This window comes from Rhodamnia argentea, chromosome 2, assembly GCF_020921035.1.
Source record: "Rhodamnia argentea isolate NSW1041297 chromosome 2, ASM2092103v1, whole genome shotgun sequence".
In the NCBI taxonomy this organism is placed as follows: domain Eukaryota; kingdom Viridiplantae; phylum Streptophyta; class Magnoliopsida; order Myrtales; family Myrtaceae; genus Rhodamnia; species Rhodamnia argentea.
Window position 1 is genome coordinate 18,474,121 of NC_063151.1, and position 141,562 is coordinate 18,615,682.

The 141,562-nt window shown below is 39.9% G+C and overlaps 12 protein-coding genes, 1 long non-coding RNA gene, 2 other non-coding genes and 1 pseudogene across 23 annotated transcripts; 6 read left to right on the plus strand and 10 right to left on the minus strand.

The window, feature by feature from the left end:
- Positions 1-8,507: 8,507 nt before the first annotated feature.
- LOC115747918 (ethylene-responsive transcription factor RAP2-1-like) lies at positions 8,508-9,519 on the minus strand. The gene is made up of 2 exons (XM_030684244.2): positions 8,662-9,519; positions 8,508-8,626 (listed from the first exon to the last, which is right to left on the minus strand). The coding sequence occupies exon 1, from the start codon at positions 9,290-9,292 to the stop codon at positions 8,816-8,818; it is 477 nt and encodes a 158-aa protein (XP_030540104.1). The 5' UTR covers positions 9,293-9,519; the 3' UTR covers positions 8,508-8,626; positions 8,662-8,815.
- Positions 9,520-14,467: 4,948 nt separating this feature from the next.
- On the minus strand, positions 14,468-16,282 carry LOC115747851. The gene has a single exon (XM_030684154.2). It carries the CDS (start codon positions 15,940-15,942, stop codon positions 14,671-14,673), a length of 1,272 nt encoding a protein of 423 aa, XP_030540014.1. The 5' UTR covers positions 15,943-16,282; the 3' UTR covers positions 14,468-14,670.
- Positions 16,283-27,732: 11,450 nt separating this feature from the next.
- Positions 27,733-41,051, plus strand: LOC115747850 (kinesin-like protein KIN-4A). 3 transcript variants are annotated; one of them, XM_030684151.2, is made up of 26 exons: positions 27,735-28,084; positions 29,465-29,611; positions 29,703-29,852; positions 30,546-30,799; positions 31,899-32,083; positions 32,171-32,295; positions 32,597-32,633; positions 32,945-33,036; positions 33,147-33,254; positions 33,460-33,573; positions 33,939-34,029; positions 34,166-34,278; positions 34,929-35,027; positions 35,118-35,231; positions 35,333-35,449; positions 35,527-35,607; positions 36,403-36,474; positions 37,017-37,110; positions 37,320-37,351; positions 37,439-37,536; positions 37,616-37,714; positions 37,815-38,036; positions 38,418-38,577; positions 39,552-39,707; positions 39,780-40,079; positions 40,484-41,051. In XM_030684151.2, the coding sequence occupies exons 1-25, from the start codon at positions 27,938-27,940 to the stop codon at positions 39,990-39,992; spliced, it is 3,120 nt and encodes a 1,039-aa protein (XP_030540011.2). In that variant the 5' UTR covers positions 27,735-27,937; the 3' UTR covers positions 39,993-40,079; positions 40,484-41,051. The 3 variants fall into 3 exon arrangements, with proteins under 3 accessions (XP_030540013.2, XP_030540011.2, XP_030540012.2); XM_030684152.2 differs by having other exon boundaries at positions 34,169-34,278; XM_030684153.2 differs by lacking the exons at positions 39,780-40,079; positions 40,484-41,051 and having other exon boundaries at positions 27,733-28,084; positions 38,418-38,581; positions 39,552-39,673.
- A 1,468-nt stretch (positions 41,052-42,519) lies between these two features.
- LOC115747917 lies at positions 42,520-45,404 on the minus strand. Its single transcript, XM_030684243.2, has 2 exons — positions 44,961-45,404; positions 42,520-43,232 (listed from the first exon to the last, which is right to left on the minus strand). Exons 1-2 carry the CDS (start codon positions 45,099-45,101, stop codon positions 42,873-42,875), a joined length of 501 nt encoding a protein of 166 aa, XP_030540103.1. The 5' UTR covers positions 45,102-45,404; the 3' UTR covers positions 42,520-42,872.
- Positions 45,405-48,807: 3,403 nt separating this feature from the next.
- Positions 48,808-50,824, minus strand: LOC115747910 (uncharacterized protein At4g06744-like). The gene has a single exon (XM_030684237.2). The coding sequence runs from the start codon at positions 50,262-50,264 to the stop codon at positions 48,903-48,905; it is 1,362 nt and encodes a 453-aa protein (XP_030540097.2). The 5' UTR covers positions 50,265-50,824; the 3' UTR covers positions 48,808-48,902.
- Positions 50,825-58,187: 7,363 nt separating this feature from the next.
- On the minus strand, positions 58,188-58,290 carry LOC115747938. Its single transcript, XR_004016174.1, has one exon. It is a non-coding gene; the product is annotated as a U6 spliceosomal RNA (small nuclear RNA).
- Positions 58,291-58,914: 624 nt separating this feature from the next.
- Positions 58,915-58,997, minus strand: LOC115747940 (annotated as a pseudogene).
- Positions 58,998-60,409: 1,412 nt separating this feature from the next.
- LOC115747939 lies at positions 60,410-60,512 on the minus strand. The gene has a single exon (XR_004016175.1). It is a non-coding gene; the product is annotated as a U6 spliceosomal RNA (small nuclear RNA).
- Positions 60,513-66,790: 6,278 nt separating this feature from the next.
- Positions 66,791-71,046, plus strand: LOC115747909 (cysteine proteinase RD21A-like). The gene is given in 6 exon segments (XM_030684236.2): positions 66,791-67,369; positions 69,119-69,354; positions 69,448-69,588; positions 70,040-70,309; positions 70,311-70,493; positions 70,648-71,046. Coding segments are annotated over 6 exon segments (1,422 nt in total). The 5' UTR covers positions 66,791-66,870; the 3' UTR covers positions 70,741-71,046.
- A 634-nt stretch (positions 71,047-71,680) lies between these two features.
- LOC115747911 lies at positions 71,681-73,961 on the minus strand. Of its 2 annotated transcripts, XR_007197348.1 has the most exons (8): positions 73,734-73,961; positions 73,592-73,645; positions 73,360-73,491; positions 73,159-73,264; positions 73,000-73,041; positions 72,850-72,906; positions 72,072-72,767; positions 71,681-71,996 (listed from the first exon to the last, which is right to left on the minus strand). XR_007197348.1 is itself a non-coding variant. In XM_048273861.1 (7 exons), exons 1-7 carry the CDS (start codon positions 73,877-73,879, stop codon positions 72,174-72,176), a joined length of 1,131 nt encoding a protein of 376 aa, XP_048129818.1. In that variant the 5' UTR covers positions 73,880-73,961; the 3' UTR covers positions 72,033-72,173. The 2 variants fall into 2 exon arrangements, 1 of the variants encoding a protein (XP_048129818.1); XM_048273861.1 differs by lacking the exon at positions 71,681-71,996 and having other exon boundaries at positions 72,033-72,767.
- Positions 73,962-85,758: 11,797 nt separating this feature from the next.
- Positions 85,759-87,993, plus strand: LOC115747912 (protein SRC2 homolog). The gene is made up of 7 exons (XM_030684239.2): positions 85,759-85,921; positions 86,029-86,133; positions 86,256-86,382; positions 86,510-86,581; positions 86,661-86,706; positions 87,097-87,424; positions 87,633-87,993. Exons 1-7 carry the CDS (start codon positions 85,759-85,761, stop codon positions 87,671-87,673), a joined length of 882 nt encoding a protein of 293 aa, XP_030540099.2. The 3' UTR covers positions 87,674-87,993.
- Positions 87,994-88,229: 236 nt separating this feature from the next.
- LOC115747913 (mannose-P-dolichol utilization defect 1 protein homolog 2-like) lies at positions 88,230-92,761 on the plus strand. 4 transcript variants are annotated; one of them, XM_048275339.1, is made up of 9 exons: positions 88,235-88,617; positions 88,945-89,098; positions 90,381-90,453; positions 90,564-90,630; positions 90,807-90,866; positions 91,402-91,462; positions 91,557-91,598; positions 92,178-92,285; positions 92,435-92,761. In XM_048275339.1, the coding sequence occupies exons 1-8, from the start codon at positions 88,471-88,473 to the stop codon at positions 92,279-92,281; spliced, it is 708 nt and encodes a 235-aa protein (XP_048131296.1). In that variant the 5' UTR covers positions 88,235-88,470; the 3' UTR covers positions 92,282-92,285; positions 92,435-92,761. The 4 variants fall into 4 exon arrangements, with proteins under 4 accessions (XP_048131297.1, XP_048131299.1, XP_048131296.1 ...); XM_048275340.1 differs by lacking the exon at positions 91,557-91,598 and having other exon boundaries at positions 88,230-88,617; positions 92,178-92,761; XM_048275341.1 differs by lacking the exon at positions 90,807-90,866 and having other exon boundaries at positions 88,237-88,617; positions 92,178-92,761.
- Positions 89,227-97,965, minus strand: LOC115747908 (putative F-box/LRR-repeat protein 8). 2 transcript variants are annotated; one of them, XM_030684235.2, is made up of 2 exons: positions 95,837-97,963; positions 89,227-89,237 (listed from the first exon to the last, which is right to left on the minus strand). In XM_030684235.2, the coding sequence occupies exon 1, from the start codon at positions 97,835-97,837 to the stop codon at positions 96,209-96,211; it is 1,629 nt and encodes a 542-aa protein (XP_030540095.2). In that variant the 5' UTR covers positions 97,838-97,963; the 3' UTR covers positions 89,227-89,237; positions 95,837-96,208. The 2 variants fall into 2 exon arrangements, with proteins under 2 accessions (XP_030540095.2, XP_048131293.1); XM_048275336.1 differs by lacking the exon at positions 89,227-89,237 and having other exon boundaries at positions 95,727-95,839; positions 96,478-97,965.
- A 704-nt stretch (positions 97,966-98,669) lies between these two features.
- LOC115747916 (protein DCL homolog, chloroplastic) lies at positions 98,670-110,272 on the plus strand. The gene is given in 5 exon segments (XM_030684242.2): positions 98,670-98,946; positions 98,949-98,992; positions 98,994-99,172; positions 106,731-106,845; positions 109,678-110,272. Coding segments are annotated over 5 exon segments (609 nt in total). The 5' UTR covers positions 98,670-98,846; the 3' UTR covers positions 109,849-110,272.
- On the minus strand, positions 110,036-116,556 carry LOC125313959. The gene is made up of 2 exons (XR_007197706.1): positions 116,322-116,556; positions 110,036-110,141 (listed from the first exon to the last, which is right to left on the minus strand). It is a non-coding gene; the product is annotated as an uncharacterized LOC125313959 (long non-coding RNA).
- LOC115747914 (cyclin-D3-1-like) lies at positions 113,172-121,415 on the plus strand. Of its 2 annotated transcripts, XM_048275338.1 has the most exons (6): positions 113,172-113,176; positions 116,582-116,591; positions 119,586-120,150; positions 120,282-120,483; positions 120,610-120,740; positions 120,854-121,415. In XM_048275338.1, the coding sequence occupies exons 3-6, from the start codon at positions 119,602-119,604 to the stop codon at positions 121,124-121,126; spliced, it is 1,155 nt and encodes a 384-aa protein (XP_048131295.1). In that variant the 5' UTR covers positions 113,172-113,176; positions 116,582-116,591; positions 119,586-119,601; the 3' UTR covers positions 121,127-121,415. The 2 variants fall into 2 exon arrangements, with proteins under 2 accessions (XP_048131295.1, XP_048131294.1); XM_048275337.1 differs by lacking the exons at positions 113,172-113,176; positions 116,582-116,591 and having other exon boundaries at positions 119,341-120,150.
- Positions 121,416-141,562: the final 20,147 nt, after the last annotated feature.

A 141,562-nucleotide genomic window follows, 5' to 3' on the forward strand; every position in this document is an offset into this window, starting at 1 on the left:
TTTTATTTGTTTTTTCTTTCCTTTTTTTATTATTTTACCTTTATTTTTTATTTTTAGTTCTGTTTATTAATTTGTTTCCTACGAAGCCGGTGAGGGCGCGGGCTGACCTTCGCCTACGGCCGATGTCGGCGACGAGAGCCGTGACCCTCGCCGGCGACTCGGCCCTCTCGAACTCCGGCGATGCTCGGTCTCCGACGCCTCGCCAATGTAGTTGCTAATTTTACTTCAAATTTCCCGATTTAACTTGTTTTCTTCCTCCTTTTTTAGCGATTCACACTCCATGATTAGGTTTTTGGATTAGTAATTTCCTTTCTGAAAGTTCTCTATCGCCAATCTCATGCATGTTTGTCATTGCAAGTTTGATGGGGTATTAGTGAGACAAGAAAGTACTAAATCGGAGAATTGTCGAGAGAGACCTTCATTGGTATACCGCAATATGGAGATCAAAATAAACACATTTTTCTAGCTTGAAGTCGTCGAGGGTCGGGCAGTGTTGCTTGGTCTCTTTTGGTCTAAAAAAAAACAAAAACCAATGAGCATCGCCGTGTGACCCTCGCTGGTCTTAGAAGAAAATAAAAAAATCAAAATTTTAAAAGAAATGAAAAATAAAAAATCAAATATTTTCAAATTAAAAAAATATATATAAAAACATAAGAAACATAAAAATTGTCCATAATTATTTAGTAATATAATTTTTTTAGAAGTGTTAAGAAATAATTTTTCCTAGATTAGATTAAATTTAGAACTGCTTTAGTGATATGGGTCGGGTCGGGTATAGGTCGGGTCGAGTATGGGTCAAGAAATTTACACTATGCATAAATTGGTCATAAATGGGTTAATGGGTCAATTTGGGTCGGACTATTTATGACCCGATCCAAATTCGACCAAGCCCACCCATTTGACAGGTATACTCCATATGCTAAAAAAGGGTTCAAGTAGAGTGAGCAAGGTCCAATGCTCCGTCTTTTTCGTGAAAAATAAATGATTAAAAAATATTATTACTCATATCGCTTACGAAAATGAATGAATGAAAATTATTTTCACCGTCCACGAAAATGTCTAGACACAAATTATATCGACAACGAAAAACATATCATTTGTTAATTTATTCAATGGATACAAGCGATTATTTAAAAAAATAGTTTACAAATCATTCATTCTCAAATGGAGCCTAAGAAAAAAGAGACTTGATTATATAACAATCTTTAGATGACTGTTTTGCTAACAATCTATTTCGAGTCACAAAAAATAAATAATAATTAATTAAAAATTATTGTGAGGTCCACTCTTTTGAAAATTTGTGAGTCATAACGTGCTATTATTTTTACAGTTTATGCTAGCAAAGTCGGAGGAAAAAATAGTGCATCAAATGCTCATCGTTTGTTCTTCGGGCCTAAGTGGGCGCAGCTTTGTAAGGCCCAGTATCACGATATTTGTGATAAGTCGACATGGCAAGACAATGTCAATGATAACCCTTGGAAGCTAGAACCAGATGAAGAGGCTCCCCATGGAAAATTAGACTTCGGCATGATCCGAACGTTTGTATCGGATTTGGGATTTGGGCCCAAAGAAAGTAAAGATCAGCGAGATGTAGAATTTCTTGGTGGGCTTACCGTCTTATCACTATAGATCAAAAGAAACTTTTGGAAACTCAGGAGAGATTCGGATTGAGAAAGGAATATTATGGGGAAATTTTCAAATAAAGGCCATAAGTATCTTCATTTTCTCAAATAAGGACATGACGTTAACATTGTTTCGAATAAGGGTCTGAAGTACCCCGCTTGTCTCCAAAAAAGGCCTGGAGTAGATGTTGTTTCAAGTAAGGCCCTGTTTGGTTCAGCATTGGGAATGAGCATTAGGGCTCTAAAATCTCTTGATCAAATGAAAATGATGTTTAGTTTATTTTTTGGCCCACTTTGGGAAGACGCAATTGCATCTCAAATGCTCCCCAAAGTCCTTTAGCCCCAAGTACCTTTAGAGGTACTTTGGGTTAAAGGACTTTTACGAAATGCAATTAATTTTTTTCCTTTAAATTTGTCACCTCAACTTGCCGTCACCCAACGTTGCCACCACCGCCCACCGCCACTAGCCACTCGCCACCGCCCACCGATCGCCTCCCACCGTCCGCCGCCATCGCCTCCATCTGCCGCAAACTGCCGACCGTTGCCCGTCGACCGCCGCTCATCACCGCTAACGCCCAACGATCGCCAACGACCGCCGACGGCCGCCGATCGCCTCCTCTCGCCGTTGTCGCCCACCACTAATCGCCACCAACCGTTGCCAGCCGCCATCGCTGCCTCCCACCACCGCCGACCGCCGCTTTTTTTTTTCAAAAAGTAAAAATACTTTACAAAGTTTTTTTTTTTCACCAAACAATATTTACGTCAAAGTTATTTTTCAATGTGTTTTTAAAATACACTTTACCAAACATTACTTGCATTTTGAAAAAGACCTTTAGCCCAAAGGTATTTGCATTTTCTCAAAATTCATTGACTAAATCTCGAACCAAATAGGCCCTAAGGGTTTGAAGTGGTCATTTCAGTCTCAAAAAAGGGCCTGACTCACCGGTTTCTTCTTCTTCTTTTTTTGAATCCTAACTCCCAGGTTGATAAGGACATTTTTGTCACTTTATTTTTTTCTTTATTTTTACTTTTTCTTATTTTCAAATATTTTTTAAAAAAACTAAAATTATAAAAAATAAAATAAAAGAGAAAGGACATACGGGGCAAGAGGGGGCTACCCTCGTGCCTGTGGTCCCACGAACTATGAGGCGGCGGTGATGGCCGTGAGGGTAGTCAAGGCATTGGCGAGGGCCGACGACCTTACAGACCGGCCGTTGCCTCAACCATGAGATGGCCGCGACCTTTTCCCATATCCGGGCGAGGGTCTCCAATCCTTCGACCGAGGGCGGTGACCATTGCCCGAGTTCGGTCGAGGGTCGCGGCCCACCCTCAGACCTAGGCGAGGGCTCACAACAAAAAAACACGTATTTAGCCACGAAAAAATGAAAATTTTGTTTGCAAATTTGCAACTAAATTTGCCACGAAATATTGTTTTCGTTCAAATTTGCGACAAAATTAGCGAAAATACGGTTTTGTCGCAACAATTTGCTACGAAAACAATTTTTCGTGACAAATTTGCTACAAATATGTGTTCGTTGCAAATTTAGCAAGGAAAATATAATTTCATTGCAAATTTTGCAACGAAATGTGCGTTTCATCGCAAAATTAATTAGTGTAATTTAAATAAAAAAACTTAAATTAGTTTGCATTTAAAGAAGAAATTCATCGCAAATTTTGCAATGAAATTCACATTTCGTGGCAAATTTGCCACGAACTAGTGTTCGTTGCAAATTTAGCAATGAAAATATAATTTTGTTGCAAAATTTGCAACGAAATGTACGTTTCATCGCAAAATTAATTAGTGTAATTTAAATAAAAATAAAAATATTAAATTAGTTTGCGAAGAAAGAAGAAATTCATTGCAAATTTTGCAACGAAATTCACCTTTCGTGGCAAATTTGCTGCGAACTAGTGTTCGTTGCAAATTGAGCAACGAAAATATAATTTTGTCGCAAATTTTGCAATGAAATGTACATTTCGTCGCAAAATTACTTTTAATATTTTTATTTTTTATTAAAATTATTCTAGAATTTTGCGACGAAAGGGTAAATTCGTTGAAAATTTGCGAGGAATTACTCCTTTCGTTGCAAATTGTTTTTAATTTTTAATTTTCCATTTAATTTAATCCAGCAAATTTGCGACCAAAACATGATTTTGTCGCAAATTTTTTTATTTTTTCTTAAAATTTGTGACGACATCATACTTTCGTCGCAAATTACTTTTAATTTTTTTCTTTTTGATTAACATTATTCTAGAATTTTGCAATGAAATTATAATTTCGTTGCAAATTATTTTTATTTAATTTAATCTAGCAAATTTGCGGCGAAATTATGATTTCGGCGCAAATTTTTTTAATTTTTATTAAAATTATTCTATAATTTTGCTATGAAAGGAGAATTTCATTGCAAATTATTTTTAAAATTTGTTACTTTTTATTTAATTTAATCTAGCAAATTTGCAACGAAATGTGCCTTTCGTCGCAAATTTGGCGATGAAATTATCCTTCGTCGCAAAATTCTACAATAATTTTAATAAAAAATAAAAATAATTTGCGATTTATAAGCTTAGAAACCCATAAGTCATTTGAAATTTTTTTCGCAAAATCAAAATCTTCCCGATAATCATATTGGAATTGATAGTTCATTGTGTGTTCATAAGCCATTATAACTAAAAGTTTCTAACATTACAAACAGATTATTTTGTCGCGAAATTATTTAATTGTTTCTTAAATTATTTTTATTTAATTTATATTCAACAAAAAATTATTTAGCGACTAAAGTATTTACAAAGAATGAGTAATAGGGGGAAAACTTGAAATTTCTTGATGTTCAACTCTTGATATATTCGACAAAAACGCTCTTGACATAAGGAAATAAATTAATTTTGATTGTAGATTCAATTTCATATCAAGTGGATAAAAAATTTAAAATATGCTTAAAGTTGAAATTCATCACAAAAGTATGGGAAAAGTAGATCATTGTAAGATCATTATACTTTACTCATTTAAAATGCTTGAAAATTGTATGACTGAAAATTTAATTAGAAATGTTGTACATTTTCTTTTTTATTTATTTGTTTACAAAGATCCATTTTTATTTTTTAGTTTATCGTCAAAAGATGGGAAAAGTACTAAAAAAGTTTTAAACATATTGAGTTGATACCAATTCAGTACTAACCATTTTAACACTAGTACGAATCCGGTCTCATCCGATCAATTTTTATTGAAATTAGAGACGAATGTAAAAGTTAGCGACGAAATAAAAATATTGCTAATTTGAATATTTTATTTTGAATTATATTTTCTTTTTAAAAATAAAAATAGAAAGAAAATATTTAATAATAAACAGAATAAATAAAAAATTAAATTAGCGACGAAATATTTTTTTCGTCGCTAAATCTTTATTTTATTTAAATTTATTTAGCGACGAAATGTAAAATTCGTCGCTAAATATTTATTTTTATTTGAATTTTCTTAAATTTAGCAACGAAAAAACAATATTCGTTGCTAAATTTGCCACTAAATAATACATTTCGTCCCAAAATTATTTAATTTATTCTGGAAATTAGTGACGAAATTATTTTTTGTCGCTAATTATTATTTTTTATTTAATTTATATCAGCAATTTGCGACGAAATGAGAATTCGTCGCAATTTTTGCGAAGAATTCATATTTTGTCGCAAATTTTTTTTTAAATTAACGACGAAAGACTTTATTTCGTCGCTAAATTTTTTAGGGAGCTTTTGAAATTTAGTGATCCCACTCTCTCCTCCCGCCTAACCCCATTCTATAAACTCTCCCGCCTCCTTTCTATCATTCCGCTCTCCTCAGCATTCAATTTCCCCCACCAAACCCCACTCACCTTCTCTCTCTACCCCCCACTCACCTTCTCTCTTCCTCCTCTTTGTGCGAACAGACTTCCCTTCCCCCCTGTTCATCATCATCTTCTTCTTCTTCTTCTGCATTCAGCAGCCCCCACAGCCGACGCCAGCCTCCAGCTAACCACCACCCGCCTTCGTCGTTACCCCGCTGTTGCGGCCGTCGCCACTCGCCCGCCAGCCCCGTGTAGTCGTCGTCGACCTCCACCCCACCGCCTCTCTGTTCCCCACAACTCAAGCCCCGACGCCCACAGCCTGCAGCCACCACCTCCAGCTGCACCGTCGCCGCGCCATTCCATCATCCTGCGAGCCCCACGAGCCCGCCGAGCTCGCCCCGCCAGGCTCGCACGCCGCTAGACCCGCGATGCTTCACCCTCCTCCTCTGTTCCGCTACTGCTCTACAGCCTCCAGCTGACCACCGACGCCACCACCTGCCGCCTCCTCCAATCACCATCGGCCTCGTCGTCGTCCCTCCAGCCATCTGCCCCGAGCCCGAGCCCGAGCCCCCGACCTCCATCTCCATCTCTCGGTCTCTCTCCCTCTCTTTGTCCCGGCACCCTAACTACCCTCCTGCTCTGCTCCTCCTCTGGCCCACGACGCCCCCTGCTCCAGTTGAGATCCACCCCCTCTGCCACCGTCCAGCTCGCCAGCCCCGTCGCCATCCACCTTAGCCCGGGGACTCCCTCGACCCACTGCGACCCAAGACTCCCTCACCCCCTCCGCCACTGAATAAAAAAGAACACTACAAAAAAAAACATGCTTTTTGTGACAAACATTTGCGATGAATAAAAATTCGTAGAAAATTTGTGACGAATTTTGCGATGAATCAAATTGTGACGAATTTTGCGACGAATAAAAATTTGTAGGAAATTTGTGACGATTTTTGTGACGAAAAAAAAAAATTCATTGCTAATACGACGTCGGAAATTTTGCGACGGAAATTCGGCAATTCGTGGCAAATTTGCGACGAAACACTATTCGTGGCAAATTTGCGACGAAACACTATTCGTGGCAAATTTGCGACGAATCACTTTTTCGTCGCAAATTTGTGAGTCGAATAGTGTTTCGTCGCAAATTTTCCACCAAATACAAGTTTCTTCAAAATCTTATCGAAGACAATTTCATTGCAAAATTCGTGGCAAATTTGCGATGAATCACTTTGTCGTCACAAATTTGTGACGAACCACTATTCGTCGCAAATTTTCCACGAAACACAAGTTTCTCGCAAAATTCCCGGCGAGGTCAGTTTCGTTGCAAAATTCGTGGTAAATTTGCAACGAAACATAAAAATTGTCATGGCAAAATTTGTGACGCTTGATTCGCAACGAAATTTTTTTTTTGCAAATTTCATGACAAAATCGATTTGCCATGAATTTTTCCCAAATTTTCGTTGCAAATTTCGTGGCTAAAACCTTATTTTTTTTGTAGTGGTTGACGACCCTCGCCCAAATTTGAGAAAGGGTCACGTCCCTCTACATACTTGCCGGCCCTCCCCGATGAGTCAGTGACCCCTCTCACCTGTGTCTCCTTTCCCTTTTTCTACTTTTACTTTTAAATTTTAATTTAATTAACTAAAAATTAGGCTAAAATTATATATTGACGAAAATGCTTTTGATCAGTCGAAATATTTAGCTTGCTTGCAAGGTCAAGCCCTTATTTGAAGCGGGTATGGCCACTTCAGGCCCTTATTTGAGATAAAGATGGCACTTCATGCCCTCAATTGAAATGAAAACCACTTCATATCATTATTTGAAATAATGATGGTATTTGAGGCCCTTATTTAAAAATTTTCCGCTATTATATGATTGGATATTTGATGCAAAGGTTAACTTATTGATAAGCTAAAGTTGATTTTGTTGTTAAAGGAAACTTATGGATGGAGGAAGTTTCTACTCTAAAAATTATTCACGACCGAAAAGAATATATTTTTACTGGTCATACTGTATTACCAAATAGTCTTAGATGATTGAAGTTTAACATTTTTTCCGATCACAAAAAAAAAAAAAAAAAAAGTGACGTTTAACATTTCATTGGGTGGAATATTTTGTTCTTTTGTGCTTAAATTTCTTAAGTTTTCCCTTAAATCTTTCCTTCACAAGAGATTTCAAACCTTTTTCCCAACTTTCCACCCAAATTTTCTAGCACCTCCATTTTCTCTCCTGTTAACATCACTCCCCCCAAAAATCATTGTCTTTCTTGGCTATACCCCGTGATATTTTGTTGTTTGAATCTGAATCCAGATTCCTCTACCCCATGATATTTTGTTGTTTGAATCTGAATCCAGATTCCTCACCAGCACATGATCCGAGTGAAACTGATGAATGCGCTTTTAGATTGATGGATCATCAATAGACATGTCAAAATGAATCATAGACTCATTTATAATGGGTCGATGTTGGTTAGTCATATTTATTAAATAGGTTCAAACATAATATGGGCGACTTACTTGGACCAACCCATCTATATTACTCTCTTTTCATTCTATCTTGTACTCATTCGATCTCTCGCTTACTTATTCCGCACTCTCACCTCAGTTTGAATCTAATATGGAAAGTGTTTTAATAATACGGATCGGGTTGAGTATGGATTAGGTACGGGCCACGTCGGGTGTCAGTCACTAGCAACCCCACCTGCTTGATCGATCTAATCACCAGAATTTTTCCGATAAATCTCTTTCTGCTGCACTTTCTATGTGGGTGGCCGCCTGCTTCGGTGGTGTCCCCAGGCACGTTCGTTCGACAATCGGAAACAAAACGCCAAATCACATCTCCATCGCACACCCTGTAAACCACCACATCCTCTAATGGCCACGGCAGGACCACATATGCTCAACCCAAAGCTCTCAAAAAGGACCCAGAAAACAATCTACGAAGAAATCTATCTCCATGCAACATGACACGACAGCCCACATTCGTTTTCTCATGTTCACGGGATCTCTCGTGGTGATACGACGATCTCGATTTTTACGAATTAATTAGAACTCAAATCATTCACTTCGTATTGCTTTCTTGGTCGGAATCGTTTCCCTGGATTGATCTCTTTTTCTATGAAGAAAAGAAGAATGGAAAGAGAAATTACAGTCAGCAAATGGAAATTAATTCTCCTCCCACGCTCGAAGAACTAGAGGCCTCTACAATCTCTTTTCTTAATCGAAACTGGAGACGGACGTAGCGCTAATCTGCACGAGCAAAGAGATCAACCGTTCTTCATTTGCTCCTTGATTCTCACCAGCCCTGGCCTTCATTTACGCCTCCGTGATCCGGGCAATCAGTGTTCGTTCCTGAACCTGGCTTTTCCTCCCCCGCGGCGAAAGCATTTCAAAACAGAGACTCGTGATGAATCTCCTCCAAGTCCTCCAGTTTCGGGCACTCGTTCAAGTCCGGGGCAAGGCACCGCCTTGACTCAGCTGCAGCCGCCACTTGGACAGCGTCCACCTGGGCCCCGACCTCGGTGGCGCGCCGGCGGATGGAGGCAGCTGAGACCTCGCCGCGCAGCGAGTCGCGGCCCTCGCGGCAGATGAGGTCGGGGAAGTTGAGGCGGGCGGAGGGGCCGCGGAGGTAGAAGACGGCGGTGTCGTAGGCGCGGGCGGCGGCCATGGGGGTGGCGTAGGAGCCGAGCCAGATACGGGAGCGCTTGTTGGGCTCCCTGATCTCGGCCACCCACTTGCCCCACTTCCTCATCCGGATTCCCCGGTACGGCTTCTTCAGCTGCTGCTGCTGCTGGAGGTGGTGCGGCCTTCTCTTGATTCGCTCCTTCTCTGTCGTCGCATCATCACCGTAGCGTTCGGTTTCCATGGATAAGCTCTTGATTCTCGAGGGTGAAAGATGAAGGGTTGAATGGTTGAATGGTATAAATAGAGGGAGAGAGAGGAGAGAGAGTGGGTGGGGAGGCAGATGAATCTGGCAAAGAGATTGGGACGCCAAGTTGCCATCCTTTTGCAGCACACAAGCACGAAGCCGCCTTTTCTTAATCTTCAAAACTCAGCCGACATAAGTCCGTCATCACGCTCTCTCTCTATCTCTCTAACGTAGGAAAGAGGAAATTCCTGATGTCGGCGATGAGATGGGATTCATGTTCAGGAAATTTGGTCTGTTGGGGACCGTTTTTTATCTGTTTTTTTTGACAAAGTTGACGGCTTTTAATGTCACGTGGTGTTTTGTTTTTCCTTTGGTGGGTAGATTCATGCACGTGCTTGCAAAGGAGAGAGAGGGAGAGAGAGAGAGAGAGAGAGAGAGAGAGAGAGGGGTGGATTGGTATGGAAAAAGATCGGGTTTTGTCGGGGAAGGCGGGGCGAAATTCATGCAAATCAATTGGAACAAGTCACGACTTTGAATAGGGGCGAAGTATTTTGGACGACATTAGGGGGGGGCCGAAACCAGAAATTCCTAGTTAAAATTTGACTGTATATTACTCCCTTTTTTTTCTTAACAAAGTTTACCTGGTGAGCCGCTCTAGATTTGTCATTCGACACCGACATGTAAAGAAACAAGTCAATAACACGTAAAAGTTCTTTTTTTATGGCCGAGTATGAATTTACCTGGTCAGCCGCTCTAGATTTGTCATTCGACACTGACCGTATATTATTAACCGTCTTCACAAGGCGAAAGGAACCACTCGTGAGAATGATGAGTCGAGCATCGTTACACTAATTTTTATATCGGGTTTTGAGAACAAGAAAAGTGTTTTTTTTTGTCCCCCTTAATTAGAGAGAAAAAAAGTACTCTCTTTTTTTTTTTTTGTCAACACACTGTCTCGCTTATATTATTATCTGTAATCGGTATAAAAAAAAATTCAAAAATACATTTATCCGAACATGCTTTTCTATATTTGCAGATCCCAGGAATATTATTATTATTATTATTAATTATTTTTTTTTGGTGGTCAACCCAGGAATATTATTTTGACAAAACAGGAAAGTTTCCGAGAAATTTATCATTATAGGTTGGGGAGAGAAAGGGAGGTCGGTGCCAAAGATGAAGACCCGAAGAGAGAGAGAGCAGAAAAATGAAAGGAAAGTGACTTTTCCGTCCACGCAATCGCCAGCCCCGTCCCCAATGGCCGTGAACGAACCAACACACAATTTGCAAATATCTAAAAGAGAGAGAGAGAGAGAGAGAGAGAGAGAAAGAAATAAAATAAAAGAGTCGGCGGAAAATCGGGTACTCCAAATTCAAAAGTGTGTGTGCTGTCAATTGGCTTATTTTTAATTTGGATTAATGTCGCGAAAAAATCAAAACTGATATACATATGGTAAATTTATCTCAATTCATTTTTTTTACCACCTTTTGATAAATTTGCCCCAAACCCGGTACACCGTGATAAATTTACCATCCGTTAGTTTTCGTTGAATCTAACCGTTCAAATTGCTAAGTTGGGTGGCACGTGGCGAGTTCACGAGTGCACGATTTTGAGATTTTTACCCTCTGTTTGTCACGGGTTTATTAATTTGAAATTTTGTGATATTAATCCAATTTAACGGAAGGTAAATTTGTCATAGGTGTACCAGTTTATGATTTTTTTATGGTCAAAAAAATAGTTTGGGATTTATCACGGGTGTAACAATTCGAAGTTTTTCGTGGTCAAAAAAATAATTTAAGGTAAATTTATCATATATGTATTAATTTGGAGTTCTTCGTGATATTAACCTTTTTAATTAATATATCCTCTCTCTCTTTTTTTAATTTCTAAATTGAAAATTGTTCTGGTTAACCTTGGGAGAGCAAAGCTCTGGACTTTGTCACGTGGAGGAAGGAGGAAAAGCGACTTTGCGTGCAACTTGGGGGACGGTTGTCATCCACACACGAAGACACCCAGCTCCCCCTGTCCCATACGACTGTTCTGATGGCGCTAATAGAACACGCCGTCGAATGGGTGGATCGAATCGAAAATATCCAATTTAAATGGATTAATTTTCATGCAATGTTCGTCCATTGACACGTGTTCGACCCGGAACCATATCCTAAAATACTCTCATATTTAATTAAATCTAAACTCACATCCAAACTGCGATGAGAGTACGAATGAGTGAGCGTGAGATTGAATGAGAGCAAGAGACAATAAAGAGAAAGAGATAAAAGTGAGTTGAGTGTAAATAAGTTGTAAATCAAATTTACGACCCATTTAATACTCATATTACGTTTAAACACATTTATAACACATTTATTGAATATAACTAACTCATTTAACAAATCAGCCCATCATATATAGTTTAAGAAATAGGTTTATGATCGACTTTCTCTGCAAACAATCACCCGAAAAATGATGAAGAATGGTCGGTTTTCTACTCAATGACTCGAGCGGTGTCGATTTGTTCATGGATTAAAGCCCAACCTTTCTGTGTTTGACAACCGATGCATCAATATCGATCGCATACCCATTGATGAACTATTAGTTAGCTAATAAGATGTTCGAATAAAGATGGAAGTAGTAAACAAAGGGTGGCTGAAGACGAGGCCATTGCCACCGACTCCGTTACTGAACATGGGACAGAGCAACTAAGCCACAAAGTTATTTTGTTGTTCGCCTCACGGTCCCTCTAAATCGATTAAGACCTCATTTCGTTTTCGCATCGATTACCTCTGGAAGCGCTCAAGATCATTCAAAGCTCTTTGCTTTGTATCCAAGAACTTTCGCACTTGGCAGATTTTATAGAACCGCACCCAACCAAGGGTGCAAGTGAGTCTGTCCGGCTGTGGGCATGTCGAAAGGAGGAGGAGGGCCTCCAAGGGTGCGGTTCCATTCACACGGAGCCAAGCCGATCAGATTTAGGCCTACGACCCAATTCAAAACCCTTTATGGTTACGTTGTCAACTTGGCAAATATCTTCCAAATTCGGCAGAGAGAGCGACTTAGGCAGGGACCAATCGTGAAGCGGGTGAACAAGCACCTGAACTAGAGGGCCGGTCTCCCATGGAAGCCTAAGCCTTTAGTAAGGATCCCAAGATTTTATGGATTCCTTCTTCGTTACTGTGGCTAACCTGAAGCTCAACATCGTCAAGCTCAGGTCACGGTGCCCGGTTAGTTCCTCAAATCCTTTTGTGGGGACAAGACTAGATACAAAGAGGACCCAGATGGAAAGTAGTTAGACTCAATGGGGAATTCAGTTTGGGGGGATGGGGGGGAAGTTGGTTAACTAAGGGTGCGCATGGTAACACTTCTTTACCGGAAATCAACTTCCGATCAAAAGTTGGTTTCTCTACTTCTTCTAAAAAACAGAAGTTAATTTTTCTACTTCTGCTTCAGATTGACTTCTGATCGGAGAAATTCGTTTGGTAACGATTCAAAATTTCTACTTTTGAGACATTATTATCAAAATCTTTAGCGGCGAGGAGGCCGACGGTGGGGCGGCCGGGGAAGGTAGGCATGCAGAGGTCGGTGTGATCAAACAAGTGATTCTAAAGTGGAGAAGAAAATTTTACCAAACGGATTTCCTTGCCGGATTGACTTCCGGTAGAGAAATCCAGAAGCAGAAGTGTTATCATGCAGCTCCTAAGATACCCAAAAAGATGAAAGAGCTCTCCAAGGAATTTCATCAAACACTTTCGATGCAGCCAGGGCTTTACTTGTGCAGCTCCAAGCCCACATCTGTCTTCAAGAGAACAAATATCCCACCTCAGAATCCTTCGAGGACTGGTGGGCCTTCTGTTAGGCAAGGTTTGAGCTTTTGTAACCTGAAGCAACATATTAACTTGGCTTGTCATGCGTACACAACAAGCACCAGTGGCTTGGTGAATAAAATTACTTAACGTACACAGCAATCCTAGCAAACCGACTCGGTCAACACAGCCACTATAATTGCAGGAGCATTTTGGTTGCTTTACCAGCAATTATTCGCAATTTTGTTATATATCCACTCAAAAGTTTGCAATTGATCGAGCAAGAGTACTACTATCGAGGTACAGATAAAGATAGGAAAGATCTACAGAAAATAATTGTGTTTCCTTCCACGCAGCAAGCACTTATGAGCAATAGCAAAACCCTAAGGTGAAATCTAACCCACCTTTTAGAAACAGAGAACAACTACAAGGTTATGGCAACCCCAGTAGTGGACCGATAGTCATCAGTGACAACAATCAACAAACAAACTTCAAAATAGTTAAAGACAAGGTATGACTTCATATTTCACAATCTTAAAGTATTACGCCGGTAAGGACGGGAAAAGTGATCTACTCTACACCAAGCCACCTTTTGTTACTAAACATTATACACGGAATTCACCAAGTGCAGACAGATAGGAAAATGGAACTTGCGGGAAATTTGAAGGCTGAAAAATCCAGTCATAACTCTACTTTGAGCAGCCAAGATCAGAACCAGTTGACAGACCAAAACTTACTCTCCCTGCATGGCTTGGCTTAAATTCCATACAGCATATACCAAAAGCACTATTTAAAACTAAAGCAGCCTCATATGGTCCCACTACTAAACGCTGCACCATAATCAGTAGACAATCCTTTAGAGTACCATGTTCTCCTTTCCCCAATCAAAAGTCAATCAGAACGCAAAGTTTTTAAGATTCAAGGGGGCATTCTAATCTCATAAAACATCACATCCATCTTACACATTCCACGCAGTCCTGAATATATCTCTGTCTATATTGTCACTGTTTATGGTAAGCTCCCAGCATCCGTGAGACGGAGATATTACATCTGAAAACCAAAGAGAAGTACTTAATCTCCATGATCTAGAAATATTGCAGTAGAAATTTTATGCGCACCTCCAAATGCTTATGCTGAATGCACAAAAAACATTTCCAAAAAGCTGTTCAGCTCAAGATTCAATCAAAACGGAGACTGACTCAAATCTTTTCCTTCTATTGGGATTTAAATCCTAATAAGGGTGCACTTATACTAAGAGCAGATTTATTATCCTGTCTCGAAATGAAATACTCGTTGTTGATGGAGAAAACACAAAATGAGCCGTGTATTGCTGTTAATCCAAGCGATAGATCCAGTAAGAGAGTTAAGCCCTTGAGAAATGTGGTGTATAACATATACAGACCGAGAACTTTCGTACGCAAAATTGGTGGAAACAAACCAGCCAATTAGTCGCCAATTCGTCCAAACGGCCATCTCGTCCCAGGTAACCATATGATCAGCTCTTGAACACAATGTCATAATTCAATTATCAAATGGCTATGAAACGAACTTTGACAATGAGAGATGCAATTTTTGAATCAGAAGTAGACATCTTCCTCATTGTCACTATATCCCAACACGAAGCCATTGGGTACTTCCTCTGTGTCCCATTCTTCTTCTTCCTCCTCTTCCTCCCCTTCTGAAAAAGCCGAAACCCTCACACTACCATTCTCAGACCTTCCTGCAACAAGCTCATTCAGTACATTGTCCAAGTCGCTGTCTCCGTCAACGTCCTCATCAAAGACCGAAAACGAAAAGAAACCGTCCTCCCTATCAGCGTCCTCCCTCTCTGTCCTCCTATTGGGCACCAAATCCTCCCCGGTAACCTCCCCATTCTCCACCCCATTCCAAGGAACCCACAGATCGGCATGCCTTCCCAATGCCTGATCCCAGTCCCCGACCACAACTGTCCCCAAATTCGCCTCCCTCGCCTTCCTCAACATCTCCGAAAAGTCCGAATCATCAGACACCAAGAACAACCAATCAATCCTTCTACTCATTGAATGTTGCATTTGCCTCTTCAGGGCCCAATCCGCCGCCTGTGGCTTATCCTCCACAGTCTTAACAAAAATGCCAGCTCTCCTCAACTCCGATGCCAAACCGTATCCGACTTTCGGCTTGATCAACACCCTGGCCGCCTCGTTATACTTATGATTCCCAGCTACATACTTCTCCCTGTACTTTTGCCTCTTCTTCCCCTTCAAAGACCTCATCCTATTCAACTTCTTTTGCCTCTCTCGCTCGTGCAACTGTTTAAAATGCCTCTTCAAGTCCAAATTCGTCTTACACTTTCGGCCGCACACCCCGCAAACGTAAGGCTCGGCCGGAGCCACAATCCCCTTGCGCTCGAGAATGTCGAGCTGCTTGCGCTCCCGGCGTTCCTCAACGACCCACTGGGGGAGGTGAATGAACGCGTGCCGGTTGGCGTACGCCGACATCTCGACGACGTCGCCGAAGTTCTGCGCTACCCGCCTGAGGGCGGTCGCGGCCTGGTACGGCGGGCCCCGCGGCGGCTTGTTGTCCAGGTCCCACAGGACCACCACCTTCTTCTGCTTCGGAGTGTAGATACCTTGCTTGTTCCTCACCATGTCGATGTCCGCCGCGGCAGAAGCTCTGACCGGGGCGCACCGGAGCGAAACGAGAGATTTTGGCGGGGTTTTCGAGATGAGGGTCGGTTTGAATTTCAGGTTTCCGGGGTTGCTGAGGAAGGAAGAGCAAGAGAGATGGAGGGGCTTGGTGGATTGGAGGTGAAGCGACAGAGGAGGAGGTTTTATGGAGAGAGTGTCCAGAGATATGCAGAGGGGATTCATGCTTTACACCTTGCAGAAGAGTAGGAGAATCAGATTCGTCGGAACTTCTCCGGCGAGCGACAATTCATGGCTTCCGAGGGAGTGGAGAGTCGTCGTCTCCAAGATATCTGAGGAAATGCCAATGAGAGCTTATCATTCAGTAAGAAGATACGATGCATCCAGTAATAAAAATGTGAACTTTATCCGGAGAGCGAGTCCCGCTCGGTACTTGCCACTTGGTATCGTAATCGTCATCATATTCCCATTACCCACGGAGAAGGTCCGAGTCCGACCCTACGCGGAGCATCCGAAACGGTACCCAGCCATCGGACTGGGGAATATGCTTTGAACCCGGACCGGGCGGGTCAACCGGCTCGATCGGTTGAATTATCGGGCCTGGCAGTAGCGAACCGTGGCTAGGATTTAGATTCGAAGGATGGGTTTTGGGATACGCTTCGAGTTTTTTGTACCTAAAGGAGTTGGGTTCGAGATGTCGTGTTCTCAAACCGTGTCGATTTTGAGATGGGATTGGGGTATTGAGCTGTGCGGCGACGGGTTTGTTTTGGGTTTCCGAATAGGTACGATCGATCCAAATTCATCTCACTTCTACTCAATCTCCGTCAAAGCTGGTCTCGTTTTTCAAGAGCCGTATAATATGGAGGATTAAGTGAGATCTTTAAGTCATATTCATCTCTAGCTCTCTAATCTCTACCTTGCAATTATTAACAAAGATAATGAAAAATGCGGGTGTCTAAAGGTTCAATCGGCAACTTGAAATGTGGTTTAGGATTAAAGAAGGTTCACGCTATTTCCACCATGGCTATAACTTATAGCGCTCCCTAACTTATTGAGTTGACAAAACTAACCTCAAGAGAGCTAATTAATCAAAATCACAGATGAAAAAGGTACGAGTTGTTATTTGTTGAAAATGCAAAAATCATGCATTGCTATAAAAATATAAGATTGTTTGTATTAACCAAAACAATAATTTTTTACTCCGCCACCTTATGTTTTTTTTTCCCAATTAGTTTATATACGGACTTTATTTCCACTCCTCCATTTATTCACGTGCTTATTAAGGATCATTTTTAAAGGATTTGTGTTAGAATAATTAACTATCAAACTACGCCTTCGTCTAATAGCTTAAAGCTTTGAGAATAGTTGATGGTGATCCCACAAAATATCACCTAGTATCATAGCAAAAAGTTATGAATTCAAATCTTCAAAACCTTATTTGCTTCTCTAATTTCATATTTTCATGCTTTAGGCTAAGGCCAAAGTCCACCAAATCTCACAATTTAAACCTTGTTGATAATATTTGTTAATTAACATATTCTAAGTATAAATTATAATCACAAAGAGCTCACAACTTTAACCAAAGGATTCCCTTAAGAAAAGCTTGAACTAAAGAATTGTGCACTACAAGGAGTTATTTCCACATTAAACTTCACGGAAACGTTGCAAGCAAAATGTACTTTATTTAATATTCTTTTAAATTAGAATCTCGATCGTTCAACTTATTATTATTTTTTTGGTCGATGTTCGTTCAACTAATTAAATTGCTTCAATCTTATATGATTCTTGTAATGAAGCAATGAATACGTTCCTTTCAATTGGCTAGAATCTATTACTTGGACGAAACTAGATCTTATAGAATCATGTTGAAAATTTGACGATACATTTCGTACCTTGCTAAAAAATCAATCATTATTTACCAAGCACACATTATCTAAAGAAATCCAATTTTCTCTCGATATGTTCATAAAAAAAAAAGCCAATTCGGGCATATTCTTTCCCCAACTAATGAAGAAATCTTGGCTGAATTGCCACATATGAAATTAAGCACAATTTTGCAAAGAAATAGCTCACTTGTTTTTTGAGAAGAGATAAGAAATATGCTCAACATCACTGGATTAAATAGTTCACCCATCTCCTTGTTATTTGAAGAAACCCTCCACTTCAATTGATAATTTTTTTCACAAAAAGCAAACATGAGATAACGAATCAAATCTTTAACTAAGATTTCGGATATGTGTCGCAAATTCAACTTAATTATGTTTCGTCCCTTACTCGGAGAAAGACGATCAAAAGAAGAAACAACATGTTAGGAAGGGTTGATAAAAACGATTATACTGATTGATTTACATTAAAGGTATACTTTCTCTCTTTCTTCAACTTTTCATTAATGAGATCTCAGCGACGGTTATTACGGACCAATCAAATTTTAGGATATGTCTAGAGCTATTCAAGGAATGGAAATAGCACGAGCCTTAAAGAATTAGCGAAATTACGCCGGAACATCTCTCTTATCTCTCGATTTGAACCCTTGTTCTCCACTTCATTAAGTGTGATTGGTAGGGAAACTTGCATAGGTTGAGAGCGTCGTTGTTATCACATTGCTTCACCGTCTTGGCGTCACTGGAAGAAGAAGTAACCGTGGAAATTCCGTAAGTAGACCCGGAAAATGAAGCATTATTCCTGTGGTATTATCAGTGCCAACAAAGGAGAACAACATGGGCCGGGCCGCTCAAGTTATCTGTCAGTTTCTGGCCTTGTACCTGAAAATTCTTGAACGGCATGAGCTACGAAGTGCGATGACAAGGACTTGTCGGGGCACGAGACTCTCCCATGTTAGGCTACATGTACCCGTCCTTTAGCTACTTCGTCTAGCAGGACAACCCTATTCTTGAAATTTACTCTGTCATTCCATCTTGCTGTGACCACGTAAGTAGAAGAAACCACTCAAAACCAATGGAACATTCATTCCGTTAGTAACCTGTACTTGTGCCTAACGAAAACTTGATCTGACAACCTAACATTCTGCAGAAAGAAAGATCCAAGCACTAGTTCTGTAGCTTTGCTCTTCAGTGTTTTTTTTTTTTCTTCCTCTTGTTATGTCTTGGGTCCTGACAAATTCATTTGTTCCCCAGACATTAGCCCAGATAAATTTTTTTTTTTTTAAAATAACCATACATAACCAAACTGAGGGCAAGGTTTTTGTAATGAAAAAGAAATCTCCAAAGTGTAGATTGTATTGGAGGCAGAGCCAACCCTTGTATGCTCAATTATTAGTCCAGTATCCTTCCATGGCACACCACCAGGACAAAGACCGCATATAAACGCTTAGACAATGATGAGGGGCTCCAGGGCTGCACATGCCATGTCCCCCCTCTCAATTTCAAAAAAGATGAAAATGGCCAATTGAGTGTCTTTCTTTTCTTGTCTTCCTTCAATTTTCTTTTGAGAAAAGAGTTGCATTTCCAAATCCAAGACATGACATGATGGAATCCAAAATAAATAAATAAATAAATAACCTGAGATAAGAAAGGATTACAGCACAAACAACTACAAATGGTGTATTGGCTTCAAGTGTTGACAAATGGGCCACCCCATAAAGGGCCAAAAAAAAAAAAGGAATCGTGATGACATTCATCAAGTGGAATCATATCTCCCCTATGAAACTCTAATCTAGGTTTCAATGTACTTTGACATGGGTGCACTGATTGACATAACCATGGGGGCAGATTGGGCTTGAACCCTAATTTGGGTCCAACTTTGTTTAATTACTGGTGCTAATTATTCCTAGGAAAACACCAAAACCCAAAAATGAAAAAAAAGAGATCAGAAAAAAAAAGAGGGGGATGAGCTTGCTTGCGAGGGAATGCCAGAATTAAAGGGAACAGAAAAGATTTTTGGGTCTTAAGTGGCTCAGATGAAAAGGAGGAAGGGTTTGGAACAATGGTGTGTTGGTGATGTGAAAAAGGAGGAGTGAGTCCATGTGATGCAAGTTAGCTCCACATGGGTGAAAAGCAAAACAGTAAGAGGGAAAGAGAACAGAATAAAGATGAGGCACTACTGCTACGCAAGTAGCAGAAGCCACTCTGAAAACAGAGCTTCTGTCATTGGATCAAAAAGGTCTCAGCTTTATTTTTGTTATGCAATCATGGGGTTTGGCGGCCACATTGTACAATTAAGAAGAGTTGAGTCACGAATGTTTGACTGGGGTTTCGGTCAATTTAATGAGAATGTTGTCGGGTTAACAAGAATTGGAAGCAGGAGAAGAAGGAAGAAGAAAGAAGAAAATGCAGTTTCTGGTGATCTGAACATGATCCAACTCATGAGATATGTTTTCTTTCCATAGAAGGAAGGTTGATGCCCTTAGATTTTAAGTACATGTTGCCCATATCCAGCTTTTGGGCCTCGAGATCAATTTCAATGTGCATTGTCAATATCATCTGCAACAGCGAGATCGTTCCTTTTTTTTCTCCCTTTGGGTGATGTCCCTCTTTGCATTTGCTTTCATAGTGTCCTGAGAATCTTAATTCCTGAAGAATACGATTCAGACTCAACTATGTTAGACCCAAGAGGCAAAAGCACGCTAGGGCTCATGAACTTCTTCAAGACATTTCGAGGTTGGCCACGGTTGCGATAAGACCCGGATGTAAAACTAGCACATTCCTGGGCAACGACTTCTTGAAAGATATTGATTTTGTCAAGGAGGACACCATTTTCCATCGAAATGGACATGAAAAACATCACACACCGAATTCCAAGACCCCTTCTTCCATCCACATTGCAGTTGGGATTTCAAAATTGCTGCTTTTGTAGTCAAAGTGCCAATCCATACTCCTTGCGGTGAAAAACGAAAAAACGCCACAAGCTTCTTATTCCTAAGACCCTGCTGGGAAGTTTGGTAAGACAGGCACAATTAGGGTAAGAGAATGGACATGTGTTGCTCAGAGAAGCTAAAATGGTCAGCAACAGAACCAAGCCAGACAATTTTTTTTTTTTCGTGTGTGTGGGGACCGCTGCGGTTGCCTGGTCCGCGTCCAATGTAACGGTCGGATTGGAGCGAAAATCCAATGAATTGAGGGAAGTGAGTTAGGTTGAGAAAGTGAAGGGTTGAAGGTTGAGGCCTTTGTGTCAGAGTTTGTTTAGTGTGCGCATCTGTTCCTCGCTTGTGTATGAAGCCTTTGGTGAGAGTCCAGAGTCCAGAAAGAGGAAAGAGTCCATGTTCGGACAGGGTTGCTTAACTTGCGGTTTACCGCTTCTAGGAAAAAGGATGAGAGCAGAGATAACAATGGTCAGCTTTAGAGTGATCACAAGAAAAATTTGGAATGCATTTGATAGATAATCGAAGTGCGCGGACTTTACCTGTTTTTGTCACTTCATAATGGGTCTTGAAAATGATTCTTGAACTTATATGTTCCAGGGGCTGATAAAGAAGCATGCTCTTTTCTCATTCTTTTGTTTTTTTTCTTTTAGTCTTTCGCTCAAATCCGCTGATGTTAACATCGCCATTCCCCCCCAACAAGATTGGGAATGATTTAGCTTGATCTTTCGTCAATTACCGACTAGAAATTGTTATGAAATGGAAAGGAGAAAGCTACAGTTTGGTGTCTTGGTAAGAAAGACTCCGACAGCTTCTCAGGGTGAGTGTGCATAACTACCAGTGCACTAATAAGATTGATTTCCTAACTCCTAGATCAGCAAGAACCGGTGAAGATAGATGCCCTTTTCTACTTTCTTCCAAAACTCTGCCAGGATCAAATCTATGACAGCAATGCAACAAGATTCGAAATCGCGTAGCTATGATCTTTCATCCATGACCCCTCAAAGAAAGAGCTATAAAGAACCGGAACGAGGCTCTCTGTTAAGGCCTAGTCATGGGCATGTATTGGAATAATGTACCATGATCAAACAATCCCCCTAGACACACACTTTTCTGAGCATTCATGTGTGTAGGTCTCAGGTAGATTGAGATGCAACTGAAGGTCCATATCAATGTGATTTTGATTCCGCAGCAAGAAACCACCGCGGCTCAAAGATTGCAGCCTGAGGTCCCATTTGGTTGGGTGGAAAAAGAGAAGGCTCCTATGGTTCTCGTTGGTTATGTCAGAGAGTTTGTGGCCCAGGATTGCATCTACTTTGACAGTCTTTTCAGTGCCCTCCACCCAACTGCCCAGGATGATATTAAATTTGTGATGATTCAGCCATGGCTTTCAAAGCTGGTGAAAAATACTTGTTAAAGGCATACAGAGGGGTGTGAATGTCTAGGCCAGTTCCTTTTGAAAAGGGCAAAAAAAAAAAAAAGAATTCAAGTGAGGCATTTAGATGATGTGCAGGCGACATTTCTCTTGATGGGTAGAGGGTGCTCTGGTCGAGCTTAATCGTCCTCACTCTTACATGAAACGATCCGTTTAACTCGCTCAAAAGATGCCGAAAACTCATCTAATCAAGGCTCCGCCGCGAGTTATTCAAGTCGAGATTCGACACGACTCGTGCCACCTAAAACAGAACCATTTAAGGCCGAGGCCGACCGAGCACATCAGCATCCCTGAACAGGCATGGACTGCTTCGCGGACATGGGGAGTTACGATGTATTGTATCGACCAGCGGAATGTGAAAAAGGAAAAGGAACAAGTATTGTGCATTGCCAAGACCCATCGCCATGAGCTCCATGGGGAATAGTCAATTAATATCGTGAGTCCAATCCACGGCTGTAGTAATGTCAGAGGTTGTGGCTAGTTCGTCACCAAAGACTTGGCTGGGCTCTGAGGTTGACACACCAGACGCAACAGCAGTCGATCCTTAAAAGGTTGCAAAATACAAGGATGGTATTTATCAGCTGCCCTGAATTCTGCAGAGAAACACTGGACCAGCTGAGGCTGTTCCCAATTGAAGAGAGAGAGAGAGAGAGTTTTTAGAGAGAGAGAGAAGGTGTGTGTGGGGTCCAGGTGGGTTATTTGGACACTTAAAAAGGCCATGTGAGCTGGGAGACCACCAGCTGTAATGTGTCTAATTGCGGGTGGGTCTCCCCCCGCTCCCTCACATCACTTTCCAACTCTCCCTCTCCCCTCTCAAGTAAATAAAACTTTCATTACGACATGTAATCTCCACATCTCGGTACACATTGACACGATCTCATCGTTTGATACTTACATGTGATCATAGAGCCACGTCTTTGAATCCCGGAAAATCAAGATCGTCCGGACAGATTACGACCGCGCCTGACGTGTCGCTCGATATGCGAGTGCGACATACATTTCGCTTCTTTCCGAACCCTTTTCTTCTTCTTCTTTTTTCCGAATTGCCATTGTCGTGGCCCTCCACCATGAGCCCGAAAGGTTCCGAGGGCAGAGAGTCCGGATCGTCACGTCCCCCCTTCTTTTTCGCGTAGCGTTTTGGACTTTCCTTTTTTCTTGGTCTTTGCTTCGTGTGATGTGGAAACGTGACCTGAATTCTACGCTTTTGTGGCTGGATTGTGCCATTTCAAAGGGTGGGAAGGTGAGTTTGGGGAGAGTTTGATTATAGTGGTAACGTGAGAGTTGGGGTAAACTCTCCATCATGAATAGGAGAAGGAAGAAAACTAATTGTTCCTTACTCGGTACGAGCTCTTCAATAGGTCCTCGGTGTAATTTTAGTCCTACAAATTCATCATGAGCTCTTTTTCTTTATTTGTGATATCATGGAGTTAGATAAACGTTAAGATGAAAGTTAATCCTTGCGAATCGGATAATTTCTAACTTAGCTAGCTTGCCCTCGACTTAATTAGTGAGAGATTAATATTTTGTTATCGAGCTTACATAGAAATTAAAAAGCCCATGATGCTTAAACCTATGAAATTTGAACCTACCCATCATATCATGAAATGCGGAACTTATCCCGTCACACGATTTCAAGATCTAATTAGGTTGCATCCGTATCTTAATTAAACGATTGTAGTGGATTATCACCTCTAATGACCACAATTGCTTCGACAATCCATTGACTATAACTCATATTTAGACGCACAAAAAATACGAAGTATTAATAAAGTAAAAGTCCCGGTCATGGATATCGCCGAGAAATGAACGGTTTCGGATTACACGCTCATCATTCAATGCGGTGGGATATCGCGGGATCGTGCGAAGATATCGAACAAGAAAAACACAAGAGAGCGTGGAGCGATGCATACCTCGGCCGGTTTCTACCGATTCGATTCTCTAGTTCCCGATTTTACCCTGAAGCCATGCTTGCCTCGGGCGAATAGATATTTGTTCAGATATTATATAAATGAATATATATTATATTATAATGGGAGGAGAGAAGCCATAAAAGAGCATGCATTTAGGGGGGCGAAATTATTAATTGGGTGGTTAATGATGACAAAGTGGCCGCCTCGTGCCGGGAAAAACTCCGGGCACTCCCCTCCGATTCCCTCCATCACGTGGCCTTGTGGGGCCCCTCTCTCTCTCTCTCTCTCCTCTGTTCTCGGGGCTTCTCCATTACAAATTACACCTCATGTATGTCTACTCTTCTCAATACAAGCTTCCTTATGTAACACAAGAAGAAAAAATAGAAAATGAGGAGGACAGGGGAGGCAAATCAAAATGAACTTAGCCCCCGAAGGCGCACATCGATTACGAACTCGGCGCTCTAAATCACCCTCGAGACATTACGGATGGATCGTGTCGTCAGATAACGATTTGCCACGTCTCCAAATTACTACCATCTAGTTAATTTTCTCGAGAAGATTATGGCGAAATTAAGTCCTAAGAATGACGAGCATCCGTACGCGACGACGCTCATGAAGTACATATTTTCCATCATGTATAACACAACTTTATGTTAATACGTAGCGTGCGATAATTACACAATTAGCACATATTTTTCTTTTGTTCAAAGGGGGCAGGTATTCCAAATCCGCGACAGAGCATTCGATTCGAGACACAACCTGATGGGAGGGAAGAAAGGAGGTTGGCCGAGAACCGGCCCGTTGACCGGGGCCACGGTTCGAAATGGGAACCGGCGGTTCGGGCCGGTCCCGAACCGCCCAAAAAAAAAAAAAAGTGGGCCCGGGGCGAGGGCCGTTGGGCTCTGCCCGGCCCCCGCGGCTTTGGGCCGTTGCTTTGTGCAATGGCCAATTTGGCGTTGCTTTCCAATTTTTAAAAAAATAATAATAAAAAAAATGATTCTTGCCTATAAATGCATATGCTTCCTTTCATTTTGTCACAATATTCTTTGAACAATCTCTCGAATTATCTCAAATCCTCTCAAATCGCTCAAATTCTCCCAATTCTCTCAATCCCGACTCAATTCTCTCAATCGGATTTCCGATCAATTCTCTCAAAATGGCAAGTGGAAGCAAAAATGCGACAAGGGCAAGATGGCTATGGGAGATTCGAGTATCCCTTTCATGAATACGATCCTTTTGAGATGGGAAGACGACGACGATAATATCAACTATGTCCCGATTCCGAACGTCGAGCACATCCCAACACAAGAAAGTCTTCATCCTCCCCTGGTGTCGAAGAAACGTCAACGGCAAATACGGAAGGGCCGAGATAATACATCGGACTTGTGGCTACACTTCGACAAGGTACGTGATGAAGTCGAAGGTAAGTATAATGTAAAATGTAAATATTGTTCGCAAACTTATAAATTCACGAAAGGAGACGGCTACGGAACATTCCGTCGGCATTTGACGAAAAAACATCCAAAGGAAGGGGGATCGACAATACGCAACAACAAATTTCGGGTACGCCACTTCTAAGCCTCATCCTTTATTTCGTTTCTTTGAAGCACTTTATAAACAAACATTAGGTGAATATGTTGCCCTTGATCATGCTCCGTTTAATTTGGGTGAAAATTTTTATATAAAATTTTTAATAAATTTTTGCGTTTTCATAGTTATTAAAAAATAAATCTTTAGGAAAATTTTTGCGAATTCACTGAAACGTGTGCATATAGGTAGCGATATTTGGAGTGATCCTTGGCAAATTCATTCTTATATGGGTGTCACGTGTCATTGGATAGATGACAATTGGATGATTCAAAAAAGACTTATTGCATTGAGTTTTTGATGAAAGCCATTCGGCTCATAATATTTATAGAATAATTAGGCAAGTTTTAGAAGAATATAATTTAATAAATAAAGTATTTTCAATTGGTTTTGATAATGCCGCCAAAAATACCGCTTCTATTCCCGAATTAGAAAATATTTGCAAACCCACTTTTGGCGGAGAATTTTTTCACATTAGATGTGCTTGTCATGTTTTAATTTTTTTTATAATTTTTTTTTAAATTGGTTTACGAACTCTTGACACTTCTCTCGCCCCAATAAAAAGTGCAATTAAATTTTTTTGAGTTCTCCCCCAATGCATGAAATCATGGGGAAAATTTTGTAAACAAAATGGGAGAAGGCCAATAAGATTTCCAAAGAGATATTCGATCTCGTTGGAATTCTACGTACGAGTTGCTTCGGCAAACTTTTTAATATAAAAATTTTTTTTGGATGTTTTTTTTTTCGCAAAATATTCCCGAAATTACTTTACTTCCTCAACATTGGGACGTTTGCAAGAAAATTTTAGATATTTTGAAAATTTTTAATGATACTACTAAAACTTTATCTGGTATTTATTATCCTACAACGCATTTATTTTTAATAGAGTGTGTTAATATTAGTAGTGTTTTTAGTGAATATGAAAAAGATACCGAATTCGGTCAAACTATTTTAGTAATGCGAGAAAAATGGTTGCATTATTATTTGCAAATTCCTCTTGTCTATTTAGTTGGTATTGTTTTTTATCCACGTATTAAATTAGACGGTTTACAAGATTATTTGAATGTGTATTATCATGATTGTTTACATTTGGATGATTCAATAGATATTTCAAATATATTAGGACATGTTAAAGAATCTATAGTAGCATTATATTGAGAATTTTGTAGTAGATATGGTTTAAGTGATTACGGATCTTTACACGTACTGCGAAGGTGGTAGTTCACTTAGTAGTAGGGTATAATATGCTTAAGAGTAGGCAAAAAAAAAAAAAAAAAAAAAAAAAAAAATTACGAATTAGAAAAATATTTAACCACTCAATTTGAGTTTCGTGATGCGGAACATAGTACGATTTATACTAAGTGGTGGAAGAGTCACCAAATCGAGTATCCGGTTCTCGCCCTCATCGCTCGTCAAATATTAGCAACCCCTTCTTCAACGGTTGCGGTTGAACAAGCATTTAGTTACGGAGGATTAATTTTGTCTCGCTTTGATTAAGTAAGTGGGCAGGTATTCACAAATGCGACAGAGCTATTCGATTCAATTTAATTGTTTAAGATATTATAATATTTTTTTTTTTGTAATTTATAATTTATTATATTTATTTTATTATTTATTATTTTAAAAATTATTATTAAAAATGAGTCGGAATAACTGTTGTGGGTCGAAGGTCAGAGGCTGGCGACCGCGGTTCGCCGTGACTAGGTCGAGGCTGGTGAGCCGGTCGGTCGGGAAATTCCTCTTCACGAGATATGCTCCGGATCACCGGGTTAAGAAAAACGTAGAAAGAAAAAGAAACCAAAGAAGTATACTTGCAAGCAAGGAGAGAGAGAGAGAGAGAAGCTTTAAGGGAGGAGAGGGGGGGTAAAATGGGAAAGATTGCCATGGAAGCATGTGTCTTCTTTTCCTTTCTTTTTCGGCTTTTGAGAGAGTTGGCGGAAGTAGCAGGAGGAGGAGGAGGAGGAGGAGGAGGGGGCTAACCGTCGCGTCTGGTTGGTGTAATGCAATGCAGTGAAGGCCAAGGAAAAATCATAAGAGAGAGCTCAGCTCAGCTCGTCCTCTCTCCCTCTACTGGTTGTTTTCCCTTCTCTCTCTACGTCTCCTTCTACTTTCTCTCTCCTACTTCCCCTCCCCCCCACCCCAACTACCCCTCTCTCTCTCTCTCTCTCTCTCTATACCAACACAGACGCATGCACAAGTCACTCACTTTCTCTCTAAAATCCTCTCCCATCTCCTCCACTGCTCGTCCTCCGACCTTGCCATCAAATCCGTCAAGTCGCTCCCCCCGGGCCTGCTCCCGCCTCTCCCTCTGACCCTGCGCAGCTCCTCCCTCTTCGCGGCGTCGGAGCTGATCCTTCGCTCGCCGGAGCTCCGGTTGCCCAACCCCCCAACTTAGCGGGAACGCGTTCCGATCCACTTGCCGTCTCTCCGGGGCCCGAATCCGCGAGCCCTTCTTCTTCCCAGCCGGTAGCGATGGAAGCTGGCGGCGGCGGCGGCGGCGGTGGCGGCGGAGGAGAGGATTGCTGCGTCAAAGTGGCGGTCCACATCAGGCCTCTCATCGGCGACGAGAAGCTCCAGGGTTGTAAGGATTGCGTCACGGTCGTTCCCGGGAAGCCTCAGGTACGTTCGCTTCGAATGTTGCAGCTGGCTCCAGTGAATTCGAAGTGGAAAATGTCGGGAGAAAAAAAGGGTCCCGTTCTCGAGTGCGTAATCAAGTTGACTACTTGCTGGGCTGTTGACGATTATGTGTCTGAGATCTGGATCTCAAGATCGTGATCGTGAATGGAAGTGTCTTTTGTTTTGTTTTGTTTTTTTTTTTTGGGAGGTTTTTAGAGTCTTGGATTGGACTCGTATGTTGTTTAAGAGGACTGTGACGTAGGAGTCTGATTTAGGATGGGACTGACATATTAATGGAAACATTTCTTGTTTTTTTCCTTGACTGGATTCTTCTTCGTTTCAAAGTGGTTGGTAAATTCTAAATTAGACTGGGACTTTTCCTTCTTTTTTTTCCAATCATTTTCCTGAATCGTCGTTGTACTTTGGGTGGTTCTGTGAATTTTTCCGATTCATCTTAGGAGCTGATGGTTACTAGTTGAAGTTCCCCTTATACTTCTGTATTTTCTTCACCGAAAAGGTTTGGACTTTGGAGACTTTCTATTTTTGTCTCTCGTTTTTTTTTCTCCCTTTGGTTTGAGGATGATGAATCTCACTACTTAGTCGGCTTAATGTTTTCTTGGTCGCCCTAATTAAAGGGTGGTGGGAAATACCCAGGCCAAAAAAAAAAAAAGTTGCGGGAGGGAGGAAATCTTCCATCGTTGCTGTTGCCATCTGGATTCTTTCCCAGTGGCATCAGAATCTGCGTTGGAGTTGCTGGAGGGTCTTGAGTGTTGCATCCGCAAGAGAAACATCTACTTATTGGAATGACTAGCTATCGGCATTTAATGATGAAGTTTTCTCGCATCCTAGAATTGTTTGTGGACTTGCTCGATTCTGCTTCTTTTCTGGAGTACCTTTTTGTTTCTTTTGTTGCTTTGAGAGGTGGAAGGGTGTTCCCAAGTCTCTGGCCTCAATTTCCAAAGTCTCAGACAAATGTTTGGTGGTCTTGCCTTTTGAGAAAAATTATCATTCAAACAATTCAGAGGTTGGACAAGATTTACATTGACCCACAAATTCATGCTGAAACATAAAAAATCAGGGATACTGTAGCAATCATGTTCTCTTTTTACTAATCATACTCGAATCATGGTAGTAAAGCGTAACTCACAGTGACACTTTTCCTATTAATCACACCATCGTCTGTAAGTATCGAGAACTTTTATTGTTGTGTAATATCGGTTTTGGCGGATAGCTATTACCTATGGACAACTACAATGACCCTCCAGTATTTGTTCTTAATTGATCTATTTGATGGTCATGGGAAATTCTGAAAGAAGAACCAATGTGGGGAAAATGAAAATGGCAGTCACAGAATTGTGAACATTTTGTTATTGGTGGGTGCAGGTACAAATTGGTACACATTCCTTCACGTTTGATCATGTGTATGGGAGCACTGGCACTCCATCATCTTCAATGTTTGAAGAATGTGTTGCGCCTCTTGTCGAGGGCCTCTTCCAAGGATATAATGCAACTGTTCTGGCTTATGGCCAGGTGGGTCTTCCCGCTTGTTGTTAAATGGAGCTAATGTTTAGCCTATAGTCTCCTCTTGTTTGCTTATATTTGTGTGTTCTGCACATGGCAGACTGGTTCCGGCAAAACTTACACGATGGGTACTGGTTACAAAGATGGTTCCCAGACAGGTCTGATTCCCCAAGTTATGAATTCTTTATTCAGCAAGATGGAAGCTCTGAAACAACAAACAGAGTTCCAACTGCACGTTTCCTTCATCGAGGTAAGCTATTTTTCCCTTTTGCGACGTCGAAAATAGTCTATGTCACAGTGCTTTATGTAACTCTTATAGCTGATCTTCTGATAGAAACTCCATATTTTGTGGAAATGGAACCATGTACCTTTTCCTTTTATAAGTGATACTTATTTACAAAGAGAAGGACAAAGGTCAATGGAACCATGTACCAATGTCTGGTTCCAGGATTAACAATTTTACTGTTTCTTAAATGCCATAACGGAAGGCTCCTCTGATTAAAGTGTAGATTTCACTGGAGCAATAATACAATGGCATTTTAGCTATCTTTTTCTTTTTGTTCCCAATTGAACATTACAGAGTGTGCTACATTAACTGGATGAAGTACCACGACCTCCAAGTGGCGGATATTAGATTGCCATTCTATTCCTCAAACTTCATCATGTTTCACGTTTTCTTGTTTCATAGGCTTGCCCTAAAGGGCTTTTTTTGGTCCATTCCTTCTACAGATATAAGCTATCCTATTACATTCTAGCATTATGGGCTCAATAACTCTTCTATGAGCATCTGATAAAATGATTATCATTGAATGATGTGTGAGTCTTTTTATGATACATGACTCGTCCTTTGCGCATTTATTCTATACAGCACTTTCTAGTATCTTTTTGTCCTGTAACTTCTTTTAAGATTTGCTTCACATTGAGATGTTTTCTTTTGTGAAAGATTTTGAAAGAAGAAGTTCAAGATTTGCTGGATCCGAGTTCGTTGAGCAAATCAGAGAATGCAAATGGCCACAATGGGAAAGTACCTGCTCCAGGAAAACCTCCCATTCAGATTCGTGAATCATCAAATGGTGTTATAACATTGGCAGGATCTACAGAAGTTAGCGTTAGTTCTCTAAAAGAGATGATTGCCTGTCTTGAACAGGGTTCACTGAGCCGGGCTACTGGAAGCACAAACATGAACAATCAGTCCAGGTTGGTGAAGCTTTTAGTTTCTCTTTTGATGTTGTGAAACATAGTTTAGGTGCAATTGAGGTAGGAAACATGGCATTTATCTGAAGCAATCTCATCCACAGGCATCATGCACCATTAGCTGGTAAACTAAGCCTCTTAAATTTCGTCCATGTGCACAAGCAGACGATTCACTTACTCATGGTTCATGCTCAGATGTAGTTGCTATGTTCTCCTGTGTTAATGGGACCTATCTGCTGATAATTCTTTTTGGTGCATCTGATTTGCAATTTGATCCCAATATAAATACATGAAAAAGCTGAGTGGTTATGTGCTATGGAGACTGTTCCTCATGGATAAATCTATATGAGATGGGGCTGAGTTATTTTCTTAGATTTCTCTTCACTCTCATTGACGTTGTATATAGCCTGTCAAGGTATATGCTTGTTTTGCACTGTGAGTCAACTTCCTCAATGTATAAGAGTTTGAGGATAAATGGTAGCTTGACAAGGTCACAAACTTGAGTCCTGGTTTCCATTTTTGTCATTTCCTCATCTGAAAGAGAGACTACGAGAGAGTGTTGCATATTATGTTAGCACATGACCTCAACTGACAGAGCTAATGCGTACTTCGGTTCTACCTTTTGTTTCTTTTTGTCTTCTCTTCTGAGGAGGCCTTTATGCGATAGCAGACGTACTTAGTTTTCCTTTCCTGTTTCTTAAGCCTTTCCCAAATATATGACTTGAAGGACAACAATTTTGAGATGACATGCAAAACTTAACCAGCGCGTAATAGAGGAGCAAATGAAGCAGCTCTATGGACTGTACTGAGATTGCAAAACTTGTATGACTCACAAAGATGCATACACATATAGTGAATTCTCTTTCTGATGGAAGTTCACCTTTAAAATGTCATTGTGCTTCCCATTGGTCATATAAGTCAGAGAACTCCTTTCATATGCATCACACAATACAAGAAACCAAATTCTGAGTAGCACAGTTTTCTACTGTAACTACTCATCTTAATAGTAGAAACCATGCAATAGCCTCTGGGGCTAAATTTTGAAGAATCATGTGAACATATAGTGAAATTATGAGTCTTACTATTGACTCTGTCTATGTAGCCGTTCGCATGCCATCTTCACCATCACGTTAGAGCAGATGCGTAGGCTCAATCCACTTATTCCTGGCAATAGCAGTCCTGAGAGTTTAAATGAAGAATACCTGTGTGCCAAATTGCATCTGGTTGACCTTGCTGGATCAGAGCGAGCCAAGAGAACAGGTTCTGATGGTTTGCGGTTCAAAGAAGGTAAATTAGAGTGCATCTTTCTTTGCTAAATAATATATGATCTGCTTACTGAAATGGTAATCAGATTCAATTTTCATTTTTTGATAGGAGTGCACATCAACAGGGGCCTTCTTGCACTTGGTAATGTGATCAGTGCTCTTGGTGATGAGAAGAAGCGGAAAGAAGGTGTTCATGTACCTTACAGGGACAGTAAACTAACTAGGCTATTACAGGTTGAGACTTGTGAAGAATTATCCTTATCATATGCAAATCTAACGGAACAGTGTTGTCTTAATTAGCAGTATTATCTAGCTGAAGATTGTACACTATTTGGAAGATTAAGCAACTATTATTGCGATTTCTTTTCATCTTTGGTAACAATAATGACAAGATGACGTCTGTGTGTTTCTAGAAATCAATGGCTGTGGAAGTTTTTCTTGCACCCTTTTAGCGTCATATTTTTGACCTTATTGTTTATTGAGTGCTGAGTTCGAAGTCTATTTTGTACCTACACTTACTTTGTTTACATATCAGGATTCGCTTGGCGGCAATAGTAGAACAGTGATGATAGGTAAGGCAGAAAAATCTTCCTCGTGCTTTCTGCATACTTTCGATACATACTTATGGAACCTGTGATGCTGCTAGATATGGCTTTAGATTTGTTGATGCCAATGCTTGTTGGTGCATGAGTTCAATACTTTGGAATAACTTTTGTCTTTGTGTGTGAGAAGAGAATGCATATCACTCATTTTTGGTTCCTGTATGTATGTGTTTATGGTACCATAGTTGTTTTTTTGAGCTTATTATCATCATAATTTTATTCTAAAAGAATTTCCTTATTGTTTTTCTTTCATGCCCTCTAAATTTGTTTTCAATTTTCAGCCTGCATTAGCCCTGCTGATATTAACGCTGAAGAAACGCTTAATACTTTGAAGTATGCAAATCGTGCTCGGAATATACAAAACAAGCCAGTTGTAAGTTTCTGACTAGTAGTTTGCTTTAATTCTTTTTTGCTTTTTCATATGTGGCTGAGCATTCTATACATGGTGGAAGTACCATAACTACGTCTTCTTTTTCTGGATAGGTTAATAGAGATCCCATGTCAAATGAGATGATAAAGATGCGCCAACAACTAGAGTATTTGCAAGCAGAACTTTGTGCCCGTGGTGGGCCTTCATCAAATGAAGTGCAGGTATTCCAACTTTATGCAAGTCATTTTCTTCATGTACAGCAGCGGCTTAAGTGGCCAATTTCATCTTTAATCCTTATACACTTGCATTAATTAGTCACAGAACTCTTGAACTTATTGTGAAATAATTCTTTCGGTGTCTTGCTTTGCGATATTGCTGTCTTTTTTTTTTTTTAGCCTAACCAGTCATAATCATTTTTCCTCATAGGCTCTCAAGGAAAGAATTGCTTGGCTTGAAGCAACTAATGAGGATCTTTGTCGAAAACTACATGAATTCCGAAGCAGATGCTCAACTGTGGAGCACTGTGAAACAGATTCCCAGGTACGATATTGACATGCATCAGGACTATTTTTAGTGCTCAATTAGTTCACTGCTTTGGCCCTTTTAAAGGAGGTGAGTCTCATTCAATGATAAATCTATCCATTGTGACATGAAGATCATGGCACCAAAAGCTCCTTACATCGCAGCATCAAAGCTGCATACCTTTCTTCCACCTTTCCAAGTCCTTACATCTTGGGGGCTTTGATACAGATGCCCTTTTGTCCATTTTATCTCCACGCCGATGTCCAGTTACGCTCGTATTTTCTAGTGCTCTCTGGACTTGGTTTATCCTGTAACAGAATTTGTTAAGACATCACATGCACAATTATGCTTCCGCTTTTGTGAACCGGAGACATTTCTTGTAGGATGATACCTGCTCTGTGAAAAGTGATGGGCTTAAAAGAGGATTGCAAAGCATGGAGTCATGTGATTTCCAAATGGGTGAAACCATGAGCAGTATGACCCATCTTCTCTTGATTATGATTCTCTCTAGTACTTCCATTTACTGTTTATCACATCATCTCCTTTCTCATGTTACTTTGCTCTCCCTTTTTGTTTATCTCCATTTCCCCTTCCCCATTTCCAACTATAGCAGGTGATTCCAGAGATATAGATGAAGTCACAAAAGAGTGGGAACACACTCTTCTGCAAAACTCCTTGGACCAAGAGCTGCATGAGTTGAATAAACGCTTGGAGGAGAAGGAGGTACAATGGACTTTCCATATTTTTGACATTTCTGTCGGTGCAGATTAATGGCTTATTGATATTTGCTAATTTTGGACAGTCCACTCTTTTGCTTGAAATTTCTTGATGGATAAGCGTTCTTCCAATGCCCTCCCAAAGTAGCAAGACCTTTTGGTTTGCCTAATGAGGAGGTCGCAGTGATATAAACAAATCTCACATTTAGTATTTTGAATCTTGTTGACTCTCTAGAAGGAACGAGGGGGATTGTTTAAAAAGAAAAATATAGACGATTATCTCTGAGTTTCTTCTTACTAGTAATACAAATAGCTCTGAGTTGCTTCTTATTAGCTCTACTGTATGCTTTAGCTGGCATAAGAAAAACTGTTATCTCAGGATTTTGTTATTTGACGCTGCCCTAGTACCTTAACCGACCTTTTGCTTAATGACTCTATAGTCGGTATGCCCCTAGTGATGGTGTTATAATCTTTAAGACAGGTTGTTGGTTAATATATCATCTTGTTTTACTCATAGAAAAAGGGATGAAAGGAAGATTCCGTCAGCCAGTCTTTTTGCCTTTTTCCCACATTGTTTCTTTTCTCCTCTCTTACTCAGTTTGCAAGCATTAAAGCTTTTGACTTGTTTTCTGTACTTTCGAAACTGCGTATCAACAGTCAGAGATGAAACTTTTTGGAGGCTTGGATACTGTAGCACTCAAGCAACACTTTGGCAAGAAAGTCATGGAGTTGGAAGATGAAAAAAAAACTGTGCAGGTAGAACACAGTCTCTTCAGTTTATACACGTTGCCCACTGTAGAAAAGTTAAGTGTAATGTATGTTTATTTTCATGTATGTTGAGTGCAGCAAGAGAGAGATCGCTTGTTGGCTGAAGTTGAGAACCTTGCTGCTAATTCTGATGGACAAACCCAAAAGATGCAGGATATCCATGCTCAGAAACTGAAGATGCTTGAAGCTCAGGTGATGATGTAACATTTATCATACATTACTTTGTGTCGTGGATGTGAGAAAGGGTGCCTTCTTAGGATGATAACTTTTTATTGACTGCCCATGTACAACAGATTTCTGATCTCAAGAAGAAACAAGAGAACCAGGTTCAGCTTTTAAAGCAAAAACAAAAAAGTGATGAAGCAGCAAAGAGATTGCAGGAAGAAATTCAATCTATAAAGGCACAAAAGGTTGGAACATCACTTGGTCTTCTATGACTCTGAAGTCCACGGCCGCATCATTTTCTAACTTTGTTTATATCTGTTAGGTTCAACTCCAACATAGGATGAAACAAGAAGCTGAACAGTTTCGACAGTGGAAGGCCTCTCGGGAGAAGGAACTGCTGCAGGTACGCATGTCCTGTCTGTATAGTCCATCTGAAGGCCCTTGCTTCTAATTACTTTCCTTTTCTTGGACACACAAGAAAGAAACCGCAATGAATTTAGACATTATATCATAGTGTATATCTAACTTTAATGAGGCAAAGTACAACTAAAAAAGTCGCAGTTCTGAGGGGTACTCTTAGTTTATTCTTTCCCAGCCTTAAGAGAATGAATGAAGACTCTTGATTTATTATTCACTTTTCATGCCACAACGACGCCTTATTCACCATTATATTGTTACTAGACCTTTCCTTCAGCGCTTCCTCAATATCTTCGTTCACGGAGTTACCCAACCATGATCGAGCAAGCTTGTAGAAATAATCCAAAACATTTATGCATCACTAATTGCTTATTAATGTCTATAACTTTGAAGGCCATCAAATCTTATGGCTTTCCATTTGAATTAGGTGGGATTTATAAATAGAGGAAATAATACTTTGTAAATCTTAAACACTATTAGGATGGGAAGCCAAATGCCGACATGTAGGTGTACCTTCCAATGAAGTGTACAGTTGCAGTGAAGCACTTGTAGAAAATGTCAACAAAATTAATTCATTTTGCACTGCAGTTGAAATAGTTTTGCATTTAGAGTTAGATGCATAACTTTGTGACATTTACTCCTTGGTCTATTTTAATTATTTTGTTCCTGAAAGAACAAATGATCTGTGTGCATCTTCTTTGCAGAACACTTTAGCATGCTTTAATAATGTTTTAGTTTTTGAAACTTTTTTCTGTTGTCAATTCTCCATTTGCTTGAGCAGTTGCGGAAGGAGGGGAGGAGGAATGAATATGAACGGCATAAATTGCAAGCTCTAAATCAACGTCAGAAAATGGTATTCTCATACCATGCTCATCGTTTTTTGGTCAAGTCCAATAGTTTCAATTACAGTTATGAAAATGATTATGCCCAAGATGCAGATCATATTTAGCATTTAACATGGCGTGCAGCTATATACATTTCAATAGTGTTATTCAGTGGGCAGTCTATTTGAGGAAATCAACATGCGCTTTATTATATCTGAGAAGATGTTGCTTTAAGTGTTGCTGCATCCAGTAATTTTTTTTATTTTATTTTATGGCTATCACAGTAGCAAGCCTTTCCCGCCAAAAAAATAAAATTAAGCAGCATCGCAAAACCTATCAGTATCTTGCTGACCATCATGTCTAGTAGGCTAACTAGATATGCAAACTTCAGTATGGTCTTTTTGCTTCATTTTTTTAGTTGTGCAAATGACTTGCAAGGCAATGATGCGTGACAGCTGGCAATTAAATGAAAACTCCATTGATTTGCTTATGCTGACATCTGAAAAAGATTGAGAGGATGAAAATTGAAATCGTTATTTGTCTTTTCACTGGAATGAAATTTTTGTCCCAGGTTCTTCAAAGAAAGACAGAAGAGGCTGCAATGGCCACCAAGAGGCTAAAAGAGTTACTAGAAGCTCGCAAATCTTCTGCTCGTGACAACTCGGGTACGTTGTTCATTGTATTCTGTGAGAATTTGTAGCAGAAATTACTAATTGTTTTTACACAAGGTCTATTTCATGGATGATTAATACTCTGTACTGTTTAAATGCATATAAAAAAATGCTTGTAAATGAATTCACTGTATCTGAAGGCTTCACTTAGAATCAGGGTCTTTCTTTCTGCCTTCTAATTCATTTTTTATGCTGTATTCCAGTTATGGGCAATGTCAATGGAATAAATGGGCAGGTAGTGGTCTTGTTCACTGTTATTTTTTCCCCGACGTTAACCTATGATTTTCTGTTATTGAAGTTAATCCAAGTATTGAATCTTCAGACCAATGAAAAGTCCTTACAACGCTGGCTTGACCATGAGCTTGAAGTAATGGTGAACGTCCATGAAGTACGATTTGAATATGAGAAGCAAAGTCAAGTGTAAGTCACTGATTCAGAATGGGACTTTGATGCTAGCTGCTGTGTTTTATAGCTTTATCAATTAATCTGTTCAATGTAGGCGAGCTGCACTGGCAGAAGAATTATCTCTCCTGAAGCAAGCGGATGAATTTGCTTCGAAGGGGCTTAGCCCTCCAAGAGGAAAGAATGGCTTTGCAAGGTAAGTGAAAGTGATTCATGAGACTTTCAGAAATGCCGGTTGTCATGCTGGTGTTTACATATTCGATGTTTTCATGTTGCTCTTTGCTTTTGCTTTCCAGAGCTTCCTCCATGTCACCAAATGCAAGAATGGCCAGAATGTCTTCCCTTGAGAGTATGCTAAGCATATCATCCAACTCACTTGTAGCCATGGCTTCACAGCTTTCAGAGGCAGAAGAGCGGGAACGTGGCTTCACTAATCGTGGCCGTTGGAACCAGTTGCGTTCAATGGGAGATGCAAAGAACTTGCTTCAATATATGTTCAGTTCTCTTGCCGATACAAGGTGCTTCTCTTGGCCCAGTTTGCTGTTATCTGCAGAAATACTCTCATGTCCTTGCTTTAGTAGAAACATTACCCTACTACTATTATCCAATCTTATATAGGTGGACCTCTATTTTTAGTCTTAGATATCTGTTAATGTGGACACGGCCAAAATTGTAGCGGGTGTGACTGTTAGCAGAATAAGATGACAACACGTACATCTCTCCATTCCAATAGTCCGTAAAGAACAGTGAAATTGATTGATGGCCTTACCAATATAAATATTCAAGGATGTGTTGTGATACCAGTAATTTTCCAGTTTCCGTATTTAATTCCAACAATTGAAATTAACATTCTCAAGAATGGCACCTCTCCCTTTTTCCCTTTTTTTTTTTTTTTTCAGGTGCCAATTATGGGAGAGGGATATGGAGATCAACGAAATGAAAGACCAACTGAAAGAACTCGTAGGTTTACTGCGGCAGAGTGAGTTACGAAGAAAAGATGTTGAAAAAGAATTAAAATCAAGAGAGCAAGCTATTGCAATTGCATCGGCTACGTCTCCGGTAAGTTTTCATCCAATTTCAAATTTCTAGTCTTTATGTAATTGAGAGGATGATGATGTTGGAAACAATCTCTACCTGAATTCATGAAAACTGTAGATATTAGTTTCAGACTTCCAGCATACAACTATGAATGAGAAACTTGTTCAATTTGGTCCTAGCATGCATGGAATTCGAACAATGATTTCACTTTTATGTGTACCACGTATAAAGGTGTCAAAATGGGTTGAAGACCTATTTATTAACCCATATATGATGAGTTGAGTTGGGTCACATATGGGCTAGCTAAATTTTACTAAATGGGTTGATATGGGTTTGAGCAATAAAGTCCAATAAAATGTGGGTTTTTAATGGGTCTAAAGCCCAAGCCACCTGCGGTCCCTCTTTACTTTGTCTTCAGGTTCAGCTTGGGAGTTTTTGGGTGGGGCAACTTATTTTCTAGTTTTTCTTCTACTTACGATCTTCTGTTTTTCAAAATTGAAAAATAGTACAAAATTTTGTTTTTTTCATCCTTAAAAAAGTCTTGAAAATTAACATATCATTATGCATGTCAATATTTATTGACTTATTGATTTTAATAGATGTCAGATACTTCATTTTTAAAAGTTTAATTTTTTGCAAAATAAAGAAAAAGTACCAAACTTATTTGGAACCTTATAAAACTACTAGAAGTTTTACCTTTTACACAAAAGTTTTTGCTTTTTAATATCTGTCATCCGACCAAAAAAAAAATCTACATGTCTTAGTAATCTGGGTCGGGTTGGGCATGGATCACTGGATTAGCATTGCATATAGGTCAAAACGGGTTAAATGGGTCGATTTGGGTTGTACAATTTTCAACCCGACCCACCCATTTGACAGCCCCAGCTACGTAGTTTCCAATTAGCCTTGTTCAAGTGTAGAGCTGTGACTTGATATCTTTTTTTCTGGTGTCAATTTGTTGAACTCCATTAACTCTTTGAATTTGGCATTGACAGGCAAACTCACCTAATTCACTGAAGCACTTCTCTGATGAGGCGAGTGGTCCTCTATCTCCAATCTCTCTACCTGCACAGAAGCAGCTCAAATATACCCCAGGGATTGTAAATGGCTCAATCCAGGAATCAGCGGCATTTATAGATCAGACACGAAAGGTCAATATCTTCTGGTTTTTCGGTGATATGCCTTGTAACTTACTTAATAGTTTGATGTTCATACTGCTGCAGATGGTTCCAATGGGACAATTGTCGATGAGGAAATTGGCAGTTGTTGGACAAGCTGGGAAGCTATGGAGATGGAAGAGGAGTCATCACCAGTGGCTCTTGCAATTCAAATGGAAGTGGCAGAAGCCATGGAGACTTTCTGAATGGATTAGGCATAGTGATGAAACTATTATGAGAGCAAGGCCTCGCCCACAAGCATTACAAGATGTTATGTGATACGATTGCAGTCACCAGCTATTGCCTGATCTTTTTTCCTTGGAACTTGCAGCATGCAGCATGTTGCATAGCCACATGTAGCAGGAGGTAATTTTGTCTGAGTTCGATAACCTTGGGGGAGTAACTCGGTGAAATACTTAGTTTGGCGGAAGGCATAGACATCCGGAACCCATGGAAGATGCTAGTTTGGCACCCTACTTTTGATTTTGGCCAAAGTTTCACCTGGAGGTGCTAAATAAAAATACATGAGAAGATTGTTCTTTAAAAGAGCAAGCAATTTCCTGTCGAGTTGCTAGATCGTTCATACGTCTCCTGTGCTAGGGATGCAAGTACCAACTACATTCCTGTGGAGTGTTCAGCTTCAATTGATAAAAAAACTGAGAAAGTACTAACTTAGTTTCTTGGTTTATCAATTGAGGTTAGCATGGTCACAGCTTTTAGCCAAATGCCCATTGCCGCAAATGACCTAATACGTTCCTCTGTTTTTGCAGTTGATGCTGGTTTTTGAGGATCTCTTGCTTATGAATGTATCTCGAACAAGTTGAAGTTGCACAAGCTGGTTTTGGAAGCTTGAAAGTTTTGCTGTTTCATCATCAGGAGCATCTTGTACAGAAGGTTGGATGCTGCTGAACAGTTTCTAAGTTTACGGGGTAAAGATGCAAGTAGACATTAGCTGAACATAACATCACCAATGCGAGGGTGACGCCTGATTTTGGTGCTCCTTTCCCAGTCAATAACGGAAGTCGAGGGAATCGCTTTGGAGTCAGAAAGATGTATATTGAAGGTCTAAACTAGGTGTTGTTTTGTAGTGTTTTGGGCCAAGCCTGTTCATATGGTTTGTTGTTTGTCTCTGTCTGTTGTTGTATTGATTGTAGATTGTAGCCTCCTTCAGCCATTGCAACGATACCAATATTCTTTGATATGTTTTGCTCGCTGTTCTGTTTTGAGATCTGTGTGTGGGGTGAGTGAAAAATCTTGTAAACCTTTTCTTGTCCAGAAAGTGATGAATACTCTGTTAACCAGTTTTGTCTTCAAGATGCAAGATTATTAGTTTATTTATGTTCAAGATTCAATACTTTCGGACATTCTGCACTCGCATACTGTTTCACCAAACTTGCGCCATACTTGCCGCATATCCGATGCTAGAATATTACTGGCTTCAACTATGTAGATGTCACCCGACCAAAAAAAAAAAAAAACTAAGTACATGTAACAGCTTAAGTTCCATATCAAGTGAGAGATCATTGCAGAGTGATTCACAAGTGAAATACACTCTAAACAGTCACTACTTCGGTTGACTGCTTGGATATTCTCATTCTCATTTTTACGAAGTGATTGTTTCACGAAAAATGAATAATTTTAAAAAAATTATAAAAAATAGTCGCTTATATCACTTATAAAGTTAGATTAATAAAAAAAATTGATCATTCACATAAATGTTAAGTCATAAATTGTTATTGATAAAGAAAATATTTTCGTTGATTAAAGCAACACGAACAATTATTTTTAAAATAATATTTCTAAATTATTTATTTTTTGAAAAATAAACAATTCTTTAACCTCATAACGCACGTAAAACGGGTCCTGTTGTTAAATTGGCCATTTGAACGAATGCATTTTACCTTTTTCCTAAATGTATCGTCACAATCTATCTTTTGTGGCCCCATGGAATCATCATATTTGGGTTTTGCCAGGATGTGGATACAGCAGAGCCCGTTACAAGCTCCTTTGGCAAAAGCTGATAATGACAAGTTCCGCTTACTATAGGCTCCGAACGCATCCGAAACTAGATGGTAACCGTACTCCAAGATGTGGTAACAGTACTCCAAGATGGTAAGGCTGTGTATGGTAACGTTTTTGTTTTTTAGAACATATTTGAAATAGAAATTTTTTTTTTTGTGTTTATGTTCCCGATTACGATTTTTGAGAACAGAAACGCTGCAACCGGCGGTAGCTAGTGAGGGCGGCGGTTGACCGGCGAGCGGCGGTGGCTAGCAGTGGGTGGTGGTGGTCGATGGCAGACTAGGGAGCGGTGGCTAACCGGCAGCCGGCGGCGGATTGACAAGTAACGACCGATGGGCAATTGGCGACGGACCGGCGACCGACGGCCAACAACGACGGAGGGCGCGGCCGACCAACTAAGCGGGGGGAGGAGGCCGGGCCGAGGCGGGGCTAGCGGTGGCAGGGGCGGTAGAGGCCGGCGACGGGCGGGCGGGGGAAGACCGACGGTAGGTGGCCGATGACCTGGGACGGGCGGTGGCGGTCACTTTAACTCCTCGCCAACGATGGTGGACGGTGGTGGCTTGCACAAGCTCGCCCTCGAGTTGTTTCTAAAAAGTGTTCCAAAATCCAAAAACAAGTTTATTTTTTATTTCTCATTTTTGCTCCAAAAGTGTTTTCGGAACACTTTTGGAACAATTCTTTACCATATACGTTTCTAGAGTATTACCACACAGACCCTAAGTACTCAACGTTTTTCATACTACAGAGGACAGCCAAACCAAAATACGCTGATGCCCATCTGAAAGCTATGCAAGAGAGATCTCGCTGTATAACAGACCGGACAAAAACAAACTCTGCATTGAGGAAAAAACTGTCCCCTCTAAATCCTATGTCCTTATTTCACAAGCTGCTACTATTGTAATGCAGGAGCACAATTTTCTTTAGTACTTCATTGGAACAAGTTGTGTGAGCTTTGAGCTGATCCAGATTACGGGGGTAATCGCACACAAGGCACCAAGTGGTTTCCTCATAAGTTGCCGTCATCTGGCAACTCAATCAAAATTTCTGGCAGCGGATAGAAGTGTATAGTTAAACGGGCAAATCCATTAAAGGCTCAGGCAACTTCAACCAAGACAGTGCATGTGCTTAAGCATCTGATCAACCACACCAATAGGCGTAGTGCTCATCTCTACGCTGGTTACTAACAAGACCCCCACATTGCAAGCAGATGAAACTGCTCCCATCGGCAAACGCATCCAGTACAATCTGATCCCTTCCAGTTTCTGCCAGTATGGAATTTCCATGAGCATCTGGCTCGATCGATGGGCCACTTGCAGGAACTGATGGAGGGTTGGCCTCCAAAGGTTGTGCTTCGGCAATTGCACACTCGGCGAACAATGAAGCCAGCTGTTCAACCGCAGAAGTTGATTGGAGTTTGCTTCTGTATAGCTCACGGGCACGCTGCAAGAATTCGAACACGGCCTGGTCCCCTCCTTTAGCCCTTGCTGCCATCACTACCTGTTTGAAGCACCAAGTTAGCTCCAACCAATGAAGTGTATTTTGCGTCTCTTAAGTATCTTCTACAGCCTTGGTTTTGACAAACCATGTTCACATTGTCCTTTCTTAACTATAAAAGTTGATACTCTCTTTATAGCTCGAACAGAAAGATATCACTTACACTAAACACAATATAAATTGATGGCAGAGACAAGACATGTAAGTTTCTACATAGAAGACAGACAGCAATATCGTAAAACGAAATTGACAACCAAGCATAACTAAGGTTGGTGAAACTTCTCCCCGCTAAGCATGACACAGACATCACCACGAAAATAATCTTGTGCCATCATAAAGCATTCTCCACAATGCATCCACTATAACTACATAAAGGGCCAGAGTACAGATGGAAGAGAAACAATCAGCACTGCAGTTTTTATTGTGTTTGGTGTATGTGGTGTCCTAAATTAGGGAATAGATGATGGTTCAATAACGAGAGCAATACAGTCAATATCCTTCTCAAACTGAATCATATTTACCAGCTTGCGTCCACTGTTTAAATTCATGATAAAGTTAGTTGAGTACATCTTCTTCAATTCAGACGCCAACAGCTCAGCCAAGTGAAAATCCACTACACTCTGTTAAGAAATGTCTTCCAGAAATTTGCTTCTCAAGGTATTTTTTTCTTGGTCCACATACAAGTTCACTGGCTGACTCAAGGTCATTGAAGGCAAAACTGAGAGTTGAATCGATTTTGGAAAAGAAAAAGCACTAATTTTTTAGTTAAATTTACTACTTGGTCTCACCTTCAATGAAAGTATTCCACTGAACTTCCTCTGGAACACGGTATTCTACATTTCCAAAACTCATCCCCATTCTTCCTTGCAGAAGCTAGTAAAGGACAATCTGACATCTCAATATGGGAGGGATATATTATGTTGTTCCCTAATTGTTCAAAGGAAACAGAAGGCTGGTGCCCCGTGTTAAAAGGAAGCATCCCCTTTAGCTTCATATAGTGTGTCACCGTTAAAAAAGAAAACCTTCATGCAACATCAAAGCTCTTACGCTGAGTCAAATAACAAGAATTACCATGCCATTGAAGAGAGGCTGCTGAGTACTAAACAAAATGGTGACCAAAATTCTCTTCACACCTTCATAAACAAACAGATACATTACACAGGCTGTTCAGGTTGCGTATGCGTTCTGTCTTTCTACTCATATCTAAGGACTACAATATTTTAGTGGCAATGTCACTCGAACCCAAAGCTAGCCGGTTCTCCCAGAATAGTGTTGAGGAGCAGCAGTTGACCAACACTCATCAAACTCGACACTATTGGACTCGCCATAGATGATCCCCATGGGATTGTTTGACCACGAAAGGTTCACAGCGTCAAAATGATCAACTCAACGTGCACTTCAAGCTTGTTATGCTACTGTCAATGAGGCGCACCAGCCAAGAAGGCGAAAATCCGGGACGTTGGCAGCCCACTTAACGACGTGCACCTCCCATCAATCACAATTAAGATCCATTCTACCCCATCAATGCATTTCATACAAAACACTTAACCACAATGTCAGCTACTGCACGAGCCAATAATCATGAAGCAACACCTAAACATACTCACAAACCCGACTCGAACAATGGATCCAGCAATTGGAAATCCAACAAACTAATTCAAATCCGCAGTTTCCCAGAAGGAAGCACAGCATAGAGCCACGGACGAACAGCTAAAAAGAGAAGAAAATCACCGCTTGGAGAGCCTGAGAGGGCTTGCCCTGATCAACGAGATGGCGAGCCGTGGCCAGCAACTCCCACCCAAAGTCTCTCCCTTGCGTCTCCCTCTCACTCTCCCTCATCTCCGTGTCTCCCTCCACCGGATCTCCTGCCATGCTTCGTCACCCTCTTTTTGTTTCCACTCGATTTCTTCAGCTCGAGCTATGTTGATGCGATACAGAACGCACATGAATCACATCGATGCCATGAAAGGTGGGTTTTTTCCTTCTGCTGTTCTCTCTTTTTCCTGCCTCTGTTGGCTGACAACATCTGATGAAGATTCTGGTGAAGTGTAGAGTAGTTTTGTTTTAGACGATTCTGGGTCTGGCGCTATCTTTCACGTCATCTCCCAAAACAGGCACTTCCATTTTGGCTCAATGTCTTGTTCTTGATCTCTGGGTCTGGACTCATTTTTATCTTCATGCTCAGAACTATGAAAGCTAATGGAGGTTTTTTGGGCTTCTTGGTAAGATATCAACGGGGCTCAGCTATGGCCCATTAGATAAATTTTTTTAATCAAGGATTTTTTTTTTTTTGGCCATCTAGCTAAATCAATAAACGACTTCGATGTGCCATGAGCATAATTTAGCTCAAAATTGGCAATACCTTCATTTAGGGGTGTCAATGGTTTCCGTTTAAAACCGAACCGAACCGAACCATTAGGGTATAAATTTGAACCGAACTAAACCTCGCCCCGAACCAAAAATCCAATTTAGTTTGGTTTGGTTCAGTTCGGTTTTTTTTTTCTTTTTTGATTTTTATTTTTATTTTTTCTTTCCTTTTTTTCGTTTTTGGTTCAAATTTGACGGAGCCACCAGCCATTTGCTGAGGGCCAATAGCCCCCTAACCGTTTGCCCTAAAAAAGAAAAAGAAAAGAAATAAAAATAAAAAATAAAAAAATTGTTATTTTAAAGATTTTTAATGCGTTTTGGTTAACCAGACCAAACTATAAAGAAAAAAAGAATGGTTGTTTTTCAATTACCCGAACCAAAAATCAAACCGAACCGAACATTCACGTTTCAATTCGTTTTTGACACCCCTACCTTTGACCCATTTCAACCCTCTCTTTTCATAAGCAAATCAAATTTTCATTGTAGGGAGTAAAAGTTTTGAGTTAGAAATCCGCTGACGCCGTGAAAATGTCACCCTCCTATACTTTCTGCTTCTTCCAAGCCAAATATTATATCTACCCTTTGGGCTTCACGAACATGTCCTCTACAGCTCATCATCTCTGTAACGTGAGCTAGTTTCACAACCGTGCACTGCATGGATATATATATATATATATATATATATATATATATATTTGGTCATTAGATAAACTTCATTACTAACTCACGGTGAAGACATTAGTTCGAATCAAACACAATAAATCCATAGTGGGCAGGGCATGACTATTCTTGGAGAGCATTCTTCTGTGAGCTTTCACAATCCAATCCACGGCTTATTTTTCCACGGTCCTCATGAACTATCGAGACACCGGTTGGGCCAGGTGTTTACTATCTTCCAACATGGGCTTGCATTCGGGCTTGGTCTGATAGCACTCTTTAACTGATATGCTATCATACTACTTTCCTTGATTGAGTGTTCTGTCTTTATCCTCACGAACCTCCAACAGTGGGTTGCCCAGCAGATCCATTACTTTCACGGCGCAATATCCCTCCTGTCGATACCTCCGGCATCGCTATCCAGATCCGTCACGTTTTTTCCTTCCGGGGAACCCTGGACATATTTGAATGCTCTTCATATGCTATGAACCTGTGACTGTCAGTAAAAGATGAACTGAACTGATTAATCTAGAGAATCTACCATGTCTTCACTGAAGTAGTTGTGTAAACACCGCTTAGTTTAGCATAAAAAGAGATATGAATGAGTCTAAATGATTGTCGTTGGCGTTTTTCCTAGTCAATTTTCATATGTTAAAGCTCAAAGATTCACTATGTGTAGTCAATCTCTGCTGGATTTGGCCCCGAAAAAACATCTCTATTAGGGGGCAAAAGGCACTGGACCGTAAAATCTCTAGGCTTTATTCAAGGGTGCTTACATCTATGTGGTAGCATAAATCTCGTTTTGAGATCGTCAAGAGGGAGCTTAAATCTGAGCCAATCAACATATTTGGTTGGACCCACCTTTACTTAAATACTTGATCCAATGAGTTATTGACCAACCAAGATAATATTAATTGCTCAACACCACACAAATTCTCTGTTGCAGGATTTCTCTGACACAATCCACAGTGTATCTCACCTGACCCTATGATCCAAAGAGCGCACACAAGCAGTATGGTAATGGTATTCGTTCTTCACTTTACTCCCTTTGATCCCTTTTCTTCTATGATGCACAGTACAGTAGCAGTAGCCTCGCACTTATCATCGTGCAATTCACGTTCAGTCAACTTTCTAACAAGTTTCAGTAACCATTTACCCAGGAATTCACTGTTGTAGACAAACAAGCAGTGCACACATGTGGATTAATGGAGAAATGTGTGGTATGATGATTCAGAAGTTAGGGATAAACGCAAAGTCCTAGAGAATTCATCCCTGGGAAAGTACTGAACTTCTGGTCCCTTTGATCGTGAGAAACGAGAAAATAATGGGCATAACTAGAAGAAGCATTGAGATAAACGAGCAAAGACATGATGAGATCAGTCAAGGACGGCGGATCGAATGATTATGTTCAAGGTTGCCGGCTACAATGATGATAGACGGGGTCTTGCGATTCTTCGGCTTGTATGCATCAGTTGCACACAGGGGCAAATCAAAATGCCTGTGTTGAATGGGCATGACGACCAAAGAGCAGATTTTTCATGACCAGTTGGACAGAGACAATTGAAAACTTCAATTAGAAACCAGAAACAGTGGCCGGTGACAAGGATGTGAGCGAGACATCTACCACAATTTAGAATCCGAGGGGGTGGACGAACCACTTTCTTTCAGGTGGACCAAGATGTTGCTGCTGGGAATTCAAGTGGGAAAAGTTTGGTTTTGGTCCACATATCTCTTTTCAATCTAATGCATCCTCTGCAGCAATTAGAACAGGAAAAAGCAAAGTCATGCGCGAGACTTGTGAGGATAAGGAAGCAGTACTGTCCTAAAAAGCGAAGAGGCAAAAACCCACCAAAGGTCTTGACTTCATCATCAAGCATTTTTTTTTTTTTTTTTTGCCCCTTGATGATGGGAATCCCCACTTTCCTCTGCACTGCTCGAGACTTTTTGTGACAGCCCTTATGTTATGGCATAGCAGAATCATTTGCAAGTTCTTTGTCTTCTTTTCGGCTTTCTGGACATTTCAGGAGGGATGGAGCTGAAACTTGGACAGTGGTCATGCGGGAGAAAAAAATGAAAAGACGATACAGGAAGCATGGGCAATAATTTCTGTTATTGGTGAATCCAGTCTTGGTTTTTCTTATGGTTTCGATTTCGGAATTTGGAGTTCGGGTTTTAGTAATCAGATGAAACCCGACATCTAAGAGGATTTGCATTCCTGCGACACGAGATGTGTAGAAACATGTTCAATCTGCACACATATATCAGAACAAAGTCTCTCGAATTTCGAGAGGTGATGCGACTTTTGTACAGCTTCCTTTGCTATATCAGGAGTTGCCGGAGTCACGAGAGTCGGTAATGACGGCGTAAAACTCTTCGCCTACGGGATATGGTGCCGCAATACACCGTGGTTCAGTGAGGAGATATTTGTTTCGTTGGATTGGTTGAGTCCATTGCCTTAACATCAACGCAAGTTCCTTATGTAGCAAAATGAAAAGGAAGGGTTACACAAAAAACAAAAGCTGATAAAAAGGTAGAAACATCAGCACTTAACTTGAAAAAAAAAGATTCATTCTTATTTGAATTATACAGTTACAGTACTTCGTTCCAAATCTTTGGACTTGAAGATAAAAAGAGGAGCCAGCAAGATTCTCAAGGCGTAGGAGCAGTGCCCGGAACCAATGAATCCAGATCAGCATGGTTACATGGTACATAGGAGTACGACCACATCCGCGGACACGGCCTTGGGAGTGCAAAGAAATGTGCACACTCAGCCACCGGCCTCTGGAACGGAAGATCGGGAATGCAGTTATTTTGCACATTGAGTATGCCCTTCTCTATCAACGCTCTACACCAAGGGCCGGCGTGCTGAAAATAGTTGTCGGACAGAGATAAGTTCACCAAGTTCCGATACAGTCCTAGCCAGCAGATTGGCTCCGGCACCATCCCGTAGAACAAATTCCCTGCGAAGTTCAGTTGCTCCACCTTCTCCAAGCAGAACAGCGAGAGCGGAAGCGGGCCTGTCAACAGGTTTTTACCCGCATCCAAGACCACAGTCTCGTCCAGCAGACCAATCTCATACGGCAAACAGCCGCTGAACTGGTTGTTCAAGAACAGGACCTCAGTCAAAGTGGACAGGGCTCTCGTGATGCTTCCCGGGATCGGACCAGTGAATTTGTTGTTGGCTAAGGTGAGGTAGAGCACGTGGGCGTTCCCTAGATTGTCTGGCAGTGTCTGATCGAAGCTGTTGTCGTTGAGGAATAGCGCGTAGAGATCCTGAGTAAATATCTGGGCAGGTACGGCCCCGGAGAAGGAATTGAACCTCATGTCCAGGAATATGAGATCGGTCATGCCGAGAACCACCATAGGAAATGGGCCCGAGAACTTGTTGTTACTAAGGTCGAGCTCGTAGAGGTACTTGAGCTTGGCGATGGCCGGGGAAATGGTCCCGGCAAAGTTGTTGGAATTGGCGTGGAAGAGCGCGATGTCCGGGAGCCGATCGAGGAAGCCATCTAGGCTAGGAGCACTTAATCCGAAGCCATTGAAGTCTATAGAAGCTAAAGCAATGGCTGATCCATTGTCAGGAGGGTTGTCACAGTAAAAGCCTTTGTACTTGCAAATGTCAGCGCCAACCCAAGATTTGGTGATGCCAAGAGGATCTAATGTGATTGTGGACTTGAACATCTGGATCACTGGGTACACCAGCGCAAGCCTCTGGTCGACAAAGTCCAGGATCTCTTGTACAATGGGCGCTTGTACTACTGGTGCTAACAGGGGTGCTTGTATAACTGGTCCTAGCAGTGGAATCTTTGCCTGAGGACATTCCGATTTGTCGGGGTTCTCGAGAAGTCTGCCGCTGCCGCAATCTTTGCTCGAGCCGCCACCCCCGCCGATGCCGATGGGGAGCTCTAGCGTGTCTCTACCCGTGGTACTTGCTTCAGCACCCAAAATGAGAGAAGTTGGGAAGATAAGGAGGAGTGAGAGAATTGCAACGAAGGAGATCTTGTTGATCATTGTACTACTCTTTTCTTGTGATTTCAGATGCTACGGAGATTTCGACGGTGAGGAGATGTGGAGGCAATGGAGGCGGGTCTGCAAGAGAGAAACAACCTTAGAATCTGCTAGAACGTGTTCTTGCTGTGCCTGCAATGTCCACTACTTAGAGGGAAACTGGTACCTTCTCGCCAACCCACCTCGATGGTAAGTGCTTGATCAAACCCACTTAGCCTACTAAAATAAAGCAAAAAATAATTTCAGTGGCTGCTTGTTTTGTCAAGGAGAAGCTCTCTCTGTTACATGAATTTTGTCATCTTATTATCGTGGATTACAGAATTGTCTCTTTGGTTTCAAAGGGTCCAGAATGTGAACAGCCAAGATGATTCTAGAAGCTCCAACTTTCTGTCAGGCCGATTTCTTTCCACCGCTGGTCTGTGCTGATTTGCAGGTTTGTCATGAGAGGACGATCAAGATGAGAAAATTCAGCAAAACGACAGTTTCCTACCTCATTCTCTTCCGTTCCAGCTCTGCGGACAAACGAACGTTGTACAAAGCACGTGCGCGCGTCTCGGACCTAAAGTTCCGGAGGGAATTCTCCCATACTCACGTACCCATGTGAGTGGAGCTCGAAACGTCGGGGTGAAGAGTGAGTGATGCAGAAGAGAAGACACGACCGATTCTTACGGGTAGCATCATAGTGGTTTGAGCTAGGAGTTCTATGATAAAATTATATATTATGAGGAACTCTAAGGGAGGAGTTGGCCTATCGTCCACAAATTGATCAGAAGCCAAATCGAGTTGTTGTGACAAAGTGGTCTATGTGTCTCGATCAATGGATTGGGCACCTGAGCTAAATTAGGCATGATATGATCTAATATGAGCATGCTATTCCTCATGTTGTTTTTAGAAACAACTATAAAAGGAAGGTTGTCTAGTGTTCTCGGCTCACCAAGTGCCACACGAGCCATTCCACTGCAAAGAATCCGATCGGCCCGTGACACGCGCACACGTGTCTTACGGGGATGATTTGGGCCATTTTTCCTTCAATACAAGAGTCATTTGTTCCCTTAAAAATGAGTTTAAGCAGTAACTATTTGAAGTACTTCTTGGGCATGATTCGAACTATCATGTCCCGGATGATGGGAATTCAAACGTCAACGCAACAAGGATCGCATTTTGGAACATTAGAGAAGTATTGAGTGCCCTCAAACTCTTGGTCAGGCATTACAACTCCATGTTCAACAAGATAGGCCATAGGGACGCGCATGGCAACACTTCTCCTCTAGAAATCAATTTCTAAACATAAGTTAATTTTTATACTTACGAAGATAAGTAAATTTTTTTTTTTTTTACTTCTTCAAATGGCTCCGAAATTACTTCTATAACAAAAAAAAAATCCTCTGAAGAGTAGAAAAATAAAGTTGCATAACCAACAGATTTACGTTCTAGAAGTTATGTTACCAAACGGATTTCCGGCCCGCCCTTCTGTCCAAGGCCCTTGTTCTATTGACTCTAAGCCCTCGCCCGTCTTTAGCATGAGCAATAATCAAAGCACATGGTCAAAACCTTTGAAAGCAGTAACCAAAACGGACCAAACTTGAACGCAGATGAACGGTGCGCGTGGTCGAATCCGGCCGAACTGATGTTGATTTCGCTTGTTGAAATTTGGTTGATTCAAACGTGGCGACCGGATGATTGCTTTTGTCTGTCGCGGCTGTTTAATTTAGCAAAAAATTGATTCTCTCGTAAGAACAAAGGCCAGGTCAATCCGCACCAGAAAAATTTTACCCAGATGATGTTCAGGTAAAAAAAATCTTCTTCTTTAACCACAACACATGCATCAGACAATTCACTAAGGCATGAGGAAGTTCAAAATTAAAGGTACACATCACATTTGTTTTGGAATTTTTGTACCCTTTAAACGAACGTTGACAAGAAAATATTTCATGCATATGTTACATGGTTGATGTGGTTGAATACGCCAATTTGTTCTTGAAACTTTACTCATCGTGGCAAAAAAAAAAAAAAAATGAGACTTGAGACCCAATCTTTGTGCACAATAAATAAAAACCACCCAAAAAAAATTAAAATTGACCTGAAGAGTTTAAATTAGTTAAATCCTACAATTTGCGCATAATTAGGCGGAACACATGCTGGCCAACATAAAAATGATATTTCAGACACAACCTTTTGTCAACAATAAAAATCCACAAGCACAAAACATTTTCACATATTTTCACATGATCAATTGAGGTTGGTTAAATTTTGCAATCCGTCGTAACTAGGGATAAGGGTGAGCGGTTCCAAGATCGGTCCAGGTTTCACTTGAAAGATGGAACCCACCTTGTCGAAAATGGTTCCCTAGTTTTTGGATATGTAGCACCGATATTTTCCAAGAGTCTTTGTGTGGTGTCCAACATTCTTTGACACCCCGACATTGTCCGACAATTTGCACATAATTAGGCAGTAAACATGCTGGCCAACATAAAAATGATATTTGACACAACCTTTTGTCACAATAAAAATCCAAAGAAAACATTTTCATATTTTACATGATCAATTGAGGTTGGTTAATTTTGCAATCCGTCGTAACTAGGGATAAGGGTGAGCGGTCAAGATCGGTGGTTTCACTTGAAAGATGGAACCAATGTCGGAAATGGTTCTTTTTGGATATGTAGCAACGATATTTTCCAAGAGTCTTTGTGTGGTGTCCAACATTCTTTGACACCCCGACATTGTCCGACAATTTGCACATAATTAGGCAGGACACATGCTGGCCAACATAAAAATGATATTTCAGACACAACCTTTTGTCAACAATAAAAATCCACAAGCACAAAACATTTTCACATATTTTCACATGATCAATTGAGATTGGTTGAATTTTGCAATCCGTTGTAACTAGAGATAAGGGTGAGCGGTTCCAAGATCGGTCCAGGTTTCACTTGAAAGATGGAACCCAACCTGTCGGAAATGGTTCCCCAGTTTTTGGATATGTAGCACCGATATTTTCCAAGAGTCTTTGTGTGGTGTCCAACATTCTTTGACTCCCGACATTGTCCGACAATTTGCACATAATTAGGCAGGACACATGCTGGCCAACATAAAAATGATATTTCAAACACAACCTTTTGTCAACAATAAAAATCCACAAGCACAAAACATTTTCAAAATATAAATTTAATTAAAAAATATTTATAAATATAACAAGTCATTTTTATACCCAATCACCGCCCAAAATTAATATTCCCAACTATTTGTCATAAAATCCAAAAAAAAATATGATTTTCACATGATCAATTAAATTAAAACTAGTCTAAAAAAATAATCATGAATCTTTAACATAAGAAACAAAAGAAACTCTTTGATAATCTCCATTTTAACTCGACCGACACGTGATCGGTGCTTCGAACCCCCCAAAAAAACACAAAATAAACATAAAAAAAAAAAAAAAAAAAAAAAAGGGGGGGAAAATTTAAGTATATATAATAAATTATGGGTGAAAATATAAATTTATTAAAAATATATATACTTAAGTCATATACCAAATCACCCCAAAATTAATATTCCCAGCTAGTCTAAAAAAATAATCCTAAAGAAGATTGAAAACTCCATCGATATATATATATGTGTGTGTGTGTGATAATTTATCAACATTTAATATATAACGTGTCCCAACATATCGGAATTCCCTATTTTTGAGAAATCACTTGTCGGCGTATCGTATCGTGTCGCGTGTCACATGTCGTATCAGTGCTACATAAGTTTTTGAAACTTAGAACCTACCCTGTCAATCCGTTCCATGGTTGGTTCCAAGATCTACTCGGGAACCAGCCAATTTCTTCTTCTTTTTTGGTTTCATTTTTTTCATTTTTTTTGTTTCTTTTTTAGTTATGGAAAATGAAAGTAAACACAATAACAAAAGTAAATTCACGTTTTCCATTAGCAACAATCCATAAAAGATGAACACATAAATTAAAATAAAAAATAAAAAAATTCAAAACATATACCATAAAACCTAAATTATAGAACTTCATTCCTCAATCATCCATGAAATATTGGTCCAAATTCTAACAACATGAAATCAAAAAAAACAACAAATATAGTTAATCACTCAATAATAATTTTAAATTTAAATTATCATTAATAAAATGAAATAATTATTAGAAAACCTCACCACATATATTCATTCCACTTCAACTCGTAAAATCTATTTGCCGATGATAATCTCTTCTTTAAGTCAATCCATATATAAAAAAGAGTTATATACATCACTTAAAATATATAATTTCTATTTTATCGATTCTTGGTCCAATTCCTTGATTCCAAATTCAATTCTTACCCAGGAACCGGGAAACAAATTGCACAATAGTGATTATGCTTTTTTGGAACCAAAAATTGGACTGGTAACCATGGAAATCTAGAACCGGACTAGTTCCTATGGCCAATTCGGTCTAGTTCTCGATTCTATCCTGGACCAATGCTCATCTCTAATCGGGACTTCGTTTGTTTCGAGAAAAATAAATAATTTAGAAAACATATTCCTAAGAATAATTGCTTGTATTGTTTGAAATAATTAGCCAATGAAAAATAAATTTTATGGATGATGTAAATATTTTTTCATTCATATTTACTTAACCGATATAAGCTATAACTTTTAATAACATATTTTTCAAATCATTTTTAGCGAAACAAATAAAGCTTAGGCAGTTGTTGTTTTCTCTCAATTACAAGTTGCGGTGTTGAAAGGGATTTCCTTTATCCATGGGCAATGAGTTTCTATTTATTGGGGGTCATCCGTATTTATAGAAGCTTTAATTTTCATGCTTATGCCCTCATTACTTCTAATAATGGTGGCCGTCATGCTAGTAGAATCGTTCGTCCTATAAAATATAGACATGAAAGTCTTTGGGCACGGTATTTTTGAGGAACCCGACACTCGAGTTTGATTGTGATAAGTAAGGTTAATACCACGAAAAACCCTAAAATTGTATAGTTATGAAAAATTTATTACAAACTTACTTTTGGGTCACTAAAATTCTCAAATCGATACACCTGCAATAAATTTACTCAAAACTAATTTTCGGATTATCAAAAATCAAAAATCGATATAATCATGACACAATTACCCTCTATTAGCTTCCTTCAAATTTTACCGTAAAATTGGTGGGATGGATGGCACATAATACCCGACCCGTTGACACCCCCTTTCATAGAGCTTGGGGTCTGGATCTGCACTTGTCACCAGTACAACAATTGCGAGTGTCATCGTGTTTCTAGATATATATACGACTGGGGTTTGCTTCTTACTCGAGCGGCCTATTCAAAACAAGCCGCCATCCTGACTTACGAAGCACACACATTGATCACTTTTGACGTACCACCATTGGTGGATGTATGATTGGTATCGGAGGCAATCCTTTGGTCATTGAACTTGAATGATTTTGCAGTGACTTATGATTCTTATTGGTAAAAGATTCAAAACTTATGTCCAGTTGTAGGTCTTTCCAATGAAACCATTACATGGTATGATGGTAATGTCTGTACAGACTAAGAAGGCGTTTGGCAATTTTTTTTTTGTCCTTTTTTTTTTTGTTTGGACACGTTCTGATTTTTTGTTTGATGTTTGAAATTAGATGTTTGGTACATTCGGAGTTATCTGATTTTGGAGAAAAATAAAAGGGGTAAAAAAAAAAAAAAAAAAAAACTAAAAAAAAAAAAAAAAAAAAAAAAAAATGTCTCTCTTTTTGTATTGTTTCAATTTTATGAATGTTTAAGGATTTATATTTGATGTTGGTTCGTGTCAATGTTTGAAAACTTAGATGAGGGTAAATATATCGTTAAGTTATCTTAGGTTGGCAGAAAAATCGAAGGGTGTATATAAAGAAAAAAAAAAACCCTTGCCCGATGATGGGTAAAAGGGAAAAAAATTTAGACCATGTCTCTCTTTTCTGTATCGTTCCAATTTTATGAAATGTTTCCGAAGAGACAATTTATCATTTGACACGTTGGTAAAGAAGAAAGCTGTCGTGAGTTTTCGATGTGGGTTAACAATAGGACAACTTATCCAGCTTTTCTCCCGTAAGGATTACTTTCCGTCCGAACGCGAACATCCACATGAAAAATAAAAGCAAAAAGGACATAAAACACATTCTCTCTATTTAAAATATGTCGATAACGTTAGATTAGTCACATCATCATTTGTTTTTTTGGAATAAGAAATTACAAGGAGGCGAAGAAGAAAATTGCATGTACCAGACAATCCAGCACCAGCACCACCCCCCGCACTAGCACCAGCACCAGCACTAGCACTACGTACGAATTATGAGTGGGAGAGCGAAACAACTCATCTTTCAGGCTTCAGCATCGATTGCATTGCCACAGCCACAGAATTGTGCTTGACCAATTGGTCAACGACTAATTATTGACAATCATTCGATGCATGTGCCGGTAGAGCCCTTCCACTTAATCTTTTTGGGCATTTTCATGTTGTATCGTGCTGTTCTTGATAAGTAATTTGAAAGGAATAAATTAACTCGTTTTCCATCTAATTGGACCTCATATGGAGAAATCACCAACAAAAAAAAGTACTAAACTAATAATACGGACGTCAATTTAGTCTTAAATTTTTTTAATTTGATCAATTTAGTCCTAAACCTTTTGATAATTTAGCAGTCCTTTTGTCCAATTTTGACCTGAAATCATGACCTAAACGTTGGTCATCCTTCGTAAGTCATCCTTCTTGGTCATTTGCCTCTGTGTGTGTGTGTGAAAGACTTGCGTGTTGAGCATATGGAGTGATGCATTGTGGGCTAATATGGATTCAGTATCTTATGGCTGCAGAGCTAAGGTCAATCTCGGTTGCTGATTTTGTAGTGTCTGAAAAATTTCTGGTGATTCCGATTGGGATCCGGTGAGCAGGTGGGGGAAATGGATAGCTTGGAGAGAGTGTGTAAAACCAAAACTAATTAAAGTTGGGCCAAAGTATTGCACAATGCCAAATTGGCCAAAATCAATAATGCCAAATTGAGGAATATCATGGTTTTTCTTCTTCTTCTTTTTGGTCAAAGAGGAATATCATGGTTAATTTACCAAAAATTGTATCTATGGACCATCAGAAGAGAGAGAGAGAGCGCGTGTGATTATGGTTAATTTTGCATCATATAAGTCTAAAACCACATTATTTCGGGAATCAACATGACCATACAATGCAATGCCGGTCACATCAGTTCGTTGTGCTCATTGCGACCTCGCCGGTCACAATCGAGGGCCTCCATGCCTTTGCAGAGGTCAACAAGTGGGCCCCTTGTCAGAGGTCGATGAGGGGGTTGCCTACCCCCCCTCAGCCAACAAGGGCTGCCCTCACCATTGGTCGGAGACCTTCGCCAGCTGTCTCCGAGGTCCGGCGAATTGTGGAGGGAAATAAAGAAAAAAAAAAGAAAAGGATAAAAATATAAAAACCATCTATGTCCGCGCCGATCTTATTATATTGGACTAAATTGATAAATCGTCAAAATGTTTAGATCTAAATTGACTAAATAAAATAAATTTAGGTCATTTTTGGCAATTATCCCAGATTTTGATATGACTGTTGCACCTATAAGTGCATAAAAGTGCGTCCTTTATCCCAGATTATATAATGATTCACAATCCATGTTAGAGCTAACTGCATTTCCTGTGGAGTCTTTCTTGAATGTTTAAGGAAAAACGAATACTCCCACACTTTCTCAGGTAAATGAATTGGAAAAGGAAATTGGCATTATTTCGTCCGAACCCGTAATAAATTTCCAGGATAGTTTATCTTAATGACTAAAGTTTTCATGTTAACCATGTAATTAGTTTATTAATTCGCAAATAAGAGAACTAACTAAAGAAAGTAATGTTGCGAAAATAAGATACAAAAAAGAAATTGAAAGTAATGTTGCAAAAAAAATAAGCAAAAAAAATTTGGACCATTTCTCGATTTGTGCGTGTCATCCTTGCGCAGGGGCCATGCTAATCTTCTCTGTATCGTTCCAATTTTATCGGATGTCTCCGAAGAGACAACTTTATCACTTGATATGTTGGGTTTTATAGAGAAGAAAGGTGTGATGAGTTTTCGATGTGGGATAAGGATGGGATGGTCCGCCCTGCTCTTTTGAGTTACTTTCCGTCCCACCCACTCATGGAATTGACATAAACACCCATTCGAAAAACCAAAAGACATTAAACGCAGCGTCTCTCTCCCACTCTGTCTACTCGAAGATGTCAGTCTCGTTAAAGATTGGCCTCGTTTTTATGAGAAGGCCAAGAAGAAATTGCTAGTACCAGACAATCCGGCACTAGCACAGAAGAGAACTCGCTAAAGACAGTAATGGAGGATGTGAGATCGGCCCGGGCCTTGAGGAAGAGAGGTTGAAGGTTCGGGCAGCCGCAACGACATGGGGACAGGCGAGCCCGAGGCAAAGGCCGTGGCCACGAACGGAGAAACATGTCAATGAGGTGAGCAGCCGTTCAACAGGACGGGCGGAGCCATGGCCCTCGAACGCTGGTCTTGCGTAGTGGGTTCACTGTGATAGTAAACCCAGTTGTTGTTTCCAAAGAAAAAAGAGATTCAAGCTGCTTCACGTCAGGTTCACCATTCTTATGTCCAATTGCAGATCTTTCCACTAAACCCATTACATAATCGAGAAATTTGGATCATTTCTCGAATAGAGCCATGCTAATCTTCTCTATCATTCCAATTTTATTCGATGTTTCCGAAGAGAAAACTTTATCACCAGACATGTTAGCTTTTATAAAGAAGAAAGCTATCGCGAGTTTCTGACGTGGGATAAGGATGGGATGACTTGCCCGGGAGCTTATCTCCTGTTTGGATTACTTTCCTTCCGGGCATAAACTTCCACTCGAAAAATCAAAACAAAAAAGATGTCAGGTGCATTCTCTCTAATAAAATGTGTCGAGCACATTAGATTATTCTCATCAGCATCGATTGCATTGCCACAACCACAGCAATGTGCTTGACCAATGGTCAACGACTCACTATTGACTGTTATTTGTTGCATGTAGATATAGAGCCCTTTCATTTTATCTTTTTGGGCTTTCTTTGTGTTATTACATCATGCTGTTCTTAACAACTAATTTCTATTTTTTTCATTTTATCTGTTTGGGCTTTCTCTTAGCAACTATTTTTTTTTTGGTTTGGGGGAACTTAACAACTAATTTGAAAGGAAGAAATTAACACATTTTCCATCTAAATGGACCTAATGTGGGGAAATTACAAAAACCAGTTCTATACCTATTGTGTATATGCCAACTAATTAATAATTTTTTCAATTTAGTCTTAAGTCTTTTAACGATTTTATAACGTAATCCTTCCATCCAATTTTGGGTAGAAAGTACTAACATGGATAACGGTCATCCTACGTGACATATATAGTCGGGGCTAGCGTGGATAATTTTTGCATTTTTTAATTTTTTAAAAATAAATTTTAAAAATTAAAAAGAAACAAATTTGGAAAACCATATTAGCACCGACTGTACCACGTAGAACAACCGCCGTTCATGTCGGCGATTTCCGACCTTGATTGGCTAGAAGGACTGAGTTTTTGACTTTTTTGATAATTATGTCAATTTAATATCATATCGGGAAACTATGGAAACACTTTGTTGATGGAGAGATGAATGTAACTCGACCTCCACGTATGTCCATGCCAAATTGGACAAAACCAACAAATAATACCTACGCTTAGCGTTCTAAATTGGGATCAAATTGAGGAATATCATGGTTAATTTGCCAAAAATTGAATCTATATATAGCAATAGAGAGACAGAGAGAGATTATAGTTAATTCCGCGTGATAAAAATCTGAAGCCACATTAGTTCATTGGGTTCGTAGGAATCAATATGAGTATATGACCATATGACGTAATCAAGTAATGCACGGCAAAAGATGGGAATTATGGTAGTTTTGACGCGGTAGCTCCTTCATTACAGTATGAGGAAGTAAATTCGTTCTTTTGTGAGAACGTGGACGTAGATTTCTTGAAATCATACTATAATTTTGAAGGGAACATTACCCAAAAAGTCTTAAAATTATTGTACGGCAGTCAATTCAGTCTTGAACTCTTCAATTTTGTCAAAAAAAAAAAAAACTGAGAAAGTAATGTTGCGAAAATAAGCAAAAAAATTTGGACCATTTCTCGATTTGTGCGTGTCATCCTTGCGCAGGGGCCATGCTAATCTTCTCTGTATCGTTCCAATTTTATCGGATGTCTCCAAAGAGACAATGTAATCACTTGATAGGTTGGCTTTTATAGAAAGGAAAGCTGTGATGAGTTTTCGATGTGGGATAAGGATGGGATGACTTGCCCCAACTTTTGGGCTTCTTTCCCCACCCACTCATGGGTTTGACATAAACACCCATTCGCAATACCAAAAGACATTAAACGCATCGTTTCTCTCCCGCTCTCTGTGTTTACTCGAAGATGTCGGAGATGTCAGTCACATTAAGATTGGCCTCATTTTTATGAGGGAAAAATATGAGAAGGCGAAGAAGAAATTGCAAGGACCAGACAATCCTGCACTAGCACAGAAGAGAACTCACTAAAGACAGTAGTGGAGGATGTGAGATTGGCCCAGGCCTTGAGGAAGAGAGGTTGAAGGTACGATCAGCAGCGACGACATGGTGACCGGCGAGCCTGAGGCAAAGGCCAGCGACGACATGGTGGAGGAGGAGGAGGAGGAGGAATTGGAGACGAGGGGCAAGGAGGGGACAAGAGGGTGGACAGGGGCGGCGTCTCTGGGGTGGTGGGTGGAGAGATGGGGAAAAGAAATCATCAAGCAGCAGCAGCAAGAGCGGGCGTAGAGACGGCGGGAGAGACAGTGCGGGAGGAGCAAAGGAGGAGACGGGGCGGTGAGGGAGGGAGGTGGAGGCGAAGTGGGAGAGACAATCGGGGTAACACGAAGACAGTTTTTATGTAAATAAAGTCAAAACGAGTTAAATGGGTCAATTTGAAATGGATCGCCTTATGTGATCTATCCCGTTTAAAAGATCTAAGTGGAAAAAAAGAAGTCGAGGATGTCGTCCATATGATCAGACACTACTTCTGCTTAACCAGTTACTTCAATGACTATATTCGAGCCTCGATTAGGCACACGGCTATTACTATTATCACCGAGTTACGAAGATTAACTCTTGTTGGTACAGAAAAGGCTAATCCTACTACCATCTGACGACGAAGTGGGGGTGAAACATGTGATATCCGATGTTCCGTAATCATGGAGCAATCAACTGGATTAGTTAATGGCGAGACGTCAAGGCTCTTGGACGGGGCTATGATTTGCTTTTCCGACTGATTTTAATGGGCTCGATTTAGCCCCATTTTGACAGCCCAAACAAATAAAGTAATCTTGACGTTGTTTATAAAATTATAGTTCAACTCAGAATTTGGATTTGTTAAGCAATGAGATTCCCAATGTCTGCAATTTCTCACGTCCGCAGAGAAACCAAAATGTGAAATTGGATTATTTCACATGGTACGGTACAGGGCTCCTCAATACGCGGAACTGGGTGTGCTAGCAGCGAAATTTTAGTATTTGAGTATTCCAATTCCACATCCCTACCATCACTGAACTACATTAAAAAAAAAAAAAACACCCAACGCCATCGCAATTGCCGGTTCGCCGCCCGTCTCCGATCAACGGTGAGAATTTTTCTTTCTTAGAAGGCTGATGCCGTGTGCAATTCAAATATTTGAAAAGGGATGTCATCTAAAGAGCAAGATTACTTGAAAATGCGAGTCCACCCGGTTGATTCCTCGTCATGGAAAACAAGACTTCAGCAACTATTTAGGAAATATTTATTTCACAAAAAAACTCAAGTTTTAGAAAAATAATTCGAAAGATGATCGCTTTTATCGCTTACAAAAATGAATGGATGAAAAACATTTTCATTACCCAATAAAATAATCAGTGGTGGATGAGAAAAATATTTGAAGTTGACTAATTTTTTTTAAGCGACGTAATTAATTATTCTTTTAAAAAAATTTAAATTTTTTTTTTAAATTTTCCGTGAAATGAACGTGCTCTCAATGTGAAAATGCAAATTCGACAAAAGCAAGTCCAAATTTGGAGGGAGACCCGGAAAGCACATGCAACCTTTTAGACGCATGATGAACAGAAATATCGTGCGACTTATTCAAGAATCATACGTGTAACTTTTAGAGGACAAGACAAAATGGTTTTGCTAAGCGAAATACGACAAGAAACTATGGACACGTTGAAATTCTCGCAATTGGCCAGTCCTTCTGTTTCGTCCCGGAGTAAGCCGACGGACGTAAGATAACGACGGCTCGATGCTTCCGAGAGATATTATTTACTAAACAAGACGTGTGAGATTCCAACTCTCTTGCTAGAATACGAAGTTACAGGACTTTTGACTTTCCACAAATTTAATACATTGCGTTTCTTTCATGAGAATTTACATATTCTTTCTTTGTTAAGCAAGGTTAGGCTCAACAATCACGACGGATTCAAGTCAATTTATTGGCTTTGCCGGCACATGTCGCCGGCTATAGTAGGCTCGGACTCGTCCAATCTGTTCATTGGAAAGAAAAAAAAGAAGCCTTTCAACTTTCATACATCGAGAATCTTTCGACAGGTGAATTAGCGCACGTATCGACATGAAGAGTATAAAGCGACAGAGGAGACACAAATGAATGGCCGCACTCGGATTTATCGGGGCTTGTCATCATCCCCATAGTTTCATTTTGAGCGACATTTTTCCTATTGAAAAGAGAAGCATGTTGACGAGCAGAAGGGAACAAATACCAAATATAACATGAATAGATGCTAAGACACTTCACGAGTCAAAAATTGGATGAAGACCTATTAATACCACACAGCTGGCGCGGCGTCCTATCTAGCTTTACATTTTTTTTTTTTTTTGCCTTTCTTATTTACATATCAAAGAATATAAAATTATCGATTTGTCTAGATACACTTTTGCTTTTTACCATATCACTCGGTTCAAATCACGCAGCGGACCCATTTTGACTTTGTCTAAGACCGAATCACCGTCGTGAAATCTCAATATAAATTTTCATAACCTCTATTATTTGCATAATACTTCAAAATTCACGGACCAAAGTAAAGAATCACTGACGTGTAATAGCGTCCGGTTAACCGTCGATGTGATGTTGCGATCGTTCGAGAGGAACCCGTGATTAAATTACGAGATGGTGACAATAGCTACGGCACCAATAATCAATTATGAAAAGGGCCGTGGTCAAGTGGCCATCATCGGATTGTCCCTTCCTCATCAAGATGGTAACCATAATTATGGCGCCAATAATGCCAAAATGGTTCATGGGGAATCCGTCGCGTGGGGCCCCGCCACTAAGGCTACAATCCCAATGCAATATCAGCGCTGTCTATTGCGTGGTTTCTGTCCGTAATGTGCTGTCTTTGTTTTTTCCACCCTTGTGTATATATGGCTTTTATAAAGTCGTCGTTAACGGGAGTCACGTTGAAATTGGTTGGATCCAAATAGGCCCGTTTCATTTCTTTTGACTCGATTTCATGCCACACAAATTTAGCAATTCATATTCAGCCCGACTTAGATTAATTAAACATATATCCGATTCGATTTATATTATTAAAACACTTGAATATTTAATTTAATTTAAGAAAATTCATACTCAAACCGAGGTGAGTGAACGCGAGTTCGAATGAGAACGAGAGAGAATGGATAGAGAGTCATAGATGTGGATTGAGTCTTAGTATGTTGTAAATCATTTACGACCCAATTTTGCACTTTTTTTTTCAATTCGATCATAAACCCTTTGCATTTTATGTCAATTTAGTCTTAAATATTTTTTGTGTCAATTCAGTCTTAAATTTTTTTCATTTCTACCAATTCAATGCATCCGACTAACTTTGGCCGATCAACGTTGACGTGAATAAAATTTAATAATTTTTTATTCTTTTTTTTGTCCTTTCTTTCTCTTTCCTTTTTTTTTCCCCTTTCTTTCTCTTTCTTCCAACCGGCCATCGATGCTGGGTGAGGTCAATCTTGCCTGACCATGGTGAGGTCAACCTCACTCGGATTTGGCCTAAGCGAGGTTGGCCAGCCATGGCAAGGCCAACCTCACCAAACCGTGGCGATGGCGAGGCTCACCATCGCCAAGGCAAAGAGCGAGGATTGGGTTCAAAAGTGACTTGAAATTGAGTTCATGGCTTTGTACTCAAGATTTTTGTAGGTACGCGAACGTGACGGTGATTACAAGCAAGAAGCTTTTAGAGATATTTGGGAACACAAAGAGTGAGAGGGATGTGGGTTTAACTTTGGACTCTAGTTCCTCTCTTGGTTGGCGCTCACCTAGATCTGGCTTGGGTGAGGCCGACCTCGCCATCCCTAGGCTATGGCCGACTCCGTTTGTTTTATGAAAAATGAACGATTTAAAAAATATTCTTCGCAAAAGTAATTTCTCGTATCGCTTGAAATAATTAGCCCACAAAAAATATTTTCATAATCAAAAACAATTTATGTCTAAATAGATTCGAGAAGGATGAAAATATTTCCGTTCAATCATTTTCGGGAAGCAATACAGGCAATATTTCTAGGAAAGTGTTCTCCAAATCATTTATTTTCTCGCAACGAAACGGAGTCTTGTATGGTGGGGGCTCAATTAGCGCTCTAAAATAATTTCTTGTTTTTTTCAATTTGTTGTGCCAACGACCTAGAGAATTTTCTTTCTTTCTTTCTTTCTTTTTTTCGGGACAAAAGATGGTGGTTAGTCGGTTAATTTACTTGCTTAGCATTTTAAGGGACAAACGATCGAGATGGCTGGCAGCAGTTCATTTGATTCCTTTCGGAGGATTCATACCGTAGCACGGTTTGAAGCCGACCAATCATGAACTTGCTGAGAAAACAAAAAAAAAAACGACTCCGGTCTCGTTTTTCCGACAGCGACTGGCGACAAAATCACCGGTTCCAGCACGAAAGTAATTCTTGATTGGTGGGCCCCACCCAACATCACGTACTTGAGTTTCTTACATTTTTTTTTACCTCGATACGTCGTTTGTCACAATCGCATGCGCTGTAAAACCCTTTCCGCGGAATTCTTACCAAAAACAAAAAATCTTTTTCTGCAATCCCCTTACAAATAAAAATAAATTAATTTCCATAAAAAGAAATAGGGGAACATTTTAGGTGAATTGATCGGTTAATATATCGTAAACTAAAACTTTGGACGGCGTTTGTTTCGCGAAGAAATGAATGATCCGTGGAATATTTGCTTAAAAATGATGGCTTGTATTGGGTACAAAAATTAATAAATAAAAAATATTTTCATCGCACACAAAAATATTTGGCAATTCTTTTCCAATGTGATCCTCGGGATAGTAAGGACCAAAGATGCATGCCAAGGAAGTCAATTTCATTTTGAGTTATCACCATTTTCTTCTGTGAAAATATTTTTCGTTGATCGATGTAAGCGATTATTTTTAAGAAAATGTTTTCCGAATATATCCATCTTATGTAAAACAAATGGAGCCTTGAGGTCTGTTTGTTTGAAAGAAAAATAAAGTTAGTAAATTATTTTCTCACTTTTTGGTGTTTGCATGGCAGGAAACTTAGCGATTTTCCGAAAACGTTTACTAAGGATTGAAAAAAAGCAATTTTAGATTGGGGGAACACAACTTCCTCTAAAAAAAAAAAAAAAGGAAATCACTTACCTTAAACCACAAAACAAATGAAAAACAACTAAATGAAAAATAATTTCCTTTATCATGAACCTTTCAAATAAAAGTGCCCTTGAATTTAATCCAATTTGAACTTGGGCTTATAGATCTAACTGTGAAAATACAATGTGTAGTGTGACAAAGTCTGAACAGAAAAAGAATGTGAATTCTAGTTTTGAAAATTTGAAATAATAAGAATTAAAATAATAAGTCCGATCCGGGTAGGTGGGCCCACACTTGAAATCGGACCGATATTCACAAGGTCTAAATTTTTAGGAATCGAGAACCGTCCAAAATCGAATAGTTTGATTCGACCCCGATTCTTTTGTTCACCCCCAATAGTGTGATTGAAAAATCGTACTTACATATTTATCTATATAGAAAACGGTGATTAAGTATAATTTTTCAGTTATGCTTGCAAATCCACTTGATTGTGTAATATTTTCCTAGCACAAGCTCGACTTGAATCGGAAATCAAATCGAAGTAAAATTCAAGTAGTCTTCAAATCGAATTTGAACGCCTACTATGAATAGGAGAAAAATATTCGAAGATTACGGCAACGGGTAAAAGAGCAAATGTCTACTGCCAAAAACAGCCAGCGCTTCTCCCCCACGCGCCCCCCATCGCGAGTGAAATTTACTGCCCCTAGTTTCCGTGGGGTCCACTGTCTTTCCCCTGGCCAATCACGTTCAGTCTCGTTCGTCCACTCCCGTTCCAACAAATTACAAATTGCCTATATTCTCTCTCCAATTTCGCCTCCCTGTCTCTTCTCCATTTCTCCGATTCTCTCTCCATCTCTCTCCATCGCCTTCTATAAAACCTCAATCCTTCTCCGCTCTCTTTCTTCCATTACCAATCTCTCTCGTCTGATTCTCCGATCGGACACCACCGAGCCAAAAGATGGATCTCAAATCGCCATCGTCGGCGCCCCCCGCGGCCGCCCTCCTCTTCGCCTTGGCCCTGTTCCTGACGGTCGCGTCCGCCCTCGACATGTCCATCGTCAGCTACGACCGCGCCCACGGCGGCGACCGGTCCTCCTGGAGGACCGACGGCGAGGTTTTGGCGATCTACGAGAGCTGGTTGGCCAAGCACGGCAAGGCCTACAACGCCCTGGGCGAGAAGGAGAAGCGCTTCCAGGTCTTCAAGGACAACCTCAGGTTCATCGACGACCACAACGCTGAGAGCCGGACCTACAAGGTCGGCCTCAACCGGTTCGCCGATCTCACCAACGAGGAGTACCGGTCCATGTACTTGGGTGCCAAGATGGATCGGTCGAGGCGGCGGCTCCGGAAGGCTCGCAGCGATCGCTACGCTGTGGCCGCCGGAGAGGAGCTGCCGGCGTCCGTCGATTGGAGGAAGGAAGGTGCCGTTGCCGACGTCAAGGACCAGGGAAGCTGCGGTGAGTTCTTCTTTTTCTTTCTTGGTTTGATTTGATGTTTGTACTGCTTCTGATTTTTTTGGTTAAGATCCTGCCCTTTTTGCTCGTTAGGAAGTTTCGCGCCTTCGTTTGTTTGATTGTTGCTATCTTCGTTTTGCACTGATTTCCATGTTTGCGTTCTGTCTTTGTCGGTCCCATGATTTTACATCCGTTTATAGACTTCGACATGGTCCATTCGTGATAATCTATCATCTGTTATTTATATGTGGAATTGCTTGTTGTTATTGATCGTGTATATTGCGTTATCGTAAATATAGACCATTGTCTCTAGCGTTTTGGACGGAGTGTATGGTTGTCGACCTTTACAATCTTTGGATACCTACCACGTCTGCCATGTAAAAAACCTTTTTCGATTATAGCATGAATTGGCAAGAGTGGATGCACCCGAAGAAAAAAATTCTTTTTGTTTGCTTTTTTGCTAGAACTTTAGAAGCATATGAAGATATCGTTGTTACTGCAAATCTTTTTGCTCTAGCTTGAGTTTTCCTACTTTTGATAAGTCATTTCCATTGCTTCAAACATCACCGCACGAGGGCTTTTGCTTCATGTAGCAGGGCTGTCGCTACATGTGCCGAATTGTAAATTAAATAAGGAGAATCAAGCACTTGTGATTCCCCAGTGGTCCAAAAATAAAATGCCATTCGTGCACAAGCTTCTCTGATGTCACTGTTACTTGATTTGAATTTAAAATGGTAATTTACTCAATCGGTGTTAAAAAATTTGGTTTGAGGCAATTGTAGCAATTAGTGCAAAAGGATGATGGGCAAAAAGAATTAGTCTTTTGAAATGTTTGTACAGATAAACATCTATTGAATAGATTCCTCAACTCAAAGCAATCATCATCTGTTACTAAATTCGTTCTCAAAAAATTTCTTTAGCAGAATGTCTGTTAATGGTTTAATAATCCAGCTATCTTTTAGGTGAGGAGAAATGTAAGTAGACAAGGCTAATGACAACAACCTATAAGTAAGTGATGTTGGACAAACCTTAACAATGTCAAGTAATCCCATCTTAAAGTCTGAATTATTAAGTGGTGTACATTTGCATGAGGTCATTCAGAACTTATTCCATGAACGAAAAGCTTATGAGCGAACATAGACGACAAACGTTGAAGCGACAGTTTCCAAGGGGTAATTGTGTTTATCTATTGGGACATGATCATCTCTAATAAGATTAATTGGCAGCATGTTTCGATGTCGTGTTGGTTCTCCTTCTTCATATCTGTTACTTTGACAATGATAATCTAGTGTGGAGGGAAGGTGTAGCTTATCCAGCACACTTGAATGCAAAAACTGACGAAGGAAAGGCTGTGGTGAAGCTGAGAAACAACTACTAGCACTTGAGATCCAAATACAAAAAATTAAGGGTGTCCAGAAGTTAGCTATTCTAGTGATAATGTGGAGGCAAAGCTAAATTCATTAAATATCTCGTGAAGAAAGTTCCTGTTCTTCCCAATAGAACCTGGGGAAAAACTGCAATCTCTGTATATATTTTCGGTTCTTATTGATCTCCATGAGTTAAAGATCCATACTCCTTTATAAACCTAAGTAGTGCGCTCAAGATATGAATCTAATGAGAGGATGACACATCTCCTGGAGGCATTGATAAAGTACTATCTTATTGATGAATATAACAGCAAACTCACTGGGATACGGCCTTAAGATTCTTCTATCTATACCTGCTTGATTTGGTGTTTATTTCTGATTGAAGGGAGTTGCTGGGCGTTCTCTACAATTGCTGCTGTGGAGGGGATAAACAAGATTGTGACTGGTGATTTGATCTCTCTGTCCGAGCAGGAACTTGTGGACTGTGATACATCCTACAATGAAGGATGTAATGGCGGACTCATGGATTATGCCTTTGAATTTATTATCAATAACGGAGGCATTGATACTGAGGAAGACTATCCGTATAGAGCTGTAGATAGCAGTTGTGACCAATACAGGGTTAGTCTCATAATTAATCATCTAATTATTGAATGGGCTGAGTAATGACCACGTAGGTAATGACACGTCATCCCTTTATGCTATATTTTGCAGAAGAATGCAAAGGTCGTGACGATCGATGATTATGAAGATGTTCCTGAAAATGATGAGAAAGCATTGCAAAAGGCTGTTGCTAATCAACCAGTGAGCGTGGCCATTGAAGCAGGAGGCCGGGAATTCCAGTTTTACGATTCGGTAATATATCTGTTTTACCATCTAGTACCTTAGTTGGTCCATCAATAAATGCATGTTGAATGATAATAAGCTTTAGCTTTGGGTTATCCATCAACTTGGAGGAGCGTTGCTTGCAATTTCACTCTACATCTCAACTATTTCATCTGTAGCTTGAGTGTCAACCATAATACTTACCTGAAAAATTGTCACATAGAGGAATTGATGAGCTTCTTCAGAGTAATTACTTTTCTGGCTAATAGCCTTTGTTCGTTGTTCTACACGGACTAAAGTTTTCTAAAGGTAGATCTTTGGGCTTTATTGTGAATGCCGGGCATGTCGGTCACAAAATCTTCTACTTCTAAAATTGCGAGAGCTACTTTGGGATGTTACTGTTGAACACAAATTTCTTCGAGCAAGCGCAGATGATTCTTTAAAGGCTATGGCCCTAACTTTGCCCTCTTAACTTTCGCAGGGTATATTTACTGGAAAATGTGGGACAGCTCTGGATCATGGGGTTGCGGCTGTCGGATATGGCACAGAAAATGGAGTTGATTACTGGATAGTGAGGAACTCATGGGGCAGTAGCTGGGGAGAGGAAGGTTACATCAGAATGGCACGTAATGTGGCTGGTACCCCCACTGGCAAATGTGGTATAGCCATGGAGTCCTCATACCCTGTCAAGAGGAGCCAAAATCCTCCCAATCCCGGCCCGTCTCCACCATCTCCAGTGAAGCCCCCTGACCGTCTGCGACAGTTACTACTCTTGTCCCGAGAGCAACACCTGCTGCTGCGTCTACGAGTATGCAAACTACTGCTTTGCCTGGGGCTGCTGCCCTCTCGAGTCAGCCACCTGCTGTGACGATCACTATAGTTGCTGCCCTCATGACTACCCAGTCTGCAACGTAAATGCTGGGACCTGCCAGATGGTAAGCACAACTGACTCAAATCAATCTTATCATGAATGGCTTTCTGAATCTGCGGATGCCTCTGACTTGACCTTTACCATATAGAAGTTACTTTAAAAGTGCCAGCTTCATTCAAAATCCTTCGTGTTCTTTCTAATTTGTTTTTGTGCAACAGAGCAAGGACAATCCACTAGGAGTCAAGGCGTTGAAGCGTACTCCTGCTAAATTTCACTGGGCTTTTGGAGGTGAACGAAAGAGCAGTGCGTGAAAAAAGGCTTCTGAGTTTGTAAGCTGTGGATGGAGATTCTTGAGGGGAGTCGAGAAAATCGCAGTAACTCATGTTCTCCTCCTCATTCGCATTAAACTGCAGATCCAGACAACTCCTTTCTTAAAATGTCCGTAACGTATGTTGAGCCACCGGTTCTGTAAATAGACTTCTTATTTTATGCGGCATGAGATACAGACTTTGCTGCTGCAAGTTTCTGAAACATCCTCTGTAAATCCAGGCTTCATTCAGCAAGGGGTTCTCGAGTAACTCCCTATTTCTATAGAATTTGAATGCTTTGTTTCACTCCACGCCTCTGGTTATTCTGTTCTCTGGTTGGTTAATTTCATTGTATGACGTGAAAGCAGCTTTACTCCGTTTAATCTTTTCTGGCCTATCTTGAGCGGATCGCAACCCTTGGTTGAAACTACTCTTAGAGAGATTGCGCATTCAAAATTAAGTGCTTGAAGAGAAAACAAGCATACATTACTGATAGTGAGTGTGCCAGTCTCAGGATCCACCTGCACTCTTAAGCAGAGCATGCCCTTTCTTTTTAAGTCGATACCTGCTTTCCAAATCCTTAAGGAGATGCGAGTAAACTTTGCTGCTATAGTCGATTATTATACCCTGTATGTATTGACAGATCTGAGACTTTCTTCTTAGAAAGCCTATCTACGGTGCTAATTTTTGCTCCCATACATGCATGAGATCAATGTGATGGGATCTTGTGAAGATCATGTTGCGAAGGGGAGTGGAGAGGTAACTTGGTCCGATTTTGTAGCATGTATGAGAAGGGTATTTCTAGCCTTCCTGAACTGGACACCAGTTTGGACAAGTAATTTTCCGACCTAATCACGCTGCATCTTTTGTTTCAAAACATGAATCGTGAGGGTAAAAACAAAATCAAGTGGTCGAGAATCGGGACCATTCGGCATGTCTCAGGCAAGTGCTCAAATGTTGCACACAACTTCGTCCAATGAACAATTTGCTGTGTCCTTTTCCTATCAGTATGTTCAGGGGGACCATCACATAATGGTGGAGGTCATGTACTCCCACAACGATAGGGATGGAACAAAAAGGAATTGGGCCAATCCAGTTGTTTGATTCAACTGTGGACGGAGGATGCTGCACGATCTGCCGCGAGATTAGCTGACCGTGATCCAGAACAAATAGATGCTAAATTCGAGCTAAGGCTCCGAAGTTTGTCATAATATATGCAGCCTTCAGTACGTATCAGGAGCATAATTTTGGCTTCGCAGAAACAGAGCGTACGTGCATAATGCCTGAGCTTATCATATGAAACTGTACTTCTCATTTTTATGAACAGATGGATAGCTGATGCATAACTACTGGTGTTCTACCAACCGGCCGCTCGGAGCCAGAAAGAGCTCTGTCTACGTCTGCTTCATAATTATGTGGCGTTTCGGCTTTCCTAATTAATTAAGATTCGGCGACTGTTCTCCATCCCTAACATGCTCAAATCCTAGTCCGACAAGTACCTGGTCTTTCACGTTGAACTCACAGTTTGGGGACGTTGGCTTTTCTTCACTAATAGCATCCAGGTGACATGAAGGCTCCACTTTCACATCACCAATCTGAACTTGGTTTTCATGCGTTTTTGCTGTCTGGCACCCATTGCCGATGCTGTTCCTGTCACTGATAGCTGGATCGGGAGGTTCGATGGGGTTATAAGCCGGGATCATGGGAGGTAGCTTTGACAGAAGGGGCGGGATTGGCCACATGGATGGGCCTTGGACACCGTACTGCGGGGTGTTCCAACCAAGATTGATCGACTTGACTGGCCAACTATCCGGTGCTTCCTCGAACAACCTTTTGGCGCCAATGAATTGGCATTTCTCATCCTCCAAGTAAAATGTCTCGTGGTGTTCGGTGATGGAGATATGGGACTTGCGGAGGTAGGGATCTTGGAAAGGTAGGTATGGCCTTTGTATCGCGAAAACGCCGGGAATGCTCTGGAGATAGCTGAATTTTCTCTGTATGCTGATCACCAAATTAAGATCTTCCGCTATCTGGAGAAACCAATGACCATACTCGACAGTGATTGAGAGGAAAGGCAAATGAAAAAAATAGAAGGAAGATAGAGGAAGAGACCTGATCCAATGATCCAAGCTGAACTATGCCTTCTCGTACCGAAATAATGGCAATTGTCTGCAAATCAAACAATTTAGCTTGAGGTGCATTAGTAAAGATGAAAAAGAAAAACCGGGTTTGTTTTGCTTTTCAAGTCTGGGAAACTCCGACCTGAATGCCGGTATTGAATTGAACCTCCCACGCCTTTGGTTGCTGCAATGTAGGAAGTAAAAGTTCAAACAAATGAAGCCCGAAAGTGAGCTATTGAAACAGGGACTTGCGTCAACTGTGGTTAGTCTAAAACAGGGGAAATCGTGTTACTTGTCTTACAGGCTCAATTGACATGTTCCCGGAGGAGATGAAGTTCGGATCACTCTCGCCGGCGTCTCTCCACACCCATCTGTGGCTGTTATCTGCTGCCACTTTCCCAACCAATCTGCACCAAGAAGGGGAAAGAAATCATTCTTTCTTGCCCCCCAGAAGGAGACGGAAGAAGCTGATAATGCGAGGGGAGTTTGACTAAAGCCCGACCCTTCGCCATAACTGTAGACCTCATGAGACATTTTGAAGAAGACCTCCGGTCCAAACCTTCCCTTCGTGTATCCACCTCCCACCTTCTCGCACTCGCAGAAATCGCAGAACCCGTCTTCCCAAACAAGAATCCTGATTCAGAAACCAAATGAAAAAGCTCAAAAACTGACGGGAGATCAGAAGAGGGTCTTTCAGTTCTTATTCATGAGTCACTCAACCGCATCATGGTTACCAATTTCTTTTGTTCCCTTTGGTTCTGTCAATGGCACCCCCTCCAAACTCCCACCTGCAACAGAGCTACATGGATCAAGAAACAGGGAAATGTACCGGACTTTACGCGATGAAAAAGTGATGATTAATGCCTGCATCTTTACTTTGGTGGAGGGTAGTTACGAGGCAAGATCCTCCAAAAAACAGCATAAACCCACTTGGAGGAATCAGAAGGATCCGACGAACATGAACATATGCTCCTCAAGGTGTGCTGCAGCAGACAATTCAGCATGGGAAGTCCACCATCCATTCTCACTCTGCGCGTGTGAGTGTATCCGAGAGAGAGAGAGAGAGAGGGAGAGGAGGTACGACAATTGGAGAGCTCACCTTGTACTCTGCCTTTATTGTTCCCTTAAAATGAAAACGAAAAAATTTCAAATAAGGACCTGAAATGTTTTTATTTTTTCAAATGAGGGCCGAAAGTAAACTTTATTTCAAATAAGAACCTGAAGTGGCTAAATCATCTCACATAATGTCCTCATGCACTTAAAACCGAGTGTTTGGAAACACACTCCGAACTTCAACTAACCTCGGTTACCATTGACCAGTACCTCCATTTTCAATCAAATGGGAGTTCAGGGTTCAACGAAAGTACATCACTCAATTGACAGACCGGACCTCCATTTCCTATCTGTCTGTTCTTAGATCAGAGGCCATTCCTGAGTACGACATCGGACGAAGCTTCGGCGTGTCTTTGTGTGCGTCATTGTGTGTCGACCCGGTTCTGTTTGAACCCGGAATCAGGATATGGTGCGATGTTGCCATGGAGATTTGTAAACCCGCTTTCCCCGGCGTCCATTGTTAGCAGTTGGTTCACAACAGTCAACAGATTGGGAAATGTCCCTTTCTCCATCTGAAGAATCATCTCACATGTTAGTCCGCTGTATGCTCTTTCAAAATCAGAACTCAAAGAGCTCACTTGACTTAGTATTGGGATGTCACATTCAATTTTCCACGTTGTTATCTCGGCGAGCATAATACACGGACCAATTGATTCCGCATGGAGCCGGACTCAAGCAAAACGATTGGCCTCAGGCCCGGGGACTGGAGCGTAACGCGCGGCGAAATACGAGGGGTCGAAAAAAATAATAAATTGGGCTAAGAAGGAGAGGACAATGAAATGATGATTGATCGTAAATTTCTGTTTCCGGCCAATGCAAAGTTGAAGACCCGGCGAAGGGAGGGATGTCTTATTTGCGCAAAAGATCCAAATCCGCACACATAATAATTGCCCCTCAGCTTTGTACTGTGTCTCATCCCCCCAAGTTTGGCTCATTCATTCTCTCACATAGTGATGTAGCTTTAGTAAGCAATGCCACGACTGCTTAAAAGTTTAGGGAATACGCTGCAAGTCTCGTGCAAGCCGAGGAAATCCAAGAATTTGGCATGAGCAGGTGACCCTGACTCGGAGCAGTTTGTGAGCAATTTGATAAGATCAGGACGGGTGACATATAATTTTCTCGCTGAAGAATACCTTTGGAAACTCCCCAACGAACTACACCAACCATTGAGGATGAATTCTTTTATTAGCTGCCTATGTCTCGGCTCTATCTGTCTACTAGGCATATATATTAGCTGTACTGAACTACGGTCCCCTGATATTTCAAGAGAGGATCCTACACTGTTCGGCGCGGTGTGATTGAGCGATCACGTGACGTGCGACAACCATGCAATATTTCCTCCACAGGATTGGAGCCAACCCTTTTAAATAGTCCAAAATCCACTTAGGACACAGGATCATTCACCCAAAATCTTCTGCTAAATGAAGAATTAACTTGCGCGGGTTACTAATTCGAAATCGAATATCTTGGCAGACGAGGTCTTTGGAAAGCCATCTCGATAAGCACATATCTTGTAGGAGAAATACTTGCACCAATTTTGATCGAGATTTGCAAGGAATGCTGTATACGTTTAAAAAGGCAAGGGCGATTACCTGATTTGCAACATCATTTTCAGTTGATGAAGTCGCAATATCGAAAAAGAGGACGTTTGTCGAAAATTGGCAGATGATGATGATAATGACGAGACGAAGCATGAAATATAACTTAAGAACGAGACAAGAATTTGCAATAACCTAACCTTGGAGGGTTGAAACATAAATTTGTGTCTGGGACATATCATAGACACGAAAATATATGTACTAATGGAATATGTCGAGTATCAAAGGTGGCAACCCTGCTAGTTCTTGGGTCCATAGTTGACATAAATCAATAGATTTTTTATTTTATGACAACGTTACATGCTAAGATTGTTTATAAACTGTTATCAATTTGTGAGTGCAATTTGCCTTCATTATTATAACTTACCTACATTTTTTTGTTTAAAGTTCTAACGGAGGCTAAGCTCAATTTGAAGGTCAAAAATAGGGTCACATTGCTCAAAAGATCCTAAAAACAAAATATTTCATCACCACTACAAAGAATTGAGTGGGGGTGCAAAGTATAAATTCGTCCCCATTTGGTGACCTAGGCTCCGTGCGTTTCGCAGGAAATGAATGATTCAAAAAATATTTTCCTAAAAATGATCGCTTGTATAGCTTAAAATAATTAGTCAATGAAAAATAATTTCATTATAGTAAAAAATATATGTCTGATTATTTTCGTGGACGATGATTTTTTTTATCATTCATACATTTTTGTAAGCGATATAAACAATCATTTTTATGAACATATTTTTCAAATCATTCACTTTCCAAAAAATAAATGAAGCCCTAAACGTTGAATCATTGATTCTTGATGGTATTGGTATTAAATGTGCGTTGTGTTTTTTAACCACACTCAAGTTTCATCCTTGTACTTTCATTACTTTTTAAATCAAGGTTGTGTGCTTTTGATTTTTCCCATCAAGTTCTTCTACTTAAACAAAATGTCTAATCGAATTCCTTCCATACAAATTTCGATCAAATCCAACGAACACGGCCGTCGAAAGATGTCAAAGTGTTGGTACGGTTAAATATTGCCCACTTGACAACCAATTGAGTATAGTGCATGACTAGGTAATTTAATTAATTAGTCCATTCATACTGTGAAGGCTACATCGATTAGATTTGGCCAGATCTTGTGCCGGAGAGATTGAATTAGACATGTTTGTATACGTAAAATGACTTGATTAAACGAGAATAAAACTACAGGGATTGGATTAAAAATGTAGTAAAAGTGGATAAATAGTGGAATTTCTCCCTTTTCTTTTCTTTTGGTCTGTTAATGTGCAGTTGAATTCTTGACTGACACATTCATTCCACTTAGCTGCCCTGGAAATTGTAGGGCACGAAGAAAATCGACACAATCTTAGCTGAGGGCACAAGATGGGAACCCATCCTCAATTCTCAATTACTCAAGTGGTCCTCGAAGTTGGTATTGCTATTTGGCTTTTGCTACATGCTTTTACAAAGCACTAAAATCTTGTCTGTCCATCGTGGTCCCTCCTCCTCCTATTGTTTCATACATTGATATCTGCCTTTGATGCTTCATGTATCCATGCAAAGTCATTAACGAAAGACTCTTGTTTTTTGGGGGGTTTGACAAAGCAAGATAGGTTTGGCGCGTAGTAACTAGCTAGTTAATTGCTCTTAGCGGTTGGACCAACTTTTCATCGCATGATTAATTGACTAAATTACTTCAATGATCGAATAATTGGAGCGAAAGACATACACACACACTCTCTCTCTCTCTCTCTCTCTCTCGGGGAAATTGTCCGGTCAGCCCTAAACCCGTGCGCGAAATTTCAATATAGTTATTTATGTCAATTTTAGCTGGAAATCGCTGACGTAACGAAAATTGGCCGGAATGATTGCATTGAGGTTTTGCCAAAAAAAAAAAGAGGACTAAATTGGTGAAATTTAAAAAAAAAAATTAGGACCGAATTGGCGTTTGTACAACAACTTTAGGTTCAAATTGGTTAATTACAACTCCCCCTCACAGTTACTCCCTCACCCACAAAGCCGGTTGCGGACGTACATTTTATTGGCGTAGTATTTTTGGGTGCACCAAACATGGCAACGAGATTCACCCAACATGTTTTAATTTCAATGAATAAGTTGTTCTTGATCATAGAAGAGAGAGAAAGAGAGAGTACAAGGATCTTGCGTCAAAGACAAGTAAAACAAACTCCGAAAGATCATTGGAATGTGTACGAGGCGTGGCCTCTCCGACAAGAAGGAAAGGCGGTCCTTATCGATCCTTTTGGCAATTAATAGAGCGCCATGGAAGACTTTGGTCCATAGCACCGCTCAACATGTCCACCCGGTCGAGAGGTGCGTGCGCACCATGTTGGATTGTGCTTTTTGCCCAATGAAAGCCTTGCCCTGAACATCTTGAGGTTATACTTCACACCCAACATATCCTATGTTGATGTTAGAGATCCTAGATTACAGTCAAAGTGTGTAGTGCAATGAGCTTTCATGACCAAACGATTAGCTGTTAATTTTCGAGATAGTATCAATGCCGAAATCTCATGTGCGATTTCATAATTATCTTTCGCCCCGTCGTATGTGGTTTCGTTCTTTCGTGGGCTTCCATGATGCTTGCCTACGTAAAGGTTGGGTATCGCGCTCTTCTGGCGTTCGGCTTACTTATGAAAAGGAGAGTAAAGTTAGTGGGACGATCAGTGTCGAATAGCTTATCTGACCGAGCATGTATGCAACAACTTTTTGAATTGTTCAATAGATTGTTTTATGAACATGTTTTGTGAACGTGTGTTTGCATTGATAAAAGAGCAATTAAAATGTGGATAGATTTTAAAGAGTAAAGTTGGATCGTTCAAGAACTATTACAATACATCTTGAACGCATATATTTATTACATGTGTTGTTTAGTAACTTCGAGTGCGTGGGAGGTCTTAAATCCCAATTTGGACTTAGACAATTCTATTAGATCCGGAATTGCTCGGTTCAAATTTGGAAGGAGTCATTTCCCCCAACCTGATTTTTAGTCCTTAATTGGTCATTTGACTTGTTAATACCACCGTAGTAACTCCATCCACCATCGGTCTAGGCTACTCTGCCAAATTTGTTCAGATCTCGGCAATGTTTGCTCCATCGACAAGCAGGAGCTTGGCACTACCATCAACGGAGGTCGAAGGTGGTAGCTGCCGGACGGTTGAATTCTTGGGGTTTCAGTGGCGGTTGTGAGAGAGAGAGACCGCCGTGATTGAGGGGCCGCAATAGAGTGGCGACTACGACATGGTGGCTCTCCAATTTTCGATAGAGATTAACAGTGTTTGTTTGGGTTAATACTTTTGTAGCTTACGATCACCTACTCGAGGAAAATTGTCCAAAAATCTTAAGACTTATTGTACAACCGCCAGCTCAATCATAAATTTTTTAATTGTGTCAATTTAATCTTAAACCTATTGTATGACAGTCAATTCACTTTCAAACTTTTCACTTATGTCAATTTAGTTATAAACCTTTCAAGAATTTGCCAATTTAATCCCGCACATTTTAACAAATATAGTCCTTCAGGCTAATTTGACTAGAAATTGCCAATGTGGAAGTCTAGTTAGCGCTAGCTACCTACATGGTGAGACTAACTCAGAATTTTTTATTGATATTTTTTTTTTCTTTCCTTGTTCCTTCTTCTTTCTTTTCCTTCGTAGGGTTGGCGCCATCGCCGGCCACTAGGCGAGGGCCAACAACCCCCGTCGACCTTTGGGCAAGCCCTCGTAGAATTTAGGCAAGGGCTCACCTACCCTCACTATGGCCACTAACGGCATTGCAAGCCCTTACCTAGGCCCTCGTGGGCCTCAACAAGGGTGTCGCGGTCTTCAATGGATTTGGCAAGGGCCATGGACCCCTTGCCTAGTGGCCAATGGAGCTCGCCGAGCCTCGGCCAGTGGTCGGCAACCTCACCAGCCTTGCAAAAGAAAGAGGGAAGAAAAGAAAAGAAAAGAAAAGAAAAGAAGAAAAATATCGATAATAAATTCAAAATTTTTTATGAAAATAAATAAACAAATTTATCCATGTTAGCATTGGGCAAGCCACGTAAGGATGATTGGCGTTGACTAGATCGCCATGTCAATAATTTCCTGTCAAAATTAGCTAGAATGATCACATTGATAATTTGCCAAAATATTTATAACTAAATTGGCACAATTAAAAGGTTTATAGCTAAATTGGTGAAATCTTTAGAGCTGAATTGGCGCAATTTAAAGGTATAGAACTGAATTGGCCAATGTATAATAGGCCTAGGATTTTTTGGATAATTTTGTCCTCCTATTCGTGCATTGTCTTTACATAAATCCACCAATTTTTGAAAGAGGAAAGGTTACTCCAATCAAGAATGTCATTGGAAAAGAGAAGGGATTGAGAGGAAAGAGAGGGGATTTTACCGGTATCATCTTGTTTGAATGGAAGAGGTGACCAAGGGAAAAGAAAAGAAAGGATGAAGTGGGATTATTATTTTTTTCTTTTTGTCAGATGAAGTGGGATTTGGTGCGGTTAATTTTATGGGTACTTGGTTCAATTCAAATTCGTCCTCCTATTTATAATCCTTTTTTCTTTCCCATTTACACTTTTGAGGTGTTTTCATTTAGGAAAATTATTTCTTTAAATCCTAATATACCTACTGCGCGAAACCAATAACACAAGCCTTTTTCTATATTACCACAACTCCCAAATTTGTGACAAAAATACCTTCCATCTAGGACCAAAAGCCCTAAATTCTATTCACCGTGACGCTAATACCTTAAACTTTTTTTGTTTTTGTGTCATGATATTTAAACTTGTATCGGTGCGACAAAAAATGCCCTTGGTCTACCACAAAAGCTCTAAGCTTTGCCCACTATCATATTCCAAACTTTTTTTTTTCACTCACCAATAACCCAAACTTGTGCTTGCGACAGAGGGTATTTTTTTTTTCACACTGGTACAAGTTAGGGAAAATTACCAAAAAAGCCCTAAACCTATTATCTTGTGCCAATTCAATCCTAAACCTTTTGCATTTATGATGATTTAGTCCTTCCTATCAATTTTCACTGCAAATTGCTAACGTAACGTGATTGAAACTGAAGTGGCAATTTTTAATATTATATTTGTAATTTGGGTTAATACCACAAAAAACCCCAAATTGGTACACTTGTGACAGTTTCACCCCAAACTATTTTTTAGATCACCAAAAACCCCAAACTAGTATACTTGCGATAAATTTACCCCATACTATTTTTTTAACCACCAAAAACTCCAAACTAGTACATATGTGATAAATTTATCCTAAACTAATTATTTTTACCATGAAAAATCTCAAACTGGTACATTTGTGATAAATTTACCCTCGGTTAAACTGGGTTAATATCATAAAAACCCTCCAAATTGATACACATGTGACAAGTATGGGGTAAAAACCCTAAACTGGTACATCCATGAACCGCCACGTGTCATCCAACTCAACAATTTGACGGTTAGATTTAATGAAAACTAACATAGGGTAAATTTATTACAATATACCAGTTTGGAGTAAATTTATCACAAGTGTATCAATTTAGAGTTTTTGGTGCTCAAAAAAATAGTTTGGGATAAATTTATCACGGGTGTACGGGTTTGGGATTTTCCGTGGTATTAACCATAATAACTTTTGAATTTTTTTATTTTTTGAATTTTTTATTTTTTCTTTTCTTTATCCTTTTTTTTCTTCCTCCTTCCACCAACCGATCGCCGAGGCCAAGGGCGGGCGAGGTACCTCCATCTAGTGACGGCGTGACCGGCCTCGCCGGTCAAGGTCGTGCTTTTCCAGTAGCCTGAGAGGTCAACCTCATCATCCCTTGCCTCCGGCAAATCCCTGAGCTTCGCGGCCTGCTAGAGGAAGAAGATAAAAAAAAAAAAAGGTAAAAATAAAAAAATGGAAAAAGATTAGAATATAGACTCCTTCAATTGGCTAGAATCCGTTACATCATATCTAATTCCTGAGACAAGAAGAAATGTCGGTATGGAGTAGGAGCAACTCAACTAGGGATGGAGACTCATCCCTCACCTAAGACCCTCCGATAACTAGCATAATGAGTACAGATAATGCACTAATAGGGGTAATCCGCTAAAATACAAAGGTTCGCAAGCAAAGGTTCTTCTTCCTCAATCTTCGGAGAATGCGGCGTTGTGCCACGTCGGCATTGATCGCGCCACGTCATCGCTGGCCGTGCCACATTAGCGATTTCCAGACCGGAAGGTCTAAATTGGTACAAATGCAAAAAATTTAGGATTGAATTAGCAAAAAAAAAGTTAAGAGTATTTGTGTCATAGTGAGTATAGTTTAGCAGCTTTGTTGGCCCAAAAAAAAGTTAGGTTTAGGGCTTTTTTGGAAATTTGTCTAGCACAAGTCTGTGGGTTATAGTGTCACAATAAAAAGTTAAGGGTATTTGTGTCACAGTGAGTATAATTTAGGAGATTTGTTGAAAAAAAAAAGTTTGGCGCATTGGTATCACAATGGACATGTTTAGAGTTTTATGTGATGAGAAAAAAATTACAGTAGTAGTGTCACGATGAATATAATTTATAATTTTTTATGGTATTAAGAACCGCATTTACTTATACAATAATTGATTATGTTTATGCTTGTTAGATCATTTATAAAAGGGTTAATATCACGAAAAACTTCAAATTAGTACACTTATGATAAATTTACCCAAAACTATTTTTTTTAATCATAAAAAATCCCAAACCGATAAAAATGTAACAAATTTACCTCAAATTATTTTTTTTAACCACCAAAAACCTTAAACTAGTGCACTTTTGACAAATTTACTCTAAATTGATACACTTATGACAAATTTACCCTCCATTAGTTTTTGTTAAATTTTACCGTCAAATTGCTGTTTAGAGACACATGGCAGTTGACTAGTACACCCATTTAGGGTTTTTACCATTTGTTTGTCACATGTGTATTAATTTGGGACTTTTCGTGGTATTAACTCAATTTAACGGAAATAAACGAATGGCGATTTGTCATAAGTGTATCAATTTTTGATAAATTTGTCATATGTGTACTAGTTTAGGGTTTTTGGTGGTAAAAAAAAATGAGGTAAATTTGTCATATATATATATATATATATATCAATTTGAATTTTTCGTGATTTTAACCCTTTATAAAATGAGTCCATCCAATGTTCATCTCGACTTGGTGCCATAAGTCTTAATCATGCCTCTACTTGTTTGGATGCTTGGTCAGACAAGAGGGGAATACCCTCCTCGATTCCTCAAATTCTCTCAAACCCTAATGAAAGTGAGATGTTTGATCTCAGTTCCTAGAACAATGAACTCTAGAGGCTCTTCGGCTGTTAAGCTTTGCTTGGTTAGACCTTCTAACTTCATTATTACTTCTGTCCACGAAATAACTTGATCGTCTCTCGGACCCCCAGAGATTTTTGCAACAAGTGAGAGCACGAACGGAAAAGAAAATTGGGCCAATGATTTGAGTATGATCCGCAAACGAAACCCCTAAAGACTCCCAAGGCCTTGGCAATTTGTTCCATGCTTTCTCATACTCCTAATTCTCCTGATCCGCAAACGAAACCCCTAAAGACTCCCAAGGCCTTGGCAATTTGTTCCATGCTTTCTCACACTCCTAATTCTCCTGATCTTAACGATGGAAAAAAAAAAAAAAAACAAAACCCAGAGCCAGATTAAAATGTTCAGCAGCAAAGTAATCAATATGGTTCACGATGCATAAGAGGACACAGACGATGAACCCTGCATTGTGAGGAGGACTATGTTGTCCAGGTTCGGACTTTTCTGTGAAGCCACCACAAATGAAAAGATTGACAGCTACAAGATAAGAGAGGAAAGCCCATCGTGCACCCCTCCTTACTCATTCTTTTTTCCCGGGACAGCATCACCTCCAATGGCATTGGCATGGCCCTCTCTGTTATCGCCCTTTCTCTCTTATCCCTTGGGATAGAAAGATCCTCAACTCCTCAGGCTCCTATTGGTGGGTTGGGTTCACGCAAGAACCGCATCCGGTTCACACACATCGTCCTGAACGCATCCCACCCCTTATTTTTCTCTCTTCTTTGGCTTTGGCCTACTTGGGAAAGGGCCCTTTCTAGGAAGGGGAAACAGTGTCCCTTAAAGTCTCAACAAGCTTTTAAGTGATGCTGCACGTTCGAGGCTTCTACTTTAAGTGCAAACTGGACCATCGCGTCTATCTCGAAACGTACAAGTCGTGCACGCTAAAAAAGCTTCTTTTCATTTAGGGATTATGACACAGACGGTCCCTATATTTTGGCTCAACTCACAATGCGATCCTTGAATTTTAACTCAATGCACAATGTGATCTCCGAATTTTTAATTTGTTCAATGTCAGTCGCTGGACTTTTGTTACATATTCAATGTAGTCATTGAACTATATGAAGATGTTCAATGTTCGGTATTGTTCCTGTTGTCCTTGTTCGAGAACAATATCGAATATTTTCAACATAGTTCAAGGACTAAATTGAACCCCGTACCAAATGTTCATGGACCACACCGAACAAATTAAAAGTTCATGGACGACATTGCACGTTGAGCCAAAGGTCGAGAATCATTTATGCCATTTTTCCTTTTGTTAAAAAGAAAAGCATATTCAATGCTAGTCTTTTGGGCGACCAAGAACGCACTGAAGGACTTTCGGAGGCATCCACGTAGATGGTATGGTGTTAGGCTGAAGTTGCTAATTCACACTGGTGAGAATGTTTGCTTCATAGATCGACGGATTGTGCAATGAAGAACGGACGTGCGGGCATTTTGTCAGGTAGGAGTTGTGCAGCGTGAAGTTTAGATTTTGCATGCCGTAACAAATACAGGCCATACCTTCATTCATTCCTGATGACATATTGGAAATAAATAAATATCGAATGCTAGTAAAGCTTTTGATGTTCTTCTTTGCTTAATCCTACTTATGTCTTGATGACCCAGGAGTAGGCTACATGGATACGAGCGCCCCGAGTCGACGGCTCGATGCCAAACAGTCATGGATCTCTTTCTGTATTTTTAGGCGCACCTTATTGATAACATCTAGTGAATTTAGCATTTTGTCCGTTTTAACTCCAACATCGATCGCCTGGAAAACCGTTTGCTTCCGGTTGGGTCGGGGAAAGTTCATGACCTCAATCTAGTAAATCCAACATTGCCTTTTGATTCTCTCCCTCTCTCTCTCTCCAGCAAATACTACTGTGCATAGTTTTCTGCAAAGTACATACTGTGAAAGCAAAGCAGAATTTACGCTGATTGGCATTTTGACAACCACCAAAGCATTGCCACAAACAGACCTGACGATGGGCTGAGCCGGAGACGGCCTTGTGTTGATTGGTTAATTCGGATCGAGTCATGTAGACGGCCCCAATCAGTCCTGTGATCTGTCTTGGTCCTTGCTGCTATGTAAGAAATCTCCAACATTCGAGTCACAGGTTTCCTTTCTCCTCTTGGGCCAGTGCAATCTCTTACATTGGTTAATTCTCCCGGTGAAGCTTGAGCACGCCGGCCTCGGGTGAGGCTCGACCTCGTGTGGCCGGTCGCCGGCCATCGTCGAGAACCCATCAACAGGCGGAGCAAGAAGGAAAAAAAAAAAATAAAGTTATGACACTAAAATTATTTTTCAAATAAGATCTAAACACCACAAAAGGTTTTCGATCAAATATTACCAAACAAAGGAAAATTAACCGTTTTTTCTAAAAATGATTTCTCGGAAAGTACTTTTCCATGAAGCTTTTCTCCAAACAAACGCGCCATTAGTGCATTTTATTTTTTATTTTTTTGGCCTTTTCTTCTATGGGCAGACTACTGTTGGTGGGATGAATGACTTAAAAGGATCAATGAATTGGTGAAGTCAACGTGGAGAGAGCTAGCAGAACATCTTCGTTGGCATTTCGATTATGAAGATTCATCCTTTGACTTTCATCGCATCAGACAAATTTTGGTCAAAATCTTAGCTGGTCAACGGTTTTTTGAGAACCCGATTCAGATAAGCGGCGCCTTATTCCCTAATAATTAATATCTTTAGACCTTTTATCTATTTTGCTAGAAAAAATAAATAAATTATAATGTGCAATAGGTTTGTGTTCATGAAATTTCTTTTTTTTTATTTTTTAAAAAATAAGTTGACTCTTGTAGATGGTTGATTTTACCTGGTTGTGATCATATTAATGCCCCGCTGTAATCTGGTGAAGATGAAGGAATCCCAAAGTCTTGGTCAACTCTTTTCGGGAGATCACATCTCGAAGTCTCTGTTAAAAGGTGCTGGCCTTCAAAAATTCCATCACCCTGCTTCTTTTGCTCGAAGAGAGATCATGTCCATCTCAGGAATCCAAGGACTGCCTCTGGAGGTCACTGGTAGAGTTCGATTCTCTGTTACCGCCGTCCAATTCGCTTTCAGCATTGTAGCTTATCGAATGCCTTCGATTCAACTTGTTTTCATTCTTTTCTGTTTCTTGCGCCAGTCGTCGGATGCGTAAATTTGAAGGACACGGAATGGATCTCCAGGCAAGACCCTTACGTTCGCGTCGAGTACGCCAGCTCCAAATTCCGAACCAAAACATGCACAGGTAAAACTAGGACTGTACCATTTTTCGAGAGTTTCTCTTCGTTTTTCAATTTCTCCCGGCCGATTTCCAAGTGTCTGTGGTTCCTTCCTCCCTGAGGTTGAAGTTGCTTCTGATATGCGCAGACGGTGGCAGGAATCCAATCTTCCAGGAGAAATTTGTGCTCGCCCTCATTGAAGGCCTGAGGGAATTGAATGTTATGGTTTGGAATAGCAACACTCTCTCTGCTGATGACTTCATTGGCAGTGGAAGGTACTTGGGTGATGGACATCTACCTACTATTATTTTGACCAGACCGAGAAGAAGAAACGACTGACTGAAATCCTAGTGAAGATACAAACATACCTGGTCCTTACACATTAGTCATTTCTTTTGCCAGGATTCAATTGTACAAGGTTCTGTCTCAAGGTTATGATGACACTGCATGGCCAGTTCAGGACAAATGTGGCAGGTAATGAGCTTCTCTAAACCCCTTCAAAGCCCTATTGCCCTCCATGGTTCACATGTATGCATTGCTTTCTTGATTCCAGGTACTCCGGCGAAGTGAGGCTCATATTGTACAGTTCTGCTACTCCTGTAATCTCTCTCTCTCTCTCTCTCTCTCTCTCTCTCTCTCTCTCTTCGCTCGCAAAGCATGCGCAAAAACCTGATAACGATGACTTTTACTTGGTGAGGACAGAAACGCATCCTTGTTACTGAGAAACCAATCTGATCCAAAGATCTAAGCTTTGCCCTTCTATCAGAAGTTCTCATTCAGCAGTTTGTGTTTTTTCAACACCAATCAACCTGGAGTAAATCTTCATAAAATGGAGTTAGGCAACAGTACTTGACAGTTCTAAAAGGATCTCTTTAGTAGACCAAAGCGCAAGGAGTCAACAATCTAGTTTTTCTTAGTCATCAGCATGAATAGGCAAGTTGAACTAACAGGATCCACAAAATTTCTGTTTTCTTGTGATCTTTGGCCAGCAATCGAAGCCGAAAGCCCAATCATTGGCTCCGCCGTGCGGAATTCTGGAGCCAACCATGCCCGGCATCCTGCCTTACACCCAAACAACCGCATCTCCTTATCCGACCCCATCACCATATGCTGCGGCGCTGGCATATCCTCCTGCATCAACCGCATACCCGCCATGTGCATACCCTCCCCCACCTACTTACTCGGCATATCCTCCTACTTCAAGCACGTATCCACCACCTCCTGCCTACCCTCCTCCGCCTGCCGGTTATCCCGCTTGCACTCCTGCAGGTTATCCTCCACAGTATCCGCCTCCAGCTTCGAGCTGTTACCCTCCAGGTAAATCTAGATCTTCACCATTTCAATTGCCTTTTTGCATAAGATGAGAGTACTGCGTACCTGCAAATTATCACGCCTTCGGATTGTTTTGTACTCGAGAATGGTAGCATGTCGAGAATTACATCCATCTTGGGAGTGAAGTCTAATGGACTCTTCTTCCATTCATGTATGGAATTGAAGCTTAATGGACTTCGTCGCAATGATGCAGGTCCAACAACAGCTGGAATCTACCCGCCTCCGCCCTACTGACCAGCAAATGGTCAACTCAGCTCAAAGAAAAGCTCGCAATCACGCAACAACAAGCTGCGTTAAATTCTTGGAAGAACATCAACGATTTGCGTTTTCCTCTCTTTTATTCTACTTTCTTTCCCTTCTGTTTTGGCAATTCAACTCAGCTTCTGTGACATGATCATCAAATCTGTTCCCGCGGGCCAAGCATTACTATGTTCTCTTTTGAATCTTTTTGTCAATCACAAAATCCCATGTTAGTTTGCTGCAGCAGAATGAACTTCTAAATGGTCGGAAACTAAGAAGCTTTGAGGTGACCGAGAAAATCGGGAAAATTCCGAAGACATTCAATGCGTGGCGAGGGTGATTCTCTCCTGTGCATCGATGCACCACTCAATCTGTACGCAAAATCGGAACCCAAATAAGATTGAGACGATTCGAGCGAGAGATAAATGCAGAAATGTAAATTTGGAATGCCGGACTTACGTGGTACGGTAATTTATCTGCAGGCGAAATAGGCCAAAAAATCCCGATTTCAATAATGCTCTAAACAAGCAAGTAACGTCGGAAGTTGCCGGCGCCAGATACTCATATTCCTCGGCATTCGCGAAAAATTCACATGTCTTGTCCACTTAATATAAGCACGTTCTGACCGAGGAAAAGGAAAGTGAATTTACAAATCCCCTGCCAATCGCGAGATCCCCGAGTCACCACTTTTCCAGCTACTTCGCGGACACCCACCACTTCGTCGCCCGATTTACTGCAACTTCACCTGGCAACTCACTTCAAAGTCAATTCGCGTCCACAAGCGCAAGGAAATGGCGCTTCTCGGGATGGATTTCACCTGCGCTCTCGAATCTCTGCGCGACGGCAGAGTCCCGGACAGGGACTGCGTCTTGCCTCTGTTGTCGAAGCTCGTCGGGTACTGCCTCATTGCTGCTTCCACCACCGTCAAACTCCCTCAGGTATAATCTCATCACTTCGTTCCTTGTTGTCGCGTCTCGTCCCTTGTGATTTGTGACGAACTCCTGAGTCCAGACAGTTCTGTTTCTATGGTTTGCACGAGCAATCCCTCGGGAAAAGAATGGACCTTTTTGAGAATGGTTTGACTTTGACACTTTCCAAGGTGATGGGTACTCTAGCCCAATGGTGTTCGACCTCCAGATTGTTTTGGATTTAGAATTTGGTTTGCTTGAAGGTTGATAATCAAATGCTGTCTCTATTGTTGCGGAGTAGTTGTACAAACTCTTGCAGTAATGTTGGTCGCCGAAATCTTACTTTGGCAACCACAGATATTGAAGATTTTGAAGCACAGGAGTGCGAGTGGGCTCAGTATGTTATCCTTCGAGCTTGACGTGGTCGGCTACACTATCGCTTTGGCGTATTGCCTCCACAAAGGGCTTCACTTCTCTGCGTATGGCGAGCTGGTGTTTCTTCTGATCCAATGTATGTTACTATCCGGAGCCATTGGAGGAAGTTTAGAGATTGTTTGGTTCTAGACAATTTTCCAAATCTCAAGGGGCTCCACTCAGTGCATTGAGTTCACTTTCCACAGCGTTGCATTTCTTCATGATGTTTGCTCTCACTTTCACTGAGAATCTGCCTAGCATGATAGAGTCATTCATAGTCAGAGAACACTAATTTTCTTCTTATTTTTGTTTGGAGGGTCAGAAAACGGTTCTTTTTAGTCTTTAGCCTTCCGGATAACTTCATTTCATTCCCGGAAAACTGGGAAAAAAATGCCTAACACTTTATGGCTACAGGCATTTGACAGTTATCATAGACGCCTGATTATGTGACAATCATTGGAAGTGTGGCTTCCTTGCCATCTTCAGTGCCTCTTTTCAGGGAAAGCACTAGTTGAAGGGTTATTCTTATCTCGCCAATTTATCTATCTTGAGCTCACAAGTTAAAGCAAATTAAAGTGCAACTTAAGTAAATGAAGTAAGGTAGCTCTGTCGGTTACTTGATATCTTCCACTTTTTCCTTTTGACCTCGTGCTTAATCAGAGTGGCAACTATGTCCAAGGACAACTCTTGTAGGATCAACTTTTTCCAGAGCACAAACTCTTCTGCTGCTCAAATTCACAAAGAATTGCTCCCTGTATTCATAACCCTGTGCGTTGACTCAAGGAATTGGACTTGGTTGACAGAGTAAGGGGGTGAATGATAACCATTCTGTTTCAGAAATAGATTTCTGGCTAGAAATAGTTTTTTCTATTTCTGTTTCTGGATGAGTTTCTGAGCAAAAAAATGTGTTTGATAATGACATAAAATTTCTACTTCTGAAAAATGTGTCGGCCGGTCAAAAAAAAGCCACGCCGAATTGGACTTGGCCAGCGGGTGGTAGTCGGCGGCGGCAGATGTTTGAGAAAAGGTGAGATTTCTATTTCTGTTTCTCGGAAAAGTAGAAAATTTTTGTTTCTCATTTCTTCTTCAAATCTATTTCTGAAACAACTTTTTGTTTCAGAAATAGGAAAATAGAATTACGTTACCACACAAGTTTCTGTTCCATAAATAGGTTTGGAACAGAAATTTTGTTTCTGGATGGATTTCATGCACCCCCTAAATGTATTACACTCTCAGAATGGATGTGTTTCCAGCGGCAGGCTGTTAGATATTTTCATGAAATGATTGCTGCTAAACAACTCTTATCTGCTTATTCGTCAGTATGCTTAGTCTTTCTTGTCCTTGACACTATGAGTTAATTTGATGTTTACAATTCACAGCTATAATTTTGGTTGCTATAATATACTACTACTCACAACCTCTGGGGGCCAAGACATGGACCAAGACAGCATTGTATCCTCCTTCCTTGGCCAGCAGAATTGTTTTGTCCTGAATGGCTGTATCTTTGATGTTCCCTGATGATTAGTTTTTTCAACCTTTTTCCTTAACGTGTTGGCATCCAGGTATTGTGCTTTGGCCCCAACAATTTTATCTGGTAAAGTTGATCCTGTTCTTTTTGAAGCTTTATATGTGAGTATCAAATGTTTCTGTCACTCTGCAGTCTTCTTCTACTTATGACTTTGTTTATTTTGTAATTCACCTGCTCTAGTTATATTGTCATCACATGTATTTTTTAAGTTATTCTCCTTCTGAGATTACATCTATATGGTTTTAACTTAACATGAAACTGAAATCCTCCAACACAGGCATGCCAGCATGCTGTATTTTTCTGTGCAAGAGTTCCACAAATATGGAAAAATTTCACTGTAAGTTTTCTATTTTTGGCTGTAACTTCTCTACAAGTTGAAGAATGCTAGTATGGAGTGTTTTAAACAGCATTTGTCTTGATATAATTATGATAAAGGGATTGATTATCTTTCCAAATGAAATAACCATGATGGTTGAAAACGTTCATCCAAGTTCAACTCTCTCTTTTCCTTATTTAATCAACTTCTGAATTTGATAAGTAGAGCCATGAGAATTAGCTTAGCTGTCATTTCCCTTGCCTTTTTGTTTTTGGTTGCATTCGATAAGGGGTTAATTAACTAGAAATGTGAGTTCTCAATGATTTTCCTTGGGCAACTCACTCTTCTCCTTAAGAATTTTGGTCCTATCATTAATGAACAAGCAATAATTTGGGTGTATCTTATTCCTCTAATAATATCTTGAAGGGGTTAATGGTTTTCCTGTGCTTCATTGAGTTGCCCCATTATGATATTTTTGCAATTCTAATCTTGCAATCTTTACCATTAGAATCTTACTGTGTTCATGTGATAACAATTGTAACTTCTTGCTGAGCAGACCAAGAGTACCGGGCAACTCAGCTACTTGACATACTTGATTAATTTTGGAGGTTGCATGGGTGAGTTTGGACTGCTTTTTGAATAGCTCTACACTATGTGACATAATTGAGTTTTTGAATTTAATGTACATTTTCAATCCCTCCTTTATGGCAGCGAGAGTGTTTACCAGCATACAAGAAAAAGCGCCAGCAAGCGGTAACCCAATCTTTTCTTCCTTATGATTTCAATAACTGTTGCTTTTGAACATCCACCAACAATACGAAGATTTAATCATAGGTCAGGCTTCTCCGTGTCTAGCATTTTCTTAAATTGGGTCATCATTTACTTTTGCTTCTGTGGCATAATCGCTGTGGAAGCAATGGCCTTAAAGTAGACTTAACTTTAATTTGCTTCTATAGGTCAAATAAATTCATTTTCTCTTCAGGAGATCAGAATATGCTCCTTCCTTTTTTCTAGCTGTCCACCTGAGTGGCTAATGGAAGAGCTTCCTTGAATGAAATACCTGGAGGAAAACTGAGGAACACAATCAAAAACTGAACAATGCACCCTGGTACAGACAAATGTGAACCACCATCGTCAACGGAGCGATAACGATGAACATTCTTAAATAGTCTTCTTACCGATTTGACATGGCCAATGTTAAAATCAGCACACTGTTTCACGAATCACCCCATTTTTTTTTTTTTTTTTTGCATCTGCCACGGCCTGTTCAGCTATTTATTTCCTTGTTTCTTATGGATCCCGTCAACTTCTGTGTCCTCATTTCTATTGCAGTTGTTTTGGGCTCACTGCGAACTGTGGCTACAAATGGCACCATCCTGATTCAGATAATTATATACCGCAAGTCACATGAACAAAGAGAGAAGAAAATCAAGTAGGAAGCGTCCTTTTTCTCTTTGCCGTTGAAGCAGGTACTTCTTGTGTATGTTCTGGTTCTATCAATAGTGCAGAGAGGTGAATCATTATCCTGCGGGGTGCATCTCAGATACTTAGCTCTTCTGGGATCGAAGGATGAATAGGTGGTCAGTGGTCTTGATGAGTATGGAGAAGTATTGATACGCGCACCGAAAATGCTTTGTCATTCCATTCTTAGTCTGTAGAATTCAGCTTCTTATAGCTTTCAATCAGGACTACTTTTCTTATAGCTTTCGATCAGGATTACTTCAAAGCAATCCTGATTGAAGTGTAGTAATCCTGATTGAAGTAACACGCAGATCGCATTGTATTGTAATCGTGGCCAAACCACTACATAATCGTATTTTCTCTGTGCAACAGGTCTGCCCAAGTAATTGAACATAGAATTCTCTTTGTACACCGAAATATATTTTGTCTTTACATTATGGAACTCTTTAAGTAAAGATATGTTTAAATGACACTACCGTAATATTTATAAAGACTGGAATTTAGTAAAAAGGTAATAAAAATACAGCATATCTTTGTTGATCCAAGAAATTGATTGCAGTGAAAGGGTATTCTAGAATCTGAGCAACAGTGTAATTATGAAAACTTGTGAATAGTACCGAAAGACCGATTCGGCTTTGTTATGGAAAAGTCGAGGGATTTTGTAATAGTTCAGGGTCTTGTGGGGGTTCTCTCTCTTGTCTGATTAAATAAAAGAACTACATTGAACATTTGAGAGTTATTCAAGGGCAACATTAAACAAAATGAATCTCTAAAAGATGATATTGCATGTCGGGCCAATATTTGGAGATTGCTAGTGTCGTTTTTCCTTCCGTGGTCACTGTTTAATACGTTTCAACGGGAGAATCTCAAACAACAAAGGCCTGAAAACATGATTAATAAGGGCTCAACTTCTCTACTTACTAAGTCACTCCAAAACAACCAAGACTGTCATTGAATCTTAAGGGTAGTAGAGATATTAGGGAACCCGAAGAGAAGAAAAGATTCTCGACATGGATACGTAATTCAAAATGCCGGCGGCTAATTTTAAAAATCTTATCTCTGTATACAATGCCCGGACTCGGACCGATTCTCAGTTTGCACAATTAGAGAAGGCTAACAAGTTAAAACTTATTTGATGCCTGGTGGGTAAAGAATGAAGGACGATGAAAGAGAACGGAACGAAAACGCACTTTGCATAAATTTTCAAAACAGGACGTGACGTTTCATCAAAACAGAAACTATATCAAAGAGCTAAATAGATGCTTAGCTTTTTGTTTTTTTCTAACAGTAGAAGTTGTTGGCCTTTGTTTGGCGCTGCATTGCAAGGATAGATGATGACGATGAGAAAACATTTAGGTCGAGTCTAATTGCCCTGAATCTATGTCTAGCTTGCTCCCGCTTCTTGATCTAGTTCATTGCGTCATCGCTTACGTAGTTGTAAGAAGAATCCACGATGTGTCGACGTCGATTTAGGTTGAGGATAAGGACGGGGCAGGTTTTTAAAGCCTTTGATTCTTGGAAGTTTTGACAAAGACACTAGTCATCCAGATGGCTTTGAGATGTACACGGTGGCAAGAACTGAAAATTAGGCAAAATTCCTTTTCAAGACATCTCTCCTGACCCATACATTGACATCTCATCGCCCACCTGATCAATCCTAACCACAAGTCAGAAGAGAAAATGGGTAAATTGACCGCCATTAGAGGATTACATTGAAAGGGTTACATTAGAATTTCGTGCCAATGTTTATAAATGAATTGGCAAAATTGAAATATTTAGTATAGATTTGCTAAATTGGTAAATTGACCCCCATTCGAGGATTACATTGGAATTTTACGCCAATTTTTGAGACCGAATTGACAAATTTAAAAAGTTTAGGAGAGATTTGAAGTCCGTACAATATATTTATGAATGATTGGGTAACTTTTCCAAGAGGAAACATTGAATTCTCGTTTGATTAAAGGTGCATTTATTTCGCGAAAAATAAATGATGTTGAAAACATTTTCCGAAAAAATATGATTTATATCTCTCGAAATAATTAGCCAATGTAAATATTTTCGTCATTAATAATAATTTATTTCTAAATAATTTCGTGAACAAAGAACCTTTTTTTCATTCATTTTTATAAATAATTCAAGCCATCATTTATTAAAAAATGTTTTCTAGATGGTTCGTTTTTTGCAAAACAAAAACACCCTAAATATATGCCCGCTTCAACGCACCTTTTTTTCGAATTTTCTCTTGCCCTTTTCCAACCGACTTTTGACCCTGAAAATGAGCTAAAGAAAGAACAGAGGAAAGCCAGAAAAGGACGACCCAGATGAAGAAGCGTAAGTATTACGAAGAATATTATTCGGATCGAACATCAAGCTTTCCATGTTCACTTTCGGCATGTGAATTGGCCCGCAACTTGCGTAGGTGGGTTTAGAAGTGACTCCGCATTGACCCGTGGAAAACGAGATTCGATTTGCTTTGAAGCAAAGGTCCAAGTGTTGTGAGGTCCAGATCACTTCCCCTACAGAAGCCAACATCTTACCTTACAATCCGATTTAACATGCTCAGAACGTCAATCCCCAGACCAAAATCCACGTGAAGTCCATATCGCAGTAGTCACGACAAAAGTCCGTGATTTCACGATGATCACTGTCCCAGGAGACCTGCATTGGCCTCCGCCGGCAAGCCACGTGTGCACCTCGAGACTCGTCGGCAATATGCTTGCAAACACCTTGAGCTAATCAGCAACATGTCTGATTTTGACTGGAGTAATCACCAAGCGAAACTCAGCAGACAACCAAACAGACATTAAATCCAACCTACAATTAAAGGTAGTGCTCTCACCGGCGAGAACACTCAAGCCTCACTGATGTACAAGGAATCAAACATATACAGAAGCCCGTTAAAACGTAAACATTCCTGCACAGCTTTTTCAGGCTGACCGGTTCAAAACGTCAACACAAGATTCATACATTCTGACTACGGCTTCCTAGGACCATGCGGTCCTGGGATATAAAAGTGTCTTGGCATGTTATATGAGCTTACTGAGACCATGAAGTAACTACCCAGATTACATCAAGAGAAAACAGCTAACAGCATGGTAACAGAAATACCTCTTTCCTTTGTCAATTGCCATTCAAGGAATAGATCCTGACCAAAAACACGTCACCCGAATCAAACAGGATGAGCCGATGAGAAATTGTAGGAAACCACACATAGGTGATTACTAATTCAACAGACCTGCGAATCTAATTCTCAGTTTCCAAACAATCAGATTATAAGTCGACTGATAAGTTATATTTAAGAAGTCACGACCCCTGTTGCCATTTTTCACTTCAGTATCCTAATCACTACCATCTCTTTTCTCTTGACCATCCCCCGACTTGGAAGCCAAGGGACTGAATTACCCTTGAGTAGCAAGAGAATAACGCGAGCCACTCGAGAATGCATACCAATGGGCCAGCGCAACTGGCAATAAATCAAAACAATTCTCTTCAACTTAGAGCATCAAATTTCAAACATGAGCATTCCTCACAAACTCAGGCAAGCTTGGGCAACAGCTGAGTAGTGCTTCTACACCTAATTGAAACTGGGAAATTCTCCATACAAAGCTTCTCTAGAGCTGTACATTTAGCAGAGGGAATGGTATCACTAACCACTGATTGCTAAACCACTCTAAACTCAGGCAATTCAATTCCAGCAAAACTCAAGCACGATTTTGTCACACAGGCACCAATTAGAACAGGTTTGTGCATGCTAGGACAACAGTCAGTGATGGCATGAAGCCGATCATCTGCAGATCAAAGTTCAAAACCTAAAGACCCATGAAGTAATTCAAACTTGAGGCACCGAGGGGACAGTCATTGGTTTACCCTGACAGTTAGGAGATTCCCCTAAGATTTTGTTTTTAGGAATCTTTTCTGCCACTTGACCATCGTCTGAACGTGCATGCCATTAAATTCTTTCCGCTCAAACTGCCCAACCTTGATTTAAAGGAAGACGACCGACTGGTGCCACTAGATGATGCAATATGAGCGCCGGCTGTTTGGCTGGGTACAGGTGGAAACTCCACATGATTTTCTTCTACTACACCATCACTGGCCAATGCATCCATCTGTTCTTGGTCACTGGAGTCCAAATTCAATGCAATTGATTCCCTCCTCGTTCTCAACCAACCTGCACCCTCAGAAGTCACTCCACCACACTTCTTAACCTTCAGTTTCACCAAATTAGGGCAACCAGAGGCTAATGCTTTCATCCCTTCATCCGAAACAGGGCAATTTTTTATGCAAAGCTTCTTGAGTACCATACATCTAGCCGCTATGCATACAATCTCAGGATCTCCAACTGTATCGCTACTGCAAAATGCCAGTCTCTCTAACGTGCCACAGTTAGATCCTAGCAAATCCAAGCTCGATTCAGTAGGATTGAGACCGATGAGAACAAGCTCTTGCAAATTAGGGCAATGCTTTGCGACGGCAATCAAACCATCGTCACCAATGCGGTTTAGCTTCAACCCATCAATGTGGAGCTTCCTCAATAACTTACAACGCTCGGCAACCGATACCAGCCCTAAGTTTGTACACTGTGGCGTCTTTAACAGATGCAGTATCTCAAGATCCGAGCAATTAGATAGCGAGGCAATGCCAAAATCACTTACCTGGATCCTCTCCAGATGGATCTCCACTATTTTTGTGACCCTCTCCACCATAACTTGGAGCACCGTGTCCCAATCTCCAAAACATTTCACCAGCTTCAACGTCCTCAAGTTCTTCGAACCGATGATCAGCGGACCGAAGCATTGCCCATTGTAAAGCTCCTTCAAGCAAATTGTTTTGAGGGAAGCCGCAGCCGCGCCAGGCCCAATAGGCTCGGTCGTAGCTCCTTCAGCGGGACTCCGAAGCCGCTTCACAGATAACTCTTCGAGCGCGGCACAGTGATCGAGCACGGCGTTCATGCCTTTGGCTCCGAACACACAAGATCCGCACGAGAGCTTCCTCAACCCCCGGCAATTGCTCGCGAAGACCGCGATCCCCGTGTCCGTGAGCTCACGGCAGCCTCGCAACTTGAGGCGCGTGAGGTTCCTGCACTTGAGCGAGATCAGCACGAGCGCGTCGTCGCCGATGCTCAGCGACTTGCGGTCGCACTTGAGCGCGAGCTTCGTGACCAAGTCGAACCGAGCGAACAGCGCCGGCACCACGTCCAACAGCTCCGACTGAGCATTGAGAGCGAGCCTGTGGCGACTCTGACCTTCGACCGTGAGCCAGCGGCGGCACACGAGGGAGCACCGACTCCGGTCGCTGGAGCCTAGGAACTGGAAGACGCAGGCCAGGCACTCGTCGGGGAGATCGGAAATGGAGACGGAGAGATCGGGGGCGGCGGACTCGCCGGCTGCCTCCCCGAGCAACGGCCAGATCACGGCCTTCGACTTGGAAACCGAGTGGCCGCCGAGGTCGGGGTCGGGGTCGGAGTCGGAGTCGGAGTCGGAGTCGCGGCGGCCGGGTAGGGAGGCCGGCGAGGACGACGACTGGCCCATCAGCGATGGAGGCGGAGGCAGGATTCGGGGCGGCTTATCTTATCCTCTGGTTGGGTAGAGGAGAGATTGCAGAGTAGCGAGTGGGTGGGATACACGACAGTCTGGCTCGGGGGAATATGGAGGGCGAGAAATGTGGGAAAGAACTGTTGCGTTTGAAGAGTCAAAGCGCGCAGGATCGGCCGGCCCATCGAGGAGATATCCAACTGGGCCGAGCATCAACACTCAGCGGCCAGAACCCGACTTCAAGATTCGGCCCATCCTGTAACTTAAGAAGGATTTCGAATAAAATTACCTTTTATACGGTATTGAGAAACCTTGTGATTTTACCAAGCATTGAATTGCGAAACCATGTGATAAATTTTTAATTATGGGTTTAGCGGGTGCATGCCTATATTATTAAAATAATAAACTGTTATTCACCATATCAACTAATAAAGGGTGAGCATGCATTCAAGGTAGAAACCGGAAATGGAATTGTAGCATATTTGAACTTGTTATTGTTTATTTTAGTATGTGTTTTTCATCTTTTATGAATTATTTCTATTGATAAATTGGGATTTTTGTTGATGTATTTACTTTCATTTTGCTTAATTAAAATGAAACGAAAAAAAGAAGAAAATGAAAAAAAAAAAATATTGGCCGGTTCCCAACTAGATTGACTGCATAGGTTCCATTTTTTCAGGTATGTAAGGTAAGAATGAGAAACCGATTGCCACGGTATAAGTTTTAGATTTCAGGTGAAACTTAGACCGATCTTGAAACAACTCACCTTGTCACGACCCCAAAAAAAAAAAAAAAGGGAGAGCTTTGTAGAGTGATGATAGGGTCATGGGCTTGCTCCTCAAAACGAACAAGAAGATCCCAAATGTAGTGGGCCCAGCGCGGTGCCTGATCTCTCCCTCGCGAAGGATCGGCACCACGAGGAGCACCTTCACCGTCAATACCATTATCGTCCTCACTTCGGAGAGCACCGCCGGGGCAGAGCGAGAGCCCCATTGAAGCTTCGCTCATGGCAGCTCCTCCTCTGCTTCTGAGGAGCATGCCGGTTCTCCGCCTCCGGCTCCACGTCCACCGCCGCCTCTTCGCCGGAGGTCTCCGTCCGCTGTGCGCCGCGGCGGCGGGGGCGGCGGCCTGCTCGACCGAGTCGGCTTCGCAGGGGGAGAAGGTGTTCCCCGACGACAAGGGGGGCACGGCGTCGTTGAGCACCAAAGAGAGGCCAAAGTACCGCAGGTGGGACGATCCCGACTACAGGAAGTGGAAGGATAAGGAGGATGAGATTTTGAGAGACATCGAGCCCATAGTCTCGCTCGCCAAAGAGATTCTCCACTCCGATAGGTCTCTCTCTCTCTCTGTCTCACACACACACACACACACACACACACTGATTACTTAAACTGGATGTTCTGTGTCGACAATGATTCCATTGTTCTTGTGTAGCGCGAATTTGTGAACTTTAAAAGTTCATTCCGCACAAAGTAGTTCAAAGTTGCTCTGGTGATTCGTTGATGCGCACTATTCAACTGCGTTGGGAATTTGGTTGAAGTAATTAGAGTTCAAGTAAAATTTGTGAAAACAATTTCGGGCCTCTCTTTAGTTTTATGACTGAAGTGTGCATATTTCCTGTTGTCAGTCTTTTGTGCAAGAGCATGGACGTATTGATGGAAGATCGTTCCACTGGAAAGGAATTGATTCAATTAGTATGCAAATTATCTTGACGCCTGAAATGTGCGTGTTAGGCATGTTTCAATATACCGTTTGTTATGCGTCTAAGTCGGGAACATAGCTTGCATGCACCCAGCTTATGTGAGTCTTGCCGTGCGGTGAACGTTTTTCAAAATTATTTCCTTTACGTAGAAGTGAGTTATATCAACTCAATAGCATGCTCAAGGATAGTGAACTCCTCAACGAAGAACCTGCATAGCTTGGAAGGTGAAAGCCAGTTGTGCATAATTACTTGGGAACTTGATAATGGCTATGAATTTATAAAAGCTTCCGTCTTTGGCATCAAGCATCTTGGGTGGAGAATTGTATCTGAATATGAAAACACACGCTTCTTGGGATTTCTCTTTTTTGTTTCTCTCTGTTTTTTTTTTAAGCTTGGAAAGCTGTTTGGATTTCTCATTCAATGAAGAACCAGGCGACTGAGTTGCTTACCCTTGGTAGCCAACATCTCTCTCTCTCTCTCTCTCCCAACTACTTCTGTGTTCCACTAATTGATAGAAATGGTTCCATGGATGGTTGTTGTGGGGAATTATTTACCATCTTCTTCCCTTCAGTTTATATGATCTATCTCAGGGTCTTGGTACTCTTGAGTACCATTTCAGAATATCTGACCACTCTTCTATTGCATGCCCTTTCTCTTTAGATAAACCATGACTTACTACTCAGAAATCTGCACATTCCTTGTACCGTTTTCATATGATGTTCTTATCATTCCATTCGTGAACATTTAATTGCTTTCAATAGAGGTGATTGATTTGTCTTGAAAAAGTTATAGATGGATAATTTCCAATCTGCCGTTTTTCTCTGCTTTCCTTATCTTCGCTTTTCTTCTACTCCTCCATTCCTCTTTTACTCACTCTGATGCTAGCAACAGTTGTGAGCTTTCCACAATATATAGAAAAAGGTCTAATTAAATTATGAACAATAATAGTCCTGAACCTTTCCAGTTCTACATTGAATTTCCAATTTTCCAACTCCACCACAAAGGTACATGTCAGCCAGCGATCAGCATTCCACTATTGACATGATTGGCTGCTGATATGGCTCAACATAGGGCTAGTGTGGTGATAACATTGAGTTATTAAGTTAAAAAATGGACTTCAATAAAGTGAAAATGATAAGATGGTGAACGATCAGAATGATTTGCCCTGCATGTCCTATTCTGCACTTTCTCGTAGAATTGTCTTTCAAGCTGACATTGTCGGTAAAAATTAGATTTCATTTCACATATCATGTGATCATCCTACATGTTTTTTCATGCTTTTTTGTGAAACATATATTTGGCCATATCAAGACATGTCAATCTTTTATTTTCATTAGCAATTTCACTAGACATGTCAATTTTGCCCTAGTTATGGATGAGCTAACAAAAGATATCCAAGATGAGGTGCCGTGTGTATGCTATTTGCAGATGATATGGTGCTTATTAATAAGACCAGGGCTGAGATTGGTGCTAAGTTAGAAGTATGGAGAAGCACGTTGGAGTGTAAAGGATTTACATTAAGTTGAAGTAAGACCGAATACATGAAGTGTGAGTTCGACACGGCAAGAGGAGGAGATTAAGAATCCGTGAATATGCTCGGATAGGAGGTACTCAAGAAAGATGCTTTTAGATATCCGGGATCAATATTACAAAAGGGGAGAGAGATTGATGACGATGTAAGCCATAAAATCGTAGTAGGTTGGATGAAATGGCGAAGTGCATCGGGGTTTTGTGTGATCGCAAAACCTCTCTTAGGCTAAAAGGAAAATTTTATAAAACAACAGTAAGCCCCGCAATGCTATACGGAGCTAAATGTTAGCCAGCACAGAGGCAACATGAGCATAACATGGGAGTAGCGGAAATGAGGATGTTAAGGTGGATGTGTGGTCATATAAGGATGGATAAGATAAGAAATGAAGATATTCGATAAAAAGTTGGAGTAATACCGGTGGCAAAAAAGATGAGAGAATACAGATTAAGACGGTTTGGGCATATTCTTCGAAGATCCCTACATGCTCCGGTAAAAATAGAAGTTTGTTACCAAGAGCATGACATGAGGAAAGGAAGAGGTCGGTCGAAACTTACCCGGGAGAAAGTAGTAAAACAAGATTTAATGAATTGGGAAATAGATTGGCGTATGGTTTGTTTTAGGACGGAGTGGAGAAAAGCTATTAGCATTGTGGAGGGGTAGAATTCCTACGTTCAGGACTGTTTTTTTTAGTTCTTTTTCCCTATATATATATTATTTTTTATATAATTATTTCTTTTTCCTCAATCGTTCTTGCTTTTATTTTATTTATTTTTGGGTTCATCGACCGCCGACCCCAACCGGTTTGGGATAAAGGTGATGTTGATGCTGAGCAATTTCATCGGACATTGATAGTGGGTAGATCCAAGAAAGATAGACGGAAATGTTTCCCCTGTCGGCCCACTCCTTAGGTCAACTGCTGGGGCTGAGGCACTATAATTGCAACCGGCTGAATTTTGGGTTCTTTTTAGGTATCCGGCCCTAAGACAGCTACTAAAAAAATTAAAACTGTCTTCTATTGGTGTGGCTAGTCAATGTTGAATTCCTATCTTCTAATAATACTCGGCTTTAGGATATTGGAATCATTATAAAATTCTGAGGATGACTAGAAATCTCTGTGAATCCTTATGCATGAAAGTTCACTAGAGAGGGAAAAATAGACTTGTAGACTAAGAGGTTGAAAGTTAAAAGATTCAGCATTTAATAAGATGAAGCACGTTTGGTAACGTTAATTAGTTGACTTAAAAGGTCCAATTAAGTGAAAATTTCACGAAATAACTTAAGTAAAGGGGTTAGCTAACTCAATAGATTGCCAATAAGTTTGCTAAAACCTACATATACCATCCACAATTCCATTTTCTGTAAGAAATGAATTATAGTCAGAATTGAAGTTTTTGATATCAGCAAGCAACTTTTTCTTTTCATTTTAAGCACTTAAAGTCGTCAACCCTCAAAGTTCAATAATTAAATCTTCAATACTTATTTTTGATATTATCAAACAATTGGTGAGTTAAAGTGTTGTAAAGTTCTTCCACGTTGTTCTTTTGTTATTCTGAAAAGTACAGATGAGATGATCTCAATAAGAAGGCACCAAAGGCGTGCGAATTACTTTACAAAGGCTCGAGAAGAAGCCATTTATAGAAAAGTTCAAAAAGTAACTCAAGGATACAAGCATATTTAACGACAGCAAGCATCGACTTGTGACTTCTTCTAATGCCAGCAAATGAGAAATTTCCATTTGTTATTGTGGCCATGTTTGGTTTACCATGCAAATGGAATCCCAAATCTGAGAAATGATTTCCTTTATTTGGAAACATTACTAGGAATAAGAGTACTAAAGCACTACGAATCGCAACGGAGTCCAATTATCTACCTAATAAAGGTAATCGGATACCTTCCCGTAGACTTATCTATTGTACTTGTTCTACCTCCCTCAATGAGCTCTTTCTTAGGAGTGAAGGGTTCCGGGTGAAAGGAATCTGGAACCTACCTTGCAAACCCCGGAACTTGAAACCTACTATGTCATAGGTACTGGGGTCAATTCCTAGGTCTACCTAGGTTTCATCTATATTCTTAACTAAACGATTGCAGTGAATTATCATCTCTAATGACCACCATTTTATGTTACAATCTGCTGACCATAACTTATATTTAGACACATGAAAAACATGAAACATTAGCCAAGTGAAAGTCTCAATCATAGATATCGCCGGAAATGAAAGCTTAGAATATCCAAATTACACACTCATCAGCAGACCCCATGGAGTACCGCAGATTGTGCGAAGATATCGAACAAGAAAAATACAAAGACTTGTTCTAGGTTTCGTGTTTTTGGTTTCGGGTTTCACCTCTTGAAAACTATCCATCGGAATGGGTTCCCCAATTTTTGAAACCCGGAATCTACCTTGCATACCCCGAAACCCGAAACCTATTATCCTGTTTCCACCGGTATGGTTCTCCGATTTCCAATTCTACCCTGGAACTATGCTCACCCTAGTCTTTCTGGTCTCCGTCATTGCACGTCCTCACAAAAGATGAAAAATGACTCTCTCTCTCTCTCTCTCATGTCCATGTTATTTGTCAGGCTAACATCTTAATCAAGTCATGATTGGTGATTACTTGCATGTATAAATTTTTTGGGAGGAATCATTTTTGTGATCTAACTTGGCCACAATGTGCTGAAGTTACTTCAGTCCTTTTATTTTGCACTTGATGTGTTTGTCATATGTTTTAATGCTGTAACAAAGTAACTAAACAACAGAATAGAAATTCTCTGCGGAGGGATTTGATTGCCTGGAATGGTTTCCATTTCCTCGTCCAATTTCATTCTAAGATTGGATGGCTTGAAATGTACTCTTGCAGACTTAATTCCTTCAAAGGCTTTTTGGTTCCTCCCACTCCGTACACTACAAAAAGGGGAGAGGGATCACATTTTTTGTCTTTCTAGCCAAATCTTTCAAAGAATGGTTTTTGACATTCATGAATATTGCATGGACAGTGTGTATTAGTCGACAGGCTGATTGGACAACTCTTTAACTCTCGGTTCTGCTTGGAGAAAATATATCTGACTCTTGTTCGCTGCTCTCGTGCCAGTTGCACAGAGCAATGAATGTGAAGCATCGAAATTTGACTTCTAGACTACATAAATTTTTTTTAACTCCAACCAATGTCTACACAGAGGCATATAAATCAAACCGGGAAGAAAACAATTTAATGGTAGGGAATTGTCATCGTAGTCTTTGGTGATTCCTACCATGTATTTTGTAATCCAATGGAAGTATGAGATTCTCATGTTGTCTAATCAACAATTAGGCAAGGAGTGACATCTCCTGTGTAGTTGCAAACCTCTATCTGTCAAATTGATCTTATATATCATGAAATTGAAGAAGTTCATGCTGTTTGCCAGAGTTTGGGAGAGTCAATGATCTCATTTGTTTATTAGCGGGAACCTTCCTCTATACCATTAACTTTAAATTGAACATTGACTGAAGATACAAAGAGGAATAAGAAGAAATGAAAGGGAAAGGTATATCGGGATTGCGGGAGATCAAGCTGACCTTGTATTGCAGAAGATGTGCACATAACCATGAAGGCAGAACAGAATTTGTTGGCTTTAAAATTCAAAATTATTTTTTTTATGGGTGGTCTTTCTGGAAATGTAAATATGTAAAAGGAAAATGAGATTGATATTCTAACTCTAATATAAAGGAGGAAAAAACCAATACATGGCAGAACTTTGAACTGAGAATTGCAAGAATTAGATGAGCTATAATGCCCATTGGAATTTTGTTGGTGTACATCTTCGTCCACTTTCCACATTGTAAGATAAAATTGACAGTATTCAACAACGAAAGAAAACTAATTTTCATGTCTCTGTAATACATATAACTAAATGGCTAAATTGACTTTGAAAAAAAAAGTTGAGATTTCATTCATCCTACTCTTCCCAACAATGCTTAGATTATAAGTAACGAAATCACGGAAAGATGCTAATTGGATTGCCAAAAAAGAAATATGTACTTGGAGATCACAGGGGAAAAGATTTAAAGTAAATATCAATTTGAAACAAAAGGAGTGGATGAAAGATTTAGTTTTGGATCTTTCAAAGGTGGAGTAGAAACAAAAATCGTAAGACGAAAAATGGTGTAATAACAGAACTCAATGGAGAATGGAAAAACTTGGACATAGGGAGAGAAGCTAAACACAACTAACTGTCAACGCATCCATCAAGTAGGAGAGGAGATAAATAACAATTTTTGATAGCCCAAAATTGATGCTGGGGACACTAAATGTCCATCGTGGACATCCATGTGATAGTATTACATTCACAAAATAACTAAATGAACATGGACATATTGCACTGAGGAGAAGCCCAATCTGACAATCTACAAACTGTGTAATATATACATATATGTATATGGTATTTACATTTTCCATTGGTGCAAATGGATTCACTTTGGATGTAATTGTTGTTGTGACACTCACTATGTTTGGGAAATGGGGAAAAATAGGGGAAATGAAAATGGGATTGTAGAACAATGAAAAATCTAAAATTTCGGTGAGAAGAAAAAGGAGGGACAATTTAGCGTTATGAGAATTAACATATTTTCCTCTCCTAGAGTCTTTCAAATATAGCCTACCGAAAGTCGTAGGTTACATATGATTGCAGGTCATTCTGTTTTGCATGTATGTGTCAGACCCAAGATTAGTAGGAAGGCCTCCTTACATTTTCTCGTTGACTAACTATGGCACCTCTCCTTGTGGAAAACAGCATTTACCCTTTGACAGTGGCCATCACCACTTGATATGTTATTTCCCTCCTTTATTTTTAGCTTAATAAATGTCCTTAATCTACTGTGTGTGATATCTCTGCTCACTAAGATCTTCCTCCTCCTCCATTGCACTCTTAAATTCATTTCAATCGGCGGCTATTAAATGGCTAGGAACTCGGTGGAGTTTGTAAATCATGTCTAGCTCTCCGAATACACTCTAGTCTCTATTCTGGTATTATGATGTCATTCGCTATTGTATGCTTGAATCTCGCCCGCACTTCATGACTACTTGGTTCAGTATTGGTTGTGCCTTTTTCGTCAGTTCTACATTTCTAATCCTAGAGTTCAGGAAATGATATTTGTAAAAAGTTGCATCGAAACATATTCTTTCATAGGATTAATTAAGAATCTAGATTGGTTTTGTTAACACAAGATACCGCAAATGGCTTTTTTTAGCTTTTGATTTAAAATTTGGCCGGCATCAGTTATTTGGTGGTTAGCTGCATACCTTTTTTATCATAGTTCAATTAATTACATTCACAAAAAGGAAAAGCTGTTTCTCCTATACAACTTGTGATACTTGTGACAAGCTAATGGTGATTGTAAGCGGAAGATTATTTGTCTTGTTTGATATTTATCGTTTTGGTGGACTATGAGTGGGATCATCGTTCTGGGTTTACTAGTTACACAGTCATGATTTACGACGGAATTAGCTGATTTCAAGTGAATCTTATAAGTTAACTGATGAAAACATTTGCATCACACTAAAGCTGTTGATAGTTGCTTCATTGTCAATTGCGCCTTCCTGTCAAAGTCATGTTTATGCTGCAGTTGGTGAGTTGAGAGTGCTCTCAGTTCCTTAATTTGCTAATTTTTTCTGGTTACCAGGTACTTGGATGGGCAACGACTGACAGCTGAAGATGAGAAAGCTGTTGTAGAGAAGCTTCTCAAGTATCATCCACATGCTGAAGACAAAATTGATTGCGGACTTCATTACATAATGGTAAGCTCTTCTGACATCAAGAAGATTTAAGGGAAAGCCACAGTGAACCCCAAACTATGCCATTGTGACACATTTACCCTAATTTTTTTTTTTTTTTGTGACACCAAAACACTCAAATTTGAACCAGTGTGACACATTTACCCTCTGTAATGATTCTATCTAAAAGCACAGTTAACAGTCCTACGTGACCACCGACATGGACAACAGAATACAACGGAATTGATGTGGCGTCCACGTGGCTTAAGTGATAACAAATGATGTCATTTTGATGGCTTATGTGGACCAGAACGGTGCCGTTTTGCTCTCTTCTCTCGTTTGCTGAAGTCGATTTGGGCAAAATTTTAGGGTTCTTCGATTTGTGTTCATCTCTCTCTTGGTTCCTCCCCAAATCCGCGATTGTTTGACCGAGATTGATCAAAATTGAGCTTTGATTCAACTTAGGAGTGATTACGAGTTCAAATTGTTCCAAATCCGTGTTGGTTTGTACTGTCCGGTGTTTTTCTGATTATGGCTTTGCCCCCTTTTCTGGTTCTTGAATTGCTTCGTTAGCCTGGTCTGGTCTGTTTTGGTTCCACCCATTGATCTTCATTTTGGTCACTGATACGCAAAAAACTCGAATGTGACTCCATCTAGTCTCCCCCACCATTGCTGTCCATGCGACTGCTGAAACTACGACTCTCCATTCTGTGACCGTGATTGAGAGCGGGACTAACTGGGACTGCTATTGGGAGAGTAAAAGAATGTCTTGCAATTTCATTTTCCCCTCCATTCCATGTAGCATAATATTAATTAGCATTGTAATAGCTTTGATTTTGTCTCAGATCTTGCGCATTCCTCAATCTGGCTCTCTTGTTTCAAATCGCAGCGCAAATTTCTCCTCCATGCTATTTCACTCTTCTAGTTCTACATTGTCTGATTGATTGCCCACTCTTTTCTTTTCTGCTTCTTCTTCTTCTTCTTCTTTTTTTGTTGGCACAAACCCCTTCTTTTCATGATCAGTGACCCAGGAAGAACCCTGGCCCCCCAAACGAGCTTCAGGAAGAACCCTAACTCCCAAAACAAGAGAGACAAAGAGCACTGAGAGAGATGAAGAGCACAGCATTGTTCTGTTAATATCCACTTAATCCACGTGGGCATCGCGCCAAAACCGTTTGCATCCTGTTGTCCACATCAGCCGGACGTAGTGGAAAGTAATTGTGTCACACGGGTAAAAATTTGGGGTTTGGTGTCACAAAAAAAAGGTTTAGGGTAAATAGGTGGCTTTTTCCCAAAGAAAAAGAAACTAAAAGAAGCTTTCATGTTACAGAGAATTATTTTTTGAGCACTTTCGCTGCTAATTAAAATGTGAAGTTATAAACCACCAACTCCTCTCCCCTCCGCAGAAAGAAGTAAAAAGAAAAGAAAACTTAGCAGCCAAGTTGAAGTTCGAACTCAAACAACTGTTAAGATGGTGATGTTACTGATGGATTTAGTTTTTTCCAAACCCCAAGATCAAGGCATTTGGCCTCTATTGCAAAATTTTATTCTGTTTTCTCTTATTGCATTTTTAGCTGCAAACCATGAACTATTAATGTATTGTCAGATCCACTTACATCACGTAGTTGATTACCATCGGCTGTTCTGATTCGCATATCTAGCATATGCTGGCATCTCATATTCCACGCTGTTTCCCTTTTCTACTAACGGCCAAAAGTGCGATTGGCAAACCATAATGTTTCTATTGTTCAGCTTTGTGGTTTGCCTTAGTAGAATGTTGAAGTGCAGTACACTTGCTATTAACAGTGCTTGCTTTTGTAATGATTTTCACGTGCAGACTGCAAGTGGGCTCGTAAACATGAATCATATGCTCAACGCTTAATTAAAGTCCAATGCATGTCTGCTCAGTGATGAGAGAATGAGTTTATGCTACTAGCATTTTATGCCTGGTTAATATAAGGAACTCATTGTGCTTCTCGAGGATCTAGTGCCTGCTGTTTCAGTGAAATGAATGTAGTTTAATACGAAATATGTACTTGAGGAGAAAGAACTTGTTAATCCTGAGGAAAACTAACAGTGACAAAGTAGCATGGATAGATGCACATATCCATGTACTGGTGATAGTTAGATTGCAGAAGAAGAATGAACTCAATAGCAGACTACAGGTACAGAGGAAACTATATGAGAGAATTCATCATATTGACCGTAACTATTCCATGGAGTAGTAGAGATAGAGGTTTGGTGTTTTGGTAAAATATTTCAGTTGCAATGATGCTCTAACTGCCCAAACATCCCATGCTGTAAGTAACAGACTGGACATACCAAATTATCATTTAAGTTGACTTGAGGCTTGCTTTTTTTTCCTTTTGGAATTTTCAGCACTATGAGCTGTCCTTTATTTTACTCAGTAAAGTTCTCTTCTTCTTTCTCTGTCAACTTGAGTGCCTGTAGGAGACATTATTTGATTATATTCCTTAGCTTTTCTTGGGTTTACCGTCACATGCCCCTTTTTCCTGGCAATCCATTAAGTGTATGGCCCCTAAAGATGGCTTTTGAATTTGAGGTGAGAGATTATGACCATGGTTTTCCACCCCATTTCTTTTTGTACCGCAGAGCTTCTCTCTGGTGTGGTAATTGGCCTATTTATTTTTAGTTTGCACTCAAAATAGAACCAAGAATGCTAATTCTTATTCGGGCAGAAATATATCCACACATTTGTTCCAATTGCTCATGGTATGGTGAATTTTATTACTTGTCATTGAGGTGCACATGGGAAATACTTCCTTGTTAGAACATGTCATAACATGATTGGAACATTTCAGAAATGATCTAACGTGCCTTTTTCTCTCAATGAAGGTTGAGCGACATCCCCAGTTTAGAGTGTCAAGGTGTCTGTTTGTTGTAAGAACCAATGGTGCATGGATAGATTTCTCATACCAGAAGTGTCTCCGAGCGTATATCCGATCAAAGTATCCGTCTTATGCTGAAAGATTCATCCGGAAACATTTAAAACGCGGCAGTGATTAATGCATGTAGAAGACTTGTGCTTCATACTGTGAGTTTGACAGCAGTTTTGGAATCACTATAGGTAGTTGGCTCATATAAAATATTCCGAATGGCCGTGAGGCTAAAGAAATGCTCATGCACCTTAGACAATGTCATTAGTCAATGGAGCAGATACTGCTTTGACCGGCACTTCAAGTTCAACTGTTTGTTCACATGTGGGGACAAGGAACATGATTGAAGGTGAACTCTACTTTTTCTTTTTGGTTGGCGTTAGGACTTGTCTTCGGTAGTAAATTGGTAGTTAGCCCCTCTCTCTCTCTCTGGATTATTTTGTCTGTAAAGGGACATCATGAGTGCTACATAGGGTCAAATGCTGTTGACTTATATGAATAGATGATGTAGAAACTACCTTAATCAATGATGGTTCAAGGTTGATGCTTGATTAGGTGACTTGTTTTTATGAATGAACTATTATGGATGGTACTAGCCCGACTTCAGAAGTTCCTATGGTGGTCCAGGAAGAGAAATTGGAGTGAATGAGTCAGGGACCGAGTCAAAACTCAAAGAGGATTTTCTGTTCAATTTGGTCTTTCCTTTGCTTCATTGTGCGGAAGTCAATGGAGGGGAAATTCATTATTGCCTAGCTCTGAAAAAGACTGCAAATGATGTTCTGGAGTTGGAAGACACCCATATCTCTTTTTCTTCTGTGTTTTCAGCAAAGAGGCGATTTGATACGTGCCCAGTAGACAAATCCCTCTTGAATTTTTGTCCTTTCTCTGCCCCCCATGGCCAACTAATTGTGCAATTTTTACCCCCGTCATCAAATCATCATGAGCTGCTGCTCTTATGGCCCGACTCCCATTTTCTTACTCTTAAGTTTGGTTTTTGGTTTATTGAATAGGAACAATGCGTTTTTACTTATCAGAAGGAAGCTCCATTTCATCTCGTTGAACATAAGGATCACATCTTTTTATCTATCAAGAGTGCATAAATACCATTCCAGTTCATATCATACCCATATCATACTGGAATTGAAATTTCCTAGTGTACAATGAACTTTGGATGAACTATTTCTTGGACAGTGGTTTTGAGAACTGGTCATATGGATGATGTTTTAAGTCGTCGGCACTTGTATTTTTTCTCTACTGCCTAAATATCAAACCCAACAAATATCACAGAGGTTAGTAAACGCCACTTTCATGACCTGCTCTTCAAAATGATGGTGGTCGCACTAGTCTCCACCAGGAAAAAGAAAGTCTGCTTTGCTGAGAGTGAGGGGTGAACTACCATATCTCTTTTAAGGATCGAGGACTGCCTGTGCAAATATAGGTTAGTCAATGTGATAAATCATTTCTGGATTCGGTGAAAGAACCTCCAAATTTTGATTTATGTAATGTTTAGTATATTATCATCGGTAGATTGAATTGGTTTACTGAATGATGTGACGGATTCGTATGGATAGTTGATTGTGGTCCATTTGTATTTTGCCTCTATCATAACGTTACTCTAGCAATTTAATGGGTGATTTTAATCGAATATTTTTACCAACTTAATTTCTTTTAACTGTCGTGTTTTGTGTCCGGTAAGAAAACTTGTTCGAGAGAGTGAACGGACAATGTTATGGGTCAAAGTTTGTTGTCACGAAATCGTCTATTGTACTTAATGGTTCGGGGGTTAATCAAACATTCTTTATCCTCAAAGAAAAGAATAAGTGCATTCTTTGTGGGAGATGTATTGCTCGCCAGTCCTTTCGTATTTTTATCTTGTAAAATACGCATACCACGTGCGAGATTGTAATTATCATAGTATAGTTGACAGGACGGTCTCTAATCACCGATGGAAATTCACATTGCGAACAAGTAAATGTGGAATACCATCGCGGTAGTTGTGGTCAGTAGGGTTATGATTAGAAAAAGAAACGACAACGGTGCTAGTTAGAATGTACATAGTGTGATGCTTAGAAATTTTTAGGCCACGTACCATAATTTGTGGTCCATTTCCTTCGAAATCATTCCATTTTTTGGCCCCCTCTTTCGTTCCGAATTCGTTCTGCTGCTTTTGGACTAGATATTATGTGGCCTTGCACTGTAGATTTTGTAAAAGCGATTCTCATTTGTTAAGCTAACATTTCTCTCTGTACTTTTTTTTTTTTTTGTCAAAAAATCTCTCTGTACTTTTTGGGTCTGGAATTTTTTTTTTTTTTTTTGGTTCTGGAATCTCTCCGTACTTGGCGAGCTAGTGCTTCTGTCGTTTAGTTTTCTGATTAGCCAATTCACTCGTACAGCTTTAATGAAAATATCAAATGGGCAATTTCCATAGATGATAATCATACAATCTCTGAGGAGTGAATGTGATGATGATATGTAGCAATAGCTTATGACTATTATGTTGCAGGATTCAACTCAAGTCCCACCCTAGCTATAAGCATGTCATTATATATTTAAAGGTGGGCTTCTTCTGTAAAAGAATAGTCGATTTGATTTTTTTTTTTTTTTAGAATGATTATTTGTGCTGCTTAAAAAAACGGACTGATTATGAAAATGTTCAAGCGTAGATTTTCATTGATAATAGGAGGAATTCTCCTTTGGCTAATCCTTCTATGTTAAAATATTTGAATGTTAAATCTCGTGTTCATCCATCAACTTAAAGCTGTAGAACAATTGGCAGTAATTCCATAGAACTTTACATTATATCAAAGTCAGGTTTCGCCTCAATGTATTTGGCATGCGCCTCCACCTCGTTATTCCATGTATCATTCATAATTCAACTTGCAAGTGAGAGAGGGTGTTGCTATCTCACATCATTTGACTATGGGGTTAATATGCTCTTCTAAGACATGTGGTGCCTTTTTTACCTATTAGCTTAAACTTTTAGACTAATTAGCAGTAGTTCCACAAAATATCAAATGGTATTTGAGCAAAAAGTATTGAGATTGAACTTTCCAAGCCCTTAATTTGCCTCCCTATTATATATTTTCACCTTGTACTCTTAGGTCAAAATCCGTTCTAAAGTGGTTGAGTATTCAAATATTAAACCACACATTCATATGACAACTTAAGCTTCTAAAATATTTGATAATGGTCTCATCACGTGAGCGTCCAACCCATTATTCCACACATTGTTTCTAATTCGACTTGCACGTGAGAGTAGCCATTAAAATATCTCGAACCACTTAATTGTGAAGTTTATACGTTCTTTGTACACATGTAATGTTTCTTCATCTATTAGTTTAAATTTGTACAACAGTTAGCTGTGGTCCTATATAATCTCACATGATATTGGAGCAGAATTTCTAAAGTGTACTCACATAACCTTAGACCAAAGTTCACCGTACACACGAAGGAGAATGGTAAAGTACTTAAACATCCAATTACATGATTATCTATCTGTTTAACCACCTAACTTTGTTTTCTAACTCCATCCGCACGAAAACTCCATTCGTGAAAATTGTCCTAGTAGACATACCAATGTGAAAAATGTTAATTTTTTGCATCCAAAACAGCTTCTAAAAGTATGAGTTATAATCGTTCAAATGAACAAACACAAAAGAAAATTTAGAACATGAAAATCCATCAAATTAAAAAGGAAAGGAAAAGACTACTATGCAAGCTTCTCTCCTACAATTGCGGGGAGAAGCACCATCATCAGATCCCCCAAAACACCATGTCTCCCGGACAGCTGGAAGCTGCAAGATATCCAATTGGGTCCTCACTCCTCTGCTGCACTGCATCCATGATGAGTTTCTCATTAGTGGGGTCTCAAAATTTTGGTTATATTCGTTAGATAAAACATAATAAAATCTCCCTCTTCTTTGAAACTTTCCACTGAATCTTACCAAGAAAAATAGGTTTGAAATCCTTGACATATTCAAATAAATTAAATAAAAAAAACAAAGAGAAATTCCGTGTTTAGTAAGAGCCGTTTACGTAATTCGAAGTTAGATTCGTTCGACCGACCATTTATAGTCGGACACATCATTTAGTAAATTAATTTTAACATAATTAATCTTGCTTCAAAGAAAGTTGTCTGTGTAAGAACACATTGACCATTATTGATGAACTATGGAGCTCATTAGATTTGGTCAAAAATGAGGTGAATGTGAAGTAGGTACGGTCTAAGAGAGTAGGGGTGTGGCAGGGTGAGCTCGATGAGTCCCGATGAGAAAAAGAGATGTTGCTTTTTTCTGATGCTGCGGTTCACATGGATTTTACATCACAACATCAATCCCTCTGGTTCTTCTAGCAGAGAATAGCCTCTTTCTGATCTTTAACCTAATTGGTGAAAATGGAGCTGCTCATTCCTTTTTTTGAGGCCTTCCAGTGTCTGAGATTTGGTAAAAGCAAAGAGGAAGATGATCCCAGAATCATGTGTACAAAAGGGGGAGAATGGTAAAGGTGAGTAAACTTGAGAAGGTTATGGATATAAAGGACTCATCTTCTCCAATTTAAGAATTTATCTTAGTAATACTAATAGACATATGAGTATGTATGTTATACATACGATAATAACCGGTAAGCATATAATATAATTTTTTTTTATGAAATTCAAATGCAAAGTCAGTCGGAATTCATATTATAATGTAAAGTTTGAATGGTCGCACAACATTAGCGATGCGGTCGATGTATTAAATACTTTTTGTACACATATTTTGTTGTGATTAATTTTTGAGATACAAAGATTAATCAAGAAAGAACAAGCCCGTTTGATATCCCCAATTAAGGGCTAAAATTAAAAAAAAATAGCATTTAATGATATTAATCTTATCAATTATATTGTTAAACCAATCATTATGATGCCACATTGGATAGGAAATTAACTATAATTCACGAGGAACAGTTATTACGAGCAACTCTATAATTTAAATTTCAGCACTTAAGATACTCAATATTTAAAATTCAGTGCTTAAGTTTTCAGTACTTATTATTCAGTTCTACTTCAAAAATGCTAAACTCTTGTTAACTACTTTGGCCAGAAGAAACGATCTTGCCAACCACGTGGCAATTTTTTATCATATGATTCTTTAGGGAATTAGTATACCCCCGTTAGATAACGATAGATAAACTTTAAAGTTACTACACTTCCCTTTTACAACAAAAAATAAACAATTACCATTTTCGTCATTTGTTATATTGACTTTGAAATTATATCCTAAACACTAGTGCAATTAAGAAGTGCTAAAGACATTAAAGTTAATTTAGTTAGAACTTTGAATGGTGCGATTTGACGTACTAGATGAGTGTCAACCACCTTGTACAAGATTAGATCTCACATATTACAATATCTAACTTGTTTTTATCACATCACTGAAAATACAAGACAGGTGTCAAAACACTTATTGAGGGCCTAATACCCTAAAAACTCTCCAACTTTAACTCTTGTCTTAATTATACCTTTTTGTCTTTTAAAAAACCTCAAAATTTAAGTCCAGTTTCAATTCTACTCTAAATTTTTTATCCTATAAAAAACTCCAAATTTATGTCCAATCTCAATACCCTAATATTTTTTTTTGTCTCATAAAAAATTCTCAACTTTAGGTCCAGTATTAATTATACTGTAAAATTTTTTATCTCATAAAAAAATCTCAACTTTGGGTCCAGTTTCAATTTTACTCTAATTTTTTTTAGTCTCATAAAAAATCACCAAGTTTTACTTGAGTTACAAATATGCCCCCAATAACCATTCGTCCAAAATTTCTCATTGACAGTCCAAAAGTAAAAAAACTCCCAAGCGAAGATTGAGCGCAAAATCACTAGGCTATTTTGACGGAGGGTTAATGGAGGTAGATTGCACTCAAGTAAAAGTTTGTGATTGTTTATGAGATTGTAAAAAATGATAGTATAAAATTAGGACAAGACATAAAGTTGAGAGTTTTTCGTAGAATAAAAAAAGTTTATGATAGAATTGCAATAGCACATAGTTGGGTGTTTTTATAAGAACAAAAAAAAAGTTTATGGTAAAAGTGGAACTGAACTAAAAATTGGATGTCCTTTTAGGGTATTAGGCCCTTATTAAGTATGTTCCATAAGAGAAAATTTCAATCTTTTTTTTTCTTGATGAGAGGGAAGAAATCCTCATTCTTTTTACCTTCTTTTTTTTTTTCATTCAAATCTTACAAACTTGAAAACATTGACAGCACGATTCACAAAAACAGCTGATGGCATTACTAAAATATCAGTGGTGGAGAGCACCCTTGGCAAGATCCAGCATAAAATGTAGTAAGAGATGTGTGGTAGAGCTAAGGAACATTGGACAAGTAATGCCTAAATTGTGAAACAGTATCCACGGTGAGAACTCGAGAACCTTCTCTTTAACCCGTGCTTTTCCTCTTCTCCTCGGTGGTGGGTGGGTGCGTGGGGGTTGAATCTTGAGACCATCAATGGCCACAAGCATGATCTTCTGCATCATCTCACCACCACCTCCTAAGCCATGGATTCTGCACTGCGTTTCACCACCCACCAAACCCTTCTTTTGTTTTTTTTCTGTCGTCTCATAACGCCTCTCTCTCTCTCTCTCTCTCTCTCTCTTCTCTCACGCCCAAACACAGAGGAGTAGGTGCATGCATTTCTTGGAGAACGAGCCCATAAAGAAGTGGTAGGAAAAAGGAAAGAAAAGAGAGTACTTTGAGAGAGAGAGGGAGAGCAACGTTTCGTTCAGTTCTGCCTCGTCGAGCAAAAGCAAAGGCCTGAAGAGAGAGCCTGGAGTACTCGCAGTGCGTTACGTACTCTCTGTTTCTCTTATCTGTATCGAGATAGAGAGAAGAAGGAGTTAGGGTTACTTTGGATCCGCAACAGCAGTTGTTGTTGGCATGGCGCTTGCTTGCCAACAAAAAGGAAGGTTCGTGTGACCTGCTTCAAAAAGCTCTTTCACCACCCACCCTTAAAATTTTTGGAACCAAGAATAATCGGTTCGATTTCCGATTCTAGGTACGGAACTATACCGCCCGGACCACATCAAGACCGGTATTTCTTCTTTACATTTTTATGTACTTAAAAGAGTAAGGAGAAGAAAATTGCCAAAATCCTAAACTGGACCGTTCCAACTTGAGAACTGGCCAACCTAAGGACTCCTTCGGTTCCCGGCTCCGGGAACCTGGGAACGGGCCCTATTAGCCTAATCCTAGAAATAACCATCTCCCTCTCTCTCTTAATTAATTTGGATTTGCACTTGGAGAATAATGATATCTAGAGTGCGTTTGTTTGTGAATCATCATTGAGATAATTAAGATAATTAAGATAATTAAGCCCTATCTAGACCCGCCAGAGATTTTTTCTAATAATAAATTTCATTTCGGCCAAAAATAAAATAAAAAAATCTATCTTAAAACTGAGGGGCAATTTGGACATTTTACAATCCCATCAAGCGTAAGGGAGACTCGGCCCATCAATCAATGCCATATTCTGGGTTTGAACTTTATTTCAGCCCACTAATTTTGGGACCCGTCTTTATTTTAAATTTCAGTTACCATTAGTATTAACGTATTCGAAAATCATCACAAGGTAATGACGGCCACTTATCCGATCAAATATCGTGATTGTAATGTTGCCACATCATGTTCCATAATTTTCGCGCTAAAACACTTTCATCCCGGGCGTGTCTTAATCGACTTAATCAATGCTTGAGCGTGTCGATGTCTAGAAAAAAAAAACCCGATCATTTAATGGCGATAACACAGGACATCGCAAATGGACTCGGGGACATTCCCTTTTTTTTCTTTTCACGGTTTTAATTCGTTTAATTAGGAAACACGTTGCCACCGACGAGGTTATTGAGGCAATTGGCCCTTGTTAAGAGCATAATTTGTCTTTCATGAGATCACGAGTTCTGTTTATGTAGCCGACAAGCGTGAGACCCTTGTGATAACGTTCGGAGGAGATCTTCGGCAACGTTCGCCCATTTCCTCCATTTTGCCAATAAAAGAAAAGAAAAAATAAAAAGAGAAAAAGCACGTTGAGATTTCAAAATCTCGACAGTTCAGAAAAATTCATTTTTCGATGGTTGGCTTCTGTGTAGTAAATAATCAGAAGTGTTGGGGGAGGTGGGTGTTTAGCAAAGGTACTGGAGTCACGTGCCTGCGTTGAAATCCCGCGCGGCCACGATTATGACGTGGCTTTTTAACCATTTCGCTAGCTGACGTGGCAAGTTTTGATTGACTGCTCATAAGCATCGATTACGAAATTGGCCAGTAAAATTTCTCAATACGCGATGGCATTGTTCGATGCACATTTTAAAATCCGGAAGCCTTGTTTTTTTGGTTTTTTTGTATGGTCAGAAAGGAAGACTTCATTAGCTAATTCCAAAATCCGAGTACAAAAAACTAGATTCCGAACAAAGCAAATCTCGTAAGGATTTCGGCAGATTAGACAACCAATTAAAAGGTAAGGACCCAATTGAAATCCGGAAGCCTTCGATTCTTTTGACCTAATAACTATTCTCAAGAGGCGCATCGCTAACCCGTGACGATCGGACTCGATAGTACAGTGCAAAATGTGACTTTTGAGAGTTGGATATCAACTAATGGCCGAAAGGAATGCCTCTTTAACATTGTCGATGATAATTCAATTCGATAAGACCGAGTTATGGTTCATCTTCACAAGCCATTTTCTACTCCCAAAAAATTCATGTGACATTATTATACACATCACTCTCGTTATCTTATCCCGTCCAATTTTAGAGTTAGCCCAAATGCATCCCAAACTTTTTTTTTTTTTTTTTCTAACTTTAAGTCCACTCTCAAATCTATTCCGTTTTTTTTTTATTTAGAAAAACCACAAATGTTAGGTCCAATCCTAAATCTACCTTGAACTTTGTTTTTTGGTCTAAGAAAAGAAACCACCAATTTTTACTCTAATAGCAAATCTACCCCCATTAGATATTTGTCCAAAAATCGCCGTTATTCCTTCCAATTTTCATATCCTATAAGGTTTCATCTTGGAGAATTTCAACAACTTTTATTGGGATGTATCTATTATCCATGTGAAACCGCCTATGTCGATTCATACTTATCGTACGATTACTCCGATGATGTGGATTTTTTATCGACTTGAAAATGCCACGTCAAGTTGGGACTGGACCACGTGTCGGGTTTGAGAATATATTGAAAGATTTTGATTTTTTTCAAAAAAAGCAAATCTCGAGACAAATATGGGACTGGACCTAAAGTTGAGATTTTTTTTTAAAACAAAAAGAACAACGCTCAAGGAAGATTTGGTAGTATACATAAAGTTGGGATTTTTTTTTTTCCGAGACAAATAAAAAGAGTTCGGGCTAAATATAAAGTTGAGGAATTTTTTGTGAGATTTTAAAAATAAAAATTTAAGGTCGATTTGAGACTCGATTTAAAGTCGAGGATTTTCTTTTTTTAAGGAATTATGCCACAACAATAGGGATGAGTTTTAGATAACTTTATAAATTATAGGTGCTCTTGTGAAATTGATCTTGAATAAGTTTTCTAGCATCATGTGAAAATTCTGCCCTCTCTCTCTCTCTCTCTCTCCGCACAAAAAGACACACTGCAATAAAAGGAAACGCAGCTCAAAGCCCACAAATAAGCCAGAGACCCTTGTGAGGAACTGCTCATCACTTCCCCCTCCCTTGCCCAGAGCTGCTCAGACACAGAGCGAGAGAGATGGCTCCGACAGCAGGGCCAATCTTGGACCTCTCTTTCTTCTCTATCTGCACCATCTTCATAGCCCCTCTGATGAAGTGACGATCTTCTCACACCTCGACCTTCTTCTTCTTCTCTGAATGAAGGAAGGAAGGAAGGAGGAGGAGGAGATGGAGGCAAGTTATCAGACCCACCATCATCTTCTTCTTCATCAACACGCCCCGTCGGACTCTCAACAAGAAGAGCAAGAACGACTCCAAAGCTCCCTCCTTTTCGACGCCCTTTACTGCTCGGAGGAGCATTGGGAGGAAGAGGACGAAGAAGAGGAATTAGCGAGCGACGGGCTTCTGTCCGGAGAGAGAGATCACAGATTGTTGAGCCCCCGAACCTTGCTCGATCAGGACTTGCTGTGGGAAGACGAAGAGCTGGCCTCCCTCTTCTCCAAAGAGGAGCCGAACGGCGCGGGCTCGAATCTGGAAAGCGACCCGGCTTTAGCCGATGCTCGCCGCGAGGCTGTGGAGTGGATGATGAGAGTCCACGCGCACTACGCGTTCTCCGCCCTCACGGCTCTGCTCGCGGTGAACTACTGGGATAGGTTCATGTGCAGCTTCCCTTTGCAGGAAGAGAAGCCGTGGATGACTCAGCTCTCCGCCGTTGCTTGCCTCTCTCTCGCTGCCAAAGTGGAGGAGACCCAAGTGCCTCTTCTCATTGATTTCCAAGTAAGTTGCCGGAAAGTGTCCCGTCCCCCACCTATTTGATTAAAACGCCTCTGAGAAAAGTGTCTGCTTGATTTGCTTGTTAATTGACAATGTGGGTTCGGATGTTTTATGCACTCTGTTTTCTTTTTCAGGTCGATGACAGTAGCCCCGTCTTTGAGGCGAAGAACATACAGAAAATGGAGCTCCTGGTGCTCTCGTCGCTCAAATGGAAGATGAATCCAGTGACCCCACTGTCGTTTCTTGATTACATGACGAGGAGACTTGGGCTGACGGGCCATCTGTGCTGGGAGTTCCTTAGAAGGTGCGAGCACGTCCTCCTCTCTGTAATCTCAGGTATGTCATTCGAAAGTGCCCAACTCCATTGCTTAGCTGATACTTTCGGTGTAGAAATCTCTTGGTATGTTTGCAGGTTTTTTTTTTTTTTTTTTCTGACTCACTGTGTATTTCTTCATTCTACAGATTGCAGATTGACGTGTTTTCTTCCTTCAGTGATAGCTGCTTCCACAATGCTGCACGTAATCAATGGCCTAAAACCTCGTCTGGGTGTCGAAGACCAAACCCAGCTCTTGGGAATCCTAGGAATGGGCATGGTTGGTCTCTCTACTCTCATCTCACCACCCCCCCTCACGTTCTTGATCTGTTCAGAAACAGGACATAGCCAAGATATTCCTAATTCTGAGCTTTGGCATCACTCTTCGAACAGGACAAGATCGATGCTTGCTATAAGCTCATCGACGACCGCGCATCAAGAGGCCAGAATTATCCACACAACAAACGCAAGTTTGGCTCAGTCCCCGGGAGCCCCAGAGGAGTAATGGAGATGTGCTTCAGCTCAGACAGCTCCAACGACTCTTGGGCCGTGGCGGCGGCGGCATCAGTCTCCTCCTCCCCGGAGCCTCACGCCAAGAAGAGCAGAGCCGGCGAAGAAGAAGCCGAAGACCATGCGAGCGCGGACATCTTCAGCTTCCCTCACTGAGCGCTTCTTTCCCGGTTCTGGGTACCATACTCTTTATATGTTGGAAATAACAGTTCATGTGTTCATGCAACGCGCAAGTTAAATTGCCAACCATCTCTGGGTTCCACAGCCTGATAATCCCACACACAGATGGTCGAAACCAAATGGGAGTTTGCAACAACTGTTCTCAACCGGGATTGTTGGGCTTTTGAGGTTTGGAATGGAGATGGTTGGCATTTTATCCGGATTAAAAATGTTTAGGATTATGAACAAATGAAGAGAAGAAATAGTTGGAGGATTATTTGCTGTTCCTGTTGTTCTCTCTCTCTTTTCTTCTTTCTCTTTTGGCTGTACGGTCCCCTGTCCCTTCCCTCTTTCTGTATCAAAGCACTTCCGCTGTAGCCATAGGTACTTTTGAAATAAGAGCAGTTCATCATCATCATCATGGTGGGTAAGCATTGGTTGGTTCTGATGTTCTTTTTTTTTTTTTGTGGCTAATTGGGTCCTCTTATTATTATTATTATTATTATTATTATTATTATCAGCGGGTCCTCTTGACTAATGATATAAAAAGCCTGGAAGAAGTGAAAGAAAATAAAGTTGGAGCCTTTGGACAAAATCATCAAACTCTTTGGAGTACTTTCATTTTGTTCTCTGGTAGGATATCTTTCGGAGGGAATTCTACGGTCCGCGGGAGACCGAGCGTATTGAAATGCGACGGATCTCGGCCGGTCATTTTTCGTCCTTTTTTTTTTTTTCGATCGAACGGTGGAAAGCGGCCCGGATGGCTACACTCGCCCTATTTTTTTTTTTTGACTTCTGTCCTTGTGAGGGGTGGGGGGGCTGGCTAACCTTTAAAAAGTCCAAGCTCCAAAACATGGCCATGATTATTCTTTAGTAGTTCGTTTCTGGGAGAGCTTTATCTTTTTAGAAAGAAAAGTCAAATCCTTCGAACCCGGTGAAAGATCATCCAATAACACTTTTTAGCAATATATATGGAAAAAGGCCAAGATTTTGGAAGAATTGGTTTCCCATTAAAGTGGAAAGAAGGCTTCTTCTTCTTCTTTTTAAGTTATGAATAATTCAAAAGAAAATTTTCGCGACATAATCGATTAAAATGATCTGTTACTATTACGAATAATAATTTACGTCTAAATATTTTCGAGAACAATGAAGTTCTTTTTCATTTTTTTTAAACGATGCAAGTAATTATCTCAAAACATATATTGTTTAAATTATTTATTTTTCGTTTAATAGATGCATCCCGAAATTTTTTTTTTTTGGCATGTGCAAAAAAGGAACGTCGCTCCGACCCAAAAACGAAAAAAAGGGAACATCACTCGTAGTCGGCCACTCACATTTCCTTAAAGAATTTTATTTTCGGACTACTATTTAAGTTTGACCTCGTTGGAAGAGTTCATTTTTTTATTTTTTTGGGAAGACTCATGTTCGAAAATACAACTAATTGACCAAGACTGGAGTAGATAATGGAGGCCAGTGAAAGCTCTTGTGATTAAAACAGTCGGTGATTTCACCTACCATATAATACATATATGATCTTTAACGACGCTTTCATCTTTATTCTAGAATTATGAGGAAAAAAAAAAATCCCTTTTGCCATTCAATCAAACGACTTATTTAATTTATTACGATACGAAGTGTTGCATTTGTCCAGGAGTAACTTCAGGTTTTAACCTGTTTCGGTTTCTTGTTTTGACGAGAGAAGTATATTACATGATGTGTTGGGAGCGCATCGCACGACAGAAATTCGATACCCTCACGGGAGAGATCGCAAAGAGGAAATTCAAGCCCGAGCCTGTCAACATACATTTCAAGTTGGACTCGTCTTATATATTAACCGCCCAACATCACATCAATTCTCCGATGTAAGGCTTCTCCGACACAACTCGCACGTGTATCTCGACATGATGGTCGGAATCCTACCCTTGTTGATGGCGGTTGCTCACGCGATGTGATTTTTAATAACTACTACGCCGGTGAAATTTCGAATTATCTTTACTTCCCAGAAGAGATTATTAGAAAACTCCATTCCAAAAAAATTCAAAACTGATAGTCAAAACACTTCATCAGCTAGGTGTGACCCAGCTGGAGCCCATAAGAGACAACAAGAATTAAGAAACACCCATTACATATATCTACAGATCTATACATTAACATATGTAATTTATTTACATCCCACCATCTATTTCCATTTATATGCTTCTCATCGTTCCAAGCAGAACAAAGCTCGAGAACGGCCCCCCTTAAAGCCGATGCTATGCTGCTAATCACGCCCTACTTCTTTAAGTTGAATTCCACACCAATCTTTATCATAAATTGTCAAGAAGAAAAAAGTAAGAATAAGAATTAAAAATGGGAGATTAATAAATATACACCTGGGTTTTGGATCGGAATTCAGTCTGAGGAGAGGAGAGAAGTCCAAGGAGAGGAGCACATGCCAAAGGGGAAGTTGCATTAATGGAGTATTAAATGAACATTCCTTTAGGTGGAAGTCTATTTGCATGTTTGAAGGCAAATTGGTGGGAGTTCCATAAATTTTTTTGTTTTTGGTTGCTTTGTTTTTGGGGTTGATTCTTTGTGAAGGCAAAAATCAGCCTTGAGATCCTCCCAAGCTTTTTATCAACTTGGGGAAGTTTTAGCACCTACTTTCCCACCCTAGAATTGTGTGTGTGTCTGTCCTCATAACCCAATTTGCTTTACATTAGCATGATAAGTAGGTGATTAAAATGGGTGTTGCTTAGAAGTTGAAATTTGACCTCAACTTTGATTGAGGAAACGAACTAAGTGGATCTGCTTTTGAAGCTATCAAAATGACCCATTTGGATGTACTTTTCCAAAAAAAAAAAAAAAGTTTCCCGTAACAACTTAAGTGTCGCGTAGAGGCTGTACATAAAAAAACTTGTAAGACCACCGTTAACTGTTATACGGTCATTAGATCAAGACGTGATGTCCTCCCATGCGTAAATTGAACTTATGTAACTAGGGTGGTTCGGCATTTAACTATTCTAACCATTCGCTCATGCGTGAGTTTGTCTTCGACTTAAAGCTAAGTGTAAGAATATATAATATGGTATGCGGATAACGGGTCCATAAAGATTTGAACGCATGATCTCCCGCTTTTAACATCATGTCAAATGTTTTATGATCACCGCCGATTATTCTAAAAATCTACGGCGGTCAAATGAAGGCACGGTTGAATACTTAAATATTCTACGGACGCGATAGCTATTTAATCAAACGAATTACGCGATCCGTGATAGATTTGCAACAGAACTACGATGAAACGTGCGGCAAATCTCGTGTGCGCGGCGAGAGATTTCTCAGACCAGAGGAGGACTACAGTACAAAGTGCTTATGACAAGAAGCAAGAATTAAAATTTCTCTGAATGACCAATGAAAAAAAAAATGAAAATTTCAACAAATGAGTGAATAGATGAAATAAAATGAGAATATGGAGTTCGATATTTGACTGAGGGTGGGGAGTTGTTGGGAGCACAGAAAAAGACATGCACAAGACGGGTTTGCATGTGCTTTCCACCTCCCCCACACACGACTCTTTTGAATTAAAGCTTTTTGGAATCATGACTTGGCTTTATTCTCTCAAATCTGGACTTTATATTATAATGCCAAGAGGATTAAAAAAAAATCGAAATTAAATAAAAATTTCACTTGCCTCGCAATGACTCGGTAATTATCAAAAATCCACATATGTTTTGGTCTTTCATAGCGCCGTGAATGTCGGAGTCATATGAATTGACAATTTCATTTGATGTCTCATTGACCATTGGGTGGTCACTCCCGCTCTGATCAAGACAAGTTTATGATTTATGAACAGTTATTGCAAATGGAAGTGAAACGTAGAAAAAATTGCATTCGTGCTTTGAGGAATTTATTTTATTTTTTTTTGGGTTTTGTTGCCGGAGCAAAATTATAAAAAAAAAAGTCATAAATTTTTTATATTTTTACCAGTTCAATTCTAAACCTTTTAAGTTTGTCGATTCAATACTAAATCTTTTTACATTTTATCAATTCTAAAAATTTCCCGAAAATAGCTGATTTGGACGCTAGCCGTCCTACGTGGCACTACCGATGCTGACTTGAATAATTTTTAATAATATATTGAACATTACTATTTATTTTTCTTTTTTTTTCCTTTGTTTTTTCGAGCGGCCCTCGCTCGGTTGGCGTCGAGTGAGGGATGCCCTCTCCAGATTTGGCGAGGACCACCCTTGCTAGCTCAAGCGAGGGCGACAAACACTAGGGACGGCGAGGGCGGCCCTCACCCGACTCCAGCAAGGGTTGCCCTTGCCCGATCCGAGAAGGGCGGCCCTCCCCCGATGCCATTAAAAAAAAGGGAAAAAATAAAAAAAAAAGGAAAAAAAAAGCAAATAAATAAATATATTAAAATATATTATTAAATATTATTCACGTAAGTATTGGTGGTGCCACCTGAGAAGGTCAAGATCCATGTCAACAATTTCCGGCAAGTAGGATAGAATTGATAAAAGGTGAAAATGTTTATGCTTTAAAAGATTTAGGGGTGAATTGGCAAAATATAAAAGGTTTAGGACCCTTTTGGCAATTTTCCCAACGATTTCCTAAGTTAGTTTTTGCGATCGGACTAAGTCTTTCTTCTTAGTTCGATTGAATGCTAAACGCCATTCTCTATTTGAATGTTAAAATTCGAGTGACTTGCTTTGCAATTTTGTTTTCTTTTTCTATTTACTATCCAAATGAACTCGACCCGAGTTCCATGTCGAGCCGAGCTAGCAATTTGAAGACAAGACACGGCACGACACCTCTATTTAGTCCATATATTCACGAATCGACACTTTTTTTTTTAGTAGAAGTTAATTACACGGAGTGTGAAATAAAAAATTACCGATGCACGAATTACAACACATGATTACGACAAGGGAGACAGGACTGATGGTCCTATTGACCCAACCGTCGCTTTTAAACTTTGTACCCGCGACCTATTGAAACGTACAAACATGTAAGTATGCGAGATTACAAATGTTCCCAAATTTTTTCATGGTTGACCCTCAAGCAGGACGAGAGGGACTTGTCCAATTCCTCAACTCAAAATGCGACAAACAAGAACGACACCTCTTTCGATCTTTCCCCCCTTTTTTCCATTGGAGTCGCAAGCTATTATGCTCACTTTCGTCTTGGGCAAGAAAAGATGGATTGAAGAATATAAGAAAGGTAAAAAAAAAAAAAAGGGAAATAAAGGGAAAAATAGAAAATTTTAAAAAAAGAAAAAGAAGAATATAGAAAAGGTGACTCGAAAAGAAAGCAAGACACGAGAAGACTAAGCAGCACTTAGCCTCATAAAGTAAGCTCTTAAGAGAAGATCCAAAGGAGACAAGCAGATACACCAAAAACAACACTCAAGGGGGCAAAAAAGTGAATTATATTATTAAATTAAGGATTCTTTTGTTTCGGACAAGATTAAATTAAGGATGAGAATGTTGAAATTGGGGGACGGTGTCTTTTTTTTTTTTTTTTTTTTTTTCCTTTTTTTGCTTCTTTGATTTGTTCTGTGCTTTTGATATTACGGCACGGTATGGAAAAAGAGAAAAAGAAAAAAAAAAGAAAAAAAAGATGAAAAAGGAAAAAAAAATTGAAGAAAAATAATTTAGGGAGAGGAGAGTAATTTGGTTGGTTCCGGTGAGCATCTCTGGACAGGACTCCTACCTTTCAGGCTCCCCAGAGGTGTCCCTTTTTGACCTAGGGGAGCATATGATGTTTGAATTTTGATTGGGAATTAATTGAATTAGATTCCTTTCTTGGGAAAATGAAAATAATTTTGGGTACCCATATTTAGAGGGCAAAGTCCCCATGGTCCACGTTATTTATTCTTGCTGTAATCTTCTTCTTCTTTTTTTTTTTTTGGCCTTTGAAGTAATCATCGATTACCGATCCTTTTCATGCCCGACTTCTATCTTTTCTATCTTTGCATATGTGCATACCCTTTCGCACCTTTTAGATTATGGTTCTGCTCGGATCGGGGCTTCGTCGCCACGAGAATCGCATTCTACTCTTTAGTCCTAGACCTTTCAACCTCTCGCATCGGCAATCCATTAAGAATTCATAAATCATCCTGTGAGTAACGGACTAGCTCGAGTCAATCGCCAGAAGATTTTTTTAGTGCTTTTTGTTCGAAGGGGATGCCATTTTTTCCTCAGGCATGGGCACGAGACATGACTAGTCGGTAGTCGATCTAAAACGCCTTGCAAAGTCCTCGGCTGGAGTCAAGTCAATGCTAAACTAATGACTCTTTATGTTAAGTCACTGCTAATTAAATTCCAGGGCTTTTTTTTTTTCCAAGATAAGAGGAAAATCACAACAACAACTAAAATAAATGAGAAATGACTAATTTACCTAGAAGAGTCAATAAAAATAATTAAACCCTAGGGGATCACAGACAGTCACGGTGGACCCCCCCAACTCTGCATAATTATACTTTCAACCCCACTGTTGAAACACAAATAAATAGTCACAAATGTCCAAAATCAAAATCACCAAAAAAATAAAAATAAAAATAAAATAAAGGCCTAAAAAATAATAGACAAAAGAGACTACCAAATCTGTAGATTTACGGCTCAAGCTCCAGAAGTTGTTGAGCGTCCTCCATTAGGTGTCGGCTCCATAATTTTTTACCAAAATATTCATGCCCAAATAAATTATTTTGCTACCAATAATTTTGCTTGGGAATTTTTGCCCATGTCATTGAATTACCCATTAACTAATTGATTATATAAATGCGCGATTTATTTTGACAATTATTTCATTAAATCAGTCGAATGATTATTTTGAATAACGACTTACATTTAGTTCACATATGGAGAGAGAGAAATGAATAGCGGCTGAATGATGGTAACTACTAAAATAGTGTGTTTGTTTCACGGAAAACTCAAGATTTGAAAAATATTTTCTGAAAAATAATCGCTTGTATCGTTTACAATAATGAATGAATGCATAATATTTTTATCACCCACCAAAATAGTTAGATGCAAATTGTCATTGATAATAAAAATATTTTTTGTTGACTAATTATATCAAGAGTTATAAACAATCACTTTTCGAAAAATATTTTTCAAATCACGTGTTTTCCCTAAAATAAACGCAACCTAATTGTGTTCGTTTTGGGTAAAACTTAATGGTAACGAAAAAATGCAAATCATTTTCAAAAAAATATATTTTCCTTATTTTAAATTAGGGAATATATTTTCCTAACTTTAAGCACGCATGTTCTCTTCGACCGTAAATTATTTTCAATTGACCAATCATTTTCAATGGGCCAAACACGTGAAAGTTTAGAAAACTAATTCCCGGAGAATTCTTTCGCTTAAACAAACATGTTCGAGTTTTTTTTTTTTCCCCTTGAAATTACCGTACTACAAAAAAAAGAAGGAAATTTATAATCTTATTCCAAAGAAAACCCAAAAAAAGGAAGCTTGGTCCCGAATTTGATGAAGCAATGGGGCCAACTTGAAAGCAATTATTACATGAAGGCAAATATGAATGTTCAAGAAACATTTTCCAGTTGCTACTTGCCAGGGGATTGCACACTTCGTGCGTGAGCGTTATTTATTGCAAAGGATCCTTCCATCCTGCCATCCCAAAATATTTGTGCCTATCATCTGTTCTTGATATCTCTCGACGACGACATTCATTTCATACGCATCCCGTACGAAAATTCAATTTGACGTTGACTATTTCCAGGAAACACACGAGATTCATCCGGATCATCGGCATTCGTATAAGATAGCTCGCGTAAATAGAAGGGTCAATACCGTGGAAAAACAAAAAATCTCAAATTGGTACTTCATGGCACATTTGCCTGAAACTAGCTGCCGTCTCGCTAGAAGACCTCGAACCGGTATTGCTGCGACACATTTACTCCAATCCAATTCCCGCCTCACGGAAGATTTGAAACGGGCATCTTTGACCCAAATTTAGCATTCACGTTAGATCCCAAGCTGCCGATGGATGATAGATCTGGGTCAGGGTTACCATCGTAAAAATAAGAATTGCTTTTGGATAAATGTGTCGTGGGTGTATCGGTTTGGACCGGAAAGATTAAAAAAAATTAGAAAAACCATCATGCCTTTTTTCACCTAGCTTGGTGAGATTTTTGGGGGTGGACCCAAGTGGTGAGAAGGGCCCACAGGATGCCCATCCAATGGGCCGGGTTGGATGGGCTTTTTGACCTCCTCTGAGTAAAGCATTCAATTGTTGTCACTTTCTCAGGTTAATGCCAAAGGGAGAATTCACTGTGCAGGCCTCCCCCCTGACAATTATAAGACAAGCCTTGCATTTAGTTTCCCATCTGCATCTATTGGAATACATGTTTTGATGCCCAACCAACCATCTCTCTCTCTTTCTTTCTCTCTTCTGTCTGTCTGTTTGTCTCTCTCTCTCTGTGATTCCATGAGCCTGAGACATTCAGTGATAGGATCATGTAACTGTGGTCCCCAATCCTCAAGAATGGTTGGGCTCCTTAAATGAAATGCTCTAAAACCACAGCACCAAAATGAAAAATGACAAGAGAAAGAAACACCCATGTTTTGTCACAACTCACAAGTGACAACAGCAAACCAGGCCAAAAAAAAAAAAAAAAAAAATATTCTCTCCTGCTGTCAAATTGGGCAATGATGGGCCAGCCCATTTGAGGAGAAAAGATGCTGGTCACAGCCAACCTCATGGGGTTTTTTTTTTTTTTAAAACCTTTTTGGCTAGTGCTAGGGAAACTTATGTTAATAATTTGGATGGGAAATTATTTTTTTGTAGTAGCCCTTCTAAGCAAAAACTATATCAGGAGGCATTATGGAAAAGCACCCAGAAAATATGGATCTGTGAGGAGATGCTGCAGGAGTCTTGTCGCTATAGTACTCCATCAAGCACTGATGCTAGGCAGGCAAAAGTAAATTTGTTGTCATTTAATGTGGTCAGACTCTATTGGCATCAATATTCTCAGGGACTTTCAGAGAGAGAGAGAGATAGCTATAACTCCTTGCAGTTTGCAGGACCACACAGAAGAGTCTACAGCAAAATCTACATATCCATGCAGTTTGAAGGACCACACAGAAGACTCTATAGCAAAATCCACATATCCTAACTATTCTAAATGCCCATAAGCTATCTCTCTCTCTCTCTCTCTCTCTCCTCCTCTTTTATTTATATAATGAGGTTTTGGGAAGCGGGAGTAAAATAGCTGATAAGGCAAGCAAACTCAGTTTCAGGCCTCAAGTGTCCCTATTCAAGGGCAGAAAGAAAGGGACTTCACCCTATTTTGGGGGACATCCCACGGCTCGTAAAGCCCCATTCTTCCTGATTTTGTTTCTAATTCTACATTGATTTCTTGTGACTTATTGATAGAAAAGCTTGACTTGCCAGCATAGACTGTCTAATGACCGGTACAAGTTTGCTCCAGGGATTGCAAGTTGCAATGGACATACATGAATATTAATGGTGTCCACAGTCTACTCTACACGAAGCATCACTCTTGTGTTGGTTATAGTGCATCCACAATCGCATGCTTCTGAAAAGTTTGGCTGAGAGGGTTTATGGTTCTTCATTTATCATAATTTTACATAAGAAACTACCCACAACCTATTGTAAAGTCTACATTTACCCTTAATCAACATTGGGCGAAAGAATTTTCTTGACAGGAGAAAAAAAGAATTCGGCGAAATTTTTACCTTTTTGGTTATTTTGGGGGAGTAGGGGGGTGAATCCAATTGCGAAACAAAACAAATTTTAACCCATTCAAATGACTGGAGCCTCTTTCTATAAAAGAAAATAGCCAAATTTGATGTGACAACAACTTCGACAAAAGCGAATACCGTGCTTTAGGTAAAGGGTATGCATAATGCGTGATAATTTTGAAGAGATAAAAAGCGACATTTTAGCGTAGGAAAATTTCATTATGACTATGCTGATTTGGCCTTCATTTAGATTTTCCTTCTTGCCACGACCATTTTATCCCTACCATGAGTTAAGAAATTGAAGGAGGTGTTCGCCTATCAATCTCACCGATGTGAGTCGGTCTAAAATTTCTGATGGATTAGGCCCAATCATCTTGGAACACACGAAAGAGGTAAGCTATAATCAGGATAAAGCCCAAGCATGCCGGGGATGAAAAAGGCCCAAACCACCCACGTAGAAAATGAAATCTTAAATGAGGCTTGAAAATTTGAAATTTGACCCCACGTTACGAATTATGTTAAAGAATACAAACTCAAAAACATCTTCGAAATTAAAAAAAAAGAAGAAGCATGCGTAGGTCCGTCAAGAAAAGATAAAGACATGATTAGATTTTTTGTGAGGGTGTTGCCGGAGTTCGAAATATCCACCATGCGAGGGATTACCGGAAAATCTCGACAATGCCGGGAATTCATTCACGGATCTCCTAAGCTTATAATCAAGTGATGTTTGTTCCAGGGAGACTTCCTTCAAGCACATTCACAAAAAGGGTGCCCACAGAACGTGTGTGAAAAAGAGAGAAATTTACGAAGAAAAAAGAAAAAAAAAGAAAATGAAAAGAGTGTGTCTTTTCGACTAGATTTATGGGACATGACTCTAGTCATTTTCGATTCCATTAGTTTAGCAATATGCCTTTGTTTTGCCATTTACAGTAGATCATGGGATTTCTCGAATTTTTTACGGACAGTTTAAGATGAAGTTTAGGAATATGTTTTGGGTTTGCTTTTCAGTACAGAGTTAGAACCCATAGACATATCAGTTGAATGTACCAATAACATTCTAATGAATGCTTATCGCCGTGTTTGTCCGATGGACGAATTAATTTTCAGATGCCACGAGCGGGGCGGCCTAGCGGCAAATGGGTCATACTATCTACCCCGAGGCCGCAAGTTCGAATGGTGTCGTGAGGAAATTTCTGGCCAGCTCGTGCCTTGAGGATTGGCTAAAACGTGGAGAGATTTCCTAGCATGCCAATGCCAATGGGACTGCGGTGACAGGTTCCTAGATGAGCTAGATAAAGAGTTATGCTTCAAACGGAACGTCCCGTGATGGGGGTGTTAGACCCTTTGTCGCCCTTCTCTGTTTTTCTCACTGACAAAGGAAAAAAAAAAAGATCTTGGTACAAGCATTTGTCCTCCGGCCAAATCACCCTGTTAGCGTTTGCTTGTCCTCTCATCTTTTCCTCTAGAGCATCTGTGAAAGAACAAGGGAGATGGGCCGAAAGTGCGAATCAACGAAGAAGTGGATGAGCCACTCATCTTGTTCCATAATTCATTTGGGATTAATGCAAAGTGTATGGCGATGCCTTTTTGGAATGTTCTCATCTTGTCTCAGTGAGGACGATTCACAAAGACGAGGATATCATCCATCACGAACGTGCTTGTGATGTGACGACACAACCCGATAAGGGTGGTGAGTGGTCGCCGGGGCCGGAGTACTCGGACAGGGAGTGGCTCTTAGCAGACTTCTTAGATGGCAAATGGGACAAGAATGAATCAAATTGCACACCAAAGATGGACAATGCATGTTTGGAATACATGTGTGTGTGTGTGTGATTGCACACCAAACATGGACAATGCATGTTTGGAATACATGTGTGTGTGTGTGTGATTGCACACCAAACATGGACAATGCATGTGTGTGTGTGATTGCACAACAAACATGGACAATGCATGTTTGGAATACATATGTGTGTGTGTGTGTGTGTGAACTAGAATTAACTTACGGAGGCTTCTTTTGACGTAACAACGGTGTTTAGTTTTGAAACTCCAAAGTTAAGCCTGCTCAAGTAAGAGTACTACTAGGATGGCTAACCTCCTAGGAAAGTGCCCATATATATGCCAAACGACAAAATCGCGAGACTTGGTATAGAACGGGCCAAAGCAGACAATTGCCTTAAGTTAAATTCGGGACGTCACAAGAAGGTATGAGAGCGAGACCCCCTTTAGTAAGTGTGTGGTTTGGGAACGAATCATGTGGAAGCTGGTGGGATGACCTGGTTCTAGAGGTGAGCGGCTACAGGTTCATATAAATTCTACCTAGAACCTTCCTTATCACGAGTCTCAAGGCCGGTTCTAAGGGCTATCCAAGTTTCACATGTATTATTAATTGAACAATTGCAATGAATTATCACATTTAATGACCGGCTCCCGACGGACTTCTAAGATGGTGAATGAGGCATGAATGAACCGAACCGCACACAAAATAAGGGAAAACTAGTCGGGAATATACATGTAAAAACTAAAATTAACTCATAAAGACTTTTTTTTTTTTTGGTGGCAATGCTTAGTTTTGAATTCCAAAGTAAAGCGTGTTTAGGTGGGAGAACCATTAGGATTGACAATCTTCTAAAAGGACAAAATCGCGAGGCTCGGTATGGAGCTGCTCAAAGCCGATAATATCTCGAGTCAGTTAAATCTAAGGCGTCACATGTGAACTGTGCATTACATGGCTAAAATTGTTATGTGTAGCGTTAGGATATTACATTGGATATACCTCTTTTGTTTTCTGGGTAAAAAAAGGGTCACTAGGGACATATTATTTTCTTGGAATGAAAGCGAGGTGAGATGGATTTCCATGAAATGGAAGTCTTTTGAGAGACTGGACGACTCCTGCTTACACATTTGGGTTAAGGCTAGTCAAAGGTAAATTGCTTCGACGAAAAGAACTCGATTCGCGAGGATTTTAAGGACGGCCCGAATAACAACAAAATGGTCACTTGTGAAGCCAACATCACATTGGAACATCTCCATTTGATGCTTATAACTAAGGATTAATTTGTTTCGTGGAAAATTCAATAATCTGAAAAATATTTTTCGAAAAAATGATGGGTCATGTCATTTAGAAAATAAGTCTACAAAACTTTGTTTTTTCACTATTGACAACCATATATGCCTAACTATTTTCGTGAATGATGAAAATGTAACGATCCGGTCTGATGAGGGTGGGAAGTAGTCGCTGGGGCTAGAGGGTTTGGACAAGAAGTGGCTTCTGCAGGTTTCTAGGATGGGGAAAGGGGCAGGGGTGAGTCGAACCCCACGTCTCTATGTGTGGTGAAAGCGAATAATGTCATTGATTTTTGCTCTGTCTCTTTGTAGAGCATGGGATTCAAACCCCATACCTATAATACTAGCGTTCCTACCTCCCAATTCCTTTATGAGTAGGGCCGCATGCCCATCGACTTAATCTCCGAGTTTCAAACAAGGAAAGTTTAGAAGATTATTTTCAATATCAATATGTGCTAATCTGTGGTAGAAAGATTCCATTTGTAGACCGTCGGTTTTTAGAAGAAACTTACACTGTCGAAAGGTGTGCCAACGATAATATCTCCAACATATGCTTATGACTTTCACACACTAGGTTGTAAACCCGAAATTTTCACGTTCAACGTAGGACGTGGGCATAGCCACGGTAATAAACACAGAACGTCGGAACGACGAACCAAACCCCCTAGCCCAGGTAAAACAAAAGCAAGAGGAGGGTCGGGATCTAAACTCGTGACCCGTGCTATCGTATCAAGTCCTTCTTTTTTTTCCTTTCCGCAAAGTTTCAAACTATCAAAAAATTTCACATTGAGTACAACATGTCATATAACAAGCAGAAATCTCCCAACTCAAGAGGGGGGAAAAACAGAAGAAGAAAAGAAAACGAAATTCTTCTAATGCTTGCTTAGGCAACAAACACAGGCAGGGGTGATGGGAATCCTTTTGGAACGCACGAAGGGCTGTCCTCGTAGTGGGGGAAGGATACGAGGAATCATAGTGGATCGTGAAGATTGAAGATTCCCTGACGTACCATCGATGAGACGCATCTCCCAATTATAAATTGGCATGAATGTCGAGATCTAAATTCCTATTAAAAAGAAAAAAAGGTCGATCCCCATAGTCCTCCATTCACGCTACTTTCCACTCTCCATCAAATCAAATCTTTTCGAGATGGGAAAATTATCTAAATAATTGTAAGTTTATCAAATTTAATTTTAAACTTTTTCAAATTTATCAATTTAATTTAAAATTTTTGTGTGGAATTCTAATATAGCCATTTTAGTCAATTTATGTCGGGAATCACCGACACATCATGATTAAATGAGCATCCGTACAATAAATTTGGGATTGATTGTGTAATTTTTCTTTTTTAAAGACCATGCTTTTAAATTCGGTGATAGTGTTAAAGTTATTCAAAAAGTTTAATAAACAGCTACTTGTTGAGTGGTGTGGAAAAAAAGTGGTGTGAACAAAATCTTTTTATCTAGTGTTTTCACACACCTTTAGAGTTTAGCACATGATAGTGACGTAAGGTAAGTTAGAATATTCTCTTTACTAAAGAGTCTTTAGTATCTGTCCTACTTCCTTTGACTTTTATTAACATTTCCTCACCCGTGTTTGGACATGGCGTGCGTTTAGCGCTGCTTCTTCAATATATGGTCCGATAAAGTCGGTGATTTTTTTTTTTTATCAATTAAGGATGCATTTGTTTCACGGAGCATGAAAGATTTAGAAAAATATTTCTTACAAGCGATTGCTTGTATCGCTTACAAAAATGAATAGCTCAAAAATATCTCAAAGTTCACGAAAATATTTGAACATAAATTATCATCGATAATGAAAATATTTTTCATTTGGTGATTATTTCAAGCAATTCATGCTATTTTTTTCTAAACCATTCATTTTTGAGGAAACAACAAAATACATCTTTTGCTAGTTCTAGTAGATTAGGGCCTATTTGGTAATGATTATGATCTAAAAAAGTAATTTTGATTAGAATCATATTTTCTAATTCTATTCCCCGGAGGATTTTTAGATAATCAGAATATGTTTCAGAATCGCACAAGATTTCTATTCTCGGGAGCAACCAGGTGGCGAGAATTCCTTTTCTAAAATTTTTCATCTTTTTTAAAAATGTTTGGGAAAAAGCTACCTAAAACTTTTAAATATCCCCCACATTTACCCCAAACTTTTTTTTTGACACAAAAAATTTTTTACGCATATGACACATTTCCCCAAACTTTTTACACATTTACCCCAAACTTTTTTTTGTGACACTAAAAACTCCAAACTTATAAACATGTGATATAATTATCCCAAATTTTGAGGTAAATGTGTCACATGAATATAAGTTTAGGTTTTTTGATGTTCAAAATCCATCCAAAAATATTTTGGACTAAATATTTTTAAACGAACCGTAGACTTTTTGGTTTTTTAATGTTCACAAAAAAAGTTTGGGATAAATGTGTCATATGAATAAAGGTTTGGGATTTTTTGCGTCACAAAAAAAAGTTTGGGGTAAATTACAAAGTTGGTATAGTTCGGGGTTTTTGGTGGTTTTTTCCCAAAATGTTTTAAATTCTTTTTAATTTTAAAATTTAAATTTTTTTTATTTCCCCCAAATTTTTTTAGTTTTTTTGATTTTTTATTTTTAAAACTTTTTTAAAATTTAAAAATTTTTTGATAAATTTTAAGTTTTTAAAAAAATTAGTTGTTGGTAAATTTTCAAATTTAATGTTAATTTTTTTTAAAGTTCAAAAGTCCGTTTGGAAACCCACGTGGACTTAATTATTTTTAATAAATTGAGACTTTATTGGCATTTTTTTGTGATTCTCAAAGGTTTAGATTCTTTTTTTCAAAATTAAGTTTTTTTGCTCCAAAACTATTTTAGGAAACAAAATAGGAATCATTTACGGCACCAAAAATGTTTGTCATTACTTTTGATTCTGGGCACATAATCAAAGAATTAAAATAGTTGCCAAATGGGCCCATAGTGTTGCCTCATGGATTTGTACCGACTACTGACCAAAATTGTCATATTGAAATAACAACCTACCAAAAAGTTCCTTATCTGGATTATTGCTCCTGCAATTTGGTGTGCTTGAATTGATTTTTCCTCTGTGACATTAAATTTTTTGGCATTATACTTTTGGCTTCTATTTACTGGGATTGGACACATAGTTAACTTGATTGGAAATTTTATTCAAGGAATCTATTGCGCAACTTGTTAGCTCAAAAACCGCATTGAAAAAAATAGTATAGAGCAAATTACACTTTCTCAAAATATTAAATTTTTTAGGGAAAAAAATTACTAAAAATCCTAAATTATGCTAATTGTGACATATTTACCTCAATTTTTTTTTGTGACGCCAAAAACCTTAAATTTATATCGGTATGACACACATATCCTAAAAATTTCTTGTGACATCAAAAACCCCAAACTTATATCCATATAGCACATTTACCTCAAATTACTTTTTTTTTGCGACAACAAAAATCCCAAATTTCGTTGGCATGTGACATATTTATCACAAAATTTGAGGTAAATGTGTCACATGGATTCAAGTTTAGATTTTTGGTGTACAAAAAAAATTTGGGGTAAATATGTCACACAAGTACAAGTTTGTGGTAAATGTGCCATGTAGAGAGTACAAGTTTAGGGATTTTTGCATCACAAAAAGTTGTGGGTAAATGTGTTACGCCAAACATAGTTTATGATTTTTGGCTGAATTTTTACCCCCTTTTTTTTTTTTTTTCTAATTCTATCCATTGCCACGTGTGCAAAGATATCTACATTTAAAGTAATTTACCAACATTCTCTAATACATGAAAATCGCGTAGATACCAACTTCCTCACTTCGCTAATTGTAGCTGATTTTCCATGTTGACATCCTTATTAACCTCTCTATAGGATGGAGATTCTCTTATTGTTTTTTAACTATGTGATTATGCTCACGTTCCGAGGTTTTTTTCCCCGCTTAAGTTTAACCAAATTACAAGGAATGGACTACTTTTTTGCAATTCTACAATCTGATATTTGCGGTGAATCAATTGTGTATTAGACAATTAGCCACATTCACCTTGCAATTTCAAGGAAAATAAGTCAGGGACAAATTATTAGATAATAAAAATTAAGGATACAGATAATGGAGAGCAGTATTGGGCTCGATTAAGGTTTCTTTTCTTAATCTTTTGTTCTTTTTTTTTTTTTTTTAAAGTTCTGTTACGTCAACTTATAATCAATAGGCACGGGCGTTGAAGTTCGGCTATCTGAAAACTCATAAAACATTCTCCAAAGTCCAAACCCCATAAGCCAATTAACTCAATTCCTTATGATATGTGCAGGAAAACATAACCCGAAAGTTTGAACGCGATTAGCGGATATGAACAGATGGCCTCCGGATCCCGAGTTGCAAATCCTCCAACATTGACTAAAATGAGTTCCCAACAAGAGGGAATTTAAAAAAAAAAAAAATTACGATGTAGGAAGCGATAGGAACGCTGATTGGCTGGATTCGGTGAGGTTGATGACTCGATGACAAGCTTGCTTTTCCCCGTTAATTATCGAATCAGGGGTCGAATTGAAAGAGTCACAGGGGGCGGCCAAGAAGAGATTAAAGTGACCATTTGCAAAAAGATTAAGCCAATGACGAGACGAGAAGGGAGAGACATAGCACGCCAGCTTGAAATGTCGCCGTATGGAGACATGTGTATGGAGAGCAAAATTGAGAATGGTTGCTTGGGCGAGTGGCTAATGTCTTTTCAGATACGTGAAACATTTATATTTGTGCATTTGCTATGCGTACGTAGCGGAAACTGGTTTACTGGTGTAGGGCTTACTTCCAATTATTTTCATAGGTTTCAATCTCCTTGTCGCTTCTCGGCCTCATGAAGTCTTCGTTCGTCTGTGGTTTATGTTCAACTTCGGCATGACCTAGGATAGCTATGACTCAAAACTCCTGCTAGGGTCGCGGTGACGGGCTCGCTCAAAATGAGCGATAGTTATTGTTGAGACCGAACATTCTATCCCATCCCATGTGTGAGGCTCCTATTATAACGCTTAGAAAGGGGGTTACGGACGCTGGTCGCCCCTCTCACCCTTCTAATCTATCAAAAAAAGAGATGTTAATTCAATTAATCTTCTACCAGCCAAGGCTTAATAATTTTAAAAAAACCTGCGACTTTAGGTCTAGTCGCAAAGTTTTGCTGGTTTTCTACCCATTGAGGTTTAATATTCTAAAAGAATACCCGCCACTTTAGGTCTAGTGGCAAATATACCATAAATTTTGGTGGTAGTTACGAGACTCAAGAAAAAGTTTGTGGTTTTTTAGGAGCCATAAAATTTAAAATTTACGGTAGAGTTGTCACTTGATCAAAAGTTAATGATCTTTCGTGAGAAAAAAGTGAGAGTAGTTTACTATCTAAAGTTGAGGATTCGGTAGGATATTAGGCACCCACCATTGACCATGGGCTCTGTCTCTGTTTCCAAAACTCATAAACCTTATGGACAGAGTATGCAGTAGGAGTGAGCAAATCGGACCGTTCAAACCTGGAATTGCTCCGACCGGACCGGACCGGATCGGTGGTCCGGTTCTCGATTCTAGATGGGTTCGGTCTGATTTCCGGTTCTTAATATTGGAAATGATGGCCGGGCGGTCCGATTTCCGGTTCCATGGACATAGGACAAGACCGGACCAGTCGAATTTTTTTTTTTTTAAAGTAACCATAATGTTTATTGTTTAGGGTTTGCTTCTTTCTTTGCTGTTTTGTGATTGCCTTCTTTTGTCACTGAGAATGGCAAAATCTTGAGGAGTAATCAAATCACATCCAAAAAGTTAAAACCAGAGTAAATAAATAGCAATGAATCCTGGAAAAGGAAAAGATGATCTCTATCCTGGGCATGTGTAGAAATTTGTTGTGTTATTAGTTCCTTGAAACCGATCGAGAACCGGACCGGACCGACGATCCTATCCGATTCTCGATTCCCAGGGTGGCCGGTCCGGTCCGGTCCCCGCTTCCCGATTCTTGAGGGGAACCAGATCGGATCGGGAACCAATCACCCCTAATATGCACAGCTCGACAAGCCAAATTCAAAAGACCGTTCGGTTTTCAAGTCCATTAGTTTTAGTTATATGTTGCTTCTATGTGAACAACTGGACTATGCGGGACAAAGTCCCCCCATGTTTGGAGACCTCTATTTTGGATAAGTATCGAGGACATGTGATAAAAGCTCACAGATGCGATGGGAAAAACAGTGGAGCGAGCACACAAAACCCGACATGCAAGTATTTTACACTAAATAAAAATGGCTTTTTCACCCCGGTATGTTAGATGGAGGAAAACATGCTTCTAATTGGTGGGTTTATAACTTGTAATTCACCAATCGGACACATGGCTGGAAGAAGTTCCACTCAATTAGGGATTCGAGTAAAACACGACCCTTAGTTGAAAGCCTCCAAAGCTCTAAGGAATAGTTGCAGAAACCATTATGAATTTTGCTCTCCATAATAAATACCCACTTCGACCATAATAATAATAATAAAAAAAAATACCTCCACATATTTCAAAACCTACATTTTGCAACTCACCAATCTAAAAAGACACTCTGTCCAAAATAATAGTAATAACTAAAAAGAAACATTTGTTCTCTTGCAGACCCAAAACCTACGCTATGTGCAGATGAGAGATGCCACTCGTAATCCATCGCAAAAGTTATAATGATAATCATACGCATTGAAATGCAAAGAGAGTGTTCGATATAGAAAGTAAAGTTAAAATTAGTTTTTATGATTTTTCCGATGATCTAATCTTTACTTAAGTTAGTAGTGAAGATCAAATAACATTTCATCTATACATTCATTTTATCTTCTTAGTACATTTATTAAATTCTACATTTTATTACGAAACAAATGGAGCGAAAATAAGCATTAATTTCTTGAAGCGAAATTATGTTTGTGTTTGAATAACAGGTCATGGTTCTACCTAGTGGTGGCCTCAAATCGGAACCGGGCGGTTCCGATTCGAGGCCACCTGTGGAACCGGAATCGAACCTTAAGGGGCGGTTCCGGTTTTGAATCGGCAATTTCGGACCGGTTCAATGTCCGATTCCGGTTCAAAATCGGAAATGGAATAGCCAATTCCGGTTCCGGTTCCGATTTTTAAATTTGAAATAATGAATTATGAAATAAAAAAATAATAAATTATGAAATAATAAATTATCAAATATAAATTGTAATCAAATTGTATATTGCAATCAAATTTGGAGGGGGGGAAGGGAGGGGGAAAGGGCTTGAACTTAATGAATTATCATTAAACGCCTACATATCTTCTTGGGGATAGAAGAATCAAAGCCTATGTAGTTTGTTTATCTTTGATAACCCCAACTTACCTCATCGTCAATCGTCGCTACCCATTCTGGTACTTGTAGCGGTGGTATCTCCATCATCATCGAAAAAATCGGTTTCATTGTTGCGATCCATCTCTTGTTGTCGATGTTTGACATTTGTCCAATCATCGACACAAGCTTGAGCCTCCACCGAATTCTGATGTAATCTTGAATGTCGGTTGTCCAAAATGTTGCCTCCAGCGCTAAATGCTTGTTCAATCGCAACTGTTGAGTAAGGAGTTGCTAAAACCTGTCTTGCAATAAGAGCGAGAGTTGGGAATTGGGTTGAATGCC

Coding starts and splice junctions, on each gene's coding strand:
- LOC115747918 (XM_030684244.2), bottom strand. CDS start 9,292: ATGGAAACCGAACGCTACGGTGATGATGCGACGACAGAGAAGGAGCGA.
- LOC115747851 (XM_030684154.2), bottom strand. CDS start 15,942: ATGAATCCCCTCTGCATATCTCTGGACACTCTCTCCATAAAACCTCCT.
- LOC115747850 (XM_030684151.2), top strand. CDS start 27,938: ATGGAAGCTGGCGGCGGCGGCGGCGGCGGTGGCGGCGGAGGAGAGGAT. Junction 29,612..29,702: donor CTGTTCTGGCTTATGGCCAG/GTGGGTCTTCCC, acceptor TGCACATGGCAG/ACTGGTTCCGGCAAAACTTA. Junction 39,708..39,779: donor TTATAGATCAGACACGAAAG/GTCAATATCTTC, acceptor ATACTGCTGCAG/ATGGTTCCAATGGGACAATT.
- LOC115747917 (XM_030684243.2), bottom strand. CDS start 45,101: ATGGCAGGAGATCCGGTGGAGGGAGACACGGAGATGAGGGAGAGTGAG. Junction 43,233..44,960: donor CCTCTCAGGCTCTCCAAGCG/GTGATTTTCTTC, acceptor TGCTTCAAACAG/GTAGTGATGGCAGCAAGGGC.
- LOC115747910 (XM_030684237.2), bottom strand. CDS start 50,264: ATGATCAACAAGATCTCCTTCGTTGCAATTCTCTCACTCCTCCTTATC.
- LOC115747911 (XM_048273861.1), bottom strand. CDS start 73,879: ATGGATGGTGGACTTCCCATGCTGAATTGTCTGCTGCAGCACACCTTG. Junction 73,646..73,733: donor CGTAACTACCCTCCACCAAA/GTAAAGATGCAG, acceptor GCTCTGTTGCAG/GTGGGAGTTTGGAGGGGGTG. Junction 73,492..73,591: donor AAAGGGAACAAAAGAAATTG/GTAACCATGATG, acceptor TTTCTGAATCAG/GATTCTTGTTTGGGAAGACG.
- LOC115747912 (XM_030684239.2), top strand. CDS start 85,759: ATGAAGGAATCCCAAAGTCTTGGTCAACTCTTTTCGGGAGATCACATC. Junction 86,134..86,255: donor CCGAACCAAAACATGCACAG/GTAAAACTAGGA, acceptor TGATATGCGCAG/ACGGTGGCAGGAATCCAATC. Junction 86,582..86,660: donor GTTCAGGACAAATGTGGCAG/GTAATGAGCTTC, acceptor TCTTGATTCCAG/GTACTCCGGCGAAGTGAGGC.
- LOC115747913 (XM_048275339.1), top strand. CDS start 88,471: ATGGCGCTTCTCGGGATGGATTTCACCTGCGCTCTCGAATCTCTGCGC. Junction 90,631..90,806: donor TTCTTTTTGAAGCTTTATAT/GTGAGTATCAAA, acceptor CCTCCAACACAG/GCATGCCAGCATGCTGTATT. Junction 90,867..91,401: donor AAATATGGAAAAATTTCACT/GTAAGTTTTCTA, acceptor CTTGCTGAGCAG/ACCAAGAGTACCGGGCAACT.
- LOC115747908 (XM_030684235.2), bottom strand. CDS start 97,837: ATGGGCCAGTCGTCGTCCTCGCCGGCCTCCCTACCCGGCCGCCGCGAC.
- LOC115747914 (XM_048275337.1), top strand. CDS start 119,572: ATGAAGGAAGGAAGGAAGGAGGAGGAGGAGATGGAGGCAAGTTATCAG. Junction 120,484..120,609: donor CCTCCTCTCTGTAATCTCAG/GTATGTCATTCG, acceptor TTCATTCTACAG/ATTGCAGATTGACGTGTTTT. Junction 120,741..120,853: donor GAATCCTAGGAATGGGCATG/GTTGGTCTCTCT, acceptor CTCTTCGAACAG/GACAAGATCGATGCTTGCTA.